General features: G+C 38.1%; 4 protein-coding genes across 13 annotated transcripts; 2 read left to right on the forward strand and 2 right to left on the reverse strand.

Moving 5' to 3' along the window:
• Positions 1-2,961: 2,961 nt before the first annotated feature.
• On the reverse strand, positions 2,962-30,168 carry LOC124161201. 2 transcript variants are annotated; one of them, XM_046537451.1, is made up of 13 exons: positions 29,808-30,168; positions 29,616-29,733; positions 29,378-29,524; positions 29,113-29,291; positions 27,865-28,053; positions 16,584-16,805; positions 13,540-13,732; positions 13,250-13,460; positions 12,614-12,788; positions 8,967-9,077; positions 8,396-8,544; positions 4,590-4,895; positions 2,962-3,251 (listed from the first exon to the last, which is right to left on the reverse strand). In XM_046537451.1, the coding sequence occupies exons 1-13, from the start codon at positions 29,817-29,819 to the stop codon at positions 3,107-3,109; spliced, it is 2,157 nt and encodes a 718-aa protein (XP_046393407.1). In that variant the 5' UTR covers positions 29,820-30,168; the 3' UTR covers positions 2,962-3,106. The 2 variants fall into 2 exon arrangements, with proteins under 2 accessions (XP_046393407.1, XP_046393408.1); XM_046537452.1 differs by lacking the exons at positions 29,616-29,733; positions 29,808-30,168 and having other exon boundaries at positions 29,113-29,305; positions 29,378-29,463.
• On the reverse strand, positions 16,844-22,215 carry LOC124161203 (mitochondrial pyruvate carrier 1). The gene is made up of 3 exons (XM_046537460.1): positions 21,707-22,215; positions 21,509-21,609; positions 16,844-21,336 (listed from the first exon to the last, which is right to left on the reverse strand). The coding sequence occupies exons 1-3, from the start codon at positions 21,784-21,786 to the stop codon at positions 21,164-21,166; spliced, it is 354 nt and encodes a 117-aa protein (XP_046393416.1). The 5' UTR covers positions 21,787-22,215; the 3' UTR covers positions 16,844-21,163.
• A 229-nt stretch (positions 30,169-30,397) lies between the features above and the next one.
• Positions 30,398-35,965, forward strand: LOC124161202 (RNA-binding protein squid). 6 transcript variants are annotated; one of them, XM_046537453.1, is made up of 11 exons: positions 30,398-30,683; positions 32,542-32,582; positions 32,657-32,784; positions 32,859-33,005; positions 33,082-33,213; positions 33,381-33,504; positions 33,609-33,683; positions 33,837-33,926; positions 34,445-34,501; positions 35,114-35,227; positions 35,549-35,965. In XM_046537453.1, exons 1-10 carry the CDS (start codon positions 30,478-30,480, stop codon positions 35,182-35,184), a joined length of 1,071 nt encoding a protein of 356 aa, XP_046393409.1. In that variant the 5' UTR covers positions 30,398-30,477; the 3' UTR covers positions 35,185-35,227; positions 35,549-35,965. The 6 variants fall into 6 exon arrangements, with proteins under 6 accessions (XP_046393409.1, XP_046393412.1, XP_046393411.1 ...); XM_046537456.1 differs by lacking the exon at positions 33,609-33,683; XM_046537455.1 differs by lacking the exon at positions 35,114-35,227 and having other exon boundaries at positions 35,549-35,803.
• A 273-nt stretch (positions 35,966-36,238) lies between these two features.
• On the forward strand, positions 36,239-91,080 carry LOC124161204 (ras GTPase-activating protein-binding protein 2). Of its 4 annotated transcripts, none has more exons than XM_046537461.1 (12): positions 36,239-36,378; positions 37,288-37,460; positions 41,302-41,482; positions 47,880-47,996; positions 54,024-54,128; positions 61,260-61,478; positions 62,553-62,850; positions 64,845-64,957; positions 68,951-69,215; positions 81,142-81,260; positions 82,666-82,812; positions 86,114-91,080. In XM_046537461.1, the coding sequence occupies exons 2-12, from the start codon at positions 37,363-37,365 to the stop codon at positions 86,387-86,389; spliced, it is 1,938 nt and encodes a 645-aa protein (XP_046393417.1). In that variant the 5' UTR covers positions 36,239-36,378; positions 37,288-37,362; the 3' UTR covers positions 86,390-91,080. The 4 variants fall into 4 exon arrangements, with proteins under 4 accessions (XP_046393417.1, XP_046393420.1, XP_046393418.1 ...); XM_046537464.1 differs by lacking the exon at positions 36,239-36,378 and adding an exon at positions 36,422-36,491; XM_046537462.1 differs by lacking the exon at positions 36,239-36,378 and adding an exon at positions 36,524-36,626.
• Positions 91,081-109,633: the final 18,553 nt, after the last annotated feature.

A 109,633-nucleotide genomic window follows, 5' to 3' on the forward strand; every position in this document is an offset into this window, starting at 1 on the left:
TCATAGAAATATTACGCACACTAGCAAAATATACATGCCTAATCATTTTAAAAAACTTGCTAATGGTTAGTAATTCCTAGAGTAAATACATGCAAGGTTAGAACTATGGAAAAACATGCAATGAGTTATCCTAGCGAGTGACGCCATTAATCCTATCAATTGAGACAACGTTGCTAGTACGAGGGAAGAATGCCATTTTTAATCTCTCTGTAAGTTAAGCCTGTAAGCTTCGATCTACGCTCCTGTAAAGATTCCCATCCTACTAACTTCTGTATACCTTTATGCATGTTTCTGAATTTTCTTATGATGTCTTACCGCATGTTTTGTGTATTCTAGCCTTTATCGAAAGAAAACCTTAATGAGTAGTTGGCAAGTTTTGCCTTTGAATGAATGTGGTAGTATAATTTTTGAGAATGCGTAACTATTTTTGGACCGTGTGGTGGGCATGTGGGAATCCTATTGCATGCTGGTTATTGATCACCCACTGCCAAACACCCTAGAGGTGGCTCGCAGGGTATTATGTAGAGTATGGCCCTTATGGGCCATGATGTAGAGGTAGATAATCGGTTATTTTCTCCGGCGTCTTCCGGGCCCAACCCGATGACGCTGATTGGAATATTTACCAGCGAAACTGTCGTCGCGGAAGAAATTTAAACGCAGAGAAACTTGGAAGAAATGGAGTCATTTGGAGATTACAGTTATATTTGCTCAATAAGTTCGGCCGATATTTTGCTTTCTGTCGAGGTATAGATTGCTTGGCTATTTCAGTAGATGAGTACCTTTTCCCATGTTTGAAATGCTTTTAGGCGATCCTGAGGCCGTTAGAATCTACCGTTAGAAGTCAAGAGGTCTGAGATTGCATTGTCAATTTTTCCTCGATAAGGAAGAGGAAAGCCATCAGAGCTTTTGTTTGGTAACAAGACGAGGAGTGAAAGGTTTTGGCTTTGGAGGGGTTGCCTCGAGGTTTACCTTTCAAAGCGCGTTTACCTGAGCCAGCAACTCTTTAACTTCGAAGGGATTAGGCATCGCAGAGGGGGTGGACGCCCTTCACCCTTGGAACTCCTATGCCTATCCCTTATTCCTAAGGATGTTATGCTTTACTATCCCGTAACTCTTTGGGCATGCGTCATGCAAATTTATTCCTGCGAATGTGTTAAGGCCGTTTGAAAAGGGGCACGCAATTACACAATCTGACTTGTGTACGAAGGCGCAGTCGAAGTTGCGTCGTGTAAAGCGGTTAATTTGTTAGAATGCACATGAGATGGCAAAACAGCCCTAGTTCTAATTTTGTTCGTGCATTCGCGTAATTGCACGTCATAATGAGAAATTAATGCAGCTCTAACCTGCGCAATTGCGTTCCCCCTTGTAAAACGGCCCTAATGACCTGGGAGACCTGGGTTCACGCATGACGGCGACAAAACGGACAGCTTTTTCCCTATAGATTTTCATCTATTGGCTGCATCTCTGGAGTTTTTCCCCGGCAATAATTTAATTGGTATTCCCCTGCCAAATACCCCAGACGTGGCTCGCAGGTTATTATGATGTTTATGCGTAAACTCGCGGAGAAAACCCCGAAATACAAGCTGCGCCTTCAACATCGCTCCGCGTAAGCTTTCAAGCATTTCACGTGTGTTTTTCCCCCGCAACGCACCAGCGATCATGAGTCACGCATGGCAAGTCCCTGTACGATGACTCGCTTGCGGTTGGCGTGAGGTCGCGCTGAGGAACCACCATCTGCCGTGTATTGGGAGGTCGTTATCCCTCGTGTTGAGTTCTCATGTTTGGGGAGGGGATTAAGAAAAGGACAATCATCTCGGCTACGGCGTCGCAGGGAAACGTGCCATTCCGGAGCCCATTTTTGGGAAGGTCGTTGATGGCCTAATGACCACTATTACCATCTAAAAGTGACGTGAGACCGAGAGAGATCTTGTGGATAGGTAGCCAGGAGCTGGTCGTAAAGGGTCCTAAACGTTATGGGAAATGAGGGATTCGCCATTAGTATTTGACATTTTGAAATGCGATAAAGATGGTTAATGCTAACTGATCATTACTTGAAGCTAAGTACGGGAGTCCCGGAATTTTTCGTCTCGGACATCATTCATTGCTCGCTAGTGGTGACATTATCGTCGTAAGATAAAGGGCCGGTCTCATATTGCTTAGTTAAATTTTTCATGCAGACTACTTTCAGTTTAACTTAAAATTATAGATGTTCTCAAGTGTAGGCTACGACAGCATCATGTTCTGGTTAACGCTAATTATACATTAATTCTAATACACATATTTATTTTTCGAATGATTGAGATTCCACCATGCCAAAAAAAACCTGGTGGCTGCTTGCTCGCTACCTCGTAGATGTAGATGAGATGCAGCAACAATATTGGAAACGTCATGCGAATATATTTAAAAAGCATCATTTAGAGACCAGTCCACAGTGCCTTTTTTCTCAAAATTCCAACGGTTTGCAGAATATATCTTGTCTTTCAAAAGTGACTGGGTTATATAACAAATGGGTTTGGCCACACCGTTTGATCAGTGCAATGGATTAACTTAAGGTTTATTTAATTGAACTTTATTCCTGCGTACTTGAGAAGGGAAGTTAGATTGAAAGTATTAATTTTAGTCTGGATTGTTGCCCAAGGGCAATTATCACCAAATAAATGGATTACCTCCTCTTAGATATGCCTTTCTGGTTTTCTTCTTTTTCTTAATATCCGCACATTCGCCTAAATCCTCCTAAAATTTTCTTTGAAAGTTTTTTGTGAATTTATCGTTTCACCTTTTAATTTCTCTGTCCGTGGGGAAAATGAATGACAGTTATACCATAGAGTAAGTATATACTTACTCTATGGTTATACGTATGTGACTAATGCATAATTCATTAATTCTAAATTGTCTCCACACTTGATTCTATTTGTTCATCTATTAAGGTAAGCTCGTATTTAGAATGAATAGATTTTACAATTTTATGACATTTTTTAATGATTACTCATCACATTATTCCATACAATCATTTGTTTATATCACATTCATTTCTGAAAAAATTTTCCAAAGTCAACAATCAAGGGGAGCAAAAATGTAGCTACTTGGAAAAAGTTATTCTTTAAAACTAAAAGGGTTTTCTCTCGGTTATGCATCGTAACATATCCAAACAGTTAGAGAAAGTTCGATAGTTAATGCGCTCTCCTTTTTTATCTCCGAAACATTTCATGAGTAAATCTAAATCTTTGCTGGATAAGTGATCAGTCAATTTTCTGAAACAAAGCATGGGTATTTTTGGCTATAATTATTGAAATAATTTGTGGGATTAATATTTAAATTTAGTCTCATTTTTTATCTCAAATGATGTAAGTATAAATAAAAATAACAACAATTCACTATTTTATTATAAAAATAGATTACCACGAAGTTATTGATGGCTGCATGTTGCCAAAGTTTTAATTCCACTGAGTGCTTATTTGCATATAAATGTTTCATTTTTGGCCCTAGAAACTATGTAATAGGTTCATACATCATTTACTCCCTCGCTCCCTTGTGTAACCTCTCCTGCTCTCCGTTTCTTAGACTTTATGCCGCTTAACTCCTTCTTAACTTTATTCCGCTTCTCCACTTAACTTGTTTCTTAGGCTTTATGCCAATACTTCATTATTATTTTAATGATTTTTTTTTACCTTTAATCCTCATCCCAGTACATCTAATGTTTTCCCCCAACTCTTTCTCCCATTTTGACTTGTAGCAGTATTATTAACAGAATAACAGCAGTTAAGCCGGTAGCATATGGTGTCACCCAAAACTGAATTTAATGTGTGAAACTTCTTAGAGAAAAATTCATTCGCCTTGACCGGAGGAAATCATACCAGGACCTTCCAAATTTGTGCCAGATGTTCTATCACTTAACTCTTTAGGCTCCATCTTACTCTGCAGAGTTTTGTTGGGTTTAGAGGACAAGATGGTTTATGCTGCCAGACATGCAATATCACAATGCATCACATGTTTATTCACCCAGCATGCAGCACATGTTTATTCACCATCACATGTTTATTCACTGGAGGCTAAAGCCAGAATTTAGAACTCAAGTGTATTCACCATAGACATTATATCAGGTGATAACCACATATTAGCCAATGGTTTAAATTACAAAAATTGTGCTGAGAAGAATTACCGTATTTCTCCAAATTAGTCCCCCTCCCTAATTTTGAGGCTTCAGTTTCGGGAAAAGTTAAAAAATGCGTTGAATATAGTCCCCCACTTTTATTTTTACCATGGGCATTTTAGGAAAAAAAGGGGGGACTATATTCAGACATATACGGTATTTCCCTCCTTCAATGATTCAATTACAGGGGATTCAGATTTAAATACCAATCTAGGCAAGTGATTTTTCCTTTGTGGAATTTTCATTCCGGTTGAATCATCTCTAGCTCACATGGATAGGTTGAAATCAGAGAGATGAAGTTGCAGAACTAATTATTACAGATCCAATCACATTTGGAACAATAAATATTCATTTATGTTAATTATCATAAACAGGCATATTATTATAATTGATAAAGTAATTTTTATCAATAAAGTCTTATGATTTTAACCACATTTACCTTAGAGCCAGGCCTCTTAAGAAATCGCTGCGGGAAACTGTGCCACAGCAATATTTATCATAGTCTTTGAAGCATTCAATGAGATTTTGATCATAAATGCTTCGTTGTGTCAGCATGGTGAGTGCTGTATTGACTGCTTCTCTTTCCTCTCTATTCAAGAAATTAGTATCATAATCCTTCGGAGGTATATATTGAATTGGAACCAGCATGGGATCCCGTTGGAGTCCTTCGATAGCTAAAGCAGATTCTATTGTCCTGCAGAATCTTTCATAGTCTACGTAGTTATCTTGAAATGGGTTCTTAAAACTGCAATAAAAGGTATTTCCAAAATTTAAAAAGGAGACACACATCCATATCACACATTTGTAGTGCATGATACCAATTTGATTCCAATCAAGATAAATGTTTTTATGATGTCCATGAACATGCAAGATTTAATCCAGATGCTTAGAAAAAAGACAAAAAAATTTAATGCTGTTATCGTTACATTTGTTTTATTTTGAGTATTACGAAGCCTCAATTATTTAATTTCATATTCATAACTTTCATGTTAAAATAAAGAGAATATTTCGTACAGTAATTGTTGTATGTGCCTTATTTTTAATTTCAAGTATGAGAAAATCATTTGCCTGTTAGACCCTTGTGACCCCCCAGAAAAAAAATCCTGGATCTGCCCCTGTGAGTAGGGCTGATAAGTTGTGATAAATAAAATCTTCACCAAAGCAAAAAAGGGTGGAAAATTGGTATAAAAAGTCGGTAGAAAAGATCCAGTTTGCTTTGAAGATGGAAAATAAAACCTTTTCCGTGAGTAAAATGAAAATTTTAATGATTCAAATATGTACATATCCAATGGTAGAGGAGAAGGCTTTAAAAGTGGAAGTAAGATGTATGGGTCATGTCTTGGTGGTGCAGTAATGTACTACCATACTGGGGTAGCTAAATATGATTTTGGTCGACCATATTTCACAAGCATTAAGACATTGTAGGTCAGTCAAAAATTGAATCCTCAAGGTTATGTATTCATATTTTTCGTATATGCAGTAATTTTTCAACCACAACTGAATTCTGGATCCTTATTACTTTGGGCCATCAGGTTTATCAAACCAAATTTTAGCCTGTGAATATAAACTTTCCTGTGATCATAAAGAGAAGAGGAAAACATTACTGACTCCGTGATTGAACGTGAAGTTCCAATGTGTCCATTCTTCCGGTGCTACCACGTCGGTTGTTGATTAATGACAACAGTTTCGCTGGCACTGCTGCCAGCGTCTTCAGGTCGAAGATACCGGTCCACGATTCTCGTCCTCCTTATTTACGGGCTCAGTCCCGCCAGTTGTGGCTGCTGCTCTCTCATAAGGAGGACGAGAATCTTGGACCGGCATATTCGACCTGATGACCCTGGCAGCAGTGCCAGCAAAACTGTTGTCATTAACCAAAAACTGACATGGTAGCACCAGAAGAATGGAGAAATTGTAACCTTGACACCGCGGAAACCATTCACATTGAACCTGAAGGTTGGTTTGGATTGGTAAGGTTAGAGCTCTCTCAGACTGAGCCATAGGTTCAGTATATTCAATTTATCACCCACAATCCAGGGTTCATCTGCTCTGTGTCGTTGTCTTGACTGCTTGGCTTGTGTCCAGCAAGTTTGTAATTAAGGCTTGGATGAGTGCTGCATGCCTGGTGTGGAATCACACCCTGCCACGCACCGTGGTGGTGGCTTTCACAGTATGTCGTGGATGTAGAAAAATTCATTTTAAAAGCTAAAAACCCAAAAATCTTATACGACCAAAATTATTCTCAAAATCGCAAAAATCAAGGCGGCAATATGAGGCAAACATCCAATTCCGAGTTATTATGTATGTAGCTCTAATTATATGGAGTATGTATACTGCATGTATTTGAAAATGTGTGCATTCAAATAGTAATGAGAAGGTTGAACCATCAGCTAAAAATAAAGTAAATACGAATGAAACTGGATAAAGAAGTTTTTGGTGGATTTGTGGTTAATATGTATTCTGTTTTAAATTATACAGATAATATTTATTTTTCCTTTAGGTCGCATGTTCATTTGACAATTGAACTCATTAAAAAAGGCAATAAAATAAAAATAGCTGAAACAATAATTATAATGATTATTATTGCACAATATTGCTTTACACCACTATTTCCTTAAAGGATTTTTTTTATATCTGCAATTTTAGGGGAATGGTATAGAGTGAGGTTGTTCACCAAGACTATTTGTTGAAGGAAATGGGTAAATGTAAGGAAAAGATGAGTTGTGACGAAAAAGAAACCCTCACCATTGAAGCCATTATCAGTCTTCTTGGGGATGCTTCAGCAGCTTACCTTGTGGAAATCCTGAGAAGACTTCATATGTATTGTATCCCAGGTAAGCATGAGTCAAAAGTAGATGCATTTGAAATGCATTGTTACCAAAGAATGATGAAGATGAAATGGATCAACTGAGTGCTAATGAGGAAGGAGTTAGCGAAGAGGAAGTGCTAAGAAGACAGTGCAAAGAAGGGGAAAAAAGAAGTCTTTTAAATTCTTTAAGAAGAAGATGAAACAATGACATAAATTATGAGACATGATGGCTTGGTAAAGACAGTTGTTGAAGGACAGGTGAAGGGAGAAGAGCAAGGGATGGCCCTGAATGAGTTATGTAGAAGAGATTATAAAGGATGTAAAAGAGAATTAAGTATGTACATCACTAGGAAAAGGCTAGCAGATAGGAGGGCAGAATTTTAAGCTGCATTAAAACCAATATCACCAATTCGGTCAAATGGTGATGATCACTATTAACAAAAAAATTAGTGTACGAGCCTGGGCTTAAATTAAACAGGTTATGGGATTCTAAGTGAATTTTGTCAGAGCTGTATATAAGAGTAATTAACTGTGGTAAAACTTGGCACTCATGAGACCAGACTCTTCATTAGTGTTTGCAGGTGCTGAAAGGACCAACAAAGCTGCCACTTCTAACTCACAGCATAGTTTTTAAACTGCTGGTTTACTGCATTATTAGTAACTTAAATGCCCTCAATGAGTCTTTTTATCCTCTAATTTATTTCATCTGCCAAATAACCTTTATCCTCATCCATTTTCTGTCAGGTGTTCCTCTTTATTATTTCTCCTGATTTGAATTTATATAGTTGCATATTAATATTTTAGTATTACACTGGTTTAGGTAGGTTTTCATGTAGGATTTTGCAAGTTAGTTCAGCCAGTCTTCTCTCATGTTGGACCTCCCTCTTCAATTCATGAGGGCTACTCTGTCACTGTATGTATGAATAAATCCTATTCCCTTCCTTCCCTTCCCTTGCTCACATATACCACTATTCCCTCTAACACTATATGTCATACAGAAATTTCCTCTCTCCTTTCCCACCATGTCCAGCTTCTCATCATTCCTCTTCCCACTTGGTCTTGTCAATTCTCCTCCACACTCACATCCGTTAGCCCCCAGTCTTTTCTCATTCCCCTCTTAAGTGTCCTTGTTTGTGCACTGTTAAGCAGAGTATAAATATGTGCTGGGCTACATTAGAGATGATGTGGATTTTTATGAAGGGGAAAAGAGTTGGAGATTAAAATCAAAACTAGTAAGTATAATTTTGTTCACCAAAACCTGCCCTTCAATTGAATAGTTATTTTGACTCATCTGCTCACCTATCATGTTTGGCTGGTTATTATCAGCACTCAACCACCATAGTCCATATGTCTTTCATAAAAATATATGCTAAACGTGCTAGCACAGTCAGTAGACTGAAAATATATATCTACTCTGTATATCATAAGGACATACTTACACATAGATGAGAGTTTGCACTTCAGTGTTGCTAAGGTTTAAATCACACAAATCCAGCCCCCTAATGAAGTTTTCTTTGGATATCATAAATTTGCGTAGTTTATCATAATCAATAAAAAAGTCAATTATCTTAATCCGCTCACTTACTACCTGCAATAGTAAAGATAAGGATTTTGTATTTAATTTTGGGTTTAGGATTTAAATTCAAAAGTGAAACTTAAGAAAACGTCAATTTGACCAATAGTTTTCAGTGTGACTTATTGTCAGTGAAATAACTTTATGAATTTACTAAGTTTATTTTACGTCAACAACTCTTTTACTAATAATCTTGAGAAACATTTAAAAATCAATATTATACTATGTACCTGTTCTGTATTTATTATTAATCAAGGAAAATGGATTCTTCCTTCTTTCTAGTCTTTGAGCCATGTCTATTAAATACATACTGATATTACATTCAAATTTTGTATATATTTCCCTCATATCTATAGGACTTTGATTCAACATGGCTTGGCACATGACATTAATATAATTCATGCAGGCCCCAAAGTTAGGATTTAATCAAATGGTACCTTGTTTTTGATCTTAGTCAAGACCGCTGTGATGTCTCTTTCTTCCTTTGTTGGAGAATCACAGATCTCTCGTTTGCTGATTAGTACTTTTGCCTTGATCAGATCATCATACTACGTATATAGTCAAGTAAAAAAAAGGAAATGAGGAAATATTAATTTCCACATGATTTGTTTAATATCATTTGATAACATAATAAACATACGTGTCTATGCTTCTCAGCTTCATCTTTTAAAAAACAGTGTTCATTAATATCAGAGTAAATATAACACTTGATCAATTTGACATGAGAAGTTAATTCCTAGAAAATAGGCTTTGATTATTACTTTGGATTAAACAAGTGTTTTGTACTATTTCTCTCAAAATACACGCTGGCATGTTAAAAATTTAATCAAGGTCATTTATTTTAGAATAAAAGAATAAAAATGAATTACAAAAAAATTATTGTTACATACAAAACTACCCTTTGGAGCAGGTTATTATCAAAGAGTCACATTACTAGCGTGGGATGGGAATGGAGCATGGTGTCCCATATTGTAATCGCTCTGTCACACTCTCGAAGGGGTTAACCGAGACTTACCGCTCTGTAAAAGAGTGGAGCAATATGCTCAAGTGAGGAGCAGATTGCAAGTCCTAACACTCCTGTTCATTGGAGGGTATCTAGAAGCAGGGCTGCAGCTAGGAATCAAGGCTAGGGGGGGTTTTAGGCGCAAAACACTGGGGTGTGGAATATCCAGCAGGGTAAGCGGGAGGAGGGGCCCTCCTCGAGAAAATTTTTTATGTAAATGGCTCAAAATGGTGAGTTTTGCGGCCTTCTGAGGGATATTTTATAAATATTTACTCTACTCTATAAGTAATATCAATCCAATTACGTGAAATGGATTAAACTTTAAAATTTCAGATCATTTCATCATGTCTCTCATCCACTAATTACATAAGGTTATTCAGCAACTTTTCGACCCTCCTCAGGATCACCTGTTTAGATCAATAGATTTGGCTCAACCTACTTAGGCTTCTCCCCTAATATCACATGAAATTTTTGGTGTAATTACTGGACACCATCCAGCTACTTATTTACATAATCCCCATTCTGGCTGAGACATTTGTCATTACATGGTTAACATTTTCCAGTGCTCCTATGCTGCCTGTACGCTCAGAAAATTCTCTACTCTGGTCTGTGACTTATTGTCTGTGCCAAAAATTTCATGTGAGCAAAGGGATGAAAAGCAGAGGGAGTTTCATACAATTTTCACAGTGGTTTTAATTTTGTGACTGATTGGACCATAAAAATACAACCCATGTACTTAAATAGGAACTATTAATATTCAGGCAAGAAAACTCATTCGAAAATCAGTCCATGGGGACTATTGTGTGGTCTCAACAGTGACTGATGGAACCACATATTGTCTGTGTGATTTTCAGTATCATTTGCTCCATTAACCTCACTGTGCACTAGTCACCCCAAACCATTGCTTGGGCTTTCCTTCCCTTTTTTTTCAATTTAAGTTGGCTTTGATGTATACGTGAGGTGCATTCCAAAGTGGAGGGAGCTGTGGGGTCGTGCAACACACTGAATGTGTGCAATATATGTAGCATGCAGACAGGTTTTCTCAGATCATAAGTGGTAGGCTGAGTTCCCAATAGTCAGCTATTTTGCTTGGCAACCTCCGGTCTCGCTAAAGTTTGATCCACAGATAGGTTACTAACTTTCTTCCGATTCACATAAGTTACCATCAATACAATAGACACACTATTCATACTTCCCCACTATGCTTTAACATATTTGTACAACCTGTTTCACCACTAACCATCATCATATGGTACATTACAGAATTAATAACTAATTATAAAATTACATTATGTGCATGTATCTGATGATGCCGCTAAGCAGTGAAACATGTTGAACAAATAATAAAGTTTAGTGGAAAAGTATGAATATAAATAGCTTCCACGAAGTGCAGCCTGATGCTGTTACACATATACAATAGCCACAAGTTTAAAAGTTTTATTACTCCAACTTCCCATTTCGATAAATGGTGACAACAAGGGGTGGTCTGGAGTGGATGTGGGCCCTCCCGAATGGGGGATTTGGGGGACCTTCCCTGGAAAATTTCAGGAAATTTTCCAAGGAAGGACCCCCAGGAATTACAGGATAGACGTGAGCATTGTAGGGGCCCAATAAGCTCAGGGCCCTAAGCGATCGCTGACCAGCTGGCCTGGCCAGACCGCCCCTGGTGACAACTGCAAAATGAAGAAAAATAGCGAATTTGCTGTCACATTGGGCAGATTTAAGGGTTGACCTAACGGTGATTTACACCACCGTGAACAATTTAAATTTGATGTGAACCTCTATACATCATAAACCTCCATACTTCATACCGCCCCTACGGTCCCATCAGATTTACATGTAAATTTATAGGCAAACCTTTGTAGTGAACCTCTTTATCTCATAAAACCTCCACTTATCATACCAAGGAGATACCCCTGAGACAGCATAACTACCTCCGCTAATCATACCGAGACAACTAGAGACCATTAATGCAGCCACGATTACATACATGGAATGATATTTTCAGCGATAAATGTTTCACCCTTATTTTCTTTTCTTATACGTACACCTTTAATATGCTGTAATTTTCATGTTAATCATTAGTTGCGGCCATTTTGTTCCATATGAGAGCATACCTAACAGTAAATTAGAAAAAAGGTATCCAACTATCCTACATTTTAAGTGACTGTTGAGTTTAAGAGAGATCACATCATTTTCTCTCGAATCATGGTAAAAATCGCTAATGCTCGCTCTCTGTAATTATTAAATAATAAATATATGTTCACTAATGCATGCATGTTTGTTTAAACACATAAATATTAAGGTTTAAAAGACAGTAATGCCTTTCATGTCCACATGATATGAAAAAATGGTGCCTATCTCTGAAACCTCTCTATAGTGAACCCCCATAAGTCAAATTGCCCAAATTTTGGTCCCCTCCATTACGATATAAAGAGGTTTTACTGTAATTGTTTTTTTTTACTGAGGACTAATTTTTATTCCATTTTATGTGTTTTTCAAATATAAGAACCCATCCCAGTGAGAAATGGGTGGTGGAATCCACGTTGAGTGGTGGATATTTGGTGGTGGTGGATATTGAGTGGTTGGACCCACGTGGAATCCACGTTGATTTCAAGTGGATTTGTGGTGATTAGCATTAAATGTTAAACAGAATTTCTAATTTGTGGAACTTAACTCTCTGGTGACATTGCGTCATTTATCATTCTGAAACCACGCTAGTTATGTGAAAATGTATCGCACATTCTATTTTTATATAATTCGTGGAAAGGCAGCCATGAGAGCACATGAAAAATCATAGACACATATATAAAAGGTTTAGATATAGAGTGGTTGAGGTTTTAATGGTTTTAGGACAGCACCAACTGCTGTTTTAATTTTTCCACCAAATTTCCACGTGGGTTCCACGTTGATTCCACGACCAAAAACACGTGGTATCCACGTTAATTCTCCACGTGGGTTCCACGTGGATTCCACCACCCATTTCTCACTGGGATGGGTACAAGTGCACTTTGTCTGTTCGGTAGAATCTGAACTGCCTCTTTTTCGTTTTTATTCTAAGTGTTACAAACTTGTACTTACCATTGGATCTTGAAGAGGCAATGGCTCAACTTCTTTCAAAAACCATGTGTAGTTAAATCCCATATCATCAGAGTATCTGTCCTCAAGGGCTAAAATTTCTTCCATTGACAACAGTATCCCATAATAAATCAAGCATTGGCGAAACTGAGGAATTGATACATGCCCATAATTGGGCCTACCTTGAGGGAAAGTGATAGTTTCAAGAGATTTCATTGAATGAGTCACAAATATTGAAAAAGACTTACAGAGAATCAATAATAAGTGCATGTAGTAAGCAGTAAATATTTCCATTTAAACTCCCACAACAATTTGTCAGTCTATTGCTTTACGCTCAATAAATAACAGATATGTTTAAGATTGAAAATATGATTAACACTAAATTTCTCTGGGAAATAAGCCATTCCCATCCATCAATAAACTAGTCAAATCACAAATAGAAACCACAGTCATGTGAGATTAAAATTCATAATTAAATTTAAAATGCATAAATACAAAGAGCCTTAAATTCAGGCGAATAATTTATGCCTTCTGCGTAGTAGTAAAATCTTCAAAGTCAATGCAAGTAAATTTGGCTTACGTATCCTTTTACGACAGCTATTTAAAAAATCATCAAATCATCATGCATGTTCAACCTACCGATCATAGGCTCTGAATTGAGGTCTTATATTCATGCACTCAGCTGTTATCTTTTGCTTTATTCTTCTAACTACATCCTCACATACAATATTATATTCTGTGTCATTGGAAATCTCTTTGGTACAATGTGTCATGAGAGGGGGATTTTCACCCTGTACTGGATTTTTTATCTTTAAGCCAGGGTATTTTTCTAAATTTTTGGTTGTGAAAACTAGAAATACAAAAGAGGCATTAGAGAGACGAGGTATTGACTAGAAACACAAATACAGAGTTCTATGAAAAGGGCTTACTGAGATCTACATCATTTTCAAATACTTTCCAGCAAACATGGGTGCTGTCATTTGGGTCTCTGTAAACATTTATTATGTCATTAATATCTTGCTCAGATAGGTATAAGTGATGGATACCACTAATGCCAAAGCCATCTAGCCCTCTACGAAACTGATCCACTGTTATCCTTCCACAATTTGCCTGGTCAAAGACCTATAATTATACAAGAGCTTTGAATAATATGAAGAACATTCATATACTGATATGGAAGATACAAGGTAAATAGAGTATACATAGAATAAGTAGAATATACATCACACACATTCACTTCAGAGGCACGCTAAAATAGTCACTCCACAAATCAATTATTTTAGATTTGTATCAAGTTTAATGAGTAAATAGAAAAAAAAAGTCTTAGGAATGTGAGGCTTAAGATAAAGTAGGTGGTCACAAACTTGAGAAAGTGGAGCAGTTAAATTTCATTTTTAAATAATGAAAACCCTTTTGAGTAGTGGTTCTCAAAATATTGGGCCGGCACACTTGAGGAAAATTTACCCATCAGCAACAAAATCAAGAATATAATTCCATTCGTAAAGAGGACATTCCTGATCAAAAAGACTTGATGAGAGGATTGTTGTGTGTGGGTTTAAATAAAAGGGAAGTTGAAAGTCTAATCTGGAGAGTAGTGCTTATTGGTTCGGAACAGTGGACACTTATGCAAAGAGACTACAGGCATTTTAGATGAAGGTGTGGACGGAAATGACAAAGTGAAAGACATGGTAGTCCAGGAGAGTGTTTCAGAGTCTCTCTTTCCGAGCGGATCGAGATACTTGACACGGATTCTACGTCACTTACTATTGGCGAGGCAATCCGTGCGTTTCAGACTTGCTTCCTATCGACTCAAGGAAGGCTTTCCGATAGGATAGAAGTCGAGTGGGCTAGAGGTGCCGGTAAGTCTAGAAAGTGCCTAGAAAGCAGGAGAGGAAGCTTCTAGGTGAGATATGGAGGAGATATACAGTTTGAATGGAGCAAGTACATACGGAGTGAGGATGGGATATTAAAATTCATGTGAGAGGGAAGATTGTTAGGTAAGAGAGGGAGGGGAAGGAAGACAAGAAGTAATGAGGGCTCAGGGGAGCCCTGCAAGGATACAACGCACCAGGGCCAGGATCCAGCAATCGTGCTGATTTGCCCGATCACCCGGGGAGGGGGAGGAAAGGAAGGAAAAGAGGCACCGCCGCAATGGGAGCCCGACGACGCCTCTGGGGTAGGGAAAGTGTTGGAAGGAATAGGACAGGGAAAAACATCTTAACGCTATAGAAGTGAAAAGGGCCCACACACTAGCGAAACCAGGCGTCAGCCATTACTGTGCCAGTGATTTTAGTGGATTATTCTTCCTAGGATCAAATCGCTAGATAAGGAAGATTATTGGATTTATAGATAGAATGAAAGAGAGCAGGGCATACTCTGAATTTAAGAGAAAAGTCGAGGTTGGGAGGGTTGATTGGCAGGGCTAACTTGCAAAACACTTCATGTAAACCTATCTAGAGAGTTAAAATATTTTTAAATAATGAAAACCCTTTTGAGTAGTGGTTCTCAAATTGAGTAAAAGCATCCCTTGTCAGTTGTTGCCTTGCTATAATGGGATCTCACTACCCTGGTGAAAGACACATCATCACAATTTCCTTTTTTTGAGATCTTAAAATCAGCATTGGGAAATTTAAATTTTCCCTTTACACATATGAAAAGATGAATATTTCCAGTTATTACAACAGAAGTCTCATTTAGTGCTGACGTTGAGCATAACTGTACTTAAACTTAGTTTTCTTTATTAATGCAAAAAGTTTCCTGGCAGACATGCTGTGTGCCAAGCTAAAGTCATTATTGCATTGCAAAAGAGAACAAGCTATGCCATAAATTTACATAGGTTTAGAATCTTTGTCATACATAGGATTTCTTCAAATGGCTTCCAAGTGTTTATGAGACCTCCCACCCCCAGAGATTTAATTTCTTCACTGAATGATTATGAAGGAAGGATCTTAAAGAATGTGAAATTTTAAAAAAATTGAAAATAAATACTGTCCATCATTTTTGTGCAATTTATATAGCCATATGACAAACATAAAATCAAATCGAGGGTAAAAATTGGGACTTGTACAGTTCGAGGAAAAAGTTGCACCATTTTTTTTCATGTACCACGCCTACTTGTATTTCAATTTCTATTGTAGGAAGCACTTATCGATGGCTAAGCTCTCACAACACGTATCTAAAATTTGGCCGGTTTGAGACAGGTATTTTAAACAAAGTGTAATAACATTAAAAAAATAAAATACAAGCAAAAAAAGAACTCTTTGTTGGCAAATAAATGTTTCTTTTTCAGTTTGATGAACTTTTGGTTTTTAATTTCAGGGTACAAGTAAAAAAATTAATCTTTTTTTTCTCTCCTGAAAAGTTGCTATTTTTGATATATGTGTTGTTAGAATTTAGCCATTAATATAATGATGATGCCATCAAAAAGCTCCTGCCGAACAGTTGCTCTATTTCCTTTAATATAAGGACCACATAACAGAATAACAGTTGTCCATTGCCTATGGTCTGGTGCGCATGGTGCACAAGCAATTTGCTGAGGTTGGTGGTCATATTTCATAAGAGGAAATTTATTGTTTCTTGGGAAAAATTAGAACACTGCTCAACTATAAAAATTTATATGCTATAGTTTTTTCTTTTAATGCTACGTGATATTTTGTGGAAATTTTTTGAAATCATTATTTACCGTAAATTCATTGCCCAAAAAACTAGGTGCACGTCTTACATGAGGACGTGTGGTGCATGAGAATACATGGAATTATTTTAGTCTTAACTGGTCGCAAAAAAAATTTCAACATGGAAAGACTGATTGGGTTTTCAAGGCTATGCAATAGTATTCCATAATATGAAATTTCAAAAGTGATCTGATATACAGAAGATAGAAAATATGAATGGCAAAAAAAAATAATCACCATACATCCATTGATTTGAAGAGAGATAAAATATCCTATGGCAATTCAAGGTATATTTTACACACCTTAAAGAAATCATCAGTGCGAATGCGATTTCCGAATGCATGTCTCTGTATGCGAGCCATTGTTTCACCGATTTTACCATGGCATTTCCATCTGTTTATGGGATCAGTAGCAGGATGAAATGAGGTCCGTGGGCCAAACACTTCACGGTTTCTCACTTGATCTAATTCAGGACGAATTACTTTAGGGATGTCTGCAGATACAGTTTTGTCACACAATGAAGCCTGAGGAAAAGGCACAGCAGTTGAATGAAAATATCACGTAATTTGAGGTAACAATTTAATGATATAATACACCATTATAATCACTTTTTTCTCCATAATCATACATTAAATGAGAAACCACTTGCTGGAGTGGAAACATCAAATCGTTTGCAGATAACAATGGATATTAATATTCATATAGGGAACAAAATATAAGTATTAACAAAATTTAACCAAAAATATCCAAAGCTACATAATCATTAGCATAGCAGACAAAGAGCAACATATCCATAAAGTATATACATTCAAAACAAACTTGATTTTGATTTACATGGTCTCTTATACAAGAATGCAATACATATTTTAAAGACATCTTAAAATCAAATGACAGCATGTTCCTCAAAATTAAAAATCCTGAAACTGGGTGAAGATGTTAATTCCCAGCATTAATTGGAAAGCTAATTCATATGGAACTTTTTAGATATGAAAACTGTTGATGGAATAGCCCTACCCATGACTTTGATAGTGACACTAACAGTAAGTGTAAAGTACATATTTATGTTTACTTTTAAGGTGGTATATGCACTTTTGAATGAGAGATTCAACTACTATAACATATGATAACAAATATAATGCTATTCTATCTGCTATGGTGATGTTACTCTCAAAAGGCACATACAAGGTTATGCTGATGACGATGGATAATAATATTCATAAATGTTCAACAAGTATAAAATCAACAATGAACAGTATTAAAATAATGTAAGAGAGCTTGAGATTTTATAATATCAATGCACATAAAATACTTAATCATTGGTGTTGATGAGGTTTGGTAATTATTGAAATCATGCTTACTTCCAGAGGGAAACACATTCATGACATCAGAGAAGCTAAAAAATTTGCTGATAGAAAAAATATGTGATAGCATACATGGTTTCTTTCATCCCAAAGGTGTTCATTACACAGCTTAATGGCTAAATTGGGGACAAAAATAATGAAAAATACTCATTAAGATAACTTATCATCCATAATTACTTGTGCATTAAACTACTATGAAAAATTGACTAAATTTTTGTCTATTGTTGGATTGACCAGGTAAGAATTAAAACATTAGATGGACTAGGTAAAAAATTTTTGAATTGGCAAAAACCAAAGAAAATTATTGAATTAAATTCTCATGTGTACATGTGAAATTAGTACGTACTTTAACACGTTGCGTACGGATGGCGAAAATTCTCGTCATTTTTTCCCCGAATATTCCGGATGGATGACGAAGATTCTCGCCATTTAGGTGCGTCAACCTAAACAATTTTAAAGTGTACAATACGTACTCGTTAGCACGTTTTCAGTTGTTCTTTATTCATAATGAATTGGAGTAGTTCAAGAAAAAATAGCATTATAAAGGCCTGCAGTAGCCATGAACCTCATCCTTAAGAGATTCATCAGCTATAAAGGAACAGGAAAATTGGCTGACTCCATTGGCTAAGTTATTGTGCAGAAAGTGTTAATGGAAGTATACAAAGATAACATCAAACTCTATGCAAGTTTCCCCATCAAAAGATGACATTTTTGAGATCACTAATGATGCTTCTTCAGGCCATAATAAATATGAGTAAGACAAGGCAATGACATTGCCTTGTAGATGCCTTTGCAACTAACACCCTCTTACACAAAAGGGCTCATCCAATGTTTTTTATGGGCATCTTTTTTTTTTTTGGACCTCTTTAGTCCTATTTGAAGATGACAAAATTGACAAGATGTACCAAATACTTTGACACAAAGTACAATTAAACTAGTCTTTTCGCTCTTTGAGCAAAACTGTATGGAGTAAGAAATGTTCATAATTGGCGGGAAATATATGACTCTATTGACAAAGTACTATCTCTACAAAATGGAAAACTCAACAGTTTAATTATAACTGAAGGAAAAATTGTATTCTTGCACAAGTAGCTAGTTAATAGTGATACTTAGTAACATTCATGTAAGCCCAATCCCACAGAAAATGTTTCTCCATAAGAAGACCTAATTGGTATGTAATTAGATAATAAGCTGGACAACCACCACCAAAATAAGTAACCACTGGCATCTATCTTACACGAATGAAATGAATTCAACTGTCCACATTTTTTACCCCTCTCACTCACTGCAATTTTCTCTTTGTTGACTCCTCAATTTGATAACAATAAAGAGTTAAGGTAGATAGGTGATAGCATGAAACTTGAAACCACAGAGGGGAAGAAAAATATCTTCAGGTGTAAAATAAAGGTCAGTAAAGGCCTAAGACTTAATCAAAGGTAACTTTCAAACATTGACAATAATGTTTTCAATACCTTCTAGTACAAGGGGCTGATTTTCAACCACAAGTATTTAATTTACAGCCTGTTTCAGCCACACTAGGAATTCCCTCTTTAAAACTATCTTCATTAGACTGTAAATAAGAATAAGCTTCATATTAAAAATATCTTTACTATACAAAATAATCATCCATTACTTCGTTAAAATAAAGAACAACGATGGTTTTAACCCCAGGTTACAAGATACGAACAGGTATGAGTTCATGCGTGAATGCATGAACCATATTCAAAGCCGTTCTAATTTAAATTCATGCACTCGTTAAAGTTGGGTGGTCATACAGCACATTTTTGGGTTCATTCCCAGGTCCATGTTTTGAAGTACTGTAATCAGGCTTTTAGGCTTGAGCCATTATGAAAAGTTCTCATCAAATCTATTTGCCTCTGAGCCAAATTACACTGGAGCTAGCTGATAGAAAATTGAATAAAACATATGCTCTATAAATGTACACACAAAGCAGAGAACTCACCATCAATTGAAGTTGATAACAACTAAAACCAGTAAAAACCAAGGAAAATTGACCATGAACAATTTGACTATAAATTGAGACTATTTCAAGCTTGCCCAAATCAAGCAAAGTCCACATCAACTAGAGCCTAGTTTTTTTTAATGTGTGACAAACCATTTTTTGCCTTGTTCATCCATCAGTCTCCAATATTCCTCTCCTACCATTCTAACCCCCCTCTATTCTCACTTTTCTAAAATTCCTCACTCTCAAATAACAGGTATTTCAATGAAATATGAGCAGATCAGCATGGCAATAAGATGAGTTTGAAACTACCATGCAGATGTCCTTGAATGAACTATCCATCTTTTCTGATTGACAATTGTTTGCCTCCCCTTCATTCGGATGGATAATCACCACCCTACTGTACATTCTAATTGTGCAGTTTGGTGCAAATGGGGACCTATTACCATTTGCAACACAACTTGGCTATTTCCCCAGAAATGATATTAACCCTTTGACTGCGGGAACGTTTTAAAAACGTTTTTCTGGGGTGGCTGGCGAGAGTAAAGCCGCATTAGCGATTCCTACAGCGAGGGTAAGTGCACTTGGGCTCTACCCAGGGAGCAATAAAAATTTTGGGAAACTGAAGAAGGTAGTGGAGCAATGGTCAAACATTTAAAAACGTTTTTCCGCAATCAGAGTACAAAACGTATAAAAACGATCCCGAAGTCTAAGGGATAATATTGTGTTTAGTTAATATGCTAGGTATAAAACTTACAAGATTTAAACATAGGTCACGAAAAAATATCTCGATTGAATAACGCGGCAACTGCAGAGTGAGAACATACCCAAAAGGAGACCATTTCCAATAGCGCTCAATTGATGAAAACCTTAAAGTCATCATACTAGGACAGTTAGAAAGGAAATTAATAATTTTAACTTGATAGTTAACAATATCAGGGTTCGCTCACAGAGAAAAACAAGGTACAAGGCTTATACACAAACCCAATTGGAGGCATTGTTTCCACTAGCACATCGTAATAAAGAAGGCCTAAATCTCAAAGCTGTTTTCAAATCCTCTAAGGAATTCCTCAAGATTGATATAGAGGAGCAGAAGTTAATTCCTCCTCACATGTAAGACAAAATACAGAAATAGAGCTTTCTCTCCAAAACTGTGAATTACTTAAATATAAGTGTGAGCTTTTCTCAAAAATTATTATTTTTCATGAAATATTTATAAGCGGCCTTACCTTGGTAGAGTGATACCTTACACATAAACCAACAATTATAGAGCTTTACATGAATCAACCACAAAATAACTCAGCCAACACAATTCAATAAATACAACAAATCACTGTCAGTTAAAACAAATCTGCGACTAGGTCCAAGTTCAACAAAACAGGCCGTAACTCCATGCTGTTTACAACATGCAAGAAATTACAGGCCAATTGTACGCTATATTTGAGCAGAGCACAATGGAATGGGATGAAACATAAAAACGGCATCGACCGACCTACTTAATATAGAACACTATCAAGTACAGATTTCTAAATAGTACACCATTAATGCCATAACAAGCCTACGCTACAACTTCATCATTCTCTTTTCCAACGACATAGTTATATTTAACAAATCGAACGCCCTGAGTTAGTTGAGCAGTTGTATTGGTGAAGTGGCAAGCAAACAGAAGGAGGTTACGAGGCTGTACTTTCCACGCAAATCTCATGAACATCATGGAATAGAGGGTCAAAGCTGTAAAATAAAATTAAGTAGAATGTAGAAGTCATCAGAGAATCCAAATTTTTAACTTGAAACAATAAAGGCATGCATATAAAAAGAAACATAACTATTGTACTGCCAGGGTTTAAGCATTGTAACAAACGAGTGTAACAGCGGCGTACTAAATATTGTTGGATATTCTTACCCAAGGTCATTTTACCACTGATATACTGAGGAGACTTCTGCGTGTCTGCAATAGCTGCTAGAGGAATTCCCCAGTTAGCGATCGGCCCCCAAAAATGGGTGCTAAAACGACAAATGTAAAATTTGAATTCACCATAATCCAAATACAAGTCAATGGGAAGCATCCTCGGGTTAAATTGCAGCCTGTAGCAGACCCTACCTCATTAAATAATCCCGAAACTCTTTACTCTTAAGGTGATCAACACCTTTTTGCAGTAGCCTGGTTGCGATCCCAGCCATTTTGCTTTACCTCGTTCGATATCAAAAACGCAAGCACGAAAGTTTATGAAAGAAGTAGTTTCCAAATGCTGCCCACCAAAAACTTTACAGCACGCCGACCTTGAACAGCAAGGCCACTAGCAGGCAGTAAAATCTTTTACGGCGAGATAAGCAACTCTTTTGGATAGGCACAGAAATTATAATATGGACAAATTTGGCAACATCTTATATAGATTAGACTGGATTACAATTACAATTCAACGATCCCAACTACAGACTCTCATGTAATTCCTCATTTCTATTTGCATATTTCCTATTCTTCCTTGTTTCTTAAACAAACGACGTACGTAATTAACACAAGCGGGAATAGCATTACTTACGAACGCAATTTAAAGTATAGAGGTAATCACGAGTATGGTAGGTATATATAAATGTGAAGTACGTTTAGAAAGACTTCTCGGGATTCCAAGAAGTCTTTCTGAACAGAATCATTGGAAACTGAGCCGGATTTTCCTAAAGGTTAACAGGCCTATCCTACGGTTTCGAGATCAAGAGAGGCCTGCATTAAAATTGTTAGCAAAATTTAACAATCAAAACACAATGAGCACTAAAACACTGAAAACAAGGATAAATTCTACGTATATGACTATTTAACAAAATACATAATATAATAAATGTTCTCGACTTTATACACTCATTGTCCATGCCATATATTTTTTATGAATGTTAGTATTAATCAGAAGTTTCATTAACATATTGATACATGGGCATACCCAGTGGGGGCAGGTGCCGCCTTCCCCCCCCCCCCCCCCTAGAAGCAAAAGTAAATTAAGTTCAAAACGAAATTTTTGAAAAAAATGTTCTTCAAATTAAAGGTAAGTGAAATTGGTATAAAATATGTAATTTAAAGCGTTGTGATAATTTTCTTGAAATTTTGGTTTCTTTTCTGTATTACAACTTGAACGACCATGGTCGTGCACGGCTCGCCCCCCTCAAATTATGATCCTGGGTATGCCCTTGTATTGACATATATCACAGATATTACCTCTCATTTTCTTAAGAAACTTAAAATTGGGAGGTGGAAGGACGGTTTCAGACAACTTTTCGCCAGTCTAAGTTCACGGCATGGCACCGTGAAATGCAGTGTCGTCTTGTCTGAAAGCAGTCTCAATTTCAGTGCCCGTGCCGTGGACGGCGGCCGGAGGAAAGTCATCCCGTCTGAATGCAGCCGAAGGGCCAAGCCTGGTACCTAGAAGGTAGAATAGCCTGGGGCTTCTATTCATCTAAATCTGGCCCTTGCTAAAGACAGTATCCAAACCTCCATCTTTCAGTTGAATTCTTTCAGTAGCAAGTATTACCTCTTTTAAAAAATCTGCTCTCTATCATAACTTTATCAATTGGGAAGGCAGTATTTATGAGACAAGACCTAATGATTGACACAATAAACAAACTGAAAAAAATCTTCAGTAATCATTACCTTCACACATTAGGTGCCTATCTAATTGACACACAATTGATAACAAAGTGTTTATTTCAATGGTTTCTCATAGTTGATAGAAAAACAAGCTGGATTTAATCTCTGGGAATGAGGGCATTACTATGAACCAGATACATTTGAAATTTTATGTGATTATTACACACATCTTAGACTTTACATTATTAATTAATGGTTCAGGTTTTAAAGACAAATTTTTAATCTCGTGGTATGTATGCAGGAATATTGTAACTGACTTGAGTAGAATACTGCTATGTTGGCTAATACTATATCACCCCAGCAGTATTTAGTGAAAGAACAGCTAAAGTAGGAACAGTTGTGACCACGGCTGGTTCCAGACAACGGATTGGTCAACAGAGAAGAGGGAGGGGGAAAAAAAAAACTTGGTCATATGGTATGAAAGAAGTTAGGGGGAGGAGGATCCCTTAGGGAGGGCATGGCAGGTGGAGGGGGGGTGGTTCAGGTAAGAGAGAGGCCGAAGAGTTCGTCATGACATTAGCCCAGGCCGTTCAACCTAATTACCTTCCTCCCTACCCCTCCTAGCCTGGTATCAAAGGATGTGATGGACCTCTGTAGAGTTCACCTGATGATGACGTCTACCGTTGAAACCATGGTCGTGAATAAATATTAATGTGAAAGCACAAAGTTCTTCTTTTCTAATTTAATTATGAATCACTTTCACCAAGTTACGCCTCAAACAATCAATTTTATATTGAACTGAACGCTTAGGCACCCCCTTTTGCTTGTCACCTTATGCATCCGGGTACTTTGCTTACCGCTTACACCGGCCCTGCCTGTGACTTGCAATACTGCTGGTCAAGAGAAAGCTGAAAGAGCCATGTGGATAACCAACTAAAACATTGCAAATATGCAATTGAAATTATTAACACAACTGCACTATCATCTGATAAATACCACATTATAAAAGTTCAATAAATTAATAGGGAACCTTTAACAGTGGAAAAAATTGAGGAAGTGGTAGAAATGTGTAGATAAACGACACAAAATAAAATTGAATGGAGAAGATTTTGATCAATTTCACTTCAAATATTGAGAAATTGTAAGATATATACGAGTTATCTCATACATAACTCCTTGAGTGTCAAACTGTCCTCTCACCTTGATTCTCACAGCCTGGCTACACGACTTATAAACACCTACTAGATAATATCTATAAATATATGAAAGCAAATAAATGAACACAAAAATGCACCGTGTAACCACCCAACTTGTGCATATGCATGTACAGAAAAAAGAACCTGTTCTTATTTGGTTCATGTGTTTGTACACATCCTGTTCCACAAAAGTCATTCATGCAAAGAGACAAACTTGAAACTTGTGCATGTGAATGTACCGTGTAATCAGACCAGACCTTTAACGTGTTCTCTCCTCATCCCACCAGGTCTAAAAATTTTCCTCTTTCTTTACTCCCTACAATGCCCATTTCTTGAAGGTCACCAGTCATTTCTCATCCTATTCCCTCAGAGTCTGTTTCTGCACTATGAAGCACCCCACTCCAGATCAGACACTCCTCAGCCTTTTCTTTGCTGTCTAACACAACCAATCTCTCATCCCCTCTTTCATGTTCACAACTCCTCCTTTGCTATTGCATTTGTCTTCCTAATATCTTTACTCCTGTGTCCATGGATTGGCTGAAATTTCTGTGTGATAACTATGTTATTTCTTAATCAAAATTGTCAGAAATCACATAGAGTTAAGCTAGAAATGATCAAGCATTTCATTCACACTTGAAATCAGAATCCATTAAACGAATTTGTTGAATGGAATGGATACATAAGTTTAAATGAAAAAATTATCTTCCCCATTCAGCTATTCTCTTTTGAGTCCAACATCAGAAAATGCAAAAGTTGCAACTGACTTTTCATGAGTTAGCGTCATCATTAGTGTCCAGCTCTAATCCATTGTTTAGGGAGAACCTTATACTGAGGGATGGAATCACTATCAAGAACAACAAACCATGCGAGGCCTATAAGCACAAAACCAATGAGTACCTGATAAAATAGTCTTCGTGATTTACCTTGAAAACATTAATAAAAGTTACAATCCCATCACAGATTAGAAAGAAGATATATATACTTATCCATTAACTTTCAATTTTATTCCTATGGAGCTATTTGTAACCATTAAACATTAAAACATCTTAGATATCTCAATCACATTCAAGAAAATGAAATTTGGAGACTAGCTAGCGGAAAATCTTTAGTTGAAATTCATAGTGATGCTCTTGGCTCAAGGTGATACTATAACTTAAAGAAATAGCATTAATGGTACATATGTATAAAACACATATGTACCATACATAACAATGGTACATAATTAAGATTATAAAATATGTACATATATGGTAGTGTAGCCACATGAAAACAGAAGACCAAAAGCAGACAGTACCCCATTGTGTTGGTGGAAATGGGTGACAAATGAGGGCACTAGGAAATTAATGATCAATTCATAAAACATTTCTTGACACCTTCCATTAGGAGTGAGTATGAAATGAGTAGAATTCAGGTCACATGCAGATGCTCAATACAATTCATGAGAGCTGTCTTTCCAGTATTTATGAACATTTGACAGGGAAAATCAAAGCTCTCAAGTTTTTGACATAGTGCAAAAATATATCTCAATTGACCCTCACATAACTGATATTTTTTCCTTTCTTGATGGATAGTAAAAAATCTCAAATACAAAGTGGATATTGAGGGTTGTACTAATCATACCGTGTACCTAGAGGTACCTAGTGGGTACTACGAAGAAATTTTCTGTTGTGAAAATGAGAGAAAGACAGTTGTTTAGAAATTATTCCTACTCTTAATTAAAACCACTCGGGTTCCAATAGGTGACCATCATTTTCAAGGTGACAGTATATAAGTATCTCTCTTATTTGATTTGGGAAAAGAAAATTTTTAGGTAACTAAAAATTGAACACCTAGGGGAAAAAGCAGAAAATTCTTTCATGGTTTTCCTAGCACTCCAGCTATTTGGAAGCATCATCAGAATCTGTATTTTGTCATAAATACTGTCTGAACTCTGAAACTTATCTTTGAGCTGGGCTATGATTTCACTTTCTGGGTGTTCCACATGCTCTTCTATTTCAGGTTGCACCAAATAAGTATGCTCGAACACTAAGGCTTGAATTTTTCCTTCGGGTAATTTTTCTCATTTTGAAGTCTCTTTTTTCACAAGAAATTGAGATTAATAATTATCTAGGGACAAGGGATGGTGAAGGATAGGCACTTAGGGCTCTGTATACAACACAAGCCTACCTGGCCAAGTAATGATTTGTCAACTTGAACTAATGCAAAAGCATGGTAATGGCAAACAAGGTCAGAATGGTTAGGAGGAAGTTAGATGAATGGTGAGTCGCAAAGTAATTTCTTTGACGAATGGTTACAAACAATGAAAAATAGTAAAAACATGGTCATTAATTAAAAAAAATTGCTAGGGGCATAACAATTTCAAATATTTCCAACACAATCAACTTTTAATCCTTAATTTTCCAGATGAGGCATGGATGGCTTAACACCACTATTATGACCACTTTCTAATACATAGTTTTTTTTTACAAAATTGGAGGTAGAATCTCCTTTTTCTACAGACGTTTTCTTTTACTGTCATCACATTCCAAAACAATGAAAGCTAAATTCAAAGTTCCACAACTAACCTCAAAGGTGAAATAAATGCATCCTTTCTTACTCACTCATGCAGTATTTGAACCCTCAGGTTGGTTGGTTGAACACATAATGGCTTAGGGATACCACAGGGTAGATAAGGGTCAAGCTCACACTATAGTACGCAATGAGCAAGAGAATCTCACAAGCTCAGGGAAGGGAAGTTCCGTACCCAGCACTGCCCCATGCATCAAGGATTTTTGTTAGAGACCCAGACCCTTCGATCAGCAGTCAACTACTCTACCCACTAGGACACCATTATCCCCTCCTTAACTTGCCTACATGAAAGCTTAAATTAGGTACACACATACTTTCATCCTTCTTCAGTCCACCAAGATGAAATAAAGGAAAATGCTCTAGTTAAACGTTTACAGTTTAAAATTGTGCCTCGGCCTTGATAATGACATAAGTCACCAAACAATAAATCCTTAGAATGATGGATAATATTTAGCTCCTTTCTGCCATTCCATTAAAACGCAAACGAAAATAATTTATTCATCACTTGAAAATACAGACATATCAATGAATATTTCATGATGAAACCAAACCAAAACTCAATGTGTAGAAAAATAGCTATTCAGAAGCATCTATATGCGCCAACATCGTTCACACAATTCGTTATTATGCGGTATTCTATGGGCGAGTTTAAAAATTACCCACGTAAATGTAAGAGATGGAAAACAGCAGGTACTTAAACGGAGAGCATTGTACCAATTGAATGCACGGTGAGTACCAACGTAAACTAGCCTTAACACACAGGATATCAAAATGTTCCTCTGTGAAACAGTATAATTTTAATATTAATGATGTACATTCAGGAATACTTGCTCACTCAGTAACTGCAAGGGCATTTAAGTGTGCCAAGTGAATATGACATTAAATAAGGGGATTCGTACATACCCTCAGGCCTATTTTTACCTTGTACTTATCCACACATTCACCAACATCAGATAAAGCGGAGATAAAAGCGACGTAGTTAATGGTGAATGAATCCTTGAGGAATTTCTTAATCAGCAGTTGGAAATCTTCCGAAGATATCTTTAATCCAAGGAAATTAAGGACCCGAGCAAAGTGGGTGATGGTTATGGTTCCTTTTCCTTTAGCAATCTGTCATATAAGTAAATATCAAGTGAATTATCTTAGTTCGAGTTCACGGATTTAATTTATGAAGCTATAATACCAATACTACATTTTAATCAGTAAGATTTTAACTGCGAGCCATAAAATAAACATTCACTCACAACAATTACTAAAAAATCCTATGCATACGCTCAAGATAATCAGCGTGTTAGATTTGATATATATTATACCCAAACCATTTTGAATGATTACGATCAATGTAGCGTGGCTTGAACCGATTGAACGAGGAAAACGAGGCCCGGCACCAGACGCCATTTACCAAATAAAAATGCACATGACCTTTTATTCATGAATAATGAATAAGAATACCTATAATAATAATACTGCTGCTGGCACTGACTTCACTTTGCTTTTGCATTTTGTTGATTCAGCTTCATATTTTGGAAAAAGAGACTGATGGTCATTTTTACTAAGAGGAAAGAAGGAAAAAATAACGATCCAGCAATGTAACATCGACAATATTTTGAAAGCAATTATACTTAATAGAGATTAACCGTGGGTCGACATGAGACCTCCAGATTTTATTTTCATGATCAAAACATTGTTTCATTAAAGATCAGCCAGATGTAACATACTATTTTCATCGTCAACGATGAGGGGTCTGAGATCTAAGAACAAAACTGAGTTCGTGAAACGAAAGAAAAAGTTAACGGATTAAACAGTACCATGTTAAAACGTACTGGTAATGGTTTGCAACACTTGGACGGTAAGCCCTTCATCTATCATTCTCCGGACATATTCAGCAACAACGCGCATTCGCGGCAGGAAATCGATAATCTTGTTATTGACGTTAGAAGGAACCGGTGGATGTGTTAATGTTGGAATCCACAGTATATTGTTATGCTATTGCTAATAAATTTATCGTCATCGTACAGTGTTGGCGAGAATGATTCTATAAAATTTTGAAGAGAGAGTAATTAAGTTAACTTGATTCGTATGTGAAGTCCATTTTTCAGCGTCGCGTTCAATGGCTTCCAGACCACACATTGGGGAAGATAACCAATATTATGACTAGTAATTAAATACCATTTCATAGTCTTGGAAGTACGGTCGCAATAGCATGCAGTTGACACTTAAAAGGGCTGCGATTTTGCTCAATAGAATTTTTACTTTCCTTTCCTCGTACTGGGAAAGCTGATTCATGTGACATGGGTCATTCCACTCCAAGCCAGTAGATAGAGAGCTATTTTGGCTAAAATTAGGAACTGAAATTAAAAGGCTAAAATTAAAAACTTAGCCGCCTTGATGTATCTACAATACGAGTTTGAGGGGCCTAACCTAGAGGACTTACCTTGTCCGTTTATTACCTCACAAAATTTCAAATACAATATTCTTCCATCCGGCACGCGAAAATATTCTTTGATTACGCTAATTTCTTGATCACATAGTCCAAGTATTTTCTTCAATGGACCACCAAGAACAGATGTAAACTGATTGTCTGAAGTAAGATGAGGAATATTACAACAATCATAATTCAGGGAGCAGTATCAAACAAAGCACGTATTGAATATGCTAATTGTCTAGTATACCAGTGATTAAACCATCACATTTGAGATCTAGATCTTTGAAATACTGTAGCAAATCCACTCCGACTCTAAATGCAGCCGCTCGTAATTTATTACATGCCCTCCAGACATAGAACGACTCCTGTAAATGTAAGTAGATTACTTAGGGCCTTATTAACTAGATATAACGCTCGGGTTATTGTTGTACCACAGTACCTTCTCTGACATTATTAAACTTTAATATTTTAGAAATTCTACGCGTTCCCCTTGACTTAGAATAAGACCATGCTGGTTGCTATGCATCTGTATATTTATTTATTTATTGAACCAGAATCTATTGCATGTTAGAAAATAGAAGAGAAACTACTATTTTCCGCAACGAAATGATCATGGTAAACCATGAACCATTGTTTAAATTGGCAAGCGAATTCTAATGTAAGAAAAAAAAACTAAATAAAACATGGCGTTCCACGCCAACTTCACCGGTAAACCCTTTTTTCCCGCTACAGATTCGGTGAAGGGAGGAGGAATTAGCGTCATGTAGACTCGCGCCTACTATTGCATTCAGAAATAGTATGAGCAGGTTGGTGAACAAAAATAAATGGTTTTCACTTTTTACGTATTTTAACTAAATTAAAGTGTATGAAATAATTTTTAAAAGTGTATTATTGTATGAAATACTACAATAATTGCCTTATATATTCGCATATAATTAAATACATAATTTATATAGTAAGCTGTCTGGCGGCCAGCTAGCGATGCGAGTTTCAGCCTTCCCATGACACCCCATCCTGAGGTAAGCTTGACGTAGGCTTCGCTTCCCTCTCTCCGCCATTCGCCGTTGTTCAGTGAGGACGTGTTGACCGCCAAGTCTCGTTTATCAACTATGGCCGATAATCAGGAATACGAGGATATGGCAAATGGTGAATTTGCTCAGGATTCTGGTGAACAGAATTTCGAACAGCAACAAGAAGAACAAATGAACGGTGAGGGAATGGAGGGAGAAGGAGGCGAGGAAGGAAATGAAGCCGGAGGACAAGTAGTGCCAACAGACAGTGGCAGTGCGGAAGCTCCAGGACGTGATGATGACAGGTAAAGTTGAAGCCTTCCATTGCCAAACTTCAGTTATCCCTGCCCTTAAGGTTCTCGTTTAGGTGTGCCATGAAAATTACCGCGCTTGATGTCTTAATAATTTTTCCAACATGGCGGGTTATCGGCGTAACCCAGATAAGTTGTATCCTGATGCATCCTCTGATTTTATGTGAGATTGACATATATGGATGCCGTTTTATAAATCTTCCGAGGGAAATCTGGTACTTTATTGCCGTATTATGTGTAATTTAGACCTTGGCGAGCTATTCTTGCCTTTTCGGAAGTAACGCGTCAATGTTCGGTCTTGGGAAAATGGCGGCGTCATGGCGTGCCTAAATTTAATTGGCTGGCCTCACGGCTAACCACTCCTGTCTTAGGGCGAGAAGCACTATTTTCTAGACGAACTAACTGCTTAGTTTACCGCAACTACTTGTCGGCTTGTTGCTCTGTGCATATCGAAGTCCTTCAAAGCTAATATTCTGTTATTTTCAGATTCATTGGAAATAGGCTTAACGGTTACCTATCATCATACGATGGCGATGCTATTCGTAACTGTTTCGTTTGATAATATACTGCAATTTATTTAATGCTTTGGGTTTTAATATTTTCTATCAAAATTTATGAAACCTAAATTTAATTTTTTTGTTAAATTTATCCTGTGTGTTGCCGTAGTGGGTAATGCTTTCAGTTAAGGTAAGAAATATGTAAAAGTGAAAGTAATGGTAAATGGTTCGCTGAGTATATGTTCACTATTTTTACTTGATAGGTAACCCTTTTCGTATCTTAGTGTTATCCTTATATTATGAGGCAATGTTGGTGGCATTCAATCTACAATTTGTTGGAAGAACTCGATAACGAACGTGTTTGTCCATCAGATGAGTAAATTGTCATACTGTGTTTTGTGAAAGCATTTTGTGTAACTGTGAAATGCCCTTTAATTTCTTTTTCAGTGCATAGTTGTAGAAAAGCAAAGAGTTGATAGGTAGTTGCGTTTAATGTTCGTTTCTTGATTTCGCTCCCACTGGTTAATAGTGCTTCCGTCCTCCTCTATTAAAGTTAGTACTTTCAAAACTTAAAAGTTTATTTAAAGACATGTCATGTAAATTTTTCAAATTCTGTTTCAGATACAGATGTCTTGAAGCATTTTCATTTAAAAATGTAAAGTCAGTTTTCAATATAAATTTGAAAAATCCTTTATTGATTTCCTACAGTGCCTCACTCAGAGCAGAGATTACAGAGTCCTGTTTACAATTTGTCATCTGGCAGTGGAGCCTTTTCATGCTAATAGCTTACATGAGCTGCTTTCTATGCTCAAGGTTCCTTTCTTAGTCTATAGTGTTCAATGTGAAGTAACTTACCTTCTCCTCCTTCAGGTGTGACGCACATAGGCAAGATGCAATGCTGATGACATCCTGGCGCTGACCCATGGTATTTATTCCTGGGCTCTTTCTAATGGCAATGTCAATCAAGTAACTCAGCACTGAAATGAAATGGTCAATTAGTGCTTAAGTCCATTGCACTGGCCACAAATATGACCACTTTATTGTTCTTCCTCACCTTATGATGACCAAATATTTAGAATTTAAATGTTCATAACCCTTGCCTTTCCACATTTCTCCAGCTTTTATTTAAATTTTACAGATTGGTGTGTAAGCTTTGTTTTCTCAGAATTTGCAGATGCCTTTTTTATTGTGGCTCAGTTAGTTGACATTTGTCAATGCTGAACCTGCTGATGTAACATGAGCAAGGCGTTTTTGACTCATTGAATGGAATTGAGTCTAAGCTTTAAAGCTCCCTTTGTTAGTCATTCTTGTCATCATATAAGGTTTTAAGTAATAGGGTGACTTCTGTTTTACAGGAAACTCTTTGTCGGTGGATTGAGCTGGGAGACAACTGACAGTAAGTTCACTTCTTGAAATGCTTATATTATTTCAAACATAACATTCTGTTACTAATTGCATTTTTTGTTTCAGAGGAATTGAGGGAACATTTCAGTAAATATGGTGAAATCGAAAGCATTAATGTTAAGACAGACCCAAACACAGGAAGGTCTCGTGGTTTTGCATTTATTGTCTTCTCTCAGGCTGAGGCCATCGATAAGGTAAGCAGAACATGAATGTGGTCTCCTATTTATAGTTGTTTTAGTTTATTGGTGCTAATCTTAGTCTTCTTCAGGTTTTGTCAGCTGGCGATCATGTAATTAACAGCAAGAAAGTTGACCCAAAGAAAGCTAAGGCCAGGCATGGTAAAATCTTTGTTGGAGGTCTTGTCCCAGAGTTACCTGATGATGAAATCAAAAATTTCTTCTCACAGTTTGGTTCGGTAAGTCTGAAGATTTCAAAGCATTGGGATTGCTGAATGGTTTATGGATGACACTAATCATCTTTATTTGTTGCAGATAGTAGAGGTTGAGATGCCATATGACAAGTCCAAGAGCCAGAGGAAAGGATTCTGTTTCATTACTTTTGATTCCGAACAAGTCGTTCAGGAGCTGTTGAAGACCCCCAAGCAAATAATCTGTGGAAAGGAGGTAAAAATCAAATAAATGATCTTTCTGCAGTAGGTTCTGTGATGATAAACTTTTACCAGTTCTGCTGCTGAAAGTTGTGTGATTAAAATTATATTCTGAGTTTTTCCTCTTAGTTATTTGCGTAGCGAAACTAATGTAAGAGAACTAATTTTGTATTCAATTTCCAGGTTGATGTTAAGAAAGCTACACCTAAACCTGATGCCATGGGCATTCGTGGTCGTGGTGGTGCAGGTGGTGGTGGTGGCCGTGGAGGAAGGGGAAGGGGCAGAGGAGGACGTGGTGCCAGGGGAGGTTTGTATTTTTTAATACTTCCCATAGCAGTCACCCTGCCAATCAAATATTTTCGGCCATACCTATTAGTCCCGTGTTTCTAATTTAAATTCTCTTGTTTTTAGGCTGGGGAAACCAAGGATGGGGTAACCAAGGTTATGGAAACTATGGTTACAATCAAGGATATGGAAGTGGTTATGGTAATTATGGTTAGATGTAAAGAAATGTGCACTGCCCCATTGACTAGATAAATTTGATGGCAGGGTACACCACAATAGCTAATTATTTGGCATTTATTTCCATGAATGGTATGTATTGTTTGCATGTTTATTCATTGATATTTTTCTTGATAGGATATGGAAACTATGACTATTATGGAGGTGGATACGGAAATTATGGCTATGGAGGATATGATTACACTGGATACAACTATGGAAACTACGGTAATGTTGGCTCTCGCTTTAGTGTAATTTAGTACATTCAGGCTGCTTATTAGTAATTTTGCATGTCTGGTAAAGGGCAATGAAAGCTATTGCTGTCTTAATTAATGCATGTCAGGGCAGTGAAATTCAACAGCCACAAGTCTGGTCAGCTAGTCATAATATTATGCAGTTAGAGCTGCCCACATAGCATGTTTGTGCATGTGGGACCTAGGAGACAGGATCGTTACTGGCATGATTTGTTCTTATGAAAGAAATTTCATATCACTTATCAAGGAAGTGTCATCATGAGCAATAAGTACTGTGCACAGATTTTTCATTGTCAAACTATTTTCATTGATGCTTTGGTTTTGGCTTAGTCAGCGTAACTAGTATTAATACATATGTAATTTAAAACAGCCAATAGAAGAATTAGACACAACTAAGAAACTGTAGTGAGTGGCGACGTGTCTTGAGTTGGGCATATGATTTACAAATGCTACACTACAAATTTAACTGATGGGCTTTATTTTCCACTACAGACTACGGATATGGGAATAATTATGATGGAGGATACGGAAGAGGTGGCCGTGGGAAAGGTATATAATTCCTATCCCATTGTATTGTCATTGTAGTTCATCCTTAAACCCAATTATTTGCACTTGAGCTTAGCAGTTACAATGCTATTGCTGTTAGAGCATGTGAATAATTAAGTTCAAATAAAAGCACTTGTTATTCTGTGCAATTACCATTTCTTCTATTTAATTCTTGGTCCCGAAAAGTAGTGCAGTGAATTGCATGATCATATACAAATGAAAATTACTTCTTAACCCCATAACAAACTTGGTGTGGTGTTGAAATTGCTTTTTACGAAATAATTGGTTATAATGGCACGGTGTCCAGACTGTAGCAGTAGTACCAGTCAATTACTAATAAATAGAACATGAAAATTACATTAATTACTATTCCTCTTGAAGGAAGAATACAACTCCTTTTGGTCAGTATAAATTCATGATAAGGGAAAGGGGGAGAAAAATGATGGGTTCCCTTCAAGAGGAAGGTGATCTTATGTATTTTGTTTCAGAAAACATTGTTCCAGAGCATGCAGTGGTCTAATTGCCCTTCGTTTTCAGGGATGATGTGCAGGAGTCGGTGTTATCAGATGTTTTCGCGTAGGGAGTGTGCAAGCTAATGTAGATTAAATTTTGCAGGTAGTCAAGGTTACGGTGGTGGCAAGCAGAGGGGAGGTAGCCGTCAGGTCCATAGACCCCAGCCATATTAAGGTCTCACTGTACCTGATTGTGGTGTATGTTGTATTTGTCTTGGTAAGTAAACATTGGGAAAGATCTGTTGCTAGCTTGTAATGCATGCTTTAGTTGAGTGGTTATTAGGGAAACTTTTTGCTCCCCCTTTCTCACTTCTGTTTGAATTTATACTGATTTAGGTTTTTGTGTTGTAGTTTCACTAAATTTATTTCTTGTGCTGTTTCTATTTTTGCATCAATTACTCCTATGAAAGTAGGACTGCTCAGGAAGGACTCCATTTTTTTATTGTAGCCGTGTCTTTTAGGGCATGTCTATTTTCTGTAGTATTAATTTTTTTAACTTTTTAGTTCACCAGTATAATCATTGTTTCATCTTTTTCAGATTAGTCTTATGTTGCACATCATCCTTTGCGTCATCTGTGTAACTCCATCATTCCATTGGATTCCCTGTCTTGAGCATCAATCATCATCAGTGAAGTGTCGTTTGGGCTGCCAAGTGAAAGTTACATAAGCAAGGAAAGACATGGACTTATAGTGCAACGGTAGCCCTACATGAAATGGACAGAACTCATATAAGTTATGAGTAAATGTGAATGTTTGGTCCAGATGCTTGTGTTCTGTTCTGTGCAGTCAATTTTGTAAATTGTCACGGGCTAGGGCAGTCTTCACAAATTTCAGGGATTTGGACCTTCAACCTTCAAGAATCTTTTTAAATTTTTTTTTAAGTGCAAGACTTTGTGGGGATGTGTTGTCATGTTCATTGGAGCAAATGGCTTCTAAATAAATCATTTTTGTGTAATTCATGTTTTAATTTCCTGTGCACCTATCCTTGAGATAAGTTATTAATAAATGAAGTTAATTTAATAAGACTATTATTGTCTACATCCTCTCCTACATATTGAAAACTTATCGCACGTAAGATGCCTGGCGAATGACTTAAATTACGGTATGATAAGCCCGTGAGCCTATGAGAGGGCCGTCGGGCCAGGAAAATGGTGACCATCTGGCGCTGACGTCGGGCGGCGGTCTGGTGAAACTGTATAGTTTCCCCGCCATCCGCCATGATGCGTTATTCAAGTGTTTTAGTGTTCACCCCCATAGGTGATTTTGCTCGGACATGCGGTTGTACTTTCCACCATAAATACTGAGTCTTGTGGTCGGTAATAGTTGCACATTCACTTTAGACAGCAAGAATTCACCCCAAGTAGCCCCGTGAGTATACATTCGTTCAATTCTGTAGCCTTGGTCTGGTAAATCTATCTTTACTGCTTCGGCTAACATGTCGACTACAATTGTGTTCTGCTCCCTAAGTAACCGATGAGATGGTCAGTGCACGTGCTTCTTTGGTTCAGCTTCTGTCGCTTTTGTAGTTGGTAACGGCGTAGTTGTATTGTTGTTCATTATTCGGGTTTTTCATCTCTTGTTTCACCGCAGTCTCACGTTGGCCCTTCAGGGAATTCGTAAGTTTAATAATCGTTATCGCCTTGGAGGGAGATCGTGTTGTTGTATTACCATAAAATGTGTGGATAGTTAATTTAATTCCGTTCGCTGCATCTCATTAGGGTTTGTTCAAATGTTGATCGTTGTAATATTTTCCATTCATCCTGTTTTAATTATCAGATCGTTATTGTTTTATTTCATTGCTAGCGGTGTAAATATTTGCTGCAATTGTAGCTCATAGTGATTAGTAATTGACTTCAGGTTGATTTCCCCTGAATTTAGGCTCCTTGGTAATTATAATTGGAAGTTCTGCTAATCGTCGTAGATGAGGAGTCGTGGTAATTTATTGTGAATTTAGGGATTACGACAGTTGCTCACAATGCTTCAACTTCATGTTATGATGCCTCGTGTACGAGAGCAGTTGAATATTTTTAGTACATTTCTCCATTATTTTTTGTTTTAGACTGATCACACTGTTGTGAAGCGTGCTATAGTGGTACGGTTTCTATGCAACAAAATCGAACCATCATCTCGAGGCTGTTTGGATATCATTGCTGACCATAGACTTAAAACGCATCGTTCATTTCTTGAAAATCATTTGCGTAAATTTTCTGTTGTTTCCCCTCTATTGTATTCTTTGGTGTAGAATTGAGGGAGTAATACGATATTTTTCCCACCTAGGTCTACCACTCATCCCTCCTGGACAAGGAAAAAAGTTTGAGAGTAGTCACTTGCTAGATTATAGGTCAAGTTGAAATGGTCATGGAAGCCACCCCATCCCCGCAAACTGTTGGCCGAGAGTTTGTGAGGCAGTACTACACTCTGTTAAATGAAGCCCCTTCGTATTTACACAGGTAAGGGGTTATATCAGGTATGTTATTTACAGGTAGATAGCATGTTTTCACTCTGTACCTTAGTAATTTTCTTCTATCTCGTGACGGGACGAATTTTTATCTTAAGCTCATCCCTTGTGTGGTTTAAAATGATTTGATGTTTAAGAGGTTGTGATGGTATTTAATCAGTTTGGTCTCCTATATGGTTATGTGTTCATTTTGCTGTATCAGTATTTTGTGTAAACTAAGTCTATCCATAGCATATTTAAGGTTTGTTATCCAATCGACCTAGTTTTGACTTTGCATAATTTATTTTAGATTCAAAGGATAAGTTTTCAAATATAAAACGGTTTAAGTATGGATAAGAATAATATCCCCTCCGCTTAGTGCTTATCGACTTATTTTTTCCTACCTTTTGGTAAATTAGTTGTAGCTCCTCAATTGGGTGTTTTGATTTCTCAATATTGAGCAAACCTTGTTTTGATTATCTGTTTTTTGTAGCTTTGTTAATTCAATCTCGATTAATTGGTAGTGTTCCACTCATGGTTGAAGTTTGGAACTTGTCACTTTTCCTTGTTCCTCCAATCATTGTTCTCAAGGAAGTTTGTCACACATCATTTTGCTTCATTGAATATTTTTCTAGCCATAATTAGTGAGAACAGTAAGGCCGAGATTCAGTTATAGTTCCTAGTTCGGTTTTTATGTATTTTGTAGCTGTTGATCTCTAAAGGTCTTCTAGAGTGTAAGTGTATTGCCTTGTTATTTAAACTTAGTGTATCTTGTTTTTCCGTTAATTTAGAAGTGCATCTCTCTCTAATGAGGACACACCAGAAATGTAGTGCTTTAATTGGTTTTTTATTTCATAAATTGTTTCATCTATTAAATGTTGTATGGTGTCTGTGTAATTGAAATATCTGTTTTCAACCAGTTAAGTGAGGACTAGCAGTATAATCAATCAAGTCACTCCTCAAACCTGGGAAGTCTGGGAATTTAATTGTGTGGAAACCCGTGACTTTTCAGAGAAAATTATAAATTAATCTGGAATATTTGAATATGTTGTAAAGTCAAACAATAATCAATCTTATATTTTTGAGCATTTGTCTTAAATAACTCCACATCTTGCCCTTGCCATATTAATATCTGTTTGTAGTCACGGAGTCAGATTCAACTGAGAGCTTGCATGAGCTCACAAGGGTCCACTCCTGGGTAGACAGGAAATTTTGAGGGAAGTTATGAATTGTGAGGGGAAATGGTTATCAATTATTCGAATTTCAAATACACAGCATAGCTCGTCCATGATTTAGTTTAAATTCATTGACTATGGTTAGGTGTTACATGAAGGTTTGCACATTTGGTTGGTTCAATTCTTTAATAATATTTTTACGAAAACTTAATCATTGAAAATAAGCATTACAATACGTATAATCCTGATGACTCCCCAAGAGCAACTCTAACAAGAATGTATGTATGCCTTCTAATGCACACGCGAAGAATGATCCTTTTTTGACTCCCTTTTGCATGATCGAATTTACATTTTACTTATTCTAATTTTAAAGTTGCTGTCAATTTTATATTCCATTTTAGGTTTTCAAAGAATGCCGTAAGGCAATACTAATAACATAACCTTCAATATGCATATAAGAAAAAACAAAAGCATTGCGGTGCTTCATGAGTGCAAGTTTAATGCAATCGTGGGTGACAGTTGTGTCAGGAGCCGTATTTAAGTAGAATGACTTGCAAAGTGTTCAGAATTTTATTATTTTATTTTTCATTTGTATTTAAAATTGGTGGAAAAATGCATATTCAGTAATGCAGTTTTCGCTATTCGAGTGAGGTATTAGGAAAAGAATAAGTATTTGAATTTGAGAGAAATGCTACTTGACCCATCTCTACTTTTTATAAAATTATTGGTTATTATGGCTAGGTTTCCAGACTTCTGCAGTGGTACCAGTGAATTTACTAATAAATGGACCATAAAATTTCATTAACGGGTATTCCTTTTCAAACAAGAAAACAAATATACCTTGTTAAGTGTTCTTGGTGGCATATTCATTAAAACTTTAAACTTTTGTCAAGGATATATGTGGCATGGACTAAATGATGATTTTAATTGCTTTAGTATGAATCTTGAGTTCATGAGCATGTGCCATCTGTAGATACCTGCGGAATATGAATTAATCTATGCATTATGCTAATCTGATGCACTTTAGCATACATAGTTGGGCTGTGTTCTTTGCAAGACCATGTCATTATTTTTCATTCTGTATTGTGATATATAATTTGCTGTTAACTCCTGATGTGTGCATTTTATTGGGGAGATAACATCTTTATTGGAAAAGTATGAATAACCAAAAATTTCACTTAAATTTATCAGTGTTCACAATTTACACGATTGAAGCTTAAGAATTATTCACTTCATTTGTTGGTTAAGATTGCTTTATAAGGTGCCAGCTTAAAATGCTTATTATAAAGTTTGTTACTTAGGTATATGAATGGTTATCATAGGTAGGGAGCATAAAGTGTATCCTGCGGGTGACTCCATAAAGTTATCACTGTGGCTAGCCGTGGAATACTTAAATTCGTCTACACCGAACACCTCTTTGTGTTCAATCGGGCTTTGCTTTCCAGCTGTGGTGCCTTTCGCACGATTTAGACAGCTATTCGCATAATAAGCTCAGCAATCCATACCACCTTGTCTGGTAAAGTCGAGGGATCGAGGAAAAAATCGAGGGATCCAGGTTCAAATCTCGGTCAAGGCAAATTTTTTTTTCTCTGTTGATTTTTCGCACATAAGTATATGTTCGGAAAATCTTATTGAATAAATGCCTGAAATGAAATAGCTTTGTAGCGATAATTTGGTTTATAAGATATTTCATGTTACTTAATCTCAATGTGTAACTTTTTCTCAAATTTTCTGTGCTAATAAGTTATGTATATTATGCTTTTAAAATGTGTCTTTACTTTATGGTTCATGGAATGATGTGGTGTAGAAATTCTGGTTGTTATACAAATTAGATGTTGCACAATTTTCCTCTCACTTTTTTCCTGCACAATGCATTTTATTGCTTACTTAAACCATTGATGTACATGAGGAAATTGTAGTACAACACAAGATGTGGTTTTCCCAAATAAATTATGAGGAAAGTTGCTCCATTTTTCATTTAATTTGCATGTTCCTTTTCAATGCCTCAAGTAAATGGAAGGCCATTCAAAATCAAGTAATTTTGTCTAAGTGAAGACAGTTGGCTGACACTATGTAGTGAGGATGGATTAATCATGGGGACATTTGCATTTCCTGCGTATGAATGTGTGAGAGTTTTGCTAGCTGCTCTTTCACTCAGAAGGAATACTGTTTTTTTCTCTCTCTTTTTATTTATTGATATAATCTTATGGGTACAGTATTGTTTTTAAATATAAGATACAGTCTCTGGCGTTACTTTGTGGAACTGCTTCATCATAAAATAAAATTAAATACTTAGTTCTATTCTACTCTTTATTTAAAACAGTACGACCCGGGTTTCTGCATAAAATACGCAGATACCCAGGTCGTACTACTTTAAATTGTGTGGAATAAAACAAAGTAATTTTATTTTATTTTTTGTTTTTAAATTTTGATTTTATTTTCATTGGCTGATTTTGGTGGAAAATGTTGTGTTTAATGTCTACCCACAAGAATGATATAGGTGTATGGAAAGACAATCTACATATTTACTTAGAAGTGTGGCTTTCCCCTGTTTTCCTCTTGATAGGATTAAAAAAATAAAACCTTATTTTTGTATGTGAAAATCATGTTTGCAATTTAATAATTAAGTCTGCTGGTGTAGATATGAACTGGAATTAACCCATGCAATTTATATTCAAGGTTTTACAACCATCACTCCTCCTTTGTTCATGGTGGATTAGACTCGCATGAAGAGGTGGAGCCCGTCATTGGCCAAAAGCAAATTCATCAAAAGATACAACAACTAAATTTCCGTGACTGCCATGCAAAAATTCGCCAAATGGATTCCCAGGCAACCCTTGGTGATGGTGTTGTTGTGCAGGTAAATCTGTTCTCCTAGCATTTTCCTTCCACATTGCCCTTCTAGGAATCTCATACCTACGTGATACTACTTTATCAGTAATGGGTTCATGGGAGAATTTAATGTCACTCGGTAGTATTCCCCTATAATTTATTTTCCCCGACTAGTTTCAATTGACGCCATTTCATTGATGACTTTTTCAATAGTGCATTCTCAAAGATTAAGGAAGGTGCACCACATGTATATCTTATTCTCGAAGGGGAGGAACAGTGGTGTGGGAAAATAGGGGGAAGGTGAGGGAAGTGATGTAACACAGAGGTAAATAGTGGTACTTAAAAACAGAGCATTATTTGAAAGCACTATATCTGTGACACCTTCTCTTAGTCTAACTTCAAAATTCTCTAAAAACTTGAAAGTTAAACCTTTTTTATTTATTTATCTCAACTCCCCCTGAAAACAGCACAATGTGGCCTTTACATCGGGAGTTTTTAAACAATCAACAACAGACTGTCACACACACACCTGTCCTGGAAGGTACAACCTATCCAGCCGGGACTCAAACCCACAACCTTTGTTATGGTAGGCGAGGACTCGAAGTCCGACTGTTGACAGACTTTGTCATTAACATGTACAATCTTGGGTTTTCAATTACATTGGTGACCAGTTTCAATTGTATGCTTAGCAGAACATAATTGTGAGTCTATATTTAATTTTTAGTTCCTATGCTTTTTACACTAGTAGCAAAATTTTCGTCCCACTTAAGTGATAATACCTTCTTCACACTCTAGTGAGTGCAATCCACACTTGTCCAGAATATCCATCTTGTTGTTGGGATTTTTCTAATGTCACAGGGTTATAGTAACCTATTCTTATCATGTTTTCCTGGGTGTGTCTTGTTATTTTGTGAGTCAATGCCCTTATAAGTCTAAGTTGGTGCTATTTATTGGGTGTTTCTGTTTTTATTCTGTCAAGGCTTGACAAAAGAGAAGTTTTGTTTATTTTAAATTGCTTTTCTAATAATTTTCGCTCTAGAGAGCAGTTGTAGGCTTTACTGTCAGTTATAATTTTTATTTTAATGAGTTCCTCGGTAAAGAAGAAGTCTGTTAAGTAGATAGATATTAGTCTGTTTATCATAGGAAGTAATTTGTGGCTGTAGGGATGAAAAGAATTGTTAGTAATTATTGCGTTTGAGTTAGTGTTCTTCGGTATACTTAATGCAAAGAAATGATTTCCTTTTGATAGAAAAGGTAGACCTCGAACAAAATATATGGGACAAGTAAAGAAGGATGTGAAAGAGAAGAAATACGTAGGTGTGAAAAGATTAGCTGATAGGAGAACTGATTGGAGAGCTGGGTCAAACCAATCCTAGGATTGTTGACTAGTGATGATGATGAGATATTTTAGGTCTAAATAATTAAATTTACTTCTGTCCAATTCTTTTATGATGAATCTCCCATGATGTATTAATCCACCAAGTAGAACCAACAAAAGTTAATATGGTATTGGGCTGAGTTCAACAATGTTTGTGTAATTGTTGTAATTTTTGATAGAATTTGGAAAAATATACCATGTATTTGTTTATTGATTCTCAACGAAAGGTCTATGAACTCTCGATCCTTCTGCAGATAAGTTAATGATTTCACAAACCCTTGCTAAGTGGTTAGACCCTATTTTGGCCTCTTGGCAGCCTTGTGTGGTTTGTTATTATCAACACTCTTGTTAGCCATTCCTTTCATCAGTGAAAGGTGCCATTTGAGCTCGAGAATGCACAATAACTCATGAAAGCGATGTCACCAATTTGTGAAACATACGTGACAGTGTTACAGCAATATTTCATTTGAAATTACAGACATTTAAAAGTAATTTCTCTCCCTATGTAAGCTGAATATATATGGATACGGGAAGGATAAAATAGATGAATTTAGTTAATACTCCATACATATTATTGCTAAAATTATCCCCGCTCAATAATGTCCTAAATTTAGGACTATGGGTGGGCCACTGAAAGCATGGCTCTCAATCAACATAAATTCTTTTGCCATTAAAATAACACCGATTTCAGGGAAAAATAACATTGCTTTTGTATAAATATATCACCACTTTTGGCTATAAAACAACCTCACCTTTTGCATGGCCCTAGTTATTAGCTTCTCAGTTGGAGAAGAGCATCTTAGCCTAGTGGGTAGAGACTATGTCAGCTGATTGAAGGGTCTTAGGGTCAACACCCAGATGAAGTCTTTGGACACTATCATTGGAACAATTGGAATTACGCTTGAGCAGCCGTGTGGTCACAACCTGTGAGAGGATCATGAGTTCAACTTTTAAGTGGGCGATGAAATTTCATGGCCCAATTCACTTCGATAGGACTTCAAACTTTTGAGCTAAGGAAATAGAGAAATAAAGTCTGCCAGGCTCAATGTAAAGGGAAGCCCATTGCAGAGTTAAGATTTATTGTAGAGGATCTGTCATGCTTTCAACAAGGCTTTGCCCTGTGAAGTATTTATTGAAAAAGGTCAACCTGAATTCCAATGGCTATTTCAGGGTAGCAAGGAAAATGATGGCAGGTTCATCGCTCTGGTTTAAAATGTTGTTTGTCATTTCTATGGTATGATGGGGTTGCTTCCTCCATGGCTGTGGAATATTAATGAACCACTTTGCTTAGTAAAATGGAGGTGATACCAATCCAAGTGATTCGGAAGGAGCCTCATAAAACAATGAAATGGAGGTTTTGCATAGCAGAGCTTCTTGTACGCAGCTTTCCCTTCACATTCAATTAGGAGAGTGATAAGTGAAATGGCGTCGATTCATTAATTGTAGGCTTGTATATTGGAAGTTCTACTTTTGTTTTTATTAGTTTTTTTTGTTCTCATTTCCCAAGAAGTCGAAAGTGCTAAAACAGGAGCTCGTATTCCAATAACTTTCCATTTTATTAATTTTCTGTTAGGATAGTTGCTTATGTTCATTCTGATACATATTTCAACACTAGTCAGCAGAACTGTTGGTGCACTAGACTTCAGTTTGAGGTCCTTGCAGTTTCCATCTGGGGTATTTGTTGTTAAATATATTATATAATTAATTAAATTCTTGACTACTAACATAATATAGTTGTCTCAGTTCCTTCTTTTTTGAGCTATGGTTATAAATTTATCGTCACATTGTCAAAGAATCGAGCTTTTAATAGGGTGGTTTCCTATTTTTTTTAATTGCCTAAATTGAAAGATTATTACTCCTGGAGTATGTATTTCACGCTTTTAGATTTTTAAATGACAATATCTAATTTTTGCGATAAAGTGGAAGGTGAAAATTTCAAGTGCGCGTAGTCGCCACGGCTAAGTATGAATGCTGGGAAAAGCCCACGTAACGTCATTCTGGTTCCGGCTTCTGCAGTGTGAGGTGACCTTGCGGCGAGGATTTACGCACCTCTACGATGCAGGCTGCTAGCAGGTAGCGCTTGGCTTAAATAAGGATTATTAATACCTTACCACAGGAAGGAAACTTTCCGTCCTTAGACAGTTTTAATAGGTGATTATTAGGAGATGTTTCCCTGAGTTCTGTGCCTCATGCTTGCATTGGTAATCTCAGACGATGTTAAACTCCTATCTATTTGTATAGAAACTAGGTCCCTGTGACATCACATGGTGTGGCATCGCATGGGCACCAATCTGGCCTTTTTCAAATACAGTTAAAATTGACCATTGCCATTCGTCTAAACTGGGATTTCTAAAACCAAATAATTTGTATCTTATGAATACACTAATGGTGGGTAACAAATCCCAATCAGTGTAGTCCCATAAGGCTCCCATGTTAATTCAAGTTGATGTATCTAGAAAACTAATTGACTTTTTTGAATTTTCAAATTCTTCCCTCTGATGAATTTTTATATTTTAATTTATTTTTTTGAACTTTTACATCCCATAAGCTGTATTACCAGACCTATCACAGTTTGTCCTGTGTATTGGTATCAATGAGTCAGTGAGTGTGTCAATTAGTCATTATTTATAGTTTAAATTACCAGAATTCAAAGAAGAACCTGCCTGTAATGTTTTTTCCTTGTGTGTCAATATGTTAGATGAAGAAATTGGCTGTTAGATGAAGAAGTTGACCTCAGCTTTGGGTTATGTGCTTAAGTAGATGTGCTTCTAATGTCTCATAATTTTGCATCCTGTGGACACTAACATCTAATACAATCTAATAAGCAATGTTAAGCTAAAAGTTCTTATGATAAGGACTGCAAAACAAAGCAATTCCTCAGGAAAATACTGAAAAAAACCGGGAATTCTTTTATCTGTAAATATTGGACTTTTTGGATAGGCGTTAATTCAAGCTTTCCATTTTAGTAGAAGATCATTTGCCTTCTTATCATTCCACTCCATAGCCATTATGAGTGAGCCAGCACTTGTTTCATTGATGTTGAAAGAGTGGTTCAAGATGTTTCTGTGTGTAGATATGGCAGCATCACCCATTTTGTCGTGTCAGTGGCATTGGTGCTCCATTCTTTTTTCAATAGTTGTACCTGTTTATCTTAACATGTTGCGTACGGATGGCGAGAATTCTCGTCATTTTTTTCCTGAACGTTCCGGACGGATGATGAAGATTTTCGTCATTTAGGCGCGTCAGCCTAAACAATTTTAAAGCGTACAATACGTATTCGTTAGTACGTTTTCAGTTGTTGTTCGTTATTCATAATGAATCGATGCATCATAACGTTTGATTGGGTAAAGTTATATTCTAAACATTAGCTTTTTAACCACGTTTAAACCAAAGGCATTACGCCCTAATAGGCACATATTTCCAAATCGGCGTTTCTAGGAATTTTAATACCCCGGTACGCAACGTGTTAATAAAAGTGTCTGAGTTGGATTGAGAAGCATCATTAATATAGCCTTACCTAGAGGAAGATTTGATTTGAGGTGTTTGATATTTGATTATCTTGCTTTTTGCTGAAGAGCATTTCGATGCCTTAATGTAGTCACTTGAGTTGGCAAAGAGTTGAATCTTGAGTTTTCTGACAAAAATCCAAAGTTGAAATTGATGTTTTTTCCAGAGGTTTTGTGCCTCCATTGAAATTATTAAAATCTTATCCTAATTGGTCCAACAGTATGTCGTACAATATCCTAGGTGTACGTTAGTACAACAGTATGTTGTGCAGTAATACTTCACTCATGCTAATTTTACTTCTGCCAGGATCAATTTTTAATATAACCATGGACAAATATGTCCTGCCTATCATGAGTTGGCGTACGACTGTATTCTCTTAAACATGATTGGTTTCTATGCTAGGGCAGATTCAGAATCACATTTGGTCGGGTCATGACCTGGGTTTTTGGAGTATGGAATACTCTGCGGGAGGGAGGGACGATCTACCATGTAAAATTTTTTCAGGGAATGCTATGCTCTACGGTAAATACAACTCAAATCTCTTTCATGGTTGGGAAATTTCTCCTTAGAACTCAAATGTTCATACCCTCAAAATTGCTCGATGCTTGAGTAATCACATAAGGGAAATACTTGAAAAGAAAGACAGTGGATCTATTATTTTAATGTCTTTATTAATTCATTGGCCTTAAATTTGAAAGCTGTTAGTATTGATGGGTGTGCGCATGCCATATCAGTATTGAATTGTGTATATAATTGAATTATGCGTTCAGAAAATAGTGCATACTTGTCCTTTCATTCCTTGAAAACTTGATGTTATGGAATAGCAGTAATAAAAATTGTATCTGATTGCATGGTGAGTGCAGTGAAACCCACTTATAAAGTACCTGTGTCCCATAATAATGTCCCAATTCAAATAAAGAAGGCATTCCTCACCAAAAAAGACCCATGTAAAAAATCCTGCTTTTAACAAAAGTATGCTGAATTTGCTTCCACTTATAACTAAGATTCTTCTGGAAAATTATATCTTATGTTTAAACCTCATCTCAGCTGTTATAAATCATTATGGTTGCATCATCTTTATTTAAGTACGTTGGGAATGGTCATGATCACGTATTTCAAATTCTTTTCCCCCATAAAAGCTGAGGTAGAAATCTATCCTTAGCACCTGAACTCCTCTTCTTACCGTGGAAGAACATAGTAACTTGGACCCCTATCTTGTACTGAGCAAAACCCAACCCTGTAGTGCACCAGGCATCTCTCCCACTAGTTGCTACAGTCCTAAGTATACCATCCATAGTACACCTCTCTGTTAATACGACACTAAGAATGTCTAACGTAAGGTGAAGGTTTCAATAATCATGGGTACATGCATGAATACTTCATGAAAAGTCTGCAAAGTTATGGAAGTATTCTGAAAAAAAAAAAAATTTCAGCTTGATATCACTCTGTCACTGATGGTTCTTGACATCGTATTTCGTAAATAGTTAATGAAAGTTTTAACATGACTAACCTTTGATTGTTTTCTGATTCTCTGTTGCAGGTGACTGGTGAACTTTCCAACAGTGGACAACCGATGCGCCGTTTCACTCAAACTTTTGTTCTTGCACCTCAATCTCCCAAGAAGTATTACGTCCATAATGACATCTTTCGCTATCAGGTAAGTACTGCATCTCGTTGATTTGGTTATTTTTTCTTTCCATGCACCTGTTTGTGTTAGCTTCTCTTTATTGCTATTGCCAAAATATATTTTCATTAGCTGAACAATCATTGTGTTTTCCCCCATCATAGGAAGTATTTTCTGTTAGCTTACGTGCTTAGCTTAAGTGAAGCATTGTCTGATATTTTCCCTGCTAATAATATTAGTGAAGATCTTTGGGGTTTCATACTGCATGATGTTTTCAATCTCTCCTTCCAATTTTGTGTTAGAGACACACTTATTGTCTTCATGCATCCAAGAAACAGCATGCCATGCCATCAACAAGAACTCTTCTTATATCAACTTTTCCACCTTGAACTACCTACTAGTACCCCTAGCTCTCGCGTTCTCGTTTTTACATTTGTTTGCAGATTAAAATTGACATAAACATTAATAGTGACACGTTAACAGTGATGATCCTTGTAATATAATGACTTAATTCTAAATTTCTTGCAGCTTGCTTTTGTTTTGCTTAAGTGGCATTACCATAATATCTGCTTTGTATTTTTCTTGAAATAATATCAAGTTAAATACACCTATGGAAGTATTTCAGGCTTTTAATAACCACGATACAAATTTATAAGTAATTTACAGCAGGAAATACCAATATAAAATCATGTAAATGCTCAAAGCACATTGAGAAGTGGCTTGGTTGGCTGTGCATTGGGATAATGATTGACAAAGTAATGGCATAATTTTTATTCAGTACGGTGCTTATAAATTGAATGGATAGGTTGTTATTAAGGCAAGGAAAATTAACGATGTCGCCTATTGTCTGGATTTATGCTTAAGTTTATCGGATAGAAATGACTCTGTTGTCACACCAATCCTGTTCCTTTATTAGTGATGATAATAGGTTTTTTGGCTATTATCTGCTCCACCTCTAGTAAAGGGACAATTCGCTTTAATAAGTGTTTATTTGAGGTCCGTACTGTTTCGTTTTTTCGAGGTAGCTCTGCACAGAAGAAACAAACCAACTTAAAAATTGTACTAACACTATGAGATGCACAGTAATACCAAATGAATGAAAAGTAATTTGTCTAATCGTTTAAAAGACAACAAAACGTTCAATATGCAGCGTGAGCATTGATTTTCATTAAAAGTATTGACATCCAGTTTGAATTTTCGATAGCATTATATATGTCACAAATCTTATTCATAAATCTCACATTAGCAAATGTATAGCTATTTTTCATATCTTTATTGACAAAATGTAATTGATCTGTGTAAACTTTGAGATAATCAGAACTCTGGTTTTGATTACATTAATTCTACGGTTAAAAAAAATATCAATAACAAGTGTGTTTTGTCAAAGAAATGGAGATTAGATTACAGCTTGAAGTGTACCTAAATGTAACACCAGCCTGTGTTTACCTTTCAAATGTTTCAACAGCCTAGAAGTTGCAAAAATTAAGTAATGAATCATGGATATTTATTCAGTCACTATGGGGCTAAAATCAATATTAAGAATTATTTTCTTGAGGTCAAGTATGACTAATAATAATTGTAGATAGAATAATTGTTCATTCAAATCAATGCCAATATATGAAATAATGATACAAATATAGCTAGTTACCTTCGAACCAGCACTTTTACTTGGGTAAACCTTCGAATCATGCTTACCCACTTATGGCGAATCACTGTTACAAACACACTTACTTTCTCTTTGGTCTAACTACTGATAAGGTTTCCTGTCGAATATTCTTGATTATAAATGCGACCACTCAAGAGAAAAGTGCCAGTACAACATGAAAACTTCATGTATGGTATATGGAGGAGGAGACCGATAGCTGAGGTCATTTGCATCATGCGGGATAGGGTAGGTGAGGCAGGGTGGAGAGAAACCCAGCATCGGCATTAGCCTACTCTTAACAAAAGGTGCCAAGGGGACCACGGCTTAACGTCCCATCCGACGGACAGTGTGTTGCACGTGAAATATCCTCCACCCAACAATCAAGTAGGGATATGAAAATTCTCAGCCACTGCCAGGATTTGAACCCGAGCCTACGGGGTGGGAAGCCAACACTCGAGCCTCCACACCAACCCAATCCCCATGAAAACTTCATCCTTTGGTATGCATAAGGGAGGAAAATAAATTTCTATGGCGTTGTAGTTTCACTTCTCGTTGCTCTGGTCCAGCATAATCAGCATGACCACTAAGGAAATGACCAATCATTAAAACATCCACCTTCTGGAGGTTATTTGAAGAAGCCTCAACAGAATCTGATTCCATGATATACACTTGAACGTATTTTCCATTACTCGGATTAGATCCACCAACATTGATGCCACATATTGATGATCCATTAGCTGAGCGTTTTCGTCTGCAGAATATTGATGTGGTAACAATGTATACAAAATATTAATTATTGCACAAACTGAGCAACAATTAATGCTGTTAATTGAGAGTAATGTTATTTATGAAACACATTATCGAATCAACTGCATTTCCATAGTAATACTCTCTGGTGCAAAGACTCTATTCATCCAACACCCTTCAAGGGTTTCTTTAGCATATGAATGGATGGCACCAGAATATCAAATTCACTTTGGAGATGGAAAACAATGGCCAACTTCCTTTCCTTCACATTGATTCACCAGAAGAGAGACTGCACTCTTGGCCTCAATGTGCATAGGAAAACCTCGCACACTGACCTCTATCTGAATGGGAAACGTTCATCACCCATCCCAGAGGAATTTAGTCCTCTCTACACTCAGGTCTATTGCTATTGCTGACAAGGAGAACTTCTAGAAAGAAATGCGACATCTGAAGAAAACCTTCTTGAAGAACAGATCAGTAAATGAGAGGGTTCCCACTCAATCGTGAAAACCTTAAAACCGTGAATAAGCCGTGAATTTTGTCTACCGTGAAAAAACCGGGAAATAGCCGTGATTTTCGTCATAAAACCTTAGAAATCTCTCAAACTTGATTGTATAACTAAGGAAGACAGATTAAAAGAAAAACGGATGTTTCGATCATGTTTTAATCCCTAGTCAGGTGCAGATACTGTCCACGCATTTTTCTGCACACTTGTATTCGAAGCGCAATTATTAATTGGTCCGTGTGTGAAAGCACATTGATCTTAAGCCTGCGAATTGAAGACATTGGCCCTGGCAAAAAATCAGGCACTTTTTCACTTCCCTGCCACCCTGCTCTCTCCATTTTCCCACTCACGCCCTTTAACCGGACCTGAATTTTGCTAACTATAGGTGACGTAATATGAGATAGCACTTTCATTGCTGCGTTTGCATTCAAGGCATCTTTGAGTTTGTTACATTTTTTGTTAATGTGTGACCTATGATTGTTACGTGACCAATATTTCTGCCTAAAATGCCTGATCTACAAACCGTGAATTTGATGACATTAAGACCATGAAAACCTGAAAATAACCGTGAATTTTATAATGTAGTTAGAGTGGGAACCCTGAATGATTAACAGATGTGGTCCTGAAAAGGGCTGTTAAACCAAAAGTTTAGATTTTTGCCAAAGGACTCCACTCTAATAGCCTTAAGGCTTTTTTACCATTTGTCTCAACCATGTCTGGGAAAATCTTGGGGTTACGAAGGAGATTTGATGTCCCCACCATCCATATTCCACCATCAAAATTGAGGAGTCATTGCAAGCTAAAGGCCCGATGAGACTGAGGACACCTGGAGTCTGTGCTACACCCTGCAAAGGCAGCCAGTCATACATAGAGAGATGGGCAGAATAATAGCTGCAAGGCTAAAAGAATCTTGTTGACACCTCGGATGGGGACAACTTGAAAAATCTTCTGTGTCCTAGCACACTGTCAGCGAGAACACAACACTTCTTTGTCAATCTCACAGATACTAGAATCAAATAGTAAGAGAAGCAATCAGATTTGACTACACGGCAATACTACAAACAAAGACACTGGTTACAGCATCTGTAGCACGTGGGAACATCTCCTTAATGTCAGAGGTGACTGCCAACCAATTAGGAGATGCTGAGGGAATTTTTTGCTCAAAGCTTGGGGGAGGAGGAGTATATGAAGCAGCAATTGTGAACAGAATGAATGAATTTGCAATATTGTACAACAATACTTAATGTAGCAATTTGATATTTTCATGCAATAAATGAAACATGGCGTAATATATTTTAGAAATATGATTTGAACTTATTAACATGCCTCGTATTGTTCAATTGTTTCGGATTGTGGAGGCTTAGCGCTTAGCTTTGAAATTATCTTATGCCCATTGACTTATGGGTAATTGGTCATTGCCTGTGTCACAATCTTTTGCCAAGAAAACGAAGTTACCCAAACTAAAGCATTAGGGAGAGCAAAAAGAACTATAATAACTGCGTAGAAAATTTTTGCTTCAAGTTGCTGTGGTGAAGCAAAGACCCGGGTGAAAGGAGAACAAGAATTGACGCACTGAAATGAATTCCTATAAATGCATATCCCAAACAAAAGAGAACCTCATTGGAGTCTTGCCGCGAGGGTGGTGGGACATGGCCACAAAGTAGGCTTCTGTGAGGCTGTTGATCATATAGGGTGATCTCTGTCCTCCATCTATAGGGTAGTTTCCTTCACCAAAGAGAACAAAAGGTATTGATTGGGATTTGTGACCCACCATTAGTGTATTCATAAGATACAAATTATTTGGTTTTAGATATCCCAGTTTAGACAAATGGCAATGGTCAATTTTAACCATTTTTGAAAAAGGCTAGATTGGTGCCCAGCGATGCCACACCATGTGATGTAACAGGGACCTAGTTTCTACACAAATAGATTTGACATCGTCTGAGATTACCAATGCAAGCATGAGGCACAGAACAGAGGAAACATCTCTTAATAATTGCCTATTAAAACTGTCTAAGGTCGGAAAGTTACCTTCCTTTGATAAGGTATTAATGATCGTTATTTAAGCCAAGTGCTACCTGCTAGCAGCCTGCATCGCAGTGGTGCATATACCCTCGCCCCAAGGTCACCTCACACTGCAGAAGCAGGAACCAGAATGACGTCACGCGGGCTTTTCCCAGCATTCATACTTAGTCATTGCATTTTCGTGCGCTGAAATTTTTCACTGTTCATTTATTCGCGCAAAATAGATATCGTCACTTAAAAATCTAAAAGGGTGAAATACCTACTCCAGGAGTAATTATCTTTCGATTTTGGCAATAAAAAAATTATAGGAAACCACCCTATTGGCTGCCTCTGATCCATGCACAGCCAATCAGCAGCCATCTTCTACTGATGAGTACCTTTCGAACCTCACCCACTGTGCCACCATGCTGTCACTTGTGCGTTATGACAGTTCATACTGTTTTCAGTGCTTGGGGACATCTTGATTGTATTCAGCAATGCTGAAGGGTAAAAGTCTTTCCTTGCAAAGGAATGTGCTGATGTTCCAATATGTGGTTATTAAAAGAGTGGTGTCCATAAATTAGCTGTACTATTGGGTGCGAGTAAGACTCAAATCGTTGATGTATTGAAGTAGGAGACTTGAGTGGTTGACAGGGTGACTGCTAATTCTCTATGGAAAATGGGAGGGGATGAAGAAAAATGTTGAATTTTCTGGGCAATGTTTTGTGGGGAATTGGTTGCTGTTCTGGATGCAATAATTTGGATTGAAGGAATGATAGAAATCATAAATAGCCCAATACTGTGTAATAGCTTTGTCCTGTTAATCAGGATTCGGTAAGATTGAATTATCGTCAGAGGTAGATGATGTTTAAAATAACTTGCAGCTTAACATTTAATATTGCTGTCGAAAAGATGAGAGGAATATTGTAATTTGTTGACTGTGGATCTAAATGTTGACATGGTAGAAATTATTTTCCTAGAAAACCTGGAAGTCTCTGGGAACTTTATAATTACTACATACTAAGTCACTTAATTTTAGAGCAATAGAATGAATAGTTAATTTTTAAAAGTTTTGAAGAGGGTGAGTGTGCCAAATTGATTAATCCCATTAAGGTCAAGTGGTTTTGGCAAGGTTATAGAATTTTTTTTCTCCTTCTAGGATGAGATCTTCAATGATGAAGAGCCCGAGCAAGACAGTGGGCGCTCTGAAGCTGAAGAAGATGTTGAGCCTGACCATGTTGCCCCTGTGGAGAGCCATCCTGCGGTGAGTGGCAGTGAAACTAATTATCATATTAAAAACTACAGTTTTCTGTTTGTAATAATGTATGATAGTGTGTGGACCAAAGTTATGTGGTTATGTAAATCATCATAACCTGAGAAGGTGAGGCTCAAGGTAAAAGTAAGTAGTACAGACTAAGGGGTGATTTAAGTAATTAATCAACAACAGAGGAGTAATAAAAAGTTAGGTATGATTTTTCATGGAATACATGCTTTAATGAATCCATTGGTGGAAATGCAACCAAATTTATGAGCAATAGTGTTGTGCTATTTAAATTTTACGTAAAAAATCATCAAAATGAAATGTGTTTATGCTACAAATGTTATATGATGTTTAAGTAAAGATACAATACAGTATTGTAAAAAAAAATCAAAACTTCAAGTTTATAGCACGTCTAATTGAAGTCCTACTGCTGAAAGAAATCTGTCGTTTTCTTTTGGATAGTCCTCTCAGAAAAGTATAATTTCTTAGTCATTCTGTGGAGATGTTGAGTTGATTCATGTGCGGTAGCAGACGCATCCCTGAAGCTTAAAAAATGATGAAGTGTCTTAGTTGCTTGGAAAGCTCCATGCATTGTCGTATGGATGACATCATATTCTTTTTCTTCTGCATTTTATTTTGTGTCAATGTTTTGCACCTCATTTACAATTTCTGTGTCATTCAGCATTTGTAAAGTTTCTATCTGGTCATCCACTGATGTAAAACCATCAATATCATGTCCAAAACCATGTTGGTGAACATGAAAATGCTTAATCCATTCTGAGAGGGGCAGATCATCTTCTTCTTCGTTTTCAGGAACCGCAGCTGAAAGTTTTGCTTTCCTGATGCATTAGAAATGGTCCTTTGCATTACATCCTTCCAAGGTTTATAAATGGACTGGATGGCATCCAAAACAGTTTTGTTGACTTGTTGTGCAGTATCCATGCAGATGATGATTTTTTCAAAAGCCTCTTGCGATAATGGCACTCAAAGCTTCTGATAATACCTTGGTCAATTGGCTGCAAGACGCTTGTACAGTTGGGTGGAAAAAACGAGATCAATGTTGATCAACTTCAATTTTGGGTGGGCTTCACAGTTGTCAACAAGGAGATGGATTTTCGTATATTTTGACGGCAGTCTCTATCCCACTTCCTCTATTCTTCTTCAAAGGTGCCAGAGATCATCCATGCTTTTTTTGTAGTCTCTGTACATTAAATATTGCTTTTTTAAATTTGAAATTAATATAGGCTGTGCACTTTCACCAATGACTAGAAGCTTTTTTATTTCCTTCCCTGTCATATTTGCACAAACAAACGTTGTCAACCTTCGTTTTGTCAATTTTCCATCAGCACATTTTTTGTTTTTAAATGGGAGTGTTTTATCTGGCGTCAATTAATAAAATAAGTGCAGTTTCATCTCAATTGGAAATGTCTTCATCTTTGTAATGCTGTCTCACTGCTGGCCATGCTTCATTTAGCCAGTCACTAGTGACTCTTGGATCGACGGATGGTGCCTCACCACAAATTTTTGCAAACGACATTGAGTGCCTAGTTTTGAACTGGTCAAGGAGACTGTTATTTAAGAGGTACAAAGGTTCAGCGAAATAAGAAAGCCGTGCATTCCAGTCAGACAACAATACCAGACTGCCCGATACACACGTATCGAACCTATTTATTTATATTGGAAACATCCAAACAAACAGATAGAATTGCATACATTCCAACACTCCACCTCAATTCTAGCAATGTCCAAAAACACGAAAAAACAAGCATTCAAATGTGGAAACACACATTACATAAATTCTTTAAAATGTTATGGAAGAACATAAATATCTTTCTTTGAAGAATAAGAAAAAGAACAACAATAAATATAAACAATTTAAACGAGGTCTAGTTTAAACTATTTGCTTCACACCCAAACCAGTGCGATGATTGAGAAAAGATTCACCAACTAGTCCTTTAGTTAATATGTCTGCCTTCTGTTGAGCAGTTGGTATATATTTTACTGAGAGAATTTTCTTCTCAACTAAGTCTCTCACAAAATGATACTTAACATTCATATGTTTAAGTCTTTTGTGTTCCCACTTTGTTAAACAGGCAATACATGAACTATTATCCTCATAGATAGTAGTTGGGTCCTCTACTCTTACACCCAAATCATCAAGAAGATACTTCAACCACAAAAATTCTGTACATGCCATTGCAAGAGCTACATACTCGGCCTCAGTTGTAGAAATGGCTACAGTGGTTTGTTTACGAGTGGCCCAGCTTATAGTTGCTCCAAACACCTGGAACAAATAGCCGGATGTAGACTTGGAGTCTGTTGTGTCTCCAGCCCAATCTGAGTCTGCATATCCTACTAATATTGGTGTGGAACTTCGTTCAAAAACAAGGCCATAGTCAATGGTCCCTTTTAGGTAACGTAGGATTCGCTTAAGTCCCACCCATTGGGCCTCTGTGGCTGTAGTTTGATACCTGCTAAACATATTGACACAAGCACTAAGATCCGGCCGTGTGGTGTACATCAAATACATAAGACATCCTACAAGCTCTCTGTATGGCTTCTCATTAATGATACAGGAACCTTCCAAAGTTGTTACAGGTCTGGCTTCCATTGGAAACTTGATTGGATGACAATCTTCCATACCAAATCGCTGCAGCAGATTGTTGATATATGACTGCTGGCTGAGGATGATTCTGTCACTGTACCTGTCAATCTTTATATTTAGAAAACATCTCAAAGGACCTAGATCAGTCATTTTAAATTCATTCTTGAGTTTCTCTTTGACAGTTTGAAGATCTTCAAGAAGACTAGCTGCAACAATAATATCATCAACATAACATAAAACATATATTACTCTGTTAACATTACCTTTAATATACAAACACCGATCATGTTGAGACTGAGTGAAGCCCAATTGTTTTATGAAGGAATCAAACTTCTTGTTCCATTCTCGTGGAGCTTGTTTGAGACCATACAGGCTTTTTTTAAGTTTGCAGACTAGTTGTTCATTGCCTTCAGTATAACCTTCAGGTTGTTTCATATAAATATCTTCACTGAGGTTCCCATGAAGAAATGCATTCTTGACATCTAGTTGCTCTGCATGGAGTCCATCTTGATTGCATTTTGCTAGCAGGATTCGTAAAGTAACAAGGCTTGCTACTGGTGAATAAGTTTCTTCGTAATCATACCCCTTGCGCTGAGCACATCCTTTCACAACAAGACGAGCCTTGTAGCGATCAACATCCCCATTTTCATTCCGCTTTACTTTGAAAACCCACTTGCAATCAATTGCTCTCCTTCCAGGAGGTAATGGAGTTAAATACCAAGTTTCATTTTCATTAAGAGCCTTCATTTCTTCATTAACTGCATTGTACCACTTGCCTTGATCCTCTCTCCCTTTGATACTCGAGAAATTCTCAGGTACATCATCAAGAAATGCTTCAGCACTCATAGCACAAACTGTTCCATATCCTGTATCATAATCTTCTAGATAAGCAGGTCTTTTCCTTTCTCTGACTGACCTTCTGACTTGATCATCTACTTCCCATTCTCCACCTAAATTCTTGTCTCCACCTGAATTCTGCTCTCCACCTGAATTTTGAACTCTCTCTGCTGGGTAGTACTCTTCATTTTCACCTTGATTTTCTTTCCAGTATCCTAATTCCCTCTTAGCTTGGAACTTCTTTTCATCAAAAATTACATCTCTTCCTCTGACTATCTTTTTTAGTTCTGGATCCTAAAGTCTGTACCCATTAGTGCAGTACCCTACAAAAATGTACTTCTTACATCTGGATTCTAGCTTACTCCTCATTAATTGTTTAGGAGTGTGCAGGTAGGCTGTACATCCAAAATTTTTTAATTTATTTAGATCTGGTTGTTTTCCATACCAGAGGTAAGCTGGAACTTCCTTTTCCAGAGCTTTTGTGGGAGTCCTGTTGATTAAATATACAGCAGTAAGTACTGCTTCTGTCCACAAAGCTTTTGATAAACCAGAGCTGTGTATCAAACATCTTGCTTTTTCAAGTATTGTACGATTCATTCGTTCTGCCACCCCATTTTGCTGTGGCGTGTATGGTATTGTGGACTCAAATTGTATACCTCGTTCTTCAAAGTACACTTTAATGTCATTGGTAACATACTCCCTGCCATTATCACACCTGAAACGACTTAACTTTGTACAAAAATGAGATGTTGCCATTTTCTCATAAATCTTCAGATAATGAAAGGCTTCTGACTTTGTTTTCAAGAAATACACAGCAGTAAAATGAGTATAATCATCCACAAATGTCATTATATACTTCATCCCATCATATGACATTGGAGATACTGGTCCAACCAGATCACTATGCACAAGTTCCAATGGACGTTTTGCTCTGAGTCTTCCGTGCATGTGTGGTAGTTTTGTTTGCTTTCCAGTCACGCAATGCTCGCATATTCTCTTGAACTTATCTTCTTTAATTCCATCCACCAGTGTGGTTAATTTCTTTTAACCATCTTTGGAAATGTGTCCTAGTCTTTGGTGCCATAAATGTTCTGCTTCCATTGAAAGGCAAGCTGTGTGTGCACTCCGAAAAATAATTTTGTATAATTTTCCACAGCGCCTGGCAACTGCTACTGTTCGACCACCTTTCAAAATTTTTCCTATTCTATCTGCAAACAGCACACCATAACCATGAGAATCCAATTTTTGAACTGATAGGAGATTCATCTCAAGATCAGGTACCCTTAACACGTTTGCAATGTGTAACTTAACCCATTTTCCGTTATTAAAAATAACACCATCAATATCCCCTTTTTCTTTGGCAGTCATCAGCTGTCCAGTTTTAGCAACTTTAATGTTGATGGGTATCTTCAATGGAGTAACATTGCTGAGAGGAGTTAGTTCCCCAACTAAATGCTCAGTAGCTGCAGAGTCTAAAGTAAAACTTATTTCACCTTCAGACTGTGAGCTTGTTCCCATAGCAGTTGATTCCTCCTCCATTGTCATCTTCTTGTCTTCTATCTCCGCATGTGCTGCAAAGCTGATTCCGTAGTCGTCTGCTGAAGATTCTTCATCGTCGTTGGCTGCATGAGCGTGCCCACTTTTATTTTTACCCTTCCAGCATTCAGCCCTTAAATGACCTGGTTTACCACAGTTGTGACAGCGAATATGAAATTTATTTTCATTCTTTACCTCCGCTACGTCATTCTTCCGTGTATTCCGATAGTTGTTCTTTACTCGTTTGGACTGTGTAGCGAATGCCGTCGTAGATGGAACCTCAGAATTCATATCCTGCTCTCCGTTAGCCAAAAACGATCGCTTGGATTCCTCATCAAGTAATCTGTTCTTCACAAAAGCTAAGGTTAGTCTATCAGTAGACATAGTCTCTATGGCTGTGACGACCACGTTATATTCTTGCGGCAAGGTGAGCAACAAATGACATATTATATCCGGCTCACTCACATTGGCGCCCGTTGACTTCAGTTGACGTATCAGTCGATCGAAATGAAGAAAATGATTTTCTAGATTTTCTTTCTTCGGGTTATGTTGACAAGCCGGAGATAAAAGCTGTCTTCTAATTTGTAACTGAGTTGCTAACCCTTTCCTTTCAAAAGTATCTTTCAGCTCCTTCCATACGCTGTATGCTGATGTTTTTCCTTTTGCGTACTCCAAATGACTGTTCGCAAGCTTCCGAATTATTAGTCCTTTGCATCTTTTGTCACGACTCCGTAATTTAGCGTTCGCTTCTTCTCGAGCTGTACGTTCCGACGCTGCTTCATTTAGGATCGGTCCTGGATAAACTGGTTCTTCCTCTGTGAGTGTTAAGAGATCCAATTCATCCATTAACGTTTCCATCCGAAATTTCCAGTCGTCGTATTCTTTCCCGTCGAACAAAGGAACTTTGAATCTGTCGTCTCCATATTCCGCCGCCATTCTTCAGCGTAAATTTTTCCGACAGAATTTCAATGTTAACTATTGCGGAACGTCGTTGTTAAAATGTATCTCGCAAATTGATGATTATGATTCTAATTGAAGCTTAATGACTGGGTGCCCATAACCTGTTATTTAAGAGGTACAAAGGTTCAGCGAAATAAGAAAGCCGTGCATTCCAGTCAGACAACAATACCAGACTGCCCGATACACACGTATCGAACCTATTTATTTATATTGGAAACATCCAAACAAACAGATAGAATTGCATACATTTTTACATGCATGGAGTATTTGCATGGAGTGTTTTATCTGGCGTCAATTAATAAAATAAGTGCAGTTTCATCTCAATTGGAAATGTCTTCATCTTTGTAATGCTGTCTCACTGCTGGCCATGCTTCATTTAGCCAGTCACTAGTGACTCTTGGATCGACGGATGGTGCCTCACCACAAATTTTTGCAAACGACATTGAGTGCCTAGTTTTGAACTGGTCAAGGAGACAAAATTTACTCTAAACATCTGCTAAACTCTGAAGCTTTTTCCTTCGAAAGTGGACCACTCACTGGGGTAATATTTGAACTGCGGCATTGCTTGAACCAATTTTGTAGTGCTGCATCAATATCACTAAATTCACATCCCCTGATTCGTTTCACATTTTTCCTATCTTTTTTAAATGCCTTCAAAATTTTGTCCTTGTTCTTCAAAATTAATCCAACGGTGGAATTGGCCGACCCAAACTCCTTACACACGCAAGTACAACTTTTGATGTGCCCACAAAAGTATTCATTTATTTATTCAAGTTAGGAAGTTGTGCTTACTGTGACTGTATTCCATGAGGATGAAGAATGATGGCACATCACAGAAAACTGAGAGATAAATTAGTCAGCAGTAAAATTGACTACTTTCAATTTCCTACTAACATCTTTGTGAATACTTACATAGATGAAAACAAGGCAAACCACAAAGCTACACCCTGGGAAAAACTTTGGATGGTTCTATGAGCTCTGGTGCCTCTCAGAATGCAAAGCAAACAGAAAAATCTGAACGCTATGGTAAATATGTCGTCATGCACCCATCTCCTGATATGGCGAGTGGAAATCTTCTTTTGAAAATGTACCATGTCTTTTATCCACCTCAGCTCAATAAATACTGGTTTGCAATGCATCCACACAAGGGGGAAGGGAATGTTCAGTTTGTTTTCATATTTGTGTTTCCTTTGCAGGTCCAACAAATGGCTTATTTCAACCCACAGATGACCTCAACACCACCAACTGTCAATGGCCAAGCTCATCCTGATGAGGTGTCTGTCGTTGCTCCCCAGCAGCCTTCACCAACAATTCCAATGGTCCAGCCCATGCCAGGGCCGCCTGCAACCGCCCCTGCCGCCCCTGTGCCAGCTTCCATGATACCGGCGCAGCCTGCTCCTATACCCAAAGTGCCGGTATGCCAATAAGTCGATATTTTATCATTCCTTATTGCCAGTCATTTCTCAGTTACATTTTTTATAATTTTAATTATTAAGCTCACATGCAGAAGTATTGCCATCTTAAAGCGACTTGGTAAAAATTGGAAAAAAAAGATAAAACCAACTGAGAACACAACAAGAATCCTCAATAATAACTGCACAAGTAATTAGTTCATAGATAGGGTAAATCCAAGGGAAATCTCAGAAAATAAAGATGGTTAATTGTTTTCTGGGAAGTGGAATATTGCTAGTTTGATGAAACAGACTGAGAAGAGAAGAAAGGGATCAATACTGTCTGTCAGTCATTGGCAAGACAGGGGATAAGTGAGATCTTTCAGGGATAATCATAGCATTGTTGAAAGGAGTAAGGTAAATGAACTGGTAGATCTAGAGGGAACTTGGAAATTTGTATGGCTCTGTCTATGCAAGAGTTCAATAAGCTGTAAATAAATATGAAGCTTTCTTTTCTGATGGAGCACCATTTACTATTTAAAGAATTAACTAGTTATGAGTTACAGTTACTTTTGGCATTTTTTAAAAGTCTCATGAGGTTTTTCAGTTGTTAAACTAAAATGTTAAACCCTTTACTTTGGACTAATTAGAAATTAGTTATATTGAGAATCCACAGCATAGCTGGAATTCATAATTCCAGCTATGCTGTGAAGGCAGGAAACCTTGTCTATCGTATCAGAGAATATTTATGTCAGTAGAACCATGAAACTGGCGGGCTAAAGGCCTTCGTTTTTGTGAATTTTAATTTTAATTAAGTTAATAACTTTCTGTTTTTTTTTGTATGTTCAAAAAATAATAATAATAGTTTGTGAAGAAATGCATTTTCAAAAGAATTTGAAAAACGTAATAAAATATTTTTTTGTATTTTATTGACGATTTTCTGGAAACGTGTGATGGTCGAAAGAAAAGCTTGATTAAGGCAAAAAGTCAAGGTAAATGATGACTTTTGTCAAGGATAGGTGAGGGAATTAGAATTTTTGCATTGCGTGTCAGCCCTACTCGGAGGTAACAGAGATGCTATTAATTTTCTGTTTGCAGCCGATGGCAGTGCAAGTGGTTCCACCACCTCCCGGTGTGGTTGCGATGGTTCCAGCCGCCCCACTGGGTGCCACGCCCATCACTGCCCTGCCCACGTCGGTGCCGTTGCCGGTGGCCGCCGTGCCGATGGTGAGCCAGGAGAAGGGTGAGGAGGTGGTTGTGGGCGGTGAGGAGGAGAGGGTGGCGGGAGAGGAAGAGGTGGAGGAGGAAGAAGAGGAAGTGGAGGAGGAGGAAGATGAAGAGGAGACAGAGGAGAAGGCGGGCGACGAAAACCTCGAGGAAGCGCAGCCCGAGTCCAGTAAGTGACCTCAACACCTGGAACCAATCTTTTTATTTTTTACTAGTGAAAGGTATACTTAATTGTATACAGAAAGTCCAAACATTGGCCTTACCTCCACTGCATAAATGCTCAACAATCGCCCACCGAATAGAATCTGCTCATCTGGTACCATAAGGGCTATCTAGATGAGCGGATTTGATTTGGTGGACGATTGTTGAGCGTTTATGCAGTGGAGGTATTGATTTGCACGTTTTTGGGAAGTAATTTAAAAAAATTAAGCCTCGATAAGTATGTATCCCGAGTCTGAGAATAGTGAGGTACTTCAAAAGTGAGATATTAATAATTAAAATATGCTAATATAATGATCCCCTGGAACACCAGGCAGCCATATTCTCAGCTAGTGATGTTATCTGTGTGTTTTCAGGCATACCTTGTTCATTAGGATGAGCTCATCTACAGTATATACTGAATTTGGAAAAAAAGCCATGGAATGGCTTATGGACTAGGTTAAACATGTGAACATGCCATCATCTACATCTTTTAATTCATTTATTTCTCGGTTACACTGACAACAAGACTCTATCAACTTTTCTACCTTGAACTACCTACTAATACATCTTGCTCTTCGGTTCTTGCTTTTGCATTCGTTTGCAGCTTTACATTGACATTAACATTAATAGAGGCACTTAATCAGTGATGATCCTTGTAATATTATGACTTAACTCATGAAAACAAAGTCAGCAAGTATGCATACTATTATGAACTAAAAAATGAAAAATCCAGAAATTAATTTTTGATAAAAAGTGATACTTAGGGTATTCAAAATGTTTGTAATTTTGTACCAAAAACAGTAATGCAAATATTTTCAAAATCAGATGTGAAGTAAGCTCATTATTGTGTATCACAAGTTGGGACAACTTTTGTAAATGCGCCATGCACAGCAATTCCTCACTTAATGGATAGATGTAACTAGAAATAGTAAAAACTTGTACCTTTAAAACCTATAAACTTATACTGTGAAAAAAGGTAAAACAAAACAATTTTTAAATCGTGCTAACAAATACTATGAGAAGCGTATTAAAACTGAATGAATGAAAAGTAATCGTGTGATCTTACAGTCAAAAATTTGATTTCCAGCCTGAGAATTGGTCTTTTATTTCAAGTATTGACATCCGGCCCTAATTTTCAATAATATATTTCAATAACATTATTTTTTTAGATATACCTCATAAACTGTTATAAACCTCTCCCAAGCAAGTGTATAGCTGACTGACTTATCTCTATTAGCAAAATATAAATAACTTGTAGGCACCTTGAGATAATCAGAACTGTGCTTTTGAAGACATTAATTATACGGTAGAACAAATACGATAATAAAAAGTGCATTTTTTCAAAGAAATGGATGTCAGATTACTGCTTGGACTGGATCAAAATGTTGCTCCAGCTATTTTTGCTTACATTTCAAACCTTCAATAGCCTAGAAGTTGCTGCAATTAAATGATGTATTATAGATATTCATTCAGTTACTGTGGGCCAAAAATCAGTATAAAATTTTTTTTCATGGCTAAGTAGGTTAAATAGTAATTGAAGAGAAAATAATTCTTTATTTTAATTAAGATCAATATTTGAAATAATGATAGAAGTAAAGATAGTCATAAAGTGACAATGAAACGGGGGAGGTTTGAAATACATGTAGTCCTATGGAGATGCTCACCAGACCAATAAAAAAGCCTCTTGTAACTGGCGTCGTCATATATACAAGGGTCATATATCTGACGTTATACTGTACATTATCATTTAATTTTATTAATACTATTTTATTCCATAAACAGCATTAACTGCATGGTATTATAAATTTTCATTTTTATGAAACATTGGTACACATGTGAATTATTCACGAGGGTCTACCATTCTACAGAATTGCAGATCTGGTGCTCTAATGAGAAAAAAAATACCCAACTGCTGAAAAGTGTTGTTATTGTTAGCCATCTGATGAATTGATCTCTTTGTAGCCTCCAATGAGCCTAAGACCTATGCTACGCTCGTGAAATCTGGTGGCCTAGGAGGATTTGCATCATCTGCTGGATCCATGCCTGGTGCCCCGAGTAAACCACCAACGTCACCAGTAAGTTGTACAAATTTTAATGTGCCTCATAATTCAATAATCGGAAGAATGATTTGCCCATCTCCACTCACAAGGGGAGACCACATACCTTGCTCCGCCTTTTTCAATGCCGTATTTTTTATGGCCTTCAGAATGGTGAACACATATGTGAACTAATAGTGGTTCCGTTGAATGGGCCTTAGTTTGGCTGTAATTAATTAATTTTCATGCGGTACTTTTCACAAGCCATATATCTTTCCAAAATATGACCTATTATACCAGGCGGGTCAGGTGGGGTAGTGGTATCGCATTAGATTCCCACCCAGGGGCCAGGGTTCGGGACTTCTTCGTGGCAGTTTATTTTGCTGTCTTCATTGTGAGCATAGAGCATCAAGTCATTAATTTTAATTGCAGCAATCATAGACATGAGACAATTTTTTATCATCATAATGGCCCATTCTACGGAACCACTACTAGTTCAGATATATGTCCACCATTCCGAAAGCCATAAAAAATACAGCATTGAAAAAGGCGGAGCAAGGTACATGGTCTCCCCTTGTTCTCCGATCAACTATTGTTTTAAAACTTAATTCTTCATTTTTCATCCTTCATCACCTGCTCCATACATGTCATAGGCCTTTAGTTGCCTGTCTTGTTCAAAGTCATCATCTATTGGTAAGGAACAAAGAAATTCACTTAGTACATTTCAGATACAATATTTACAGCTACTTTCTATTATTTTGTCCTTGGTGCTGGAATGAATGCTACAGAATATTCTATTTCTAGTTAAATAACTCTTTCACCATAGTTAAAATTTTATTCAGTGCTGAAGATGACTTGAACTGCAACAATTTGAGCCAAAGGATTCTCTGTTTTTAATTGTTACTCTATTACAGTGGAGCCCACATAAAATAAACCTGCTTTTAATGAAGTCCCACTTTTAACAAAGTTAAAGCCAGCTATCAAACATCAAAAATGGCCTTTTCACAGTGCAAAAAATCCCATTTCAACTAATTGTACTGAAATAACTTCAATCACTAGATATTATTAAAAATCTCATGTAAGCTGTTATAAAACATAATAGCTGCATCATTTATTTTAAGAAGGTGAGAACTGTGAAAAAAGCTATCATTTTCGCCCATGAATGCTGAAGCAGAAATTTATCCTTAGGACCTTTCCTCAGACTAGAAGAGTGCATGAACTTCCTGCAGTGGGCTTTGTAAAACCTATCCCTCTAATGTGGTGGGCAACTGCCATCCCCTGTTGCTAGCCATCCCGCTCCAGTTCTGCTGCCAACCCTTCCAGTTTCTCTGGTGGTTTTCTCCTGTGTCTAGTGCTGTGTTGTTACTTTAGTGAGCAATGGTATAATCGGTGTTGTGATGTTTATCACTATGGACAGTGGTAAAAGAAGAAGAAAAGTGTTAAGTTTTAGTGCAAAATTAGGAATTCTCATGGAAGTAGACAACATGATGAACAAAACCAATGTCACAAAAATAGTATGAGATTTCATTCTGTATTCTGCAAGTAAATTAGAAAATGAAGGAGTAAATTGAAAAATCTAGTGAGCATGTGGCTTTTGGCACTTTAAAAAAAATCTGCTGCTATAATCAAGCAGATATTAATTGAGTGGCCCTGAATAAAAGAAAAACCTGTGAGTCCAAAATCCCCCTTCCCATTTCCTAACCTCACCTTAGTGATGCTTTTCCTATAATCCAAGGCAGTGTAGACTTTTCCATTCAACCTATTTTTTCCTTTCTCTTGTTACAACCCCACCATTCCTTGTTTCACTCTTCTCTCATTCTCTGTTTCATTCCCCTCTATTCAAACCTACCACAGTAAAACCTCTATGTAGTGAACCTCTTTACATCATAAACCTCTATACTTCATACCACCCCTACGGTCCCATCAGATTTACATGTAAATTTATAGCCAAACCTCTTTGTAGTGAACCTCTTTATCTCTTAAAAACCTCCACTTATCATACCAAGGAGACACCCCCGAGACGGCCTAACTACCTCCGCAAATCGTACCGAGACAACTAGAGACCATTAATGCAGCCGTGATTACGTACATGGAATGACATACAGTGCAACCTCGATATAACGACACCCCACGGTGCACTAATAAACACTCGCTATAGCGAGTTACCGCTTTACCGGAGGTGGAGCAAATAATAGCCAATATATCTGTTGCGAACAGATATACAGGAACAGGAGTGGTGCGGCGACAGATAAACATCTATCTGATAAACGTAAGCATAAATCCAGGCGAAAGGCGATGTTTTTTTGCATCACTAAATTTCCTTACTCAAATAACGACTAACTATTCAAACAATTTCTAAGCGCCGCACTGGATAAAAATCATGCAAAGCATTGTTTCGTCAATCATTATATTTATCGAACGACAGTTTACCACATAAATTTGAGACTGAGCACTCCATTAACTTCATTCCTAACAGATCGCTAGCAATTACAGAGGTTAAGGAGTCTTGATGAAAGTCTTCCGGCGGTGAAACCCTCGCTATGGAGAGAGCCAACACCATAGGGTCTCGTAAAAACGAATTTTTTAACATGCTTATTATAGGGTCAATTGGCGGTGCATCGGCTATCCCTCGTAATAGCGGGGGTGTCGCTATAGCCCGTACTCGCTTTAACGAGGTTCCACTGTATTCAGCAATAAATGTTTCACCCTTATTTTTATTTTCTTATAGACCTTTATTATGTTGTAATTTTCATGTTAATCATTAGTTGTGGCCATTTTGTTCCATATGAGAACATGCCTAACAGTAAATAAGAAAAGAGGTATCCAACTATCCTAATCATTTTAAGTGACTGTTGAATTAAGAGAGATCACATCCTTTTCTCTCAAATCATGTGATAGCACTTGCTTTCTGTAATTGTTAAATAATTAATTTATGTTCAATAATTCATGCACGTTTGTTTAAACGCATAGATATGATGGTTTGAAAGAGATTAGTGCCTTTCATCTCCAAAGGATATGAAAAAATGGTGCCTATCACTTAACCCTCTCTATAGTGAACCTCCATACAACAAATTGCCCAAATTTTGGTCCCCTCCATTAAGATGTAAAGAGGTTTTACTGTACCTTCCCCCCCCCCCCCTCTTACACTTTGTGAAATTGCCTAATAAAGCTTTCTAACATGTCATATTTACAGCTAGTTTTGATGATGATGATTAAAATGAGATTCATGGTTTATGTAAATGTCACACTTGAATGCTCAAGCCAAAATGCTGTTGTGAAAGAAAATTTGATCTGGAAATCAGGGAAAACTAATAAATAAACTAACAGGGGAAAAAATCAGGGGAATTTCAGGCTCCAAGCTGTGGCAACCCTGAGTATAATTTTTATGTTTTAGTTAACTGAATTATTTTAATATTTTATTCAATTCGGAACCTCTTCAATTCAATTTTTATTGATTACTTGCTGCAATTTTTCTCCATGCCTTTCGAAGCTTTCCCGCTTTTCTTGTAGTTCTTCATATTCTGATATGCACCGTCTTTTGTCAGTTTCTTTTACATTTCTTTAACCTTTTCCCTACTAAAGACGTAAATATACGTGTGGACGTTTCTTGACCCGGGAGACGAAAGCTGTATATTTTCGTCGGAGATTTTGTTGCACTAGTGTACGAAAGCCGTATATATACGTTTCCTAGCTCTCCCCCTTTTATGGCGGTCGCAGGTGTACGTTGTGGCACCTGTAGGCAAAGCTTAATGCCTTTCATTTTTATCGCACAATATTTCCAGACTTCTGTTAAGATTAACCCATTTTTTGTACCAATGGAGTTTCAGAAAGTCCTAAGTTAAAATTTACAGTTGAATTGTTTTTATTTCTTCCTTCACTGGTAAAATTCAACACAGATACACATAACTGTGAATCTCATGGACTATCTGGGAAAACTGTCGCAAATCCAGTAATTTGTGGTTTGTTTCTTATGATTGTGAAGTTCAATTAAATTGATGTCATGACTCATCCCAGTTTGTTTTACATTTGCAGCCCCTCATGAACCGGGGAGAGAACAAGGATGTGAACGATGGTCAGATGTCTGGCCAAAGCCCAAGCAACATCATGGGTGGTGGAGGGGGTGGAATGAACACGCCTCAGCCTCAGCGGCTGTCCCGTGGCTCCCGAGGAGGTAGTGGGGGTGGTGCCATCCGAGGAGTCACCAGGGACCGCGGTCCCGGAAGGGGAGTGTCAGAGGACAGTGTCAACTCTCCCCAGACTGGATCATCATCTTGGCTTGGAAGTGGCTCAGGGAATTGTGAGTTCTCATTCTATTCAATCCTTGAGCATAAGCTTGAGTCGCACGATCATTTTTTCCATCCCATCCGAGCCATCGCTCGCTGGTGATCGCAATAATGATGGCAGAAATATGACTATATCAATTGCAATCATTTTCTGCTATGGCTCCCTGGATGGTTATCCCATCCCTTTTCCTGTCGCTGTAACCATTGCTGGTTCTGTCTTTTAGCCAATCAGACACAGCTCATAACAGAGATTGTAATGCCACTCTTGGCTTTTAATTGAAAGACAGTTGTAACTACTGGAAGCGACGGAATAAGCGATGATAAAAGGGAGGATGGGAATGACCATGTGATTTAGAAAATGATGCGTCGAGCGATCGCTACAGTAACTCCCGATTATCTGGGCTAATGATGGGGATAGATGGCACGAATAACCGGAAAACATGGATAATCCAAACTTTCACTTAAATGTCTAGTAATGTTCATAATTTATGTAAAACCAACAATATATCATTATTTATGCAGTTATTCTGTTATTTAAGAGTGCTTCCCGGACTCCTTGAAAGCTTTCTTTGCCAGTTCGCTATCTTTTTAGCGGTGATAACATGGTTTAACTCGTATTATTAATGCTCCATTGAGGCCTGGTTTCGAAATCCACACATCCGTGGCTGTGTGATCACAGATACAGAAAAGTGGTTTGCACGAATGCTTCCAAACCACTGGTCGACGTCAGAAACTACTCTGTCAGTCACCACGCCACGTAGTTGCGTCTCGCGCAAGTTGCTCGGGTTGCAACTGCTGTGTGACGTGTATCCATGATCAAGGAGCGCGGTTGTGCACTGCGAGGCTTGGAAAACAGGAACACGGTGCTCCCGTGAATGCAGCTAGCGCGTGATCGCTTCCGTTTTACGAAAGGGATTCTAACGGAAATAATAAGCCCCGTATATCCTAGCATTAATGCCATAATTCCGATGATTTTGCATTGGATTTTTAAAATAAATATTGAGGAAAAAATTGAGTGCAAATGAAAATCATGCACAGATAATCCCCAACCCGGATAAACCGCAGCCGGATAATCGGGAGTCTGCTGTATTTTCGTTTCTGAAATACTATTGCTGGAGCTCTTTGGGGACAGAAAAATGGTGTTGTGACTCTGGTTTTACTATAACAGGGTTCAAAGGGGTGAGGGAAGTGAAGTGTATAAAAATGGAACAGAAAGGCATAAAAAATGATGGCTAGGGTCAGGGAGGTTAACTTAGGAGGGTAGCGGTTGGATTTCCTGCTGATAAAAGTAGTTGCATTGTTTTCCAAAGCCAAAAAAACTCATTGTTCATTTGTCATCCTTGTGTGCCCCCCACAGTCTAGTTCGAAATTGTTCAATGTGTATGCCAACTACTCAATGTCATCGCTCGAAATTAATATAAACGCTTGTCCTTGATCTATAAACAAGATGTGAATTATTGCCAGTTGTGGAAGTGGTGAGTGTTCCAAGAGTGATGCACTCAGAGACTACCCTACATATCCATCCCTTCTTTACAAGAGGTATACATAAGTGCGTACGCATAAGATGCATACATAAGTGGTGGGGTGATTTGGTTGCCAAGTTCTCTGGGATGACGTTGGTGAAGGAGCATCGCCAATTTTCATCTGGCTGCATTATGGGACCTTACTTCGGAACTGACAAAAGACATTGATAATTTTTGGACGGATAGTTTGGACTACAGATATTTATATATAATTCTCTGTGTATGTATATACCGTATAAGCGTGTGTAAGAGGCGCACACGTGTAAGAGGCGCACCCCTATTTTGAGCATCTAAGCTATGAAGAAAAAAATTATGCGGCATTTTTTTAATACTATCGCGCGGTGTTGCAGGCGTATATTCGATAACTGTCGAAATTCCAGGCGTACTGTAATTTCGACAGTTATCGAATTTTCCTCTTTCAATATTAATTGAAAGAGGAAATTTTGATAACTGCAGCGGCAATAGCGGCATAAGAGGGAGCAGAAAGAGTTCCGATCATCTCTTCGCATACGCCGTTGCTCTACGATGCTTGTCCTATTCACGAACACTTTTGTTTAAATGCTCTCGCAGGAGTATTGCAATAGAATTGCAGCCGTGGAAATTTTTAAGGCAATACACGACAGGCACATAGCATGAACCTTCCAAAGAGCTAGGACAACAATCGGGGTAATCTGAGCGCCGTAGGATAATAACCACGTCGTAGATTTAATGAAGCCACATTCGACCCTCCATCAGCCAATACTGCTGCCGTGTTTTTCCTTTCCGAGACCCCACAGGAAAATAGGAAAACATCAAGTTACAGGGGAACAATGGAAACTTGTTTCATCCCTACCCCGTCTCACCAACTGACCTTGATCGATCTCTCAGTTTATGGAGGCCAAATGCTAGGTGAGTCATCTACTGAGCCCGAAGATATCTCTATAGCTTTCAATAATTGTAAGACACGCACGAGGTTCAAAAAAAGAAAGAGATCCAATGCGACGCATATCTGACAGAATTTAAGTTTTTTGTGATCTAATTGATTGACACAAAGATTTATAGTTACAACAAGGCTACTAATATTCAAAATAGTCCAAACAGGACAATTTCGGAAGAAACAAGCGTAACATAAGCGCATCCAAATAAGACGAGACGGACTGGAAACTTTAGGCAACGCAAACTGCGTATATCACATTGCTGCACCTTCGCCCCTTCGCTTTGAAGGCAACGACGTCACATGCAAGATCGGACCTGTTCTTAGCCTCGTAGCTTGAAATAAGGAGGGGAGGGAGTGCGCTCCTTCCCCTCCGTATTTCGTTGCTTGCTTCGAAGACGGAGGGATCGCGCTCCCTCCCCTGGACCTCTCCTTCCGCGCTCTTCACTTAAAAGCATTTCTGATTTCTTCCATACACAATTTTGTCCAACAATGAACACACTCGTTCGAATTTTTTAAAGTGCAGGTTTGATACCAATATAATTTTCAGTTGCAATAATCCTCATATTAGCGTCTGAAGATGATTTTTGGAAAATCAGATCCTCAGCGTAATGGAAATTACTCGGCAAGACAGATATTGACTATTAACCAGGTATGTCCTTCAAAACTACGCATTTCTCTACGTTTGATAAGCGATTACTATATGCAGTATAAATGCCGCGGGATGCCCACTCGTGGCAGTAAATTTAGCGCGCCCTCCGGAGCGAAAAACCTTGCTCGATCTCCCATGTTCAACTCTGGGGTACCGACGTGACGGCGCGATGCTTACAAGAAAAGCAAACGGGAGCATTTTAAAAATACGTCACTAAGGGAGAAACTCCCCTACCTGCCGCTTGTTTTTGACCTAGGGTTTCAGATGACTGACTCACACTAGAAACCTAGGCCACTCAGTTCCCCTTAGACGGCGTCTATCTCCTGTGATTTATCCTACATATACATATAGAAAGAGGAAAAGTGAAGCTAACTAATTTCTTCTTTCTCACAGCGGACTCAGAGAATATAATAACCATGAGTATGTCAAATGGTTGTTTTTAAACATCATAAAAATTGGGCAATATTTTATTGACCTTAAATTACGGCAACAGCTGTACACATTCGCTTCTGGAATGATACCATATTGATTGGTATATCGCTCGATATAGCGATTAATAACACACAAGATTATTAGATTACGAAATCAATGCAAGATGATTTTTATATTATAAATTTGAAATTTACTTAAAAATGTGTCTAATTTCGTCTGCTTTCTATATCTTGTGACGAGATAAAGTATTTTTACGATAAGCTTCGCGTGGAGATCCAGAGCATCGTCTGCTCCCGCAACAGTAGTCAAGTAATGCACGGACTCAGCCTCGACTGCTATAGATGAAGTGGGAATTGGATAAGACTAATTTCCTTCCTCAGCAGCATCTTCATCACTTCCATCTTCGTTTTCTTTCAACTCCTGTTCATGAATTTCATCGATTGACATGGTTTGGCAAACAGTGAGATCATCATCACGCTCGCAATACTCGTTGAAATTCATCTCCCCAGCAATCTGATGCTACTTTCTAGGGGAAAGGAGTAATTTCTGCTTCTTCTATTGTGTGATCTGCTATTTCACACTCAAGACGAATAAATGGAACCATCAAACAGCACATTCGCACCTTGTGCTTGTTTGCACCATTTAAGAAGAATATCTTTCAAATTCTGGAAATTTCCAATCAAGAACGCGCTTTTGCTTTTTGTCACATTGACTTAGGACTTTTGCAGTTTCATACAATCGTGCTTAATGTGGATGCAAGAATATTTAATCTTCGCACTAACACCACTAGCTTTATGAATGGATTTCGGTTTCCACTTCCTCGAGAATTTCAATCTTATATCAAGTTGTAATCTGCTTCACTACTAGTTTTCTTTTCATTTCAATTGTAATTTAACTGCCCTCGCTATGATAACTCGTGCAAAAGCAACAACTGCCGTCTCGCAAAATTTGTGCACAGTGGGAACTCCAAAGGCAACAGAAGGTGAGGTGCTCGGAATGGGGAAAATTGGGGCTTCTCATTGGCTGCAGTTTTGCATAGTCAGACGTTCCTGAAAAATGGCCGCATTTTATTATTCATCACATCATAAGAATTGAGAAATGCATTTGGATAAATCACCGTCGTAGAAAGAGAGATGTGGAATGAATGTTAATGGCTGATTATAATAAATTAAATCGTGAATTCGGAGGTTCACAATCCTTGAGAAGATACTGGAGAACGAATTGAGGGTTGCATCACGGCAAGCAATTAAGTGTACTAACCAGGAAAGCACAATTTTTTCAAACGTACTAGCCAAAACCTTTTACCTGTATTTTGTTCGGATGGTACCAGGAACGAGAGAAATCGCCGTACTAAGGAGGAACGTACTAACCAAGTTCCACTGTATCCACTTTTTGTTAGAAAATTAACGGCAGTAATACATAACTGAGCTAATAAATCATATAATCCACAAATAGGAGACAATTGTCAATTAATAAAGACCACTTGCACTATGGTTGATTGCGAAAGTCATACTGAACTAGATATTGCTGCCATTTGGGACCACCAAATAAAATTCGTGAGAAACCACAATTGCGTACGTCTGCCAGGTCATGTTGGTACATTTAATTATCACTACAGATACTCTCATGTCGAGCCAAAAGTAGAACCATTTTATATTTTATAGTTTTAACTATGCTAAATCTGTTTTACTTAATTACCTGCTTTCTTGAAAAAAACAAATGAATCTTTTGAATCAAATCATTTGGCACATTTTTCACTGATAAACTTTTTCAGTTGGCATTGATTGTGATTCGTTACCCACCATTACTGTATTCATAATATAAAAATTATTTCGTTTTAGAAATACCGGTTTAGACGAATGGCAATGGTCCATTTTTATCCTCATTTGAAAAGGTCCAGATTGGCGCCCATGCGATGCCACTCCATGTGACGTCACAGGGACCTAGTTTCTATACGAGAAGATAGGAGTTATACATCGTCTGAGGTTACCAATGCATGCATGAAGCACAGAGCTCAGGGAAACATGTCTTAATAATCACTTATTAAAACTGGCTAAGGTCGGAAAGTTTTCTTCATTTGATAAGGTATTAATAATCCTTATTTAAGCCAAGCGCTACCAGCCAGCAGGGTACTCAGCTACCCGCTAGCAGCCTGCGTCGTATCAGCGCTAAGCCTCGCCTCAAGGTCACCTCACTTGCGGCAGCGGGAACCAGAAATATGTCATGCGGAGAGATTTCCCGGCATTCATACTTAATGGTCGCATTTTCGCGCGCTTGAAAATTTTCACTTTTCATTTAATCGCGAAAAATAGATATTGTCATTTAATAATCTAAAAGCGTGAAATAAGTACTCCAGGAGTAATAATCTTTCGATTTAGGCAATAAAAAAATAATAGGAAACCACCCTATTGTCGTTGGGGAAATATTTTTCGAGGTCTCTGCTATGATGCAGATGGCATGATAGAGCAACCAATTAGGGATGCATTTAATTACCATTGCCTTTTCTCTAGGTAGCACATAAGATAGGTGATGATAAACATGAAGAAAATATGTCTTCAAAAACTCCCAATAGCACTAGAGGCAATAAATATTCTGTGTACCTATCGATCCATCCTGTGAAGTGCCCCTAAGGTGACGTATGAACAAAAGGTGCAGGCTTCAACTCCAGTGGGATGACCAAAGGGATGAGAATTTTATGAGCTCAATCTCATTCCTGTTGTCCATAGTTTGACCTCAACATTGGCAACACACCTCAACATGAAACATTGTAAAATGTTCTCATAAATACTTTTGCTGCCGAATGTATTGCCCTTGGTTGTGTAAACAAATATTATTTCCTCCTTGGGATCATGGCTGAGGTTTGCAAGTTCAAAAAAATTTGTAGTAGTGAAAACTTTGTACTTTCAAATTCGCCATGCATTTGGCACAGGCTTTCATCGGGACTGACACTTTCTCTTCATAGTATCATAAATTTGTATTGTCTTTACTGTATTTGGTTTCATGATTCCGATGACACTGAATTCAGCCGTTTTGAAGGATGATAGTTGACCTTTTATAGGGATGATTTTGCTGCAAATGAAGATTATTTTCTCTTTTATTCTGCCGTTTAACTGCAGGAGATGATATTCCATTAATCATGTCGAACTAAAGTTTCATCCTGTTCATTCCATCATCCATTGCAGCTGCCACCTTATCGTTATAACTACTAAATCGGATAGATACTAAGGCATGCATTATGGAATGGTTTCCATAGTTTTAGCCTTAAAAGTCTGATGCTTTGCCATTACTTGCAGTTATACATATTTGGAGAATACAATAAATCGGGGTTATAACAGCACATAAATGACAGCAAATAAAGTTCAGTAGGTGAATGTCTCCTATGCTGGGATTGTTAAAATTTGACTTCTTAGATCACCAGCGTATGATATCCAACATATGTGCTGAGGATTTCATGTTACATTGAAAGTTTATAAACTATCATATATGAAATGTTTGAAAATATGACTTTTAATTTCTATCGAATTGGCTTTTTTTGTCTCTCTGCAAAAACAGCCATAGTAATGTCTGGGGGGCATTTTTTATCATTTTATTACCTTGGGTAATGGTGACAATTTGCTATAGCCAGTGATTTTTTATTTCTAAGAGCTGTTGCTATATCAAGCTTCCATTGTGTGAGCTTTAAGGTCTGAAAGTCTTTGAATTTGTCATGAATTCTTTCTAGTGATGGGTCGGTTCGATTCCTCGATTCTTCGATTCCTCGATTCTCGACCAAGAACCGGAATCGAAAACGTGTACTTGCCAAAGTGAAAAATCGATTCCGATTCCAGTAGTACTTCAAACCACAAACTTATATACGACCGCGTTTCCAACAGTCATTCGAATTTTCGCGCCACGTAATCATAATAACAAAACAAATATCTTGGAATGTGCGAGTACTCGAGAATTCGAGTCGAGTCTAGTAGTTGGTACTCGACTCGAGCGTTTCGAGTAGCATTACGAATGTTGAGTCTAGTAGTTAAGGTTACAGAGCTTTCGTAGCTAGTAGGTCCAGCAATCTGCCGACAGGAAGCGCTATCATGGAACTCATGTAATGAAACAGTTTTTAAAGCCGATAAGTCATTCTAATTCCTTGGCCTGGTAGCTTCAGCGGTTGCAGCTTGCTGTATACACTATACAGTAGACTCTCGTTATTACGAAGTTCACGGGGCCGAAAAATCGGAGGTTCGTAATAACGAAGTTCGTAAGAACGTTTATTTTAGGATTCGTCGAAAGAAATAGTGTATTATAAACGCTATTAAATTATGCGGAAATATATATAAACAGGAAAATTCGTTTCAGTTTTTCAACAGAAGACTGCACCATGACGCAATCGTGGGTTGATTCCCAAACACATGAACTCCGATGTTCAAACTAAATGCGTCCCAAGACCTTGTTCCAAGGTTGATAAAATTACAGTCCGGCCACCGAGAGTTGTCCAGTAACAGACAATGGTCTGGGTAGGGGGTAAGGGGGCTAGGTAAGAAAGGGAAACGCTTACAAAGTGTTCCATGAAGAGAAGAACCGGAAGGGACGACGACCGTGAAGGACCTAGAGGAATAATCACTTGTTCTTGTGATTCGAAGAATGGGCTTATTTTGGTGGATCAGGCTTATTTTGGTGCTCGTTTATGCATTTGACAACGTTGTATGACTAGGCGAGGGTGTGAGGTGCGTTGGGGGGCAGCGATTGGCTCTAAACCGTGCTGGCGCAGGATTATCCGCCCCTCCTATTGTGCCGTAATCGGACAACCCTCGCCAGCCGGTCTGCATGTAAGTTATCGGGGAGTACGGTTATCCTGCGGGATGCAACACTGCATTACACGTATGCGTTAACTCACGACTGTGGCAAACTGATCTAGCGGGGCCTGCGATGCATCCGGAGCCGAAAAAAAGCTCCCCGCGGTAACGAAGAACGGGCGAAACGCTGAACAGTTCCTAAATTCACACTGGATTCAATGATACCTTATTCAGATCGTGATCACAGTGAGAGTTTCCTAGTGCCACACCGCGTAGTATCGGCCAAATCGAAAGGCGCCGAATTTGAAATTTGAAAGTTTTGAATGCTCGTATCTCTGAAAATTCGTACATCGAATGTGTACAGGAAGAGGATTGACTGTACATCCAATCTACTAACGGTTATGAGTGGGTCACCACGACTTTACAGGAATGAAGGCTGTTATATGATGTAGCGCGTAAACTGATTAAAGAACCATAATTGACGCTCTTTGGCACAGTACACGAAAATAACTTAAACGTGGCGCGATTATTAAAACTTAAGTGTAGTGAATATCCACCTAAATGCCGTGACTTGTGCGTGTAACTTCGTAATAAAGTTCATATTGTAACCGCCGGGACCGGGACTTAGGTTCGTAATTTCGTAAAAACGAAAATTTCGTAATAACGTTTCTTTTACTATAGCTTGGATAGGCCTTTTCGACGGGACCAACGATTTGCTTCGTAATAACGAGAACTTCGTAACAACGTTGTTCGTATTAACGAGAGTCTACTGTAGTTGTCGACGTGGGTGCCGAACACCTTTAGATCATCCGCGGTGGCCGATCGTCTTCCGACCCGGCGCACACTGCTCCAAAATCGGAAAAAGCTGGAATAAAGTCCAAAATGACCTTTATCCTGGTGCTTTGCCTATACTTTCAATGAATTTTGAATATTTTGGCTCTCATCTGTCTGCTTTTACAGCGCAAAATGGTCGACCCGTTTTTCACGTGAAATTTGACATAAAGTAGACATTATCTTTCGTTTACGTTTCGTTTAGGAAAAATTGAATCACAATACAAAGTAGGGATTAATAAAGACTACTAACTAGAGATCTTGGGAAAAAAATGTTTGCGACGAAGGAAATGAGAGAGATTTTTCAAATGCGCGTCAAGGCTGAGCTACACGCCGCGGAACTCTTGAGGCTCGTAACTGAGGCCGATTTTTCAACTTTTTTAATACATTAGTCTTGAAAATCGTCATTTAAAGCATGGATAATTGTCTTCATTGACTTGAAACACTAAACTGAGGATGTTGAAAAGGATTGTGTATAGATAGACTGGACCATTTAGCGCATTACTCGAGTGAAAGTACCAAGGTTTGGATATTTTTCGGAACCATCCCAATCATAAGGAATATGGCTCGGGTTTTGAAGTAAAGTTAAGAGATTAAGTCAACATGCTTAAGAGAGAGGAAAAGGAACTGTTTTCGTGAAAGGCAACAACCGATACCCTTTTCCCCTTTCCACCTTTGCCGACGCGAGTCGCACGGAAGGGGGAGTTTTCACACCACAAGGCTCTTTTAGCCTCTTTTATTACTGCGTCCATTAGAGTCATTTGTAGCGTTTATTTTCTTTCTTGAACTTAAAAGAAAGCAAGAGATTTTAAGGTTGATTAAATGACGTGAGAAGTATAGAATGTTTTTGGCTCTACAAAACTAAAGTTTAGCTCTATAGTTTGTTCGCTTCGTCCACTTTAATTCCATTAAGATTCAAGATCCAAAAAAATCGTTGATATAATTTTTAATAAAAATTCCAGTCTCCGAAATCTTGCAATTTTGGTTGGAAAGTACTTGCCCATTCACAGAAGTGTGTAGCTAAAGAAAATTTTCTGCAGGTAGCAATACTGTAACATGGAGACGTCAAAACCAGCTGGCTGAGCATGTAGAATAATTGGTTTTCGTGCTTGATAATTTGAAAGGGCCAAATAATTCAGGATTCATATTCGTAGTATGTAATCTTTATTATAGCTGTGAAAATTACTAGACTCAGGGCTCTACCTTGCAGTTTGGATACATATATATGGTCCACATATTACTTGGGGTTAATTAATTTCAATTGTCCCTATGGAACTGTTGAAGACACATTAATTTTCATTCATCTCCTACTTTTGATAATAACCATCAACAATCCTCATTATATTTTCCTTCTTACATTAGATTAGACATTCAATATAGAAAATTGGAGTAGAATATATTGTAGTATGCTTTGCTGTATTGCCTGGTTCACAAATGATCATACTAGACTCGACTCGATTCGATACTCGCGAGTAATTTTCAACTCGACTCGAGATCAAAAAGTGCTACTTGCACATCCCTATTATATTCCGAAGGAGCAAATGCAGACTAGGGAGCCTGTGACAGGTATATGGTCAAGATACAGTGATGCATCTGGAAAAGTACCCTAAGTCACCATAGCAAACACTGTTGAAGCTGAAGTGGAAGCTCATTTATCAGAGATGAATGCACCACCAAATTCCATCCCTGGGAAATAACGGAAGACTTGTATATCGTACTCAAGGCTAAAAGTATTAGTGAAGAGGTTTCTTGCCATACCGCCATCCACTGTGTTCAGTGAAAGACATTTAGTTATGCAGGAAAAATATGTGAAGTGAAATGCAACAGACTTTATTCTGACAGAGTGAAGATGCTTCGCTTTCTGAGCAAAGATTTAAAGTCTGTAAAAGGAGACTAAATTTGAGAGGCATTATTGATAATGATAAGATATCATGAATAAAAGATAGATATTAAAGGAGATACTTTTATTTTAAATTTAAACATGAGTGCTATTATTCTAAAGTGATACCTATCATGTAACAACACTTTTCAGGTACGTTCTGTTTTGAAAATTAGCTATTATATTTTAATTACATAGTGATGATATGAAAGATGCTTTTGTCAACTGCCTCTTTCACAGAGTAACATTTTTAAAAGTGGTTTTCTTGTTGCCTGGAATTAAGTGTTGTTTTTCTTGGAGCCTATGGCATCAGAATCGATGGAATCGGTATCGGTAGAATCGGAATCGAAATGTCAGAATCGGGATCGGAATCGATAAAATTTTGGAATCGACCCATCACTAATTCTTTCTAAATTAAAATTTACATAAATTCGGTTTGTTACATGCATCACAGCAAAACAAACAAATCAAGTGGCAATATCTTGAACAGTGAACGAATTCTCTATTTGTCATGTTGCACAGGTGTGGCTGAAAGGCAAATTAATTCAGGAGAGCTCTTGGCTCTAGCATAAATTACTCTAACTAAAAAAGTGTGGCTCTAATGGCAGATTTAACTTCTGCAAAAATGCTAGTTGGAGTAGGATCCTTAGTAAGTCCTCAACTTGTGTGAACCAGAGATGAACCTCTGTTTGCCGTGTGAACACCCCAATGACAATGAGGGATAGAAGCAGAATGTCTTTTAATGTATCATTTTGATAATCACCCCAACAAAACCATTTTATGTAAATCCTCTTAATGTCAGTATGGGGAAGGAACTTCAATGTAGGTGCAGTGTAGGGAGGTGATAAAGTGATGTTGATGTGTTGTGTTTGTTGTAAATCTTGTCTAAACCAGTGGAAGACTGCAATAATAATAATGATAATTTTCTTTTGCAGGGAACATGGGTGGCGATGGAGATCGACGCCGAATGGGCAACAGCATGCATCAGTACTCCGACAGTCAGCAGTTGTTTATGGGAAATCTTCCTCATCATGCTGGCGAAAATGATTTGAGGGTATTTATTCATTTTTTAATGTCATAAATTTTAAAATGTTATTTATTCATTTCATGGATCTTCTCTATCTTACGTACACATTATGTAAACTTCCCATTGAACTCAAAACAAAATATCTGGGGCATTTTTTACGATGGGAATGCCAAACTATCGCATAAATACGAGTTCCTGTCTTCATCGACGACAATAGCAGCAGTGACGTAAATCCTTATCCATTTTTGTATCTTCCAGCATTTGCTTTTCGGCTTCGCTATGGTGGTCGCCCGGGCGAGCGTCGCCTGGGCATCATAATCGCTGAAACATCGTCGCAGTTACAGGAACCAAAATTATTGTGAACTCTGCGAAAAAAGTGACGACAAAAACTCAGAGTTCTACACGGAGAAATGCCTTGAAAGCACTTTTTAGGTTCCTGAAAACCATTATGTCAAGTAAAACCTTGCGCACCTGCGCAAAAAATCATTTTGCAGAAATTTTTGCTAAAACCGTAATCGCAATTATCAATAAACAACACTGTTTTACACTTTGTATAGACTGACTATATTACTGCCCACAAAACGAACAACCTGTAACGCCCGCCGCTTCGCCTTTTTTTTGCGCGAAATTTAAAAGACTTGACGTTATCGCGAAGCGTAAGTGCGATAAACGAATGACGGTCTCAAAATTTTCGTGACGTTATCGCAAAATGACATGAAACGGGGTGAAGTAGAACAAGGACTCACTGTATAACATTTCACAACACATGTTTTGAATCACCTTACAATCATCATCAGGTATGATGATTACTGCAAAATCCTATATACCCAGCAGCATACATCCATATGTCACTTATTAATCATCATGAGCTGTGAAAACTTTGATCGAGATCTACTATATGTTTCTCCATATTTATGCTACCTTATCGTCATAAGTATTTTTTAGCCAAATACTATGCAATTGAGGTCAAAAACTGAAAACATTGTGATTTTGATGCTAGTCTTTTGAAAGTTAATTACATTTTTTCACCAGGATGTACTTCTAGTTTTTATGTATTTGTTATAGTTTTTAACATTTTCTGTGTTATGTGAAAATTTTGTGTAGGTGAAATAAAATTTCCTGATAATGGGTGATGTTTTGATGATTGGTTTGGGAAATTGGTATATTGTCAGGGAATTAAAAAAAAGGACCATTTTAGGAGAATGTGGTATATAGTGCATTTGGGAAGCTTGCCTCTTACTTGAGAGGGAAACTCGTGGCTAATGGTACTTATTATGAACTGGTAGGAGCAGAAAAAAAAACTAAAAAATTCCTGTTCATAACTAGTGATGTAAATGTGTCTTGATGGCAAAGGATCAATTTTAAATCCGACCTTATAGTTAATGTGCTTATTTTTCCCCTCTAATTGTATTCTTGGGATCTGATATTTTAGGAACTTTTTGGTAAATTTGGAACAATCCTGGACCTCCGGATTCACAGCAAGCCTAATACTAAAGGACCCGGTGGCAAGTGTGTTCCTAACTATGGCTTCATCGTTTTCAAAGATCCTGCTAGTGTGCAAGACGTTCTTAGCCGGAAGGTGAGTACCTTGTATTTGAACAACTAGTGTGCCAAAATAGCATTAATGGGGTTTACTTACTGGTTCCGTCTTAGTATCCATACCTTCCTTACTACCACAAACTTTGTCTTGGTCGACAAATCAGGCTATATAAATAGGTATTTCCTCTGTTTTTTGCTATTTTTTTCATCCAGTGTCCAACACTTTTCAAACAATCCATTTACCCTTCATCCCTTAAGTTCAGAAAACCTGAGCTCTCCCGCCCCCTCCCTTATTTAGTTTGTTACTCCATCTTAGGGGCATGTAGCTATTGTGTATTAGACGGGCCCTTAGTTTTCAGAATATGGAAAAGTTAGTTATTTCCTTCATCTCAAAATTACCTAAATGAAGATATGCTAAATTTTGTTACTTTAAAATAATAGGAACCCATGCCCCAAGAATCCTAAGTGCAAAGGACCCAAGATAGTATTTTTGGGGCTGAAAAACCTCTATTTTGATAGAAAATGTTACTGTGAAGGTCTTTAAGACTGATTTTTTTTCGGCCATACCTTCAAGACCTACAGTGCCCCGCTATCTATTCCACTACCCCAAACTGGCGGAGCCTAAGGACAGCCTGCACCACTTACTTCCATGGCTGGATACCTCTCCTCTGCTGCCCCAGGGCAGTCAATGTCCCTGTTTTAAAGGTCTAGAAATAGAAGGGGAGGGGATGTAGGGTTAGTAGTTAGTAGTTAGTAGCAGAAGTAAGTGGTGTGGGCCATACTTCAATGGAGCCATAGTTCTGGGTAGGGCTCTGGAGGGTGGAAGAGATTGCAGGGCAACTATTTATCTCAGTAACTCTTTAAAATGCAGTAAAATAAACGAAATTTTAACCCTAAATAGCTTTACTTCAACGTTTCTTTGCTGGAATAGTGTATTTTAAGGCCCAAAAAATCAATTTTAGGTCTTTCGTACTTAACACATGTGTCACAGGCTCAAGTTATTGTAAAGTATCCAAATTTTGGCGCATAAATGTTAACTTCATTTAGGTGATTTTGAGACCAGGAAAAGTTAACTTTCCTTAATTCTGCAAAATAAGGGCTAGCTTGGTGAAAATTCCCCTTTCCTCCTCCTCCTCTCTATTTCCCGACTCATAGAATTAGTATTTATATCTGTGTTCTTGCATGTTTACATATTTTTGTGCCTGATGATGGCTATGTGGGTTGAAATACTTTGTGTGATGAATAAAGTTTGTGGGAAAGTCCAGCAGTTTTTCTGTCATTGATACAGTAGACACTCGTTAATATGAACAAACTTATTATGAAGTAAATCAATCGTTGACTAACTTACGAGTAATGTCTCAAGGAACGCATCTTGTTTATATATCAAGGATTTACTGTATATGGGAAGTTGTCAACCCTCGATTGCATAATGCCTAGTGCTGTGCGAGAGTCTCGTCTCGGCGGTCGAGACGAGAATTTCATTTCTCGGCATTGTCGGGACGAGACTCGGCGCGGCGAGAGTCTTGATGAGAGTCGAGAAGTCTCGCCCCTTTGAGATTTCTCGACACCGGTCGAGACTCAGCCGCAATCAGTCGATAGAGTTTACTGGGGTATCCATTACGACTTTTATGGATTTATTCACATTATAAAAATATTTTATTCAATGATTTACCCTCTGCATCCAATTTTTTAAAGTGTGTGCACGATGCTACTAGAGTTCCCAATAAGGGATTTGGAAAAAAATTCCTTTTCCTGACCTCAATATTTAATATAAAATTTGATTCTTGGAGTGTAGGTATTCAAATTGAAATGTAAAATTTTCCGACGTTTCCATTTATTTACAAAAAATTATCAGGGCTTAAAATTAAATTGAGCATATAATTTTGATACATGTTAAAGAGTTACTGCAATGTTTCTTATTACAGTAATATAATAAAAAAGAATCATTCACTTGTAAATTAACAGAAAATATAAGATCATAGTCTAAGTCTGTAGAATTTTATATATCTTTTTGCAATGTTTATTTATGGTAACTAAGGTTCATGGTTACCTGTCAATTTTAGTTAATTAAATAATAAAATATGCTTAAGTTGTTAATGTTGATCTTATGTTACAACTATTTTTAGTTTTGTAAATATGTAAGATGTCTTAAAATAATCTTTTTGTTAAATTATTTTCAATGTCTAAATTAGAAATAGTTTTATGTTTTTTGAGGAGCCGGGAGTTTCGACGGGTGTTGAGAAATCGCGAAGGGGCAAGACTTCTCGACTCTCGTCAAGACTCTTGGCCCAGGTGGGACTCTCGCCTCGCCGAGAGTCTCGTCCGGACAATGCTGAGAAATGAAATTCTCGTCTCGACCGTCGAGACTCTCGAATGGTCGTGAGTCTCGCACAGCCGTAATAATGCCTCATTCTTGTTTTGAGAAAATGAAACGAATGTGCTTGTTTTAATGTATTTGCACGTAATTTAATCATGTTTATTATACACTTGACTCACACTATTTTGCGGTGCAACTCTAAGTCAGGGTTCCCACTCAACCTTGAAAACCTTAAAACCGCGAGAAGCCGTGAATTTCGTATACCGTGAAAAAACCTGGAAAAAGCCGTGAATTTTGTCATAAAACCTTAAAAAATCTCTCAATCTTGATTTTACGATGGTAGAACTGCGATTGACCGATTAAAAGAAAAGTGGATATTTCGATCATATTTCAAGATTAGTCACGCGCAGACATGGCCACAGATTTATCTGCACTTGTATATTCGAAGCGCTATTATTGGTTTGTGTGCCATGATGACACATTGAACTTAAGCCTGTACCAAAGCCGGAAGACTGGTAACGAAAAATTATTGACACTTACGAAAATTCAGACACTTGTTAACTCCCTGGCACCCTGGTCCCTCTATTTTCCCACTCACAAACTTCAGTCGAAGCTGAATTTTGCAAACGATACGTGACGCCAGGAGAAACAGCACTTTCAGGGCTGCATTTGCATTCACGGCGTCTGTTGCGTTTGTTAAATTTTTAGTAAACGTGCGGCCGATGATTGTTAAGTAGTCAATATTTCTGCCTAAAATGGTTTATCTTCTTGAGTGGGAACCCTGTAAGTACAAGAAATTGAAGAGACCAGAAATTTTGACAGTCAATGATTTTTTCGACGATTCCTATAAGAAACGTTCATACGAACATCGTTATTACGAACTTCGGGTTTTTCGGTCCTGTGAGCTTGGTAATGGCAAGAGTCTACTGTATCTCCCTCTGCATCAAGCCCAGATCAGTTGGTGTTTATATTTTAGTGGCCATTAATGTTTATAAATGTTTGGTTTCCTGCTTTTCCCTCGCAGCCCATCTACTTCCCTGGTGAAGGTGGTCAAAAGCTGAATGTGGAGGAGAAGAAAACCCGGCCAAGGCAAGAGGGAGGCGGCAGCCAGGGTGGTGGCGGTAATGGACGCATGGGCTCTGGGGACACAATGGGCCGCGGACCCCCATCTCGGGGAATGAGGGGCTCTGGTATGCCGATTGGTATGCCACGGGGCCGCGGCAGTGGTCCCGGATCGTTCTCACGTGGAGAAGGCGGACGTGGGGGTGGGTTAAACAGGGGCACTTACAACCGTCGCTAGCAGCCGTCATAACAAATCTTTTTTTCCATCTGATCCCTGAAAACCCTTGGCCTCCACGACCACAGTTATTGAAAAATCACCCCATCCCCATTCCAATTTTGGTCGGGAGCTGTGTCTCTTAGCCGGAATTGTTATTTTGTGACTTCCTGGTCAGTATTGAGTGCAGATCAGGGTTGTGTGGCCGGGAGGTAGAAAAAAATACGGAAATTCCTTATTACCCCTGATTTCCCCCCTCCCCCAAGAAAATCCCTGTCCTTCTTGTTCAATCAATGTCTTTCATCCCCTCTCCATTTTCATCCTTTTCATCCTGCTCCCTTTCTCAGACATCGTGCAAACTTATCTCACTTTTTTGTGAAGGTTTGAATGTTTATAAAAAAGGAGGCTTGGCAATTGTGTTTGGTCCACGTCATTGTTAATCTATGCCAATTGGGACTATAAAGCCTCCTGGTACAATTGTCTGACAGGTGAAGTAGCCTTTACCTTTAAGAGATAGCTTAAGTACCCTTCAGCAACATTGTAGTATGTGGGAACCTCTTCATGAAACCATTTTTCCTAAAGATGACAAAAAAAAAAGATGTCTCCTTTAACCAATGTGTAACTGTAGCTCTTACATTTTCCTCAGTAATACAAATTCATTCCTCTTGTTACTTTTTTTTGGTGCTCCTTATATGTATGTACATATATCTCTATTGTGCACCACCTTTTCATTCCCTTTTCCAATTGGCCTTTCCTTCTGCGAATTTTTTAGAAAAGTCCGTCATTTTCTCTTTTGTTTTCCTATTTCCTTATGAAGAAATGCGAGAGGTGGTAAATATGAGTGTGTATGTGTGAATGGTGTGAGTACTTTTTTTTTTTGGAGTTGTTGTGTAAGTGTAACATTTAAAAGAATAAATAAGTGAATTCAAAATGGACAAAAATTAATGAAAAAAATGGGAAAGTGTTGACAAAACTTACCAAAAAAAGTAATGTGTCTTTTTGTGGGGAAGTGGATAACCAGCCAGAACTCCCTGTTATGAAAAAAGCATAGTACAGTCAAAATGGAGTTAGAAGGAAACCAGTCAGTTCTGCAGTTCTAAAATTTTTCGAAAAATATGAAAAAAAATGGAGAATGGGGTAAAAAAATATGCATTATGTGGTGCTGATCTGTCATGGAGTGAAAAAGAATGTGCTTTACGTAGAGATGCCAATCGGACATTGTACTAAAATGCCTCTGTATTGGTTAATATTTAGGGTGATGCAAGAAATCTTCTACTGGAAACCCCATAATTTGAGCCTTGTTCACGGGGAATATTCCTTAATCCATACCAGCTTTTCCTCTTTAACCACTTGCGTGACTTATTTAAGTTATTGGTGGACGATGGGTTTTGTACTAGGTGTTTTTGAGATTGGTGAACTTAGTGATTGGTGGCACTACTCTTATCAGAATAATGAAGAAGTGAGAAATAGAAGATCTTGATATCGGCTGTGTTTCAGAAGTGTTTTGCATATGTGTTGGTTTTCCGGATTGAAGGTATTAGCTGGCCAGTATCATGGACTTAGAGAGTGACGAGTTTAGACAGATTGTAACAGGTCATAGCTGCATCCATTTTTTTTTAATCTTAGTCCTACTGACGGAGACTTCTTGGTGGAAATGCGATGAATTTCTTTCCTGTTTAACGAGATATTTTTAACAGTTGAGGGAATCATGAATGTCAGACTGCCAGGTTTTTTTACATTATTGTATAATTTAATCCTTGTTTCTGGGATGTCATTTGATTAATTGATCACTTTTGGAGAAAAAGTAGATTTAGCAATCATAATGGTAGTTGTGTGTATTACTTTTTTGCAAACTGCATTGCATCATTCCTCAACAATTTTATTACACTAGTCGATAAACTATATATACATATATATTAAAACCATCACGAAATCAAGGAGCTTTTGTGTAGGTAGAACTGACTTCCTCGATGGGAATAGGTTAAAATAAAATGGAAAAAAATTGGAACTACCTTCTATCTCAAAATATAGTACTGCGGAAGTAAGTATATCATGGTTATCACTGATTAGTCAAATATTTTGTTGTGTACAGGAGTTAAAAACACTTTGAAGGAATTGGTCTAGTGACCAGGTCAGTTCTTGGATGTGCTGTGATTGCCAGTTAAAAAAAAAAGGAAGTGTGACCCAGTGATATATAACTCTTTAATTTTTCTGTTCGTTTACGTCATCTTGAATCCTTACCTTATACCACCTGCTAGATTCTGATTTCTTGTTATGTCACTAAATAGATAGTGCTATGAAAGTAGCCACATAAGGCCTTGGACTATTGAACTGGTTTTCAGTAACAAAAAATAAAAAAGGGTTTGCTTCGGAAAAGCATAGTAGAAACGAAGGAAATTGCGTGTGTGGTGTTTGGCTGGAATAGCTTTGAAATGGCAGCACTGTAGTGCTCATAAAAAACGAACTATTTTTGTGGGTATGTTTTGGGGGTAGGCTAAAAACTGGCCGTTTCTTGTGGTTGTGCTCTAGGAAAAAAAATGTGTGGAAATGTTTTGTAAGTGTGAAGTTGAATGGAGGAAGCTAGTCTTTGTAGTATGAGGACAACATTAGCCAACTGCCAGCTTTCATCATCAACCAAGTACCACGTGTTGTGAGCAACTTTTAACTGTGAACAATATGAAGAAAAAATCAAGATGCGACCACATTATGAGTGGTACCTGACTGATTCCCCTCCCTGCCCCCTTAGGCATTTTATTTATTGTTATATTTAACTAATCACTGTCAGTGTCATTTAAGATGGTTTAATTTTTCTTTTTTTTTAAATTAACTGTATTTAAAAATTCAAATCAGAGAAGTGCATTGAATAGGTGAAATTTTGATGGGATGTGGTCTGATGTAGAATTCCAAATCGATGATGTGCAGTAGTGTTTTTCCAACGTTACAGCTAAATTTTCATTTGTGATGGCAAGGATAAACTTGATAGTGTTGTTTGGTTTATGGGAAGGACAGCTTCATGGGAAGATAAGCATTAGTGGTTGGACTTAGCCACATGCTTTGCTTAAAAAAATATGCCATATTATTTTAGGTGGTCAGACAGATGAACGTCTCAAAACTGGGAAAGTATTTAGTCTAGGATCTCCTTGAGCTAAGTACACAAAACTTCTGATTTGTATCTGTTAGTATTTCATTTCTCAGCTGAGTATCTGTGGTATAATTATAGTGTTCAAAAGGCTAGGTTCTCCCAGTTGTGTCTAAAGCAGAATTCAGTCCCAAAGAGACCCCCATGTTTATAAAAATTTAATTTTCCTAGTTCAAAAAATTTAAATCATTGTTGTTCAATGGCTTCATTTTATTTCAATTTTATATCATTGATAGGCTCGGAAAATAATTAAAAATTAAGGTGGTAGTGATGTGAATTCTGAAAAATACCTGTTACCACATTTTAGAACATTAAAATCGATTTGTAATTTTCATCTCCATCCCTGGGTAAAATTCTGGAGGTTTTGGCTGTTTAGTTTCATGGCAATGTATTGTTGGCGTAAAGACTGCTTACTTGATGTCTCTTCATTGCTGTTGTGTTTGTTACATTGCTCTATCTAATGTGTTTTTTTATATAATTTGCTTTGGAGTATGGTGGGAAGCAGAGCTGTGTGTGAAATAATATGTGTATGTTGCTTTCTTGTGGTATGAATTGTGGGACAGATTTGAGGAGAAAGATAATGTGACTGCATCTGCACAATGCCTTGACTAACATCATGAAAGAAGTTTGTTCCTTGATTTCACAAATGCAGTGCTCTTTTAATGCAAGTGCTAGAAGATTATGGACTGTTGTTATGCCTAGCACAATTTCCCATGTTTTTTTGCTATTCCATACTTATTTGTGTTTGCTCAAAGCATATTTTTCTTTGTGTGCCTAAGCAGGCTCTGAAGTAATTTTTCGTTGCCCACCATTTTTCCCTAACATGATTTTGGTGGGTGCATTTTCATTTTCCAATAAAAAATTTAAACAGATATATGGTCTATCAAACTGTGGAGAATGAATCATGTCCGTTCAAGAACATAATAAACCCAACAGTTGCTGCCATAGTTGTTTTGACAAATTATTGCGTTGTACTCTTTGTATTTGTTGAAGTCTGTGAAGTACCAATCAGTTGTTTTTTATACACTTGTGCATTTATTTTGGAATATGAGACTTAAAAGGTTTTTTCCTATATAGGTGAACTGATGCACCTAAAGCATATCTTGTGAAAATAGCTGTGCTGTAGGACTCACTAATGAAATTGCAGCTTTAAAAAGATAACCAAACTTCTTGTTGTCAACTTATTGCGAAACATTTTTATTAGTTATTGTGCATTGGCAGTAATCAAATTGCTCTGCTGCCTAAGATTATCATGTCCTTAGGATTGAGGAAAGATGAGAGTAAGCTTTTGAAATCATTGCAAGCAATAGTTTCATGGACAATTTGCATTACATAAAATCATAATATCATTTGGTACAAAATGTTTTAATTTTTGTGTAGATTTATTGGCCATTTTTTTATTGTGGAATTGGCTCTGTGATGTTTATTTTCTCCAGTAGCAATGTGTAGTAAAATTTGAGGTTAATTTTCTGGACAGCCTTGACATGATTAAACATGGATGCCTTTACCTTGTTTCTACCAAGTTGTTACTTAATTAGCAATAAAGTATGGTACCTCATTAATATTTCACAGCCAAGTTAAGCAGTTTTGTTTTATAAGGTATTTCTTAACTTCAGGAATGCAAAGTTTCCAAGTAAGTAAAATGAGCATTCATTGTGAATTATGATGCTTGGATTGGTTAATTTATTTCATTCTATACAATCTTCAATCTAGTGTTAGGGCTGTATCCGATTGACCAACTCTTGTTCCTAAATTTAGGAAATAAGGAGCATTTAAGATTATTTTTTTGATTGTCATATGGTATGATAGAAAGACTTAATTTTTTTTAATTTCACACTCACACTTGTTTAATTCTTGTTGACTCTAGTAGTAGTCCACTCCACAAGGCCTCACTTTAAGTGAATTTTGTCATTCGGAGAACCAGTATGGCATTAAAGGAGGTTCCATTGCTATGACTGTAAATTTATCGTAATAAGTATAATATCTGAAGGTTGGTTTGACTCAGCCCTCCACTCCACTCTACTATCTGCTTATCTCTGCACACGTACGCTCTTTATTCTCTCTTACATCCTAAATCACTTTCCTTGGTAAATCATTCGTGGCCAACCCTTGCCCTTCTTCCTGTCCACCTGTACTTCAGTGATTGTCTTCCTTGTGTACCACGTGGTGACCAATGAAGTTGTTATGTCTTCTTAAGAGTTCCATGAGGTGATGCTCTATTGTAGGTGGCCTCCCGGTCTCGGTGCGTGGTTTAATTCCATCTTTATGAATCAAGTCGCTTGGATGATTCAATCACTTTCTTTGTGGGATTCTGAATGGATTGAAAGTATCATAGACTCATCAATCCAGGCGAATGGCTTGCTCAGCGGATAAAGGAATGATCTGAAATGGGTACTTGAGTTTATTTCAGACTGCTGTGTATTAACTTAAGCTGAGCAAATGTATCTTCTGAGCTACAGCACTAATTCAAATGGTGCTCTTCATTTAACTTAAGAATAACAAGCCTATTTTCGTGGCTATTGAACGTGGTATAAGAATATCCTATGGTAGCTTTTACTCTGGGTATCCTAATATGATGGTCATATTTCAGCTCTTTGTTATTATCATCAAAGCGAGGATCCTTAGAAGTTATAATGACTGATTTGATGAAAATGTAAGTTCAAGTGATTGATTTAGACTTTTTTTGCCCAATGATGCATGAGTCATTTGATTCACTGTGAACGAATAAATTGTGAATGAACCAACTAATACCTCCTCAGAATGCTGTTGGTTTTTGTCCGTGACTGCTTTTTTTCTCGCGTAACTTTCTTATCTTTGAGATAACCTCTGTATCTAGTGGTCAACCCACCATCTGCAACCTGGTATTCGCACTCTGTGGTTTAAGCATAGCTGCGAGGATCGATGTGTTGGTTCAGAAAGAAAGTTTATCCATATTATGCCATTATGGACTATTTTTTTTTCTTTTCTTATTTTCACTACTATTTGTTGGTGTCTGTAATCCTAAGACATGATCAAAAACTTTTGGGCTATGTCGTCGCGTCAATTCTTGGTTGTCCCCAACGTTTCCCAACCGATGCTGGTCGCTTTTTCAAGGGATTATGGAGAGTTGGGAATTTGAAATCTTTTATGTAGGTATCTGTGCCAGGTGGTGGGGGGAGGGGAGTGGGAGGTTGGAGGAGTGGGTTGCTGCTTGTTTTTTCTCACTACGGGTTGCCAAGTACGGCTAATTTTAATGCCAGTGTTCCTGTTGAAATTATTATTTTCTTCTGAGGATATTTCAATGGCTTCTCTGACGAGTCTCTGTTTAAAACCATTAACTTTGGCAAGGATTTTGACTTCCTTGAGGTCGATTGTGTGGCCAAGCACTGCGTGTTTGGCTACCGTGGACTTAGTTGATTGCCCCAGTGGAATAGCTCTTGCGTGCTCTTCTAGGCGTGTTTTGACTGATCTGCCTGTTTTGCTGATGTAGTTCTTCCCGCAGGTCTGGCCAGGAATTTGGTAGACCCCTTCCACTTGTAGTGGAGTTCTATCCTTGATGGTGTTTAGGAGATGCTTTATCTGTGTTTGAGGTGCGAAGATTGTCCTTATCTGGAATTTTCATAGGATATTTCCTATTACGTCAGTCGTCCCCTTTATGTATAGCAGGAAGGCTTTCTTCTGGTCGCTGAGGTCATTTGTGGATGAGTTCGTGGCTTCTGCGGTGTTGTTTTTGATTTCGCTCTTTTTGATGACTTAATTAAAAGTGCGAGAGATAACTCTTTGTCTTCGAATCCATTTCCCCGTAGAATGGCCTCCAGCTTCCGTCTATCTTTGGCAAAGTTGTTCTGGTCACTTATTGTGTAGGAGCGGTGAATCAAGGTGTCCCACTCCCCTCCCACCTGACACAGATACCTATGTATAAGATTTTAAATTCCCTACTCATCATAATCCCTTGAAAAAGCGACCGGCATCAGTCGGGAAACGTTGGGGACCACCCAAGAATTGACGTGGTGACATAGCCCAAAAGTTTTTAATCATAATGATGAGCATCCGCAAAAGTTTTAACGAAGAATTAATCCTAAGACAGTTTAGATGCACCTGTTCACTCAATTCTCCTATAGGCTAATCTTTTCACGCCTATATATTTTTCCTCTTTCACATCATTCATTACTTATTCCTTTTATTTATCCGAGGCCTTCTTTTACCTTTCTTGGCATCAATTTCTCCCATAAAAGACTGCCTTCACTAGGCCAACTCGTCTTTCCATATGGTCGTATTAAGATTTTCTTCATATTTCTCTCCTATCAGCACTTCTCCTTACATAAGTCAATAAATCAGTTTTCATCTCTCTTGTCTTCCCATTATACCTTGGCCTAATCTGGACCTGCATAGTAGGGTTAGTAGGAGAAGACATCCCATTAAGCCTGTTATGTTGATTTGGCTGCTTTTTGAAATGTCTTTTCAGGGTGGAAATATTTTGGGGATTTCATGTTTTTGGATATGAATCCATCATGGAATATTTCAGTGCCTCTTATACAGCTGTGAATTTCACATCAATTGTTATGGGGAAAAATTTCCTAGAGCCAGGAGTCAAACCACTGACCTTTGGCTTTTCAGGCCACTGTGCAGGACTTCACATCCAGGGTCCTTAATTCCCAGGGCAATTAATGTGAATTTCACCTCTGTTCATGCGGCAGGTCTTAAATATTCCACGGTTGCCCCCAAGTTCGGCTTTAGTATTGGAATGAAGTTCACTACTGGAAGTGATTACTGTATTTCCCTTGCCATAACTGATAGCAACCTTGTCATATCCTTTGGACACACATTAAAAAGGGCAAAGCTACTTGGGTTTCAAATACCAGTATTTCCCAAAATATTCATGTAAAAACTTAGTAATTGGACACTAGTGATACGCTCACTCAACACGTAATCACATCATTCTAAGGGTAAAATAACATGGTACAAAATTTGAGGAATGTGTATGAAAGAAAGAGAATGAAATTCAACCCATCCAGGCATAATGTAGTGGAAGTTTGACGTATTAAAATGAAATTTAATTGCACTACTATTTTGTTAATGTGTACGATGTTTTGGCTTGGAGAGCTGTCATCAGGTTAAAGACATGGATCTTATACTAATGTAGACAATTTTCAGGCAAGGTCTTATACCAGATGATGGCTCTTGTGAGCTGAAATGCATTGTATACATTAAAATAATTGTGAAAAAGTGCAATTACGTTTTACTTCAATACACATATGGTGCCAGTGGTATCCTCCCAAGATGCATTGTGGGTAGTCTCCACGTGGGATACACTTCTGGGAGTGGCTTAAGGTACCCTTCCATTTCCCGGTTTCATGCTTGATGGTAAGTTGGGTCGAGTGAAGGATGTATGCGGGAGTTTCTGGTGGGGTTCTTAGGGATGTGGAGGCCTGAAATGAGGAAAATTTTTAACATTCAAGCTGTCCATAGCCCATTTCTTAGGGCTGTCATAGAGCCTCTTTTCATTTTTCTAACTCGGTCATAATAGAAAATGGTCCCATGGGTGCCAATGGGTCCAGATCCAGGATGTGGACAAGGGGGGACCTGGGGGTGACCTTCCAGCAGTAGTGGTGGTCTGAACAGAATTACCATACTATCTAGTTTAAATTAAGATTTCCAAGGGGAGGCTATAGCCCATCTCTGGATCCACCACTGGGTGCTGATAGACATTTTTTGGTTATCCGGCAGACAATTTTTTAAATTAATTTCTGTGAGAGCTATAATTTAATGCACTGCGATGAATAGAATCTTGGTAATGTACCTAGCATACCAATATTATTTTATTGTCAGATGTGATAGAGATTTTAAAATAAGAGGACCCTTATTTTTCGCATTTTTAAATCCTCCTATTTCTCGATCAATATGTAGTGAAAAATCGACGCTCTTAAATACCGGATAATGAAATAATTTAGCAATAAATATAAATTAGGATTAACGAATAAAAGCTTCAAGGCGGTCAAAGCAAAATTAGTCTGGACTGGACGCCACCTATCATTATTCTGTAGGAATAGGAAGAGCAAGTTGCAGCACATTAGGCATTTGAGTTGAGCGGCTCCTTTGACGTATCGATTTCTTTTCCTTACTTATCTTGTCCATATCATGTCCACGTTATTTTTTATTGCCAGGTGTCTTCTTCCACTTTTCACGGTCAGAACCACCAAAGCGCGCAAGAAAAAGGTAATGCTACTCTGCGCATTCTAGGACGTTTTACACGAGGCACGTCATCGCGCAGGTTAGCAGCGATAAAATTTTGTTGAAATAGCGGTAATGTGAGCTTGGAATTTAGGCCGTTTTACACGGGGCACGGAAATGCGCAGGGTAGAGCTGCATTAATTTCTAAAATGACGTGGAATTGCGCGAACGCACGAACGAAATTAGAACGGGCTATTTTGCATTCTCGCATGTGTTATTGCAATAGGGTAATTTCCTTCATCAAAGAAAACGAAAGGCATTGATTGCGATTCGTTACCCACCATTAGCGCATTCATAATACACAAATTATTTGGTTTTTGAAATACCGGTTTAGACGAATGGCAAGGGTCAAATTTTATCCTCATTTGAAAAAGGCCAGATTGGCGCCCATGCGATTCCACTCCGCATGACGTCACAGGGACCTAGTTTCTACACGAGAGGATAGGAGTTATACATCGTTTGAGGTTACCAATGCATGCATGAGGCACAGAGCTCAGGGAAACATGTCTTAATAATCACCTATTAAAACTGGCTAAGGTCGGAAAGTTTTCTTCGCTTGATAAGGTATTAATAAACCTTTTTTAAGCCAATCGCTACCATCCAGCAAGGTACTCAGCTATCCGCTAGCATCCTGCGACGTATCAGCGCTAAGCCTCGCCTCAAGGTCACCTCACCGGGCGGGAGGGGGAACCAGAAATACGACGTACGGAGATATTTCCCGGCATTCATACTTAAGCGTCGCGTTTTCGCGCGCTTGAAAATTTTCACTTTTCATTTAATCGCGAAAAATAGATGTTGTCATTAAAAAATCTAAAAGCGTGAAATACGTACTCCAGGAGTAATAATCTTTCGATTAAAGCAATAAAAAATAATAGGAAACCACCCTATTAACCGCTTTACACGACGCCTTGACTGCGCCTTCGCACGTAAGTCAGATTGCGCAATTCTGTGTACCGTGTAAAACGGCCTTTAGAGCAAGAGCAGCTGTTTTGCTGTATCGCATTCTCGCATGTGTTCTAGCAATTCAACGCTTCATACGACGCAATTTTGATTGCGCCTTCGTACATACCACGTCAGATTGCGCAATGGCATGCCCCGTGTAAAACGGCCCTTATGTTTCGCACTAATTTTCCCGTTAATTCAAGATCAACCAAATCCCAGGCTGAATTTCGCACTAATTTGAGCGGTCCGCGATAATGTTTTTTTTATGAACGCCACCATTGACTAATTGGTCCAGGAATTTCACGCTAAGTGCTTCCTGAGAATGGTTGTTGCTATTTTTATATGCGCAAACCGGCCTTTCCATTTTTGCAGTTGATTTTATGATGTCACCAGTGGCGGTTGGCCCTTAAGGACTCTCGGACGCCGCCCCTCCCAAATATTTGAAGAAGAAAAAAAATTAAATACCCAATCAATTATGATTGTACATCTAATTAGCCAAACAATTTTTTTCAATCAAATACATCGATAATGTAGGAAAAACACCCAAAAATAGCGCGAGAAGTTCGTATTTGTAGCCGTGGGGCGCTGCAGCGCGCTGGCCAGAACGTCCCAATCCAACACCATGCAGTTATATGAAGAGTGGTAGTGGTGAGGGCCAGGGACGCAGCTAAGGGGTGGAGGTATTGCATACCCGCCAGGGTAAGCGGGAGTTGCGGGGGCCCTCCTCCTGAAAAATTAGAAGAATAATGGTTCAATTAATAAGCTAAGAATTAAGGCTGGGGGGTTTTAGGTGCAACTAATAAAGGGGTGTGTGGGGATATGGAATACCCACCAGGATAAGCGGTAGGTGCGAGATTAATAAATTGCGGAATTTTAAGATAATCGGTTAAAAATGGCGAGTTTTACGGCATCATGAGGGATATTTGATTAATCCTAACTCTATTTTATAAGTAATACTGATGCAATTAAGAAAATGGATTTAACTTAAACATTTACGTGAGCTCTGGGGGGGTTCCCCCAAAACCCCCCTCGCTGCGCCACTGGTTGGGGCTGCTGGTGCTATGACGCGCCTAAGTTTGTGGCTTATGGAAGTCTTGGGACGCCGCCCGAGCATGCGCTGACAATGAGTGACGACCTATCTAGTGCGTTGACATCGCCGCGCCGGCCGGCGGCCCTATAATCTGGCGTATACTTGGTGCTGCAGCGTTGCAGAATACCTTGTTTTGGTGACCAGTTGATTTATTATGTGAAAATTGTTTTAATGTAAATAGGCCTAGTTGTAGTTAATCGAGTTAGTGATTGTTAATGTTTTAGTGCTGGTTATTATTTTGTGCATTAGTGAGTCATAATGGTGTCTAGATTGCCTTAATAACTCACTAAAATACACGAATTGCTAAAAAGATTTGAGTCCCCGGCGGAGTGTGCCCCTCCCAGCATTTGACTCACGAGCCGCCACTGGATGTCACGAACTCCTCAAAGGTTCTTGCCTCTTCTTCGGATTCGCGCACCGTTGTCGCGAGGTTCGTTGCTGTTTACACTATTGTGAGTGATTACTTCCCTAGATAAAGACTCATCCTCAGCGAGCAATATTGACTTTCTAGCACAAGAAAAGTGAGCGGCAAATTTCGCGTTTTGTTATTTTTCATTTGAAGTGAATGGCTGGATTTTTTAAAGAGAGTGGCTGGATTGCAAAGATTGTTTTCGCCATAACTTATTTTTATACCTTCAAAATACTGAATCCATTCAGTGAATTGCGATTTCGGAGTCAATAGAAATAAGTTAACAAATTATTATGCATAATAATAATTAAATAACTTAATAAATCTTTCCCTTTCCCTTTGCCGCGGTGGAAAGGCTTTCGCGTTCCTATTTCCCCAAGAGCTGCACTTGCGGGATTAATTCTAAATTATTCCCGGTAGGGCCACCCACGCCAGATAGGTCGAAGGGTAGGAGCCAGACGAAACGTAGTCCACGTGATGGTGTCACGTAAAAATCACTGTTGGAATAGAAGTGGGAAACCCTACCAACTATCTCATCCCTGAAAACACGGAGTAGGTACAAGCAAATGAGTCTCGGAAACTCATCGAACGGCACCCTTCCGCAAAGGGCGGGTGCCGTTCATGGCAGCGATCGGCAAGGTCCTCGGGGTCGTCAACATGCGAAATACTTGCACAGACTTGTCATCGTCATCATCAGCAGCAATGAAGAAAGAAGAAAAGAAGACCAGAAGGATGGAGAAGAATAAGGCATCGATGAATGTAGGGACGTGGAATGTGAGGACAATGATGAGGGCGGGTGAAATTGAAAATATAAAAAGGTAAATGCAAAAAGGGAGAATAGATATCTTCCAGTGGCTCAGCGAGGGTTAAACCCTCCCCCCCCCCCGTCCCCCAGAGCTCAGAGAAATTTTTAAATTAAATCCATTTTACTTAATTGGATTGATATCAATAATAGAATAGTGTGAGGGTTAATTAAATATCCCTCAGAAAGCCGTAAAACTCACCATTTTTAATCGATTATCTTAAAATTCCGCAATTTATTAATCTCGCACCTACCGCTTATCCTGGTGGGTATTCCATATCCCCACACACCCCTTTATTAGTTGCACCTAACATTGGCGCAGCGAAGAGGGGGTTTTGGGGCTTAAACCCCCCCCCCCCAGACCTAAGATAAATTTTTAAGTTTAATCCATTTTACGTAATTGGATTGATATTACTAATAGAATAGTGTAAGAATTTATAAAACATCCCTCAGAAAACCGTAAAACTCACCATTTTGAACCGTGTATCTTAAAATTCCGCAATTTATTAATCTCGCACCTACCGCTTATCCTTGTGGGTATTCCATACCCTCACACACCCCGGTAATAGTTGCACGTAGACCCCCCTCCCAGCCTTAATTCCTAGCTGCGCCCCTGGCACCTAAACCCCCCAGCCTTAATTCCTAGCTGCGCCCCTGCTTGGGTCTATCCGAAGTTAGGTGGAAGGACAAGTGGGGTGCCATCTTATGATATAAAAAGTTACTATTATGGTTTTACAATGTTCGGCAATACGGGCGGACCCGCAAGGGGGGGAAGGGCGTCCCCTGCGCCCCCCCATCTGTATCCGCCACTGGGTAGCTTAAGTATTAAACGGGAAAATGGGTAAGCGTGTGGTAGTTATGGATCAGGTAAGCGATAGAATTCTTATGGTAGAAATAGGCACGACCCACCAACCTTGAGGTGGTTCAAGTTTACATGCCCACTAGCAATCACCGGGAAGAAGAAGTAGATGAGGTGTGTGAACAGCTCGAAGAAATAATTAGAGAAATTCCGGGTTAGAAAAATCTAGTAGTGATGGGGGACTGGAACGCTTCAACCGGGGAACGGAATGACGCAAACTAAATAGGAGAATTTGGATTAGGAATTCGGAACGGCAGGGGTGAGAAAGCAGCAGAATTTTGCAGGAGAAACAAGTCTTTCGTCACAAACACTTGGTTTAATTATCATAAAGGGCGAAGTTACCCATGGAAAAGTCCAGATCTCAGATATAGTACATGATGGTAAGACACAGGTTTAGGAATAATGTTAAAAACTCGCGCAGCTTCGCTGAAGTAGATGCTTATTCAGACCACAACATAGTACTTATGAAATGCAACGTAAGATTCAAAATACTTGTGAAAGTCAGGAAGGCTAGGAAATGGAATGTAGGAGCGCTGAAGGGGAGTATGAGAAGACAATATCATGAACTTGTGGAAAATAGATTCCGGTAGATTGAAAGTACATAGACTGTAGAGAAAAGATGGGATAATATTAAAACTGGAATAGTCAATTGGCTACGTTGTCAGTAGAAGGATAAAGAAGCCGTGGATAAGGGAGGTAATGGTATAAGAAATGGAGTCGTGGAGAAAGTGGAAGAACGTGGACGCAAAGCAGGGAAAGAATGTAGAAGCAAATAAATAGTCGATCACGGCGTGGAACGAAGAGGGCAAGGGAGGCTTGATGAAAAAGACAGTGAGAGGAAATGGAAAAGTTTAAAAAGGAAGGAGAGGTAGGAGCGTTGTACGCCAAAGTTAAGTCGCCAACGAGCGGCAAAAGAGGGCAAGCCATGTTAAAAATTAAGGCTAAAGATGGAAGGATACTGACCGAGCGAGAAGAGGCATAGAGTAGATGGAAGAAATACTGAAAGATATGAATGACGGAAGAAACAGGCTGTATCCAACGATTTGATCTTTGGATTTTACTTATTTATAGCACAATCTTCCAAAATCGTTGGCACCTTAAAGCATGGTTTCGCTAGAAGTGGACCATAGTCGCTTTCATAGCGGCGAGGGTATTACCCTATTCCACCTTTCCAACCCTATCCCTACCCTGGAGGCATCGATGGGCTCCTATCGCGGCGGCGCTTCCATCCTTTTTCCTTCCCATTCCACTCCCCTCCCCAGGTGCGCGGGCGTATCAATTGCAGTACTAGGTCCCGGACCCGGTGCGTTGTAACTGGTTGTAACCCTCTATCCCCTTGGCCTCTGACCGAGCGAGAGGAGGTACAGAGTAGATGAAAGGAATACGTGAAGGATCTGTACGACGGAAGGAACAAACCGGAGAAAGGTGCAGTCGGGGAGGGTGATCTTGGGCCGGGGATCCTACAGACGCGGAAATCTAGAGAGCCCTTCTTGATATGAAGGCTAGGAAAGCAGCGGGCGTGGACAATATCCCATGTAAACTTCTGAAGAATCTAGAGAGGGTAAGTAAGAAAATGTTTTTAGAACTAATACGCAGGATCTATGAGGAGGGATTTTGGCCGAAGGATTTCGTGAAGACGGTTCTAATTCCGCTACCGAAATAGAAGAAAGCTGTGGAATGCGGAGATTGTAGGACTATTAGCCTAATATTTCACGCGGCAAAAGTGGTACCGGTGGTTTGGTTTACGCTTAATTCCTAGCTGCGCCCCTGACCAGGACGTGCATTCCCGTTATATTATTGATGTTTAAAACACTGTTAGAGGGTAAATCGTTAGGTAAATGAGGGAGAGGAAGGAAAATAATAGAATTTTTAGATAGAATGAAAGGGAGTAGGCCTTATTGTGAATTGAAGATGGAAGTGCTTGATGGACGAGAAGGCTCCCAGAATTCTTCTTAAATACTCCATGGTAACCTACTTCAATCGGTAGAATATTGATAAAATAAAATTTTCGGCATGTCGGAACACATTCATGAATCACTTACTACCCTAACTTTTTCTTATTCTATGACTAAGTTATAGTTTATTTTGCATCGTAGCATGTACGTGTCCTTAGCACTCTCCTACTACTACTACTAGTTTCTGGTCTGACCGCGTGTCGTTGTCCCGAGTGATTGGTGATTGTCCGGCGAACGAACAGTGGAGGATACATATGGGGGTCGCCCCCCCCCTTGCGGGGCTGCCCGCATTGCCGAACATTACGAAACCACAATTTTAACTTTTTCATATCATAATATAGCATTGCCTTGTAAACGGGTACATCAGTTTAAATAAAAATAACTTTAACTTTGCATGTAACTTTATTTTTCATTGCGATAAAAGTATGGGTTTGTTTCTGTATCCGTTACTGCGAACGAGCGTGTTGCTGAATTAGGCTTGGATGAGTGCTGTATTCCCGGAGTGGAGTCACCCCCTGCCACACACCTCGGCGGTAGTTTGCATGGTACCTCGCAGATGTAGTTGTAAATCCGTCATAGTGAAAATGGCCCTCTAAAAAGAGGTTCCACATCATCTTCTTTATTTCGGTTATTTCCTATCGCTGAACTCTCTCTGGCGAGAAACATCTTCGCCGAAAAAATCGGTTCCAGACCTTGAACCAGATTGACGCGGTGCTGACTGACAGATAACATCTCTTTTTGGAGCAAACTTCCCGAGTGTTTGTGAGTTGTCTGGCCCATTTTGCCGCGAAATTGTGGTAAACTTAGTGCACTATAATGGATGCAAAATGGGATTTTTGAGTGACTAAATGTTACCTTTGTCCATTTTTTTGGAATTCCTGTTTTATAAACAGAATTAGGACTTCAGTTGTAATGAACCAATTGAAATATTTGTGCACATAGATTTTTTCTTAGGAGTGAGTCATCGGAATTTGACGACGGCGAGTACGAGAAAAGAAAAACCTCGAATTAAATACATGGAACAGGTAAAGAAGGGTGTGAAAGAGAAGAAATACAAAGGAGATTAGCGGATAGGAGAATTGAGTGGAGAGCTGCGTCATACCACTCTAAAGCTACGTTGTCCACAGGTGACCAAACCTCGAGACTTGATCACGAGATTTATTTTAGAACTGTGTTCATTGGAGACTAGTCTCAGCGTCGGAGAGGTCTCCGAGACTGAGACTAGTCTCCAAAGTCTCGGATATTTACCTCAGCAATGTGTTCACTGAAGGAAAATCCGTGAAAATTATGCCGCTATTATTACGAGACCTGAGACTAGTCTCAGAAGAACGAAACTGCTTCGAATCCTGAGACTTATTTTTAAAGTTGAGAGTTTGCGTGTCCACTGGCAACAATTAAAGTCTCCGAGACGTATCGCGCATCGTCTCCGAGAATGGTCTCAATCCCATTTCCACTCGTGTTTTACTCGACTCCCGTGACTCAATATCGAGACCTTAAGTCTCCATTGGACACTAAGCTTAAACCCGGAAGCGAATGGGAGAATTATTTACGAAGAGAAATCGAATAGTAAAGTTTCCTACTACATTCAATGAAAGTACTTAGGGTTTTCTTCGCTTTTCTTTTCTAAGGATGGTCGGATAGGATTCGCCTGATCCAATTATGAGCGGGAATATTACATTTCTCCGGAAATATTAGATTACATGATGAAATCGAATCCAAAATCACAGAAAAAAACGTCTCTAAATCCGGCATTTTTCATCAATGCTTCAGTGGAATAAGCTTCAATAAAGAAGAAAAATATTCGATTCTCTCTTCGGATGCGACGATGCATTAAGTTGCATCTCCTACTCATGCAAAAATTTGTTTCAATTGCGACTATTTTAAGTAAAAACAGTAAAAAAATTTATCCCAATGAATACGGTTCCCTCAGATTTTAATATTTTTTTGATTAGGTATATTTAAATTTTGTGTCAATTACCTACCTATGAATAACACGCTAATCCGTATTCCATTGATTTTCTTAGATATCATCGCATTGTAATCTCCGAGAGTGGTCTCAAACCCATTTCCACTTTTGCCTCGACTCTCGAGTCTTTTAGTCCACAGTGTACACAGCTTTAGGATAGTTGACAAGTGTGGATGATGATGATGCTGATGGGCCAGGGGGAACTGTCCCCTGAAATGGGGATTTGCATACGCCACTGATGATCAAGATGGCTGAAACAATCATCTCCCTCAAGATGGCCGACGAAAACTTGTGGTTTCAGGCTTTCAGAAAAACTTTCTCAGGCAGAAAAAGCTTCATCGCATCTCATGAGTGCCTAAATTCTTGCGTAGTATTTCACCCTCCCCACCCCGTGCTAAGATTATGGAGAAAAGTGGAGCGGAAACTGTCACAGATTCACGAAAAAAATATTATCCGATAGCTTCATCCAAGGACATTTTTTCATTGTTGTGCGTCCTTACGGCATATAAGTGGGAACCCGACTTTGAAGAAGCGGACTTTAACGGGGTGAAAGAAACTTGCTCGAAGTGGACCATGGTCCCATAAATCCGAGAACAGTGACCTTATGCGACCGATATGACCTCTTCCCCCGTCCCTTTACACAGCTTATATTTTTTGTTATTAACTCGCCATCAATAGCGGGTAAATCAGAACGGATTGTTATCATCTTCGCATGGCATGCTCTGTGTCGCCTTAATGATTTTTTGACTTTTGCGTCGTACCGTCACTTTTTTTAAAGTTTACTAGGGATATAACTTTTGATACCTGAATTTACGTGCGAAAGAATAGGTTATCAATTACCGTCTACATTTAACTCTATTACTGATTGCACAAAACAAAACGTAATGATAACGGGACCGTACTAAAAACTTTGTTTTTTTTTTCAAGCGTCTTGAGGAAGGCGACACGTGACTCCGTGCCCCATCCCCTAAATTCGCCTAAGATCCTGGGCATGCATGAGAGACTCACACCAGCGGCTTAGTATGTGGTGAACTCGATTCTCACCAATCAAACCAATCTCCTCAGTGAATAAATCTTCCAGGCCGATATTTTAGCGGCCGGAATAAACGGACGGAGATGTATACAGAACGCTTATAAACACAGCTACCCCTCTCCTGTTCGAGGCGGCGTTGCATTTGGAACGGAAGGCGATGCGTTGTTTATCTCACGGTGTAAACAAACAAGAGCCATCGACGGAGGACTCTGCGACGGAAAGCCAGAACCAGCTACTTCGGAGGACTTCGGTGTAACGATGCTATCCTGATTATTCTACATCTACATAATACTCGGCTGACCACCTCTAGGATTCTAGGCGTAGAGTGACAAGTCATATGAGGGGGCGAGAAGCCAAGGGACACAAGTGATTTTTTTCTCAACAGAGTTAGGTGAAGTTAATTGTTAGAAGAAATACACAAAAATTGGTTGCCAAGGTTGATATATCCAAAGCACGTTTATTACACGATGGATATTTTGACAATGTCGCAGAGATATCCTATTTGTAACATCTACATCTACAAAATACCCTGCGAGCCACCTCTAGGGTGTTTGGCAGGGGGTGATCAAACACCATCATACATCATGCAATTGGACTCCCACATGCACACCACACCGTCCAAAAATCGTCACGCGTACTAACAAATTATTCTACCATATGCTGTTAGAAATAATAATAAAATTAAGAAACATGCATTAAAGTATACACAAGTTAGAAGGCTACACTACAAAGTCATTATTCTATTTGTGAGTTCTAACGCTGCCGTTATAATCTCTTATTGATCGTGAAAAAAAGACATTCTGAATCTGTCTGTTCTACAGTCCATCTCTCATTTAATTTATATGATCTGATCTTCCGTAGTATGTTGGCGTCCGTAAGATATGGCTAACTTCGTTAGTAAAGACACTGCTCTTGAATTTATCTAAAAGGTTTAGTCTATTTTTCAATGTACGGTCTGGCAGACATTACCGAATTTATCTAAGACGTCAGTTACACTAACAAGAATATCGTAACGACCTTTCACATACCTGGCAGCTCTTCTTTGCACGCGTTCTAAATCTGTTATTAAGCCTTTTTCATGAGGGTCCCAAACACTGGCAGCGTATTCTAAATGTGGTCTAACGAGGGAAAAGTAGCTAATTTCTCTCACTTTGTCGTCGCACTTTCCTAATATTCTTTTAACAAAACCCATTGTACGATTAGCTTGACCGGTTATTTCCCGAATATGTTTATTCCACGATAGATCATAATTGAGTCTAACACCTAGATATTTCACGGATTCAACTGTCTTTAATTGGGTACCCCGAATGATATAGTTATGCTGTAGGGAGTTATTCTTTTTCCACAAATACATTACGACGCATTTTTTTCAAATTTAATTTGAACTGCCATGCATCGCAACATGCTTGGATATCAGCAAAGTCATTCGTTAGTTCATTCTTATCTTTACTGGAACGGATTTCCCAGTAAACTGCATCATCGTCTGCAAATAATCGTAGATTACTCTGTACTCCTTCACCAGTGTCGTTTATGTAAAGAAGGAATAGTAGTGGGCCAATGACACTACCCTGAGGGACGCCAGAAGTGACTCTAACCTCATTGGACCCTGCGCCGCGGCGCGCCGTCTAATACTACTCTTTGTACGCGGTCGCTCAACCGGCCACTGCTCCACGACGAGTTGTAAAAATATCGTAGCATAGTTATACAAATTGTAAGATCCGTGATATTAAAAATTATTATTGCAACATTACCCATTTTTAGCATATTTTTTTTCAGAATTGAAAAACAATACTGTTTTGTTTGTATGTCTGAGGATCACTAAAAACCATAAGAAGCACACGCATTATCTACTCATTAGATGTTGTGAAGTTACCTAAGAGATGATGTAATAAGCACATCCATGTTCACTGTTGTGCATCGCTGCAACGTTGTCTGGGGGTCCTTTGGATATTTGACAGGTATCCATGTAACGTGAATCGGATTAACATTCATATTGCACGGATGTCGTACGTAACGCCGACAATGTCCTCTGGATGCTGTAGGGATGTCGATTGCTGCTTAAGTGGACTTTAGCCACTCTCTCCCCGGCTAAGATTCCTTCGAAGACCTTTCTGGTCCATCGCAGCCTCCACCCCCACGACCGAGATGAGCGTCTTCCGCTCTCTCGAACCCAGGACCCACAGGGTCGGCGACCTCTCTCTCCCCGCTCGACCGCTGCTTATTGTCCAACACACAAGTGGTCAGCGGATGATGCCAATCTCAGTCAACGGTCCTGCTCATTCATTTATTTACTCAGGTAGCCGCATTTTTTTCTTCTTAATGAACACAGTTTTGTACTACACTTCACACTCTAGTTTACTTTTTGAGTGCGTGTTGGCGAGATGAAGACAATCGTCGAGGGGTAAGTGGATGATAAAAACGGACCAGCAGGACCCCATTCAAAATATTTGGAACAGATTAAGAAGGATGTACATTTCTTTTGCTATTCACCTCTTCTTAATATGAATTTTAGGTAATTTATTAAGAAATAAGTTTGGTGATTAATAATCGAAAGATTTAGATACAGAATATAATTTATCGGCACTGCTATTGAAATAAATAGTTCATGTATGCAAATACATAAAAGTTTTAATAAAAGAACTGATATAGTTGGTTATAGCAAAGTATATTGCAATCTAGTCATTCAAAATTGATTCACATAAAAATAATTTAAGCATATTATTGTAACGTAGTCACTAAAAAACAAACTAAACACCTAAATATAAGGCGTGTCTCATCAATCTTCTTAAAAAATTTTTACTTAAAATATATATTTGTTAAAATGTTTATTGTATACTTTTTGCTCCATAAAATTAATTTTAATACTAGACCACTTTCTTTATTTCTGTACCTCTTTATTGTATTTTATTTTTATACCTCTCATATTTTCGCAGAAAAATGAAAGATAAATTTGCAAAACGTCGGCAAATATGTTTTTTAATGAATGGTCTAAACATCAAGAGTTCATAGTTCAAAAGGATGTGAAAGAGAAGAAATAATTTCTCATCGAAATATTAGCTGACAGGAGAATTGAAGTTGAGCTACGTTTAGCAAAAGTATTGTTGAGCTGTGATGATGATGGAAAGAGCAAAAATATCCTCTGCTGGCAATAGTTTCACATATATATTCAATGTAATTTTAAACTGCTATCCAGAGGGAAATGGTATTAGTTGATTTAAGAACGTACATATATATTTGGAGACTGGAGTTCAGCTCATGAGGGTTTCAGGAGGTAATTCTTCGCGTCCTTTCAATGACAAACCAACGTTTCTTCTCTGTAGTTTTCTCCTATGCCTTAATCTCATGTTACTTAGACGTAACACACAATTGTGTTAATTCCTTAGGAATCAAATCTATTGTGGTAACTCGACGCGGCCGTCGAATAAATTTACGATTGACCGTAGAAATTATTACAGCTTCCAATGGACCATTTACACATATGAAGAATTCGGCAAGTACGTAATAGAGCAGGGGAAAGAGATGAGACACGAAAGTGATGAAGCTGAAGGACTCTTATAAAGAGCATAAAACGTTACTTATTAAAAATTTCTATGTTCTAAGATAGCTCCACCAGTTATGCCGTGGGTTTGTTCGGGGGAAGAACGAATTCCAACACCGATCAGTACGGTAAAATGTCTCTCTTATTTCATCGCTTCTTTCGGACCTGGAAATATAATGGGGCTCTAATATAATGCTCTTCTTGTCGTTCTGTAAGATAATTGCTCAAACGATCTAAGCCTAGCTCGCAGCCTCTGTTTTTAGCGGCTCCCAGCTTAAGTCGTTTAACATCTGTGTAACGCTCTCTGTACGACCGTTGTAGTTTTTGATGGAATAGTTACGAGAGTTCTTGAAAAAAGCAATTAAAATGAGGTATCGTAATATTACGGAAATAATCTACATTTTTGATCGGAAATTTATCAAATAATACGGTTTACGATTGCAATAGCAATAGCTCTAAATGATAGGTCGCTTCCAGGTTAGTCCATGCCTTCAATCCCATATGCTTGCTGCATTTTCAAGGTGTGGCGAGACAAGATATTTTGTCTAATGAATAGTTATTAGATTGCGTTTTCCCCCCTGACCATGAAGGACTTCAATAAATGTTCGGTGGAACTCAAAAGTCATATACCTCCAATGTATCTTCCAAAATTCATGTATCTTCGCTTTTTTTGCAAACGTCTGTCACCCCCACCACAGGACTATTGAGGCGGCTTGAGGGATGGTGTGCACATGTAACCGAAATGTCGAGCCCTTCCGAAATCGTATCCTTGGTCACTCGCAAGGTAGGGAGTCTCTAAGGTTTCCTGAAGAGAATGACTGGCCTGAACGGCGAGGTATATCAATCATCTGTTCCCTGAAAGCGGTCGGTCAGTAATTTGTGTTTTTCTTTTTACTGCTCGGCCTACGCCGCAAGACGACTAAAGTCTTCGTGTTTGCGTGGTGGAGAAATTGATGTTAATTTAATTCTATTAAGTACTCATTCTACTGCGAATCCATCCTTTATCCAAACATTTTAATCTTAGGTATTTTAATAATTTTTAATCTTGGGAAAAAGTGGATAAAAAAAATATTCGAAAATATCTCGGATTCCGTATTCGCGAATTCGATTTAAAAAAAAGAAAAAGAAAGCAGTTTGGTAATAGAAATAACTATCGAAAGATATTAAAAAGAAAAACAATCAATCTTTATAATCAAATTCCATTTTATTGAAAAAAATATTAAACTTTTTTAAACAATTCAAAAATATAAATAATTATTAAAAAAGCAATTTATTAATGCATCTACATTTTATGTAATTGCATTATTGTTCAACTGTCTAGTTTT

This window comes from Ischnura elegans, chromosome 6 (genome assembly GCF_921293095.1).
Source record: "Ischnura elegans chromosome 6, ioIscEleg1.1, whole genome shotgun sequence".
NCBI lineage: Eukaryota > Metazoa > Arthropoda > Insecta > Odonata > Coenagrionidae > Ischnura > Ischnura elegans.

Bases quoted from the DNA above. Each gene is read 5' to 3' on its own strand.
- LOC124161203 (XM_046537460.1), bottom strand. From the start codon at position 21,786: ATGGCTGGGATCGCAACCAGGCTACTGCAAAAAGGTGTTGATCACCTT. The intron at 21,610-21,706 runs GTAGGGTCTGCT...TTGTCGTTTTAG, and splicing joins TTTCGGGATTATTTAATGAG to CACCCATTTTTGGGGGCCGA. The intron at 21,337-21,508 runs GTAAGAATATCC...TTTATTTTACAG, and splicing joins CAGTGGTAAAATGACCTTGG to CTTTGACCCTCTATTCCATG.
- LOC124161201 (XM_046537451.1), bottom strand. The intron at 28,054-29,112 runs GTATTTAATTAC...CTTATATGACAG, and splicing joins ACTTCCAAGACTATGAAATG to ATTGCTAAAGGAAAAGGAAC. The intron at 13,733-16,583 runs GTGTGTAAAATA...GTATAATTATAG, and splicing joins GCACTGATGATTTCTTTAAG to GTCTTTGACCAGGCAAATTG.
- LOC124161202 (XM_046537453.1), top strand. From the start codon at position 30,478: ATGGCCGATAATCAGGAATACGAGGATATGGCAAATGGTGAATTTGCT. The intron at 32,583-32,656 runs GTAAGTTCACTT...TTTTTGTTTCAG, and splicing joins GAGCTGGGAGACAACTGACA to AGGAATTGAGGGAACATTTC. The intron at 32,785-32,858 runs GTAAGCAGAACA...AGTCTTCTTCAG, and splicing joins AGGCTGAGGCCATCGATAAG to GTTTTGTCAGCTGGCGATCA.
- LOC124161204 (XM_046537461.1), top strand. From the start codon at position 37,363: ATGGTCATGGAAGCCACCCCATCCCCGCAAACTGTTGGCCGAGAGTTT. The intron at 62,851-64,844 runs GTAAGTGACCTC...ATCTCTTTGTAG, and splicing joins GGAAGCGCAGCCCGAGTCCA to CCTCCAATGAGCCTAAGACC. The intron at 81,261-82,665 runs GTATTTATTCAT...CTGATATTTTAG, and splicing joins CTGGCGAAAATGATTTGAGG to GAACTTTTTGGTAAATTTGG.